This window comes from Bactrocera tryoni, chromosome 5, assembly GCF_016617805.1.
Source record: "Bactrocera tryoni isolate S06 chromosome 5, CSIRO_BtryS06_freeze2, whole genome shotgun sequence".
Lineage (NCBI taxonomy): Eukaryota > Metazoa > Arthropoda > Insecta > Diptera > Tephritidae > Bactrocera > Bactrocera tryoni.
In genome coordinates, this window is record NC_052503.1 from 11741589 (window position 1) to 11885767 (window position 144179).

Consider the following 144179-nt stretch of genomic DNA (forward strand, 5'->3'; position numbering starts at 1 on the left):
TCTTCCAGAAAAATATTTGCTCATCTGTGTAACATATTAATGTAGAATAACGCGCAGAATATTACGGTAAAATATAAACTTATTAGATGACCTATTGGAAAAAGCGGGGCGCCAAAAAATGTCTTCCTTATAAATCTTTAATATTCAACTAAAGGCTGATTCATTTCGAGGTTCCCTACCTTTTTAAAGAAAAAACGCAGACACTTCAAATTTAATGGGGAGTTTTTATTATCATTCGAAAGCACATTCTTTGGCATTTGTGTTTTGAAAATTATCTCTTTCAAAAGTTGGTCGCGGCTATGTCTCAGATGGTCCATCCGTTGATTTCAATTTTCCAAGACTCGTTTGAGCACTTCGACTGGTAACTGGCGAACATTACGCATGTTTTGCTCCAAGGCCTGAATCGAAGCGGGATCCGCATAGACTTTAAAGGTCTAACGGTAAGATATCACACGATATTGGTTGCCAATCTACCGACCCAAAATGTGAAATTATTTTCTCACCCTAGTGTTCTCTCAATAAAACCATTGATTAATGCGATGCGTGGGAAGTGGCGCGGTCTTGTTGTAACCAAATGTTGACAAAATCACAAGCTTAGATTTCAGGCATGACGCGATAAAGCTCGTCATTGACGGTTTCGTTCGCACTGACAGTTACGTTCGCACTGACATTATTTCCGTAGAAATATAGACCGATGATTTCACCGGGGCACCAACCATACCAAACCGTTGTTTTTTCTGCATGAAATGGCAGCTATCGAATCCATTCAGGTTTGCTCTTCGTCCCAAATTCGGCAATTTTGCTTGTTCTTGAAACTTTTCAATAACCCATAGGGGGAAGCAATGTCGCTTGGGAAGGTCGAGTTGCTATGAACGGCGCCGAATGAATAACCCATAGTCTTCGTGTACTGTACACTCTCAGATAAATTTTTTTCACTGCGTTCTAGATATGGTCTATTCGGTCGAATATTATCCAAAAATGAATGCTGAGTATCAAGATGCCGATTATGGTTACCAAAAGTTGAGCGAAGCGCGCGAACACATCCTTTACAGAAAGTGAATTTTCCTCTGATCTCTTCAACGAAGTGGGGGTCTTCCTCTTCCTCTGCTTCCCTTGGCGGGTATTGCGCCGAAAACCTTCAGAGCTGGAGTGTTCTCTTTCAAACGGGAAAACATGATCTAGCCAGCGTAGCCGATGTCTCTTAATTCACTGAACTATGTCAATATCGTCGTATATCACGTACAGCTCACCGTTTCATCGGTCAAAAGCGCCAAAGCGGAAAGAACCATTAATCTTCGCAAAAACCTCTCTTTCGAACATTCGTAAGGCCTACTCATCATATGTTATCATTGTCTATGCCTACGCACCATATAGCAGGGCGGGAATAATGAGTGACTTATAGAGTATGGTTTGTTTTTACTCAGTCCGAAGTAGAACCTATTGGCAAGAGTTATTCTGCGTTGAGGCTGATATCGGTGTTGGTGTTGACACTGGTTCCAAGATAGACGAAATTATCTATGACTTCGGAGTTATGACTGCCAACAGTGACGTGTGACAGCCGTATTAGCTTTGAGGTGATGAGTGCCGATTTTCCTTTCACGTATCTTTTCCAAAGAAACGAGTATTGGAAGCCTTTTCTTTACAGGAAAAAGGTTGGCTATAGACTATTGAGGGGCGACTGCTATTGAAATTTTTATGTATAACGAATCCAGGGCCTTTGATTGCTTATGCTACATTTCCGACCACAGTAAAATCTGGAACATAGATGTTTTATATGTATTTATGACTTAACAATCATCTAAGTAAGAAATCTATACATATTTACTTTACAAAAATAACTATACATATATCAATATCTTTCACTACGTCTTGATATCAAATTAATGGTGTTGGGATTTTTTACACATATAAACGGCTGTGTAGAAAATTTTTGTGCTTATGCATACATAGTATCAATATCACTTTTGTGGCTATCAAACACCAGCTCAAAGTGATTTCTCATTAATAAATCTTCGCTCATTAAACTTGGCATCTAAGCAACGCCCTACAGATATTCCGTAAATAAACGCTTCATAGAAATGAAAAATAAAGAAAGATAGCATATATGTAGATGTATTGGTGCCAATATACATATGTGTATGAATGCCTTGAACCATTTTGCATGACTTCATTTGGCACATATGTGCACATGTGGGTATAGAGCAATAACAACAACAATAATAACAACGACAGTCGGAGAAAACTAATGAGTCAACGTCGCCAAGGCGCAGCTGTCATTTTCGCACTTGCGGCTATTTAGCTTTAAATCATTTCCACTCACTGTGATTTTAAACAAAATAAATCAACTCCAAAGCCACTAAATAAATAGAGGAAAAACCAAAAATAAAAGAAAATAAATAACCCAAACCATGCAACAACATCTAGTATGTAGACTCAACGATTTGATGTGGCATCAACCGCTCGGCCATGTGGCAGTCTGTGGAGCTGCGCTATGTAAAAGTGTAATAATTTAAATAACTCTGCAGCGTTTTAGTTTTCACTTTTGTTATAACTCTTAGTTTTTGTGATTTGTTGTTGTTTTCGTTTAATCGTTTTTTTTTTACCTTTGTGGCGGCACAGCATGGGTTGGCAACTAAATTATGGAGCAGCACGTTGGAGGACAGTGGCAATGGCAGTTCACCTTGATTGCAGAGTCCACAACTGCCAAACTACTGTCCCGGTGCTGCAGGACACACACACACACACGCACACTTGCACATATGTGTATACATACATATATTTCCATATGACATTCCAGCAAATGCTGCTATGTGGTCAGGGCGTAAATAGTCCGCATATCTGCATACCACATTCAGCGTCCAGCAATGTTGCAAGGTGTCATATTCATAATTTACGGCATTCGCTCGCCACAGGGGTACATATGGACGACGGCCACGTCTAGCTGGAGCATACTCATACAGATGTTTGCATTTAGTGGTCCACTTGGCTGCTCGTTGTTGCTGCATTTAGCCTTGACCATATGCAATGGTGTTTTCTGTAGATTAAAATAAAATGTTTTCATTATGCATACGATGCATTTTTAAATAACTTGTGAAATTTCTCTGACATGGGCGTTTAAATGTGAATTTCATGCAGCCAATTTGACAAGTAATTATGCGTCTAAATGTGTGTAAATACTTGTAAGTAATGGCGTTAATGGATTTCAGTGGCGTCACAGAATATAATCTAGAAAATTTAACCAAATTTTAATCATGAACCGGCCACGCGTTGCTGTGTTATACATTTTATACTATTATTTATATAATACACTATTCAATACAGTGAAAATTTTATTTACGAAAAAAGGCGAAAACGGGTTTTTCGGTATTCTTACACCAATTCAAGGAACTTAAGGTTTAATATTGAATATGTTCATACAAATAAATTTCATCGGAAAAAATAACGAATTTAAGGCTGCTTTCCCAACGTCTGGTTACTAACTTTTCTGACCAGTTAATAGAGTTCTCCGCTGGATAGGTTGTATTAATAAACATCACGAAATTGTCAATTGCCAATGTGAATGTTTAAATACAGCATCCATTTAATAGAGCTTTCACTGTATTTTTATACCCTGAACAGGGTATATTAAGTTTGCCACGAAGTTTGTAACACCCAGAAGGAAGCGTCGGAGACCCTATAAAGTATATACACATGTAAATGATCAGTATGTTGAGCTGAGTCGATTTAGCCATGTCCGCCTGTCCGTCTGTATGTTTACATACAAACTAGTCCCTCAGTTTTAAGATTTCGTTTTGAAATTTTGCAAACGTAATTTCCTCTTCAAGAAGCTGCTCATTTGTCGGAACTGTCGATATCAGACCACTATAACATATAGCTGCCATACGAACTGAACGATCGAATAAAGTTCTTGCATGGCAAACTTCCTTATTTGACTATATATCTTCACAAAATTTGGTATGAGTTATTGTTCATAGAAATAATGTAATATCGGATGAAATTATTCAGATCGGCTCACTATAGAATATAGCTGCCATACAAACCGAACGATCGGAATCAAGGGCTTGTATGGAAAACTTCGCATTTCACGTGGTATCTTCATCGAATTTGACATGTATTACTGCTTAAGGTAATAATATAATCTCCGGAAAATTTTTTCAGATCGGATTATTATAGCATATAGCTTCCATACAAACTGAACACATAGTTTATAAAAGAAATGCACCTGTGAATGGTATATTAGCTTCAGTGCAGCCGAAGTTAACCTTTTTTTTCTTGTTTTTCGTTACATTTTCTTGAACACCCAAAAATTTAGTTTTAAAGTTATACGTCTTTTATATTTCGGGATTTGACAACCCCAGAGATGTAATCTGGCAACTCACAACTCAAATTTTTGATACTCTATGCACTCAGAACATTTTGATATACGAGCGCTATTTGTGTTGTTTACAGTAACTTAAAATATTCACCCCAGATAAAAAATGGAATAAAATCGGTATCGTTTTCTTGCGATTATTTGATAAAGCTTCATTAAAGAATAGTGTGAATCGGTGGTAGGGTGATTTCAATCAAGGTTGTTAGTTACTTCAAAACGAGTTTCTTATAAAATCAGTTGTTGTTCCGGAGATGTGGATGCTGGGCGCAAAGCGATGTGGCAAGATCATCATGTGATCTATCGTGAGACTAAGACTAGGTGTTGGTGGGACCAGCATAATATTCGAAACATGTTTATGACATCGTATCACATAATGAATTGTGGATTTATACCCGAAAGTAAACAACAGTCGTCTGTATGAGTGTTTCAAGATGAGTCGTATTCAACAAAAATTATTCGCGCAAGAAGCAAGCAAATAGTTGCTTGTTTTTCGGGAAAACTAGTCATGTCCCAACCATACAACTAAGACTACGCAGAACAGAAAATTCTGAGTGGTGCACAACCATTTTCATAAATCAGTAAATTTAACCATCGAAGACGGATCACTCTACAACCTAAATATAAAAGGGAACCCTCGCATGATCATCTTAGTAGGATAAACTCTTAGTTTATGAGTACATATAGTGTTATAAACAAATTCAAGTTTAGGAACAATGCTATCCTACTTTCCACACCAAACTTTCAGCTCAAAACTTCAGTGGCGTGAATCCTTTGTAAACAAATACGATTATATTTCTAGTGAGTACTCTAGAGAAATCTTCAAAGATAGTGCCAAAAACATATTATTAGAAGAAGTGAATAATTTAATCAATATCTAGAGTTTTATTATATTTATCTATCTTATATCCTTTATAAAGTGTAAAGCGGTGAAGCCTTGGAGCTTGTGTTCTTCATGATGAAAGCAAACTTTTCTAATTAATGTTGAATACTACAATAACATCTGAGGGAGAGCGGTAGGGCCATAGTATTGATATGCAAGTTTCGAACTCGATTCAAATGACTTAAGCGTTTGGAGAATATTATTATGACAGAAAGAAATTTATTCAGCAGTAATCATGCGATGATTTTGAATCAAATACTTAAGTTGAACTACATATATCTTAATTGAATAATCTGACTTTCTTTGCAAAACACAGCCATAGTTTGTTGAAGTTTCAATTCCACAGCTCTGCTTTGTACCACGTGCCATTAAATATAGCCCTATTTTATATTATTTGGTATTTAAATCCCAAAACAGTATTACAAACACTCATTAGAGAGAAGATTATTGATTTCGAGCGCCTTCACCAATATTTTCACGCCACAGTTATAAGTTATAAAAAGTCGGCTATGAAGCATTATTCAGTTGGGTGACTGATAAAAAACACAGAACCGCCACCACAATAAAGCTGATTGGATACCACAACTATGGCACCACAGCACAGAACACCGAGCTGAACAAGAATATTAGCGATAGAAGATCGAGAAAAATAAGATCCTTCCGCAGCAAGGCGGCATCATTGTTAGTATACAAATACGTGAGTGCCAAGGCTATTGTGCCACATGTGAAGGAGCTTTACAAGCACAGCACAGCTCGCAGACGTGTATATAAATCCAAATAGTTAGAAGTCTGCCTTGGCGCATATGAATTACTGATATTTTGCGGCGCGTTGCACTTGAAACTATCGCATTACACTTGACTGCGCTGCCCGCACCAACGCCGCCGCCGTCGCCGCCGCTCTCCGGATGCTGTTGCATTAGGTGGCCGATACTGATCACAGATACGATTGTGTAGGTAGGTGTGTGTGTGTGCATAAATAGTCGCGCGGAGTGTTAGCGCGGTTCCGGCGTACGGATACTTGCCAAAGTTGGGTGTATAATAATATTGATTTATACCTTTCAGCGTTTCACAACATTTATCATGGCATAAAAATGCATTTATCATTTAATGTTGTTGCGCTTGCGCAGCGTAAACACTTTAAGTGCCAACTAAGCCAATAATGTTATTGCTATAGCTGCTGCTGAGGCTGCTCCAGCTGTTGCTGCTGTTGTTGCAGCCGCGCGGCTTATAAAGTTTGACTTGACATAGAATGCCGACAGCGTGTTTATGCTCACTTGTTGGCTTAGACAGCTTTACCGCAGACGCCAGCCTTGCACGCGCACACACACACACTCACACACGGACATGCGAAGCGCTCATTGTCGCTTGCCACCAGCCGCCTCATTGGGCGCCCGTCTTTTCTTCGTTTTAGCCTTCATTTGGCTAGCATCCTTAGGCGTTTGACGCGGCAGCCGTCGCGTTGGAAGCGCGCCACCAGCGGCTTGAGGCATCCGCAGCCGCCCCGCTGCGCTGATTGGCGCTGGGTGTTGCATTGTGTTGCGCGCCGGTTGAATGCGCTGGTGTGCGGTGTCGCAGCGGTTGTCGCAGGCGCGGATTGGAAATTTTTCATTTCATTGCCTGCTTCTTCTTGTGGCGGCCACAGCGCGCCAGTGGCAGTGTGGCACTTATTGTGCGATCATTTTTAGAACATCTACACCTTCGTTTTCTTTTCGATTTTAATGTGGCGTTTTTTTGTTTTTGTTCTTCGCTGTCTGCTTAGGCGGCACTGTCACCTATGCTGCCATTATGCACTATTTGTTTTTGTTGTTTTCTTATTTGTTCTTGCTTTTGGCAATGCCATGCTGCTCTGCCATTTTAGGTAAGCGATTTGTGCGGATTGTGCTAATGTCAAGTCAAGCTGTGCGCGTTCCACGCTCGGCGGTGTATGCCGGCAGTGCTGCGAGTATAGGCATTCTCTACATATGGTACATCAAATGATTGCGCTATAAAAAATTTTATTTATCGCTCGAATTGGTAGGCGAAACAGTTGGAGACTCTGCAACTGCCACTTATTTGTGAATTTTAAATTCTAACTACATATTAATAGGGCTACAAACGAATCTACATGCGGGTAATTTCAAGGTCTTATGGAATACATTGGCAATACCATATAGATCAGCTTAGGGAGATGGAGCTGGTCAAAAATAGCTGATAATTTAGTTTCCACATTGAAAATATTTCATGAAAATTGCTGTCTTCATCCGCTTAATTGACGCAATAATCTTTTGCTATTCGGACCTCATTTCACTAAGTGGAATGTTTATCTCCAGCGTGTGAGTGGATTTTGGTTAGGAACTTGGAAAGTTGGGGGGGACTTGCTAACTTGGCTTTTCTTGTTTTAATTATTGTATAAATTTTGATTGTTTCTTTGGCTGTATGGAATGTGGCGCCGTCTTGTTGGAACCAAAGGTCGTGCACATCAGCTTCCTCCAATTCCGGTACGAATAAATCATTATTCAAGCTTATATAGTGTTCTCCATTCACTGTTATATTATGACCAGCTTAATTTTTGAAGAAATATGAAACAATGATTCCCTCTGCCCATAGAGCACATCAAAAAGTGACTTTTTGAGGATGTCGATGTGGACGGCGTCACCACAATGGACGGTGGATTATCATCACTTCAGAAGCGAAAAATTTTTATTTTATAACGTACCTATCAAACCAAATCTGAGCTTCATCGCTGAACAAAATCGGATTTGGTGGTTGCGGCCATTTACCGAACGTGAGATGCTCTTAATGATCGTTCGGCTTCAATTCTTGCACGATTGCCATAACCAAAACGTCTTCACGAAGTCTTAAATAAAGTGGATGGGATGGATTTTGATCGCTGTCGAAGAGACTAACCCCTGGAGAAGTAATGCATTTTGAAAACCACCATCTTTCGTAATTAGATTAAAGCTAGGTTTAGAACACGAGCTGGAAACTGTTCAATAAGTAGTGTGGAATCTTTAAACTGCTAAAATGATGTTTCTTCGTAGATCTGTGACTGGTAAGATTCAATAAAGCAGCAGCGGGACGGAACTACAATATGCCAATGGGAAGACCAACAACGCCGAACTTTCGAGTGAGATGTCAAAATATTTTTTACAATCCGTTAGCAAAAACGAAATCGCGGGAACTTAAATGTACGGTAATCAAAAAAAAAAACCAATAGCTAGGTTTCAATATTATTTTCTTTCTACAACTTCTATTTTGTTATAGAACGCGGTTTTAGAGTTTATAATACTTAAAACTGATCTCTTAATCTTAGTACCCATGGAGTGTTTCCTTTAGCAGTATCGAACAAAATTATTTAAGGAAATGAAAACCTACACTTCTCATTGAAAATAAGTATTTGTGGTGGATCACAAGTTAGGAATATATATTTTGCGTCCACATTTAAAGATATATAGACTTAAAGGCATGAGCTTTTGCGTTTAAAGTGAATCAGCTTTTTGAACAGACTTCTTGATGCAAAATAATCCACCAATATTCATGCCCACTCAATTATTGAAGCAAATTGAATTTACGGCTATTTCTTAAGACAATCTTAGTACTAGTTTGGGGTTGGAACCGAGCCAAAGCGGCTTCAATTAAGAACAAACAAGCAGCGCAAAATCGAGCGGGCGGCAGACAAAAAGCTTGAATATTAAATTTGTTTGTGATTTTCGAGAGGTTTTACGAGTATCACCAACTACAATATAGTAGTGTTACGAAAAAGAGCTAAAAGTGGAGTCCGCTGTAGGCGCATAACTCTTCTTTCGAAAAGCAAAGTGAGCGCAGTCAACGACAAAGATGTGCGGGTTAAAACAACAAAGAAACGCCAAAAAGGAGACGAATAAAGCGGATAAAAGGCTATTTACATACTAGCACATATACAGATTCATATATACATATATATATATACATGTCTATGTACGCAAACACTCGAGTATTTACTACGGGTTTGTGTGCAAAAATAAATAACTTTGCAAAGGGCAAAGATGACAAAGGATGTTTACGCGTTTTGTTCGCGAAGGTGTTTAACAAATAAACCGAATAACAACAATGCAAGCTCCAACAACGCGAATTAATACAATAAAGGCGTATAAAAAATGTGCACGAAGGCAGTGTGGCAGCAAGTGGACGAGAGCGCAATTGTCTGGCAGACAAAGCGGGTCGAAAGCCTAAAAAGGGGTGTCAGCAGCCAAAGCGGCCGCGCATTGGGGCGGTCAGCCGGTTAAGCGGCGTGAGCCGGATGATTGGCGCAAAGTTGAAAAGGGCGTACCAAAGGAGACAAAAACATAAACAAATACACACCCGAATGTAAATTGAAGGCCTACGAGAGCGACACACAAAGGCGCGCTTATGGCAGCGCGCAGATATGCTAACGCCAAGTGACGATGGCGGCAGCGGGCGCCGAGCGCCGCAGCGCAAACGCCTAAACAAATGCACGAATTATTCGCAAATTTTCAAACAGTATCGCTGCGCGCCAACTGACGGCGTGAACGAACAAGCAGTGACACTGGTATGCGGCCGAGCGCGTGACGGTGTGCGCGCGTTTGTGTTTGTTTCCGCCAGCAAACACAATGCGATGCAATAAATATGTGCAAAAGGCGCTGCGCCTGCCATCGACGATTGCATGGCGATACAATAAATTGCAGATTTGCTGTGGCAGCGGCGCGCACACCAAATGCAAGCGGCAGGACAATAATAACTGCGCTCGCAATCTCTGCTTTGTTTGTAAATGTTTTAAATTTCGCTTGTATCGGTTTTTGTTTATCGCATTTTCGGCGTCTGTTTTTCTACATTTCGGCATTTATTTGGTTATGCGTGCTTTTGTTGCTTATTTATGGGGCGGCGCGTTGTGGCAGGCACTAAGACAAACTATGTGCCGGCCAGCCATACACCTCTGCATTTAAGCGGTTGACTGCCACAACACGCAGCAGCGTTTTAGCCGCACCATTACACTGCGAGCGTTTATTATGTTTTTGGCTTTTGTATGTGGCCCGAAGGCGTGATTGCAGCTTGTTAACAAGTGTTGGCAGTTTAATTGAGTTGAGGGATCAAAGCAGCAGCCACAGCGGCAACAAAAGCGACGCGCAACAGCAACAAACACTGCTAAAGCATTCAGCGTTGCTCCACCAATGGCGTTGGTAGTTATGTAAATGTGTGTGTGTTTCCTTTCATGCATGCATTCAAAACATTTTCTGTATAAACGCAGTTGTTTGTATGTGTGTTGGTATGAAAAAGTTCCATCTTCATACCACTGCCACGCGTAACTAATTCGACACTGAGTGCTTTAATCTGCAGCTATCATATGCATGTACAGCTCACCTACGTGCTCGCATGTGTGTGAGTGTGTATGCGTGCAGGCCTTTCATGCGTATTGTATTCAGGAGATCACATGTGCGCGTTGCATGCCACAACACTCACCACGCTGCCAGCCGCACAGCTCACTGTCACTCACACAGTGCAGCAACACTCAACGCTCGCCGCTTACACGCCAGCTGTCCCTGCGTCCATGCAACACATCCATGTCCGTCCATGGATTCGCGCCACCACCCTTCCCTTCGTTCCTCATTCTCACTTTTCGTTCCGCCCGAAGACAGACAATTTCATATCTCCGCGACCGCTTGTTGAAATAAATTAAATGCACGTCAGCATCATTGATTGCAACAACCTGTCAACGGTGGCGGCGCACCGCATTGCTATAATATTGTGTTTGTTGTTGTTGCCGTTGTTATTATGGTTATTTGTTGTTTGTTGCTTCCAATGTTTGTTAATGTTTTGATTTTTGTGCTCTCCAGTTTTATTTTTATTATTTTAAAGTTATTTGTTGTTGTTAGGTTGAACTCGATATGTTCCACTTGTCAACGAACGTGGCAGGACTCCACTTGTGACAAGTCGGAAATTTTATGTGTGCACTACTTGAACCGGAAATTGGTGAGTCATACTGACTCTTTGCTGCTAAACTGAGAAAAATCTGACACTGTGTGGGTGTTGGTGAAGTAATGTTTTATTTTTAAAAGCTCAAGGCCATTCAAAATGATTTTGAAAGGGACTTTCAAAGTTTAGTGTCACAACTTTCCACTATGCAGTTGTTTTACAGAGCTAAAGAGAGACATTTAAAAGAGTTCTGCTATATATATGGGCTGCAGGATCCAATCCAGTACTTGGCTAAATATCAGACTTTAAGCCCGCCACCCTGACCCTGTTCCCCGCCAGTACCTTCGCCACCTCAAGAGTCTTCCTCTCCCGAAGGTACCATTTCAAACTGAAACCTTTCATGTCCTTCTTACACGAGGGTCATCGTGCTCTACGGGTTTTCCTGCTGGTGGGGGAGGAGCCAGTTGACCCCGTTCTTCGTTTCTTCCTCCTTTTACGAGCACCTTCAGTGTACGCCCGTTGTGACACCGAATCCGCTGGGTGGAGCGGGGCCGGGGGAAGAGATTGTTGTGTGTTGGGCTTAGTTCCTGGCGCTGGTTCAATTGTCCTGCACTTCGTCTGTGTTCGTTCTATGGGTCCGTTGCCTTGTTGTGAGTGTATCTTTTGGCTCAACACGGTGAGCTGTCGGGTTTACGTTCTTATAGGGGAACTTAAAGGTCCGTCACGTCAAAGCCCCGGTTAGGCCACCGTTACTTCCCAAATTGGCCCGGTGTTGGGAAGACTCCGTTCGAATATAGCCGAATTAACCTCGGGATTCGCATAACACCCTGGATTAGGAGGTGGTACCTCTTGGTACAGCTTCTGACAACCCTTAGGAGAGATGATATGCAGCACCGCTCATGAAGGTTGGAAGATGCCGTAAATGTATTGCAGTTAAACCACTGGCACCACGACAAGGTGCCTACCATTCGCAGAGGTGGTGGTCTAATTTCTGCACTAGCTGTTAATTAAGGCTAAAACACATTAGATCATACTTTTTCAGACATCGAAGCGAATAGAAATACAATTTTTAAACAGATTTGAAATAAATTGAACCGCCTTTTCGTGACAGAGGTCCTACTAAAGGTGCTTTCTCAGTGCACTAAGGTTTTTTCTTAGTACTGAAAGGGACAAATTCTGGTCCTTTTTTCGAAATCAGATGCAAATATAATAAGCAAGCGCCTGAAGGATTTTTATAAACACAAGCCATAGGTGAATTCAGATATGGTGCTGAAAAAGGTGCAAAATGAAATTTTATACGCTTTCTGATTGTAAACAAAATTCCATTTATGTTGCATGTCTTTGTACTTCTGTTGTGACAACAGAAACTTCGAAGCTGAAGAAAAAAAGCTCTTATTTTTTATGACAAAAATATGCAAAGATTGTGAGTCCTTTGGTTGGGTCTTAACATCTTGTCTGACAGAGGATGACTGTGTCACATTACAACATGTACTATACAAATTTGTCCTCAAGAGTTGAGAATTGGGCGCATGCATCTCAGTCTACTTTGATATCTGGGAGGTCTAACAAGTATCTACGATAAACATGAAAGCCGCTGAGTTATGGTTACGCTCAACTATTGGATCATAGCAATGTATATACGACAATTTTTTATGCCATCCGAGTTTTTAGAACAAAGTCCTTTCGGAGGGTATAGTATGCACTCAAATATCGACTGAGCACCCTCAAAAACTGGGGATCCCTGTAACCGGGGATCCCAACTAGGCGCCTTTTTTTTGGCAGACCTAAAATACTAAAATACTCAAACTAAGTAACTGCTTGGTTCTTGTGACCCTGCAGTCAAAAAAAAAACAGCTTCCCATACACCAAATGACCTATTGCCTTCTTATTCACCGTTATTATTAATATTGTACAATCTTTTGGCATTTTCCAACATCTCCTGCATAATATAGGAACCTCGTAGTTGTTGGTTCGGTATTGCGTCACATGACATTCAGCTCACCGCCAGCCACCAGCCACCAGCCACCGGCACTGGACGGTTTATCAGCGCCGACACAAGCGAATGCTGTAAATCCTTTTAAAAATGCGCGTGCTTTTAATTTTTATCCTAGACAGTGTGACGTGTGTTGCCAGATTAGGTTGTAGCCGACAGACGCAGACGGCAACCAGCAGCGGCCAGCCGGCAATATAAAATCTATGTTGGCAGCGCGGCAACAAACACTGAATGGCGTGTGGCACATTTGCTGCAACAAATAAAGTAATGAGACAAAAGCGGATGCTGCTGCCACACAAACACTTCAAACACGTCTGCATGTATTTGTAGGTATTGTTAGCATAGCCTCTTTAGCAGCTAACCCCAAACGCTAACGTGGTGTCTCTGTGTGCAAGTGTGTCTGTAAGCCTTGTTGGGGCACATACTAAAGCGTTGCGTTGTGCATAATTCTATACAAATGCATGTATGTATACGTGTATGTGTGTGAAAATGCTTCAGAATTGCATGCGACAAGCTTACATAACAATATACTCTGTATGTGTAAATATATATGCATATGTAAAATTAAATGTTAGCAACCATCATATATTCCTCTGAAAAAGCTCCGACAGCAATTGCTGCTGCCTCTGCCGCTGTTGCTCCAAACTACACACACACACACACATAAGACTTGGCATTTTATGGTGGCAGCTGCCCTTACCCTGCACTTAGTTGCATGCTTCCGCCGTCCCTTCCGTGGACCTCGTAGCTGCCCGTTTGGTGCCTTTGTCCTGGTGCTGGTACTGGTTTTTTAAAAGTGTTCCCATGTTTTGATAGCCCTACTATCAGTGCGCCATGAAAATGAATGTGGACTATTGGCAGATTAAAGCAAATGAAATGAGTGAGAGCGCGCCAAATGTTGTAATTGCATCAACAGCGACAACAACAACAACAACAACGTATAACCAACTAGTTAGTGAATATTATGGCAGTACACATGCTTCTCTGTATCCACATGTATATAAATATGTATGCATGTATGTGTGAATATATATGTGAATGTATGTTGTCACACTTGTTATGCATGCATACACACACCTACAGAGGTTTGAGTATATCCATATATCCGTATCGGGCGTATGTGGCGTTTCACAAGCGTGTCTTTCGTTGCGTTGCATGCTGCAGTTATCTGTGGCAGGCACTTTGTTTGCATTTCATATGAATTTTACGAGTTTGTCTTCACATTTTGTCTGCCGTTCAGCAGCTCAAGCGAATCTTTTTTTTCAGATGAGAGACATTGCAAAAAATGTAAAAGGAAAATATTATGGATGTGACCCAAAATGTGACCTAGAAATACCAAAACCGAACAGAGTGTGTGCTAGATTGCAACATGGGAACCGTAAATTATTGTATAGCTGTTGCTATGACGCAGCCGTAAGGAGATAATATTATTGCGGTCATCATATAGGATAGAAGAGAATGTAAATTGAAATATTTCCATAAACAGTTCAAACAAAATGGGTTTTACAGTAAACAGGAAGTGAAGCGAGGTCAATTTTCAGAACCAAGTACTGCTTGATTCTTCCAGCTAAGCCTAAGCTACTGGCGCAATTTAGTCAATTATATAGTATTTATATATCTAGTCTGTATTTGAAAACATAGAACCTAAGCTCTAAGCTCATTAAAGTATATACAAATATTCTCCATAATCTCTTGCTAAAGCACTTAAAACAAAGATGTATTTTTTGCTTCACTTTTTCCTGATCTGAACGAAGAAAGGAAACCAAAAAGACAAAAACAGATATTGTTGTTGTAATGGGTATCTAATCTCCGTCCCGGACGGTAGGGATTAGATAAGTTGTCATCGACGTCATCCAATGGTAGGCCCAGCAAACGTGCTGTTTCGACGGGTCGGACCAAGAGGAGGAGGGTGCCAGATGTGTAGGGTTAGTAGGGCATGCAAAGAAATTAGGTGTTTAACTTGCTATTATACAATATCCAGAACGAAGCTGCACAGCTTAGCTGCTCCACTGTGAATGACGATCAGGGCTTGTCGGAAGTTAGTTGCGGCTGAAGTCTGTTCGGCCTATTGCTTTACAACATCGACGTAGTTGAGGAATGACATCTTCCGCTTTAAGCAGGTGACTGTAGGGATGATTTCTGCGTCTCGTCTGGGTTCACTGCAGAAAAGGAGATAATATGTTATGATCACTAAAGTGATACAATCCCGACATTAGCATTTTTTAAGAGAATTAAGTTGCGATTCAGATACATCAGCCATTCTGGCGATTTGCTAGGTTTTTTGGATATGTAGCTTTCCACTTTGAGTCGTACCGTGAAAATGCTATTAGGACCATTACTAAGTAAGTATTATTTCGTAGAGCTCTCTCGAAATTTTATATTGAAACCGTTGAATTTAGAAAAAATGAGCTTGTCCTTATGACCTTGTGTGATGTAAGCAACGAGGAGTGTTGCGGTATTGACTTTTTCCAAATAAAGTCGGGTAAGGTCATTTCTCCTTATCTTTTTCGAAGAGGGGGCATTTCGCAATTCTCTCTCACTTCGATTGCTTCTCGTTTAATTTTGACCACTTCGTCGCAGAGCCTAATCCTACCGACATCTACTCAGCGCATATATCTCCGAGGGATGGGGAGAGGCGAGCAAATATTGAAGGGGAAGTGTTCTATCGGGAACTCTTAATCAAATCCTGCTTCAAACTGCCAGTTTACTACAGTATTTTTCAAGCAGACGTGACATATGTAGCTAAAAGCTAGTCAAGAAGTGGACCTAACTGTAGCATCAAGCTATTTCCATATTAGCCGATTCGATGAGTTTGCAAGAAAGGGACTCTTTACCCAAACCCCTTTGGGTTGTAAACACTCACTCAGGCGGTAGATCTATGGGTGAAGCTAAAGATTTTGTAGAACGCAACTTTGACAAGCAGTGAGGAAAATGAGGTATGTATACATTTTTGCTCCACTATTCAGCTTTTATCAGACTATGGTTAAAATATCTCGGTTGCCATACTTTCTGTAAATCCAACAAATTGGCTTGAGTAGATATTAGCCGACTCAATCAGAGAATCAATTTGTGGTAGGCTCCAGAGACTTTGTAGATATATTTTTGATCCATACCAAGGGGTTCTGAGCATTTCAACAGATAAATGTTTCCAGCTGTCCAAGCGGATTACCATCAGAAATAATTAGTCTTTTTATCTAACCTAATTCTAAGGAAGCACTAAGAGAGTAATAAATTAGCCGAATGTGCTAGCAGAATCAAGAAGATCTTGTAAATAATTTTATATAATATTCCAAATCATCGATTCCAGCAAATAAGAAAAACGCAATTGTTTTAAACTTTATATAATTACGGCGGTATTATTCAATTATGCGATTTACAGGTGACATTTTCAAATTACCCATAATTAGCATACATCAAATCGTATTTGTAAAAGTCATAGATATCGACACGGCTAAAATAGATGAAATGCAATTACAAGTAATTTGACAGGAATGACAATTATTTTGATATTATTTTGATAGTGAAACTCTGTACGTGCGGTTGTAAGAACACTAAACCAAATAAAGCCGAAGACAAATACAAAGCTAGACAAGGAGAGTCGTGATAAAATTTAATTGCAGCAACAATAAACAAACAGTCGCACAACGGCAGACTGCTTGGCTCTTCTCAAAAACACATTTCTACATGCTCAACTTTATTTACTTCTTCAACCCAGTAAAGAAATATTTCGTAAGCGGTTAAAATAAGGATAGTCCTTAAAGATAGTGCAACACCGGTATAGTAAAGGATTTCGATCGAGCAGGAATGGTTAATAAAACTATTCAATTCTAGTAGAACTCTTGATCGAATATTGGAGTTGAACCCGAAAATAATCGGATGGGTTCACTGGAACATAGATCGTTTGGTAGTTGCATTATTACTACGCAGGGCCTGAAAAGTGACCGCAAGTTGGGGTATTTTCAGCTATAATTTACATAAGAACATACCGAAGTAGTAGCGGATCACGGGAGACCGACTGAGGTCGAACACTGCTCATCATTGTTGTTCAATTAGTTATATCTCCATTTGGGAGTCTTAATTTGAATCAATTTAGCATACATCAAATAATTAGCCTTTTATTCTACAGGATTTCAAAGACCCAATAGGTTCTGGTAAAAGTGATCATCCCTTGTAAAACCTTTGGTCGAATATAGAAGCGGAACTCGAAAGTAATGGTATGGGCTTACTGGAACATCGATCGTTTCATAGCTGCATTATTACTACGCAGGCCCTGAAAAGGCAGCGGATTTAGGGTTACTTTCTGCAAAAGTTTTCATAAGAACATATCGAAGTAGCAACGGATCACAGGAGACCGTCTTAGATCGAACACTGCTCATCACTTTGGTATACTTAGTTGCATGCTTCCTCCGTCCAGAATGGATCTAGGATATATAAGACAGAACAATGTCGGGTATTTATATATAGATAGGAACCGGGATGTCTCTAGAATTTTCTAAAATTATTGGTAAAAAATTTTGGACCTACATTTTTAGACAGACAAAAGGTAATAAGATCGATCGCAAGCAGAAGTCTTAGTTTCAAGAAGCTCTAAAAGTGACTGCGAATAAAAGAATTTACCGAACTTTCATACTGGGAAAGTAATTGCATGAAATCCTCTTTAATACTTCTTATAATAACCGATAAACAATTTTTCTGAACTTCGAAATAGGTCCAACAATTTTCGTTGAGTGGGTTAAGGCAATAACAACAATGACAAAGCGTACAGTTGTAGTCAATAAACTAAAATGACAAGCAATCAAGCGGATACGCCGGAGAGGAAGAATAGTCAATAACACCGCCCTCTACTTTAGGCAATGCACGGAAATGTAATTGGAAACGGGTGGGGCGGCGGCACGGAAGTCAAGGTCGTCACGATTGTCACTGATTGTGAAATGCCAGTCGCGCTGTTGAGCAGAAGAATTGAAAGCGAGAAATTTTACAATACCCATGCAATGACAAGCAGTCAATGCTTTTGTATGCCGTTGGCGATAGCTGTAACAACAACAATAGCAGCATTGCAAAAAGATGATGGCAATAACAATAAAATCACGCCAAGCGACTGCAGTTCTATTAATAACCATGTAATTGAAAGTGAAATATCGCCAAGGCGACGAATGTCTGCAGCTGTGAAAAACACTCGACTGCAGAATATCAAAATGACTAGGAGAAATGTGAATTCGTAAGTGTTAATTTAAATATTTGAATAGCAGTGCAGGAAGTGAGTGGCGTCAGGACGATTAATTGTCATAGTGCTAATTACATTGTGCCACTTTATTGGGTGCACTTACTACTTGAATGGATGGAGCACGACGAAAGTATAAAAAGGGACGTTTAAATAAGTAAGTATTAATAAGGATTTCAAAGCGTGGTTGTGTCTCAAACTTTCAACACCAAATGGTTTCATGGAGTTTGATATTTATGCAGTCCGTTACCAAAACTCACTTAAAGGCTAAGAAATCGAGTTCCATTATTTGAGGCATACAATCAGTAGTGGCTTTGTGTAATGAGTAAAAAAATATACTTGACTAAATGAATGAATGCTTTAGTGGCGTAGAACAGAGATTTTCATCCAATATAGAACTTTGTCAACTTAAACATACAAAATTTTCAAAAACTTTATTTTGAGTTCTTTGCTTTGGACAGGTTTTAAAAAAGTTTTGAGAGTTTATAGTGAAGTTAGTTCTCTTGATTACCAAAATTAAAGTTTTCTGAGCCTTAACGGGAAACATCTGGTTCCTCCAAATGGAAGTACATATATGAACCAATCGCTCGAACTCAACAAAGTGCTAAAAAGGAAACGAGGAACCTTATTAACTTTTTCTGACATTCTTATATGTATTATGTTAGAATTAGTAATATTATTGGACTTTACTCTGGTCTGAGGGAACTAAGAATTTTTCGAACTTGTTTAATTTTTATCTTTCTAAAAATAAAAACAAGAACAAGTTTCTAACTAAATTAAGTCCCATCTCCTCGGCATCGGCTTGAAAGGACCTCATATGGACTTATATCGTGTTTCTTAAAAAATGAAGCTCATAGACTTGTCGTAGCCTACAGGAAGTAATCTAACGGCGCCAAATCGCACGACCGAGGCGGCCTATAGACTGGGCCATTTCGTGAAATAACACGTTCGCCAAGCTTGGTTTTCAATAAATCGATTGTAACATTCACCGTGTGGCTTGTGGCGCCGTCCTGTTCGAACCACATATTGCCTTTGTGGCGTAAAACAGTTCATATCATCCAATTCGGGCCAAAAATATTCGGTTATCATTGAGCGGTAGCGATTCCCATTCACGGTAATGCGCCGGTCTTGATCATCACGGAAGAACTACGGCTCAATGACGCCGCCGGCCACTAAACCGCACCAAAAACTAATTTTTTTGGTATTCAATGTTGACTCATAGAGTTCGTGTGGATTTTTGCCCGACCAATAACGCATATTTTGCTTATTGACGAAGCCATTCCGCCAGAAATGAGCCTCAATGAGACTGAAGATGATTTTTCTTTAAAACTCCGTATCATTTTCAAGTTATTGCTCAGCCCAATTCACGAACATACGACGATACTGGTGGTAAAGCGGCTTCAGTGCTTACGTCAATTTGATCTTTTAAGGATGTAGGCCAAGATCTTTTCGCAAAACTCCCCACAACGACATCACAGAGATGTCCAACGCTTGAGAACGACTTGGGAGAGACTGAATTGGATTCTCCTCAATTGATGCACTAGCGGCTGTAATATTATCGACACTACGGTTACTTCTTTGTCTCACTGGCACGGCAATATTTTGTACTGTGCCTCCGGATACATATTTTTCCGCTAGACGCTCAATTGTTGATCCGACAAGATGATTATAACAACCATAAATTGGATATAGCGCTCTTAAAGTTGAGGCCACTGACTCCGAATTTCGGTAATAAATTTAAATAATTTCGGCTAGTTGTTAGTCGTATGTCTTTCCATGATGAAATGGCAAACCTTACTAAAGAGAAATATCAGACCCTATAAGTCTACTTCTGTAGCGTCCCTATTGAAAAACTCGTTAGTTTTGCTGATTCCTGGTTGAAGTCGATGCTATAAAACCAACATAGGTCTTGATCTTTTAGCAACAAAAATATAAATAATTAAATTTGAAAACTTAACTGACGGTTTGCATTGAAGGGAAAGCGTTTTGCCACGTTGTTTGATATGAGCAACCTTGAAGTCAAATTTAGGTTGCCTAATAACAGCAAAAGATCTTTGGTGAAAAACTTTATCATGTATTTGTTCGACTAGTTTTGAAAGCTTATAGTGGCCATCGAAACAATTTCTTCGGAGATTGTATCCATGCCAAATTTCGTAAAGATATCTCGTCAAACAAAAAAGTTTCCCAGTCAGGCACTTAATAAAGTGAAAACCATCAATTATAAAGCACTCTCCTCAAATTTCCTTTAATTACCATACTGGCAATCGAAAATTTATACCCTACATCCTCATATACATACACGTCGACAAATAAATATGCATAAGTCATATCCATATTGTACAGGAAATTGTGTCTAACATTAATTATCGAAGCCCTTTGCTGCCCTTTTTATTCACGTGCAACTAATTTAATCACACTTATTATTATCATGTGAGCAAATATATGGACCATGGGTGAGATCGAATTAAACGAAGAGTATGAACGCGCCGCACTTTGAATTAAAATTCACACCCATCACTTTTCCGCGCACACTTGAACAATATATTTGTATGCGTATGTGTAAGCAATCTCCCAGCGCCGCACCGAAAGCCATTTTCATAGCCGATGAAGTCATTAAAAATTATTACAATACATAATTGCCCATAATTAATAAGCACTCATATCCTGTGCAGCGGATGTATGAAAAGGCAGCAACGAACGCACACACACAAGGTCGTACATGCATATGCATGTATGTGTAAACAAGTGCTTATGTCTATACAACAACAGAAATATGGTGGCGTGTTAAATGCGGTTGTATCAGAACTATTATAAGGGCAAGTAGATCATCATGTGCGCTCACATGTACGATATATGGTTATATGTATGTATATACATGTCTGCACAGCCTTTTGTCGGCGCTTTTCGATCAAACAAGCACACACACATACATATGAATGAACAATAAGCCGTAGGCAGACACTTGACCAGACCGCGTCAGAGAGCCAGTCGCCAGTAGCCTATCCTGTTCTTTAACGCTGGCATGCATCCATGGTCTAGCTGTGCGTGTGCATGTGTCTGTGTGTGTGTGTGAGTCCCTTTGCGCGGTTTTACCCGCACTTGGCTTTTGTCTGCCCTCGGACAGCTGCTTTGTATTGTAATGAGTTGTAATTTTTATCAGCTCATTCAGTGCAGTGTTGTCGACAACAAAACCGCCATTCAACCGCCGAGCTCGCATCAGCCAGTCATCCAACCATCCGACCATCCAACCATCCAGCCAACCAGCTTAAAAAGAAGCCAATATTATATGTGTATATTATAGCGAATGACTTGTACTTGTTCGAATTGTTGGAAATAAAAGGAAATTTTATTAAAAATCTGTAATGTCATTCGATAATAATGGGTCACATTTTTTACACAAACACACGCACACCCAAGCAACATATATATGTATATAAATGTGCAGTTGTTTATTTCATACACATAATTGTCGTTATGGTTGTGCGCTCTTAAGCAAATGCGGCTTTAAGCAAGTGCACATTTAAATATTTAATGTGAACTTAAGGTTTAATCCAAAACGTTAAACACACGCAGAGCTGAGGCTTTAATGCTTCATTACTGTTATTTTATGTTCCATTAAAATTATGCTTTAACTGCAAATGGATAAACTTGGTTTTACTGAAATCATACTTTTTCATTTGTCGAAGGAAGGACAAAGAAGAGGGTAAAAAATGGAAAGAGTAAAAAATTTTAAAAATTTGAGTATTCATTATTTGACTTGATTTACGATCTTAAGTTGACTTCAGTCAGTTCAAAACTCGCTAAGTGTTAACAAAACGAAGCTTAGGAATGAAAGCCAGTCTCTTTTCCAAATTTCGAGAGAATACTGACTTAAGAGGACTACCTAGGTCTAATGATTATCATAATTTTGATATCTCTGAGTCTACTATACTTGAGCGGTGTCCTATGAAAGGCATTTCACAACCATGAAAACGAGCTTAGAGCATAAACAAAGGCGTCGAACCTCTTAGATATGGTTTGGAAAAAGTCTATCGGGTAGTTCGACATATGGTATAGGTTACAAACCGAAAAGAGATCATATAAAATATAATTTACCCAATTAGAATCATGCTCACATAATTCCCAAATAACAGTTTCTGGTTTCCTTGCAGATTTTCTACCATAACAAAACAGTTATCATAGTGTGTGAATAATTTTTACTAAGCTTTCGTATATCTCACATAACATTAAAGGTATGCGATATGAAAATTATCTTAAAAGCATAAGTATATAAATATATGTGGTTGGAAAAAGAAGCAACAAAATGAATATAAAACAGACTTTAAACTTAACTCAAGACCGTGAGTAAGTTTGTTTGCATTACAAACTATAGTTTCTTTAAAAAATATCCTTTGAGGTAGGTCTATACATAAGAAAAGCCCATATATTGTTAACAGTATCACATCAGAACTATACGGTTTATACACTGAGACCTTTGACTTACGAATTTGAGATTATATTCACGAGATAAGATATGAAAGGTATGTGTCATCCAATCAAGGATTTGACCAGAAGTAACACAAAAGACTACATTTTCAGGTATATAGTTCAACATAAATATTATCGCTTTAAAAATAGGTTCCTGAAAATAAAAACATGCCATAAAACCCAAGTCTCGTCACCAGTAATGTTGCGTTTAATGAATGTAGGGTACTCAGCTACGTTGTCAAGCATCTCTCTTGTGACCTTTCCTTGACGTCGTTTTTAAAAACACTCAACACCTTTTTTACTAATCTAACATTGACACGTCTCACCCTCAAACCATTAGCTAACATGTGTTGAGTCAATCCAGAGTTTTATGGAAGACTTGCATGAGGTAAGATTCTGATAACTTCCCGATCTTTACTGTATACATTATGTCACTCAAATACTTGTATTCCTGATCAAATATGCTCCCTAAAACACTTCTGGTACATCGTCAATAACTTATGTTGTCCGTGAGATCCCATTGGAAACACAATACTTCGGTCAAACTCGTTCAATTTCGACAGACAAACTTTTCGTGTCGAAACAAAACAGCTGTCAAACAGCTGACATTAATTGAAGTTTGAAGATCAAACTTTACACGAACATGAAAATGTTTACTAATCTAGGAAAAAGCCTTTACCGATTTTGTTTGCACGGGGAGTTTTAATTAACCAGTCCGGATTAATTTGATAAGATGGTATGTATTAGCTGAAAGGCATACTCCACGGACAAAAGATTGAATTATTTTTGGGTATTGCATTGGCTTAATGTTTCAAAAAATGCTTGACCGGCATTTGAGATCGTGGCGTCTTTATAAAGATTCTAATGTACTATACTTAATTGCCATAAGGATGTAAAAAGTATGCAGTTTCAATATCTTCTTAAAACTTCTTCTTACAGAATTTATTTTAAAAACCGCCGGATCCTTAAACATATTCCATCCCTCATCAATATGTACGAAGGAATCGAATTTTATAGATTGATAGATATAATATTAAAAATAAGGCTGCGCTCCATTCGCTAATGACCGCTATTGTGTGACTTGTGTACCCTATAATATGAACCCTAGAGGTGTCTTACTTCTCTGGTGACACCAGGATCTCTCGTGTTTATTAAATATAGTTCGGAGAAGCTATCGGAAAACCTTTAAGGCACATCTGTGGTACTATTTAGTAGGCTCCAATAGCTCCACATCCCAAAAGTTACCTACACGGCCATTATGGAAAATAAAAATATTCAAAACAGCTGCATTTTATATACTTGTGTTGGTGAGCGCCTGCGAAAGCGCCGTCTTATCGAGAGAATCAAAAGTAATTGGCGGCAATAAAATAAAAAATGATTACCGAAACGAAAAAATTAGCCAGGATCTCACATTTTGCAGCGCTATTTTACTGCTTACTGTAAATCTGTGCGTGTATCTGCATTTTATGGTGATTAGTCGCCCATTGAAATCCATTTACAGCACATTATCGCTGAAAGCCTCAAGAATAAATGCGATAATTTGATGTCACACTAAATGTGTGCAACGCGATCTCAGGATGCTAATCCGTCCAGCGCATATACATATGTACATACATACAACCCAACGCGAACAATACCAATTGTCGACGATCTTTGAGCCGGCACCGCGCTAATGATGCACGCCTGCGTGAATGCTGGTGCGTTGTATGCAAATGCATGACGCTTGGAGATGACGCAGTTAAGTTAATGTTAATTTGTATTGATCTCACTAATAAAACGAGCCGAGCTAATCTCAACGAGATCTGGATTGACTTTTCAGCTTTCGTGTGTGCGCAAGCGCGTATGTCCTTGAGCGTGCCGTGGCAGCAACAACGGATAAGCGTAGCGCAACGTCAATCATACAACGCACGGAGACGAACGAATGTGACTCCATTAGCGAAAGTGCCATGTTGGCGAGAACAAAAGCAATAACAACAACAGGCGCTGCTTAAGTGCGTGATATTATCGGCAAGATGCAGCCGCAACCAGCGAGCGCAGCCAAAACAACAACCAAAGCGGCTGCAGCCGCAGTGAATATGGCGATTGGGCCATCAGTTCGCATCAATAAAACGTTCCATCAATTGCTGCGTTCGTACGCAAAAGCGAACCGGTGAAACGGCAAACAACCAACTGCCAGCACCACGGGCAGGAAGGACCCTTGCAACGCATGGACGTCGTTTTGCCGCCGCCATTCATGCGTCACACATGTACGCAGTTGTGTTTGAGGCACTGAGCCACGACGATATCTAAAGTGATATTAATTAAAATATCATTTATATCAATGTACATATAAAAATAGCAAAATGATGCAGCAAATGCAACATGATGCTGATGCCATGATGCAACATGCCCATACGTAGACAAACTTATCAACAGCGGTAGTTTATATTTATGTCATATGTATTTGTGTGCACAGATGCGCCGGATTTGATTTGGTTGTGGCTCTGGGAGTTGTGGTTTGCCAACGACGCGTATCACTTGTTGACGGACGCATTTAAAAGACTCATCAACGCCAGTCGGAATAAACTCGTTTGCCAGCGAGAGGATATGTAAGTATCAAAGCAATTGTTTCCTTTTTTCTCCGAAGGAAGTGACAGTGGGTTGTGGTGGCGGAAAATTGAAGGAAGCACTTATCGTAATATATAAGAAACGGAATGTTTATTTTTCTAAAGCAAACCTCTATACGTATCATTTCGACTGAGTTCGGCTCGCAGGCGATATAGTAATTTGATTTATTCCTTTTTAGTTGAATTTGGGTGTTTAAGCGGGAGCTACCTATTTATATCGATCCATTCTAACAAACATTCCTTCTGGATATTAATAATTATAGTTGAATCGAAATCGGAACTTTAACTTAAATAAGAAGTTTCCTATCACTAGTTCTGAATCAATTTCAGTATATAATAGCGCTCTTGCTACTAATATTAGTAGACAGTAAACCCTTCCAGCCATGTTAGAAGAAATTATGATAATGAAACACCTGCCTCTATCTACTTTCGTTAGGTTCTCTTACTGGAATACCATAGTAATAAAAAATAATATATCTGCAGATTATACTTTACTTACCTTCCTTCCCATAGAGAGGTAGATCAGCACCTCCTTCCCCAACTTTTTTCACACTTTCTTATTTTTAGTCAAATCTGAAAAGAATCAGAATAATTTCTTACGAAATTTCGAAATAATTTACCTAAAAACATATCTAGGAACGTCGAAAGAACTTGGCTGTTCATGAGCTCTAAATCTAACAAATTTTTTACCAGTAAACGACTTTCCACTGGGAAAATGAACTTGTCTTTTGTCATTGGGCGAACGATTTTGGATTCACTTCGCGATTTGTGGGAATTTAAGTAGCCAGCAAACTCTTCGTTAAGGTAACCCAAGATTTAAGTTATAAAAGAGGTTTTGTTTGTAACTATCTCGATTTTTTCGGATCCAAGGCAAGAATATATTTTCCAAACACCTATATAGGAATCCAATATCAGTTATATACTACAAAGTAGCAAGACATCATCTGATTTTTCGGCCTAAGGAGTATTCGAGAGAAAAGTTTTGCGGAAGATTTATGGTCCTTTAGGCATTGGCAACAGCGAGTTTTGCAGTCAATGGAACGATGAGCTGTATGAAATAAACGCCGATATTGACATAGTTCAGCGAATGAAAAGACAGCGGCTGCGCTGGCTAGGTCATATTATCCGGATAGAAGGGAAAACACAGCTTTGATAGTTTTGGATCCAGTAGCCGCCGATGGAAGCAGGTTGGTTGCACTTACTATATATACTATATTTCCTAAGGCATTCCAGCCATAATACCCAAATTCTTTGGGACATAACTTTTCAGCTCATCTTGTGAAATTGAAGAAATTTGGATTATAACCCCGCCTTGTATAACGGTTTTGTTAAAAACTACTAAAATTGCGATGATTCCAAAAATAAATGCAGAGGCATAAACTTTTACACCTGAGATGGTGAAAGGTCGTTTTAGGAGCCGGTGTTAAATTTGAAAGATAGGCATGGCATCGCTCACATTAGGCGAAAACCCATATCTAAGGACCTATCCGACCGAACTTGGTAATTAATATTATTATGATGTTTTTAGATTACAATATAAATCGGCCTACTTCACATATAGCATAATAAAGTTGCAAAAGTATAAAATGTTAAGTTACACCCGAATTTAATCCTCCATACTTATTCCAATATACTTTTAACTTTGAAATTAAATTTTTTATCTAAAAATGGTATTATTTAAAAAGGCAGGAATTAAAATCATATGCTCAAAAATTATTCAGAAAATGAAAGCATACTTTTAGGCGAGTAAGCAAGTAGTCACCATTTCTACAAAACATCTGATCTGCCCTAGAAAAGCCTTAGAGGACACATATTTTTTTTGGTATGAAATAGAAAAATTACCAAAAACTATTCCATTTATCAATGACTGAGGCTGTCTAACCTATTCACTAAAATGATCTCTCTCTCCCACTTTATTTTATATTTTAGATACGCAAATTTCATTACACTCTAACCTCAATTTTCCCACCGTTTTGGGGGCAGTAGTTGAATAAAACAAATAAGCTTGAGAAAATTTTAATAAAATGCACACCAAAATTTTTTTGTTTCACTGTGCTCTGCTGACAGTGTGTCACTCAAGCAGTCAGTCGTCAGCGAGTTGTCTGAAGTCAAAAGTGCGTGAATTGGTGCTGAGTATGTAGTTTGTGTTTTTGCTATTGTTGGATGATCTATTGTCGTTGTAGTTGTTGTCGCTTCTTGGCCGGCCAGCGGATGGATGCCTGCAGCCTGCGTTGACGTTTATTGCACTTGACAGCGCAAATTCATAGCTCGAGTGCATGCTCAGCTAGCCGAGGAAGTGCATATGTGTGTATGTGCGTATGTACATATGTGTGTGTGGATACAAACAGACGACAACCGAGGTTTGTGGCATCTCGCGAGATATGCAAATTTGCCGCATTGCAACATGCAAACAAACAAAGGAGAAATGTGGCAGCAAAAGCATTGTAATGAATGTGTTAAATAAAGAGACGGCGACGAGGATGGCAGCGGAGGCAAAACTGAGGAGTGAACTGAAGGCTATTTGTTGACGAAGTGATCAAAAGAGCTTTGACGAAAAGTAAGTAAAGAAAACGAAATGCTATGAAGTGTTGGCAGCAACTAAGCGGGAGGCAGGGTGCCTGCAAGGCAATCAATGACAAAAAATTGCAAAGCGTGGCTGGATATGTGAACTTGTGTGTATGTGTATGAGCGTTGCGGGCGCTGCGTGAAAATTGGCGAGCTTTTGTTGGGTGTTGCGGCAACAGCAAAAACCTTCAGCCACACTTCAAGTGCCTACGAAGTTGCAACAGAAGGCTCTGGCAGATTGAGGCAAATTTGCCACAACGCTCATTTATTGCAACGTTTTGAGCGAGAACTCACCGGTTGTTGGGCGGCGTGTTGGCACGCAGACAATCAAATTCTGCTACAAACTTACAAGTGCACACATGAATATATATACGATAGATATATACATACATATAACTATGTATGTATGTGAGTGGCTTGTGACTGGAATTTCGTCTGCGAATTCTTTTGCGACATGCTATAGCGGCATCTACATCATCTTCCGAGTATTCTACGTTCTAGTCGCTTCGTTAGCATTATTATTGCTGTTGTTGTTGGCTGTTTGTTATTTTCGCCTTGTTGCCGTCTCTGCTGCAATTGCCGCCGCACTGGTTCAAGTTGCTGCCTGAATGATTGATGGCAAATTTATTTTGAAATATGTGCGCAAGCGCTTTTCGTCTTCAATTACATGCGAATGAACAGGCGAACTCGGCATAGTTTGAGGATAGCAGCGGCGTCAGAGGTAAAAGGGTGGCAACCACTACTGAAATGCCTTCGCATGCAGGCTGTAAGAAAGGCAGACGCAAGGTACTCGCATGTATGTGCAACCAAGTGTGCATTGCCAACTGCAAGTAAAACGAAACCATATCAGATCATAGTCGTTGATAAATCTGTTTAGCTGCGCACAATCACAGGCCTCCAACGACCATCGTCGTTCGGACAAAGAATCAAACTATCTGTCGACCAGTTAGTTGATCGGCTCCACTATACTAGCCGACTTTAAGTCGAAAGCGCATATATATATTTTTTTTCGCTCATACATAAGAGTATTAATATACATATGTTTATATACATATACCTGGATGCATACATATTCGTGTAGAGTCTAGAAGTTTGAATTGCTGCCTAACATCCCAGCACTTCCCTGCAATGTAAATCCACTTTGATGCAGTTATTGTTTAGCAGGGTTGGGCAAACAGTAGTGACTGATCTTACTACTTAAAACCAAAAAATTAACAAAAATTTATTGCATAATTTGTAAGTAAGAATTATGTTACGCTCTCTCCTTCTTTCGAGAACAAACTTTATTCTAATAATTCTTAGTGACAACATATATAATGAAACCACGTGAAAATTAAGAGAACCCAGCTCAGGTTAAAGGTTGAGCAGCTGTATTGGCTCCTAAAGTAAGGATCTTGTATCCGTTTGAAGAACAAGCTACTCATATATAAATCAATAAACAGACTGATCTTTTCGTATGGAATTCAAATCTGTGAGAGCTTAGTTGACTAAAATTTTAGAGTTATTCAAGCCTTTCAAAATACAGCTTTTCGTGTTAGAAATGACATCCTTCATTTATTTATTTCATTTCATTTTATCATTCATTTTATTAATAAAACAGATTCTTAACAAAACTATATTATACAAAAAATGCTCCTCTTTCTCTATTTTTTTACTCTATCCTCCTATAATTCATCTATTTATTTTAACGCTTCTTTGAAAATAATGCTATATTAGAGCAATAACCATTTATTTATGTATGTATATTCAATAGTATCCTTAATGTCAGCAATTTAATTTTATTTTTATATAATCTCAGCCTAAAACTAAGCAATATTTTTTAACATAATTTTTCATATTCATCTCTTAGCCTTTCTATCTATATATTCTCCGGTTTGGATCTCAACTATCACACACGAAAGGAAATTATTACTCATCCTAAATGTAGGCAATATAATATACACGTATATGCTGAAAATTGTTCTTCACTTGCGAAAACATTCTGTTTAGAGTTAGGCTTAACAATGACTTATGTTTTCTCAAAAATTCTCCCGCTATTGATCTATTTTTGGCATTGCTTGAGTCACACATTATGCATATTTATACTCTTGGCCATCCTGAATGTAGGCAACATACTAATTTTTACTCCAAGCTCTTTAAAGATGGAACGTAAGCTATTTACTAGCTTTTTAGCGCTATTTAAATAAAAAAGTGTCATTATTTTTTGTAATATGAAATTTCTTTATTCACTCAGACTTAATTTTGCAGCTGCTTCTAGACTTAGAGAATCCGGGTAATTAGGTGACTGGAAGCCTGAGCACTCTAAAATCTTAGCTCATTTTGGCTTCATTCCAAAATAATTGCATTACCATTACATCATATCTAGCCCACACTATACTTTCTATACTCACATACCATCGGGGGTGGCAGGGGAGGTAAAGAATCACTGTAGCAGATAGAAGCTGAATTTTTTTACCGATGGATGAACGTTTGCGGGAGGGTTCGTGTAAGAGAACACTTTCAGAAAATTTCTATCAACTCCGGTTTTAGACTTGCTGACCACTGCGGCGTCTTCCAAACAGAAGTGGCTGCCATAAAGATAGCAGTAGATCTACTACTCCGGAGCGCAGCAGTAAATCGGAAGAGGTTTAGAGAGCTCTTCGTTATCCGCAAGGTCCACTTTTTAATGATTGTATGAGTGCTAACTGAATACAGTTCGATCGAAATTCCTGCAGTATGATTGAATGTCTTACCGGATGCCAGCTGTATCAGCTGTATGAAAGCAGATGAGATTGAATAGTCTGAACACATCCTCCTCGAATGTCCCGCTTTTGCAAAATCAATGCAAAAATACAACTAATCTGATATTTTTGACGTCAATCTGAAATAGGCGAAATAGAAATAAGTCACCTAGGTAGGTTTGTGATAGCTTCAGTGCGTTATACCGATAGCTAATATACAACTGCAGAAGTTTTTCGTCTGGCTTCTCAAAGGACTGCGTCTTACATAACAGTGTAAATGTGATCGCCCCTCAGTACTGAGTGATCGACCATCTAAACTAACGAAACCAAGACTTTGACTCGAAAACTGATTGGTAAATTAAAGATTTTGTTAAATGCTTGCCGCCTCGTGTTGCATTCAGTGGCCCATAGTGCTAGAGAGGCCACTAATTTTTCTACTGATATTATTAGTAAGTATGTGGAAATTTAGTATGTAGATAAATATGAATGTTTATATGTATGGTCTTATCCACACTGAGTTCTTAAAAGCATTCATGGATCAAAAGCCACGCTTGCAACATCAGCATATCATTGAAGTTGTTGGACTAACTTTAGCTTTGGAGAATTATAATGGAATTTTATGAGTCAATATATAGCTTTAATAAAGTAATTATTATTACGAACTTCACTTCCCTAATGAAACTTTAGAATATGTGCCAAGTTTTTATGACCGAACCCAAAAATAATTATAGCTCAAAAATACTCACAGCATAACTTCGCTCCAAATCTACTGATCCACTTGCAACATTTCGACTAATTGGCAGTTGCAAATTGTGCCACGAATCTCAAAGTTATACTCAATTGCTTAATTAACGAATATTTTCACACAATTATTTAAAATTCGCAAAATCGTACTAACAAACTTTGTGCAGCCAACCGTAGCATTCACATGCGCACACACATACAAAACTCGCACGCATGCGAATATTAATTACCATTTCCGGTGGGATACATTTTTAGGAAGTCAGTTGTTGGCTTAGATGGATTCGAGTATGATGAAATGAAAACGAGCTAGGAATAAATGCGAACAAACTTGCCAACTGCTCGCCGCAGTTATCAACAGCTTTCGATTGATAGAGTTTTAACTAGCGAACTCATGGTGCACTCGTTAGTAGTCATGCCACTCTAACGGCAGTTAAATTATATCTTTTGTAGACGGTGCGACGTAGGAAGTTTGTTTGTTCACTTTTTCAAACATTTCCTTTTCACCCGATCTAAATATATGAATATTCGAGTTCTAATTTGGCTTGGTCGCAGACTTTTATTTTTTCCTCAGTTGGTACATGTGGCAGACAATAAATCGAGTTTATCCTATATGCAATTCATCTTGCTAAGCGAATGGAGGTCTTCAATGTGTCAAGTCTAGAAATGATTGTGTCGACACCTTGTTGGACTATACAGAGTTGTAAATTTTAGTTTTCGCTTATTGTATGAGCTCGTGAGTTGACAACAAGTGACTCGCTGGCATACCTTGCCTTATTATTTTAACGAATCAGTACTGTTTGTCCGTAGTGCCTTAAGAGGGAAAACACAAATGTGTCAACTAGCCGAGCGATGTTTCGTCGTATCCTCGCTCAAGCACTCAGTTCCTCTTCTGAGATAGAAAGAAGTACGATTATTTCAAAATTTAGTTAATAAAGCATGGAAAAAAGAGAGAGAGGGAAGAAAAACAGAGAGAGAGAAACATAAAAAATAATAAAGAAAGAAATTAGCAGAATTTTCAAGCTGTGCAGAGCTCTGCTGTACAATAACTTATTGTTTTGAAGAGTTGGTTTTCTCAGAGTCTGCTATGTAGCATGAAGTTCTTTGTTTAGATAGTTCAAGAAGTACTAAAACCATTTTAGTTCTAACAGTAAGAAAATATCATTAAAAATTTAATCATCTGTACGAATAAAATATCAGCCAGTCATGCCCAAGCTTTTATAATACAAAAGGGTGAAAATGGAGTGCGGTAGTTATCTGGTATCCTGATATAGTTGAGCTACTATATTCAGTCGCTATTCCAGATCCCGCTACCACCACACCGGGCAACGAAAGCAACTTTGAGTGAGATGCGAGAGAAAGAGAAAGCCTTACCGTGGTCATTCCGCGGTAATCGGTTTAAGGCCTCAGCAAAGTTGCAGGAAGTGTCCACCAGGAAGTACTGAAACTGAAATGGAACTCTAATTTCACTATCTACTTTGAAATGATGAGAAAGATGATCTTTAACAGTACAAAGTACCTTTACCCCGTATACAATGATTTCTCGTGTCTTGGGAACTACGTCACTGTTCACAATTGAGAAGTAGATCCATAGCACAAAATTTACGCTCTATGAGTCTCCTATCAATACAGTCCTATTATACGCTCCAGGACCATGGATGATGACGAACTCAGATGAAAAGATACTTGGAGCATTTGAGCAAGATCTTTGGAGCCGTCCGTCTGACCGATTGAGTAGGCTATGAAAGTGGAACTACCATGGAACGATACAAGCTTTATGGCGCCATGGATGTATGTAGTTAAGCGCATAAAAATTCAATGAATGAAGCAGTTAAGCCTTGTCGTACGCATGGATGACGATGTACCAGCAAAAAGCTCCTTCGATTCGAGACCCATGTTTGGACAACTGGCTTGACTCCGCATTACATAAAGGTAATTGATGAAGTTTTGAGTTCTCGTCCCATACCAAGCCGATGTTCAGTGGTAATATTCCTAAAGCTTTTCGTCTTTAATGGCGTAGTCACTGCTTACGCCCAGTTAACAACAGTTGTTTCTTCTAATCGCAATATGGCGCCAATTCGAGATACTAAGTGCAGCCAAGTCCTTCTCCACCTGATCTCTCCAACGAATTATTCCAGTTTAATCATGATATCATCATTTAAGGTAATAATTCCATAACTCCGTAAGTAAGATGCCAAAGCAAACTTTTCATCGCTGAAATAAATATTTTCTATTCTTTCAAAGAAAAATCTAGTTACTTGCAAAATCCTGAGAAAGCACTCAACTAAATTAATACCATAAACTCGTTAGTCATTATGTTAGGAAAATTAAAGGAATTATGAAGACTCTACTAGCGGCGTATTAAAAAATTTCCCGACTATTCAATAAAATTGTTAAAGTAATTTCATAAAAAAATATCTGCGTCCAACTCAATTAAATCAAACAAGATTATTTGCTAGCCACTGGCATTTATGGAGCAAGCAGCGCATACATAGACACAGACACACAAAGTTGCAAGCTCCACGTGCACTTAGACCCCGTAAAAGGAGTTAAGAGCTTCATACGCATAACTGGCTGCCCTTATGTGGCACACATGCCAGAGGGGGAGTGCTGCGGCAAATTGCAACAGGGAGGGCAACTAGTGTAACTGCTCTAATTCCACTTGTACAGCTGCTTCTTCTTCTACAGCTACAACTACAACTACAACTGCGCGTATGAGTACTTGACACTCAGTTCGTGCATCAATGTGGTTGTTAGCCTGATTTGGTTGAGGCATTCGCTATGTTACTAGTAAGCGCACAATAGCAACAACAACGGCAACAACTTGCAACTGCAAGTGGAGCAGGCCAACAACGTCGCCATTTAGCTTCCAGCTGTAGGAACAGAAGCAAGCATGTCAGTGTGTGTATATGTGTGCGAAGTGCATTTGCGGTATTGTAGTTGTTGTTGCAATTGTTATTGTTATTGCATATTATTGCCATTGCGCTTGTTCGGTTGTAGCTTACGCTTGTTTTTCGGACCAGTTGTTGTTATTATTGTTGCAAGTTATGACACACTTCAAATTTGTAAGTTTGACGTGAATGTGAGCGTGTGTGCGTGCGTGTAAGTGTATGTGCCTTTTTTATGATCTCCTTTCCGATGTTCCACGACCACATTGTGCTTTTTGTTGTTTTTGCTACTTACACGCATATATCTATGCGTGAGTGTGAGTTTGTCAGTCAATGTTGCACTACTCACTACAAATATGCAGTTAGATGATGCAGCAACAGCAACTCGAAACATTGGTTAGCGTTTTGCAACTCGGTGCTTGTGTGCGTGTGTCTGTCTGTTAAAATTCCAAGAATTCTCTTGGAGTTTGAATTTCTACGAATTTCTTATGGCAAGCTCTCTTTGCGTGCGTATGTGTGTGGCTTTGATGGAGTCTCCACTCGGCGCAGTCAATGCGTCAACATTTATGCCTCTTCAATGTGCATAGTTACTTATTAATAGGAATTTAAAGGCACTTCTTGTGGCTTCTTTTATTTTTTAACTGGTTGGGTAGTCTTTTCTCCTTTTGCAGTTACATACATACATACATATTTTCTTCCACCACAAGAGGGACGTGCAATCGTGGATGTTTTACGTTCTGTTGCACTTTCAATAATTGAAAATAGTCAGAGAAAAATGTAAAGAAATGAAGCTCGCAATCGATGTTCGTAGTATTGAAGTCAAAACTATAGGACTTGACTATAGCAACAACAACAATGTTGCTGTATACCCTGTGAGTAATATTTCGATAATGGAATACAGCAACAGTATTCGGTAGATTATTATCGGTAAAAGTGAGAAAGTCCCAAATATGTTTATGCTTACAAATTGCAGAATTATGAAGGACTTTTAGTTTCCTGAAAGTTTTTAAGACTCACTATTATCAAATTAATTGTCCTAGCAGATCTTTTAGTTGTTTTAGCTTACATACTATATAGTTGATAAGAAACAGATTCCTGGCTCGACAAACGATTAAATAGTCCAGAAACATGAACGATGACAATCCGAGATTAGAAAGCCTTTGGACTATTTGAGAGAACTGATCACCGCAAGGTCTTTGTAGCCATCAGAATTAGCGATGAATACCAAAGAAAACGGATACACCAATAAGCATTACGCAGACATGTGATACTCATGGATGACGATGCTTGAGAGAAAACCTCCTAAGAACCGAAATTCAAAGGTTGAAAATGAAAGTAAGGTCGTCAAAATATCCATTGGGAGGAAGATGAACATGGGAACCCATAAACACTTGAAATGGCGTGACTTCGACCCATCTACTGTTGTTAGTGCTAAAGAAAGCAAAGATAATTAATTTGGGCAAGGTGTGTTATACTTAAGTCAATATTTTTACAAATGTTTCAAAAACGACGTTTTTGCAACCTCCTTTATTTAAAGAACGAATAATTTTGCTGCACTGGTAGTGAAGATTTTGTTGCTTAAACATTAATTAAGTCCTTTCTGTCGATAGTTGGAGCTCATAGAGGTTCTAAAAACTACTGGTTTTTGATTTTCATAGGTTAACATCGTTAGGATTAAGCGCATTTAAAAAAAAGAGGTTCCTCTTTGCAATTTTTATCAGCTATAATGTCGTAGTCAGTATGTCAACAAGCGTTTTTTGGAATACACAGGTTTAATGAAGTTGGGTTTCAGTTAAGTTGAAGTAATTTCCATAGGATATGTCGGATTTTAAGTTATTGCTGTTCACCCTTTGGAAGTATGAACTTAACCTTCTTTTGTGAGAGTGATATCTACATTATTTTCCTAATAAGTCTCTTAAAGCTCGCCAGTCTTCTTTTTCGCTATTTAGCGCCACTTCGGGATACCAAGTGCAGCCAGGTCCTTCTACATCTGATCTCTCCAACCGAGTGAGGGTCTTCTTCTTCCTCGGCTACCCCTGGCAGGTTTTGCGTCGAATACTTTCTGAACTAAATGTCGTCAATGTCGTTGTATATCTAGTATTGTTCATCGTTTTATCGAATGCAATATTCGCCGTTGCCAATGTGCAAAGGACCACAAATCTTCCGCAGAATCTCTCTCATCAGATGTTGACATCGTCCATGCCTCTGCACCATATAGCAGGACGAGAATAATGAGTGACTTATAGAGTTAAGTTTTTGTTCGTCGAGAGAGGACTTTTCTTCTCAATTGCCTACTCAGTCCGAAGTAGCTCCTGTTGGCAAGAGTTATTCTGCGCTGGATTTTGTGGCTGAAATTGTTGTTAATGTTAATACTGGTTTTAAGTTAGACGAACTTATCTACGACTTCGATGTTATGACTGTCAACAGTGACATCGAAGCCAAGTCGCAAGTGCGACGACCATTTGTCTAATGACAGTAGATATTTCGTCTTGCCCTCGTTCACTACTATTAACTCTCTTAACACACGTCAAAAATTAGGGAAGATATCCTTTAAAATGTTTCGGACCTTGATGTCGAAAGAGTAGTAATATCCGCAGGCATTTGTATCCTCAGATACAAATTGTAGGAATCTTTTAAACAGAACCGAGCATGTGCTGTAGTCATTATATGATTTTATATTTCCAAATATACGCTCTCAATTCAGGAATCATAAGAGAGCTCACCTTAAATGCCGAAATAAATTTCAATCGCCATTGAAGAGAAAAAGTAAACTTTTTAGAAAGTGCTTTGTGCTTCGTTGCATTCATAAAAAAAGTTGTTCGAATTAAATGCGAAAATTTAAAATACTGATCAAATCATTTCGGCAACTAAATTTATAACTCACTTTCGCAATAATTCCTTAACGTATTTTCGCGTTCTTCTTTGAATTTATTGTGCCCCACTGCACCGCACGCAACTCTTAGAAAGTATCCACTTAACAGAATTCGCTTAAAGTTTTTTGGAAATGCTGCGGGCATTCACTTAACTATCCAACTATTTCACAAGTTTTTCCACGGCCATTTGTTGTTGCTTGATGTTTTGTATTCGCGTCAGAAAAAAAAAATGCACGAAATCTACTAAGGAGAGAAACAACAACATGGCTTAAAGAACGTTTCGCCGTAACTCTTTCTTTGCGAACATTTTTTCTTGCAACAGAAATGAAGCAAAACAACTTCCCCCTCAATAAATTTTTAACTGCAGCTATAAGTTTGAAAATGCTTCGGGCGTAAAAATGCTGGCAATTTCGCGATGTTGGTGCGTATTTTAATTAAAACTTGTTTTGGTAACTGTGGACTCGGGGTTTTGAGGTTCATTATAGTATATAGTACACATAAATATATGTATAAATCTATGACTGCTGATTACTTCTTTTGCTGGGTTTTGCCTCAAGCTTTTTTTTTTCGAGTTTGTCTATTACTGCGCCGAATAATTAAGGACAAAACTAATTTAATGCAGTTTTCAATAAGGAATGTATTTTGAAAATTTTTTGATATCAAAAACTCTCTCGAAGGCTAGATAATGCCATCCTTGGTGTGACCTTTAATAGAAAATAACATAATAATACTTTTTACAATTTTGATTACATTTTAAACGATACTTGAACCCACTACCAACCAAGTAATCCAACAGCACTCAACAGCCTCGATCAGAGCAATCCTTTATGCGTAAATAATTCAAAAATTCCACCGAATTCCAGATGACATCCGACTATCGCATCGATCATCAACAATATTTCCTTAACTTGAGCACCGCAATGAATATTTCGCCGCCAAAGTCCGAAAGGTAAATAAACAAAACTTCTACCCATCGTTCTTTTCATCACTGTCTTTGCAAGTGTGTGAGTGTCAGCAAGTGAATGCATGAATGACGTTTTTGAGCGTTGCGACCACCTTGATTGTCGAGGCTGTCATACGCAATGCCACCAACTGAGCGGCTGTAAACAACGTTAAATATGAATAAAAATATGCGCACAACAACAAATAAATATGTACTATATGTACAAACATATACATAGATGTATATACGTAGAATATTTTTGTAAGTTCCATTCAAGTTGAGCACCTGCTGCAATATGAAATACTACCGCGGATCAAGTGGAAAATTATATACATATTTAGAGGGTGATTTTAGTAGAGTTATAGAATTTCCTAAAAGTAAAGCTGTCAACCAGTTGTCAAAGGAAATACACGTGTTTGTCATTTACTTTCCGAATACTTTGGGACAATACTTACTCCGGTAGAACACGGCAGGTTATTTCGAACATTAAGGTTCTATGTAATAGAACTAAATTTACATTTTTACTATCCAAACAAATTTTTTGTGAAATAAAAAAGTTCTTCATACAAAAGCTTGCTCTTGATCGTTTGCTTTTTATGACAGTTATACGCTATAATTATTCGATATCGGCGCTTCCGACAAATAATCAGCTTTTTGAGAAGAATACTTTTCTTCGGATTGGTATCCTAAAACCGAAGGAACTAGTTCGCGTATATCCATACAGATAGATGTGGCTGAAAAGACTCAATTCGTCACCCTGAACATTTATATATACGTAGGTTTTATAGGATCACCGACGTTTTCTTCTGGATCTTGCAAACTTCGTGGTAAACTTAATATACCCTGTTTAGGGTATACAATTATTACATTATTTTGGAAAAAAAAAATATTTTAAATAAATAGTCTAAACTTCTGAAAAAACAACCTTTATTATGTTGACAAAATATGAGCGTTCAACGAAAGGATTACAATATGCCTGCCAGTTTAATATGAAAACTTATAATAAATGCTTCAGTCTATACCACATCGAGTATATGTAAGCATTTGTAATATTGTGTCTGCTCAATGACCACATACTTGCTTCGTTAGTGAACAAGGATAAGGCCGAAAATGCAAATATGCTACGACAGTTGGCTACTGAGCGCAGCTTGATCCTTTAATCGTGTTCGACGTAAAAGTTTATGTGAGTATTAAAAGCTAATTGAACAAGGGTTACTTTGCTCATGAACTAGCAAATTGTGAGAAGATTGTTCGAATTTCACTGTAAACGGAGGAAATTAAGTAAAACAGCAGCTGTAATTCTCCTGAAGAGATTAGGCAACTATAGTGAAACTCTCAAACAAAAGCCTATTAAAAGTCTTAAACGATAGATAATCCGTAATTTATGACACTAGAGAGTGAAAAAGAGGGAAAGCAGTAATACTGTTATTCCGAATGTTGCCGGAATGATCCTGCTGAGGTCATCAAAGGAAATTTCAGGAATTCACATACCAATTTCGAATTAAAAATAATCAGTTTTGAAGTCCTGACTCTAGTTCTCAAAACAGATAATAATTAACATATGTTCTTCTCTAGGTCCTTTCTTTGAAATAGTAATGGCTTAATAACTGAGAGCTTAGTATTGTTCCCTGCTCCATAAAGTGATGAAGGAGCTGTCTTTAAAACGTTCAAATAACTTAGCATGAATTCGTACGCTTTCGGGCCCAAAAGTCAGGTCACTACAACTTGTTGGCTTATCCTTTTAGTATTTGTTATTTCGGGACTGGGAACATAAATCCCCATCTGGAAAAATACTCCCCATCTAAGCATGAAAAAGATGGGAATCATATATACCTCCCAAGTAGAGTCATCTTCTTGGAGGGCTCTTACAATTTCTTTAAGAACTAAAGAAATTTATATTTAAACAGAAACGCAATTTTGAAAGATGAAAGGCTGAAGTATGTCACACCCTTCTCTGTGATTCATCTCAATCTCTCAAAGATCCAGAGCTGTTTTACAAACATATAAAACATACTTATACATGTATATATAAGTATAGGTATATACTTACTTATATGATATAAAGGGTTTGTCCGGAAAGTAATAGGACTGATTTTCTTCCTGCGCAACTGTACTTCGGAGCGTGCGCGCACCGACTGGATTCGGTAGACGGCGTTCCAAAATAACGAACGAGCGGCTAGTCAGTTGTCTCCGAGCACCAGAAGAGTTAGGACAAACATTTCGCGCGATGTGTTTTTGTGAGTGATACAAGCCGAAAATGCAGCATTCGTTAGAGCCGATGAATTTGTCCCAAGACATGGCAGCCGATTGGAAGTTGCACCACGACAACTCTCCGGCTCACACCGCCTTTCTTGTGAACAGCTACCTACTAACCAAGGCCGACATCCCTACGTTTCCGTAGCCGTCCTATAGCCGAGATGTGAACCCCAGACTTTTTTGTTTCCTTGCCTGAAAAGGCCGATGAAAGGCAAGCACTTTGAGACGGTTCTCATGGTTATTCCGGAAAATGCCTTCCGTGACGCCTTCAAAGCTTGGAGGATCGCGCGGAATCAGCGCTACATCGACGCAGAAGGAGCCTATTTGGAAATTTTTAAAGAATTGTAAGGATTGGTTCAAACATTTTTTTAAATCCAATCAGTCCTATTATTTCCGTAAAACCCCTGTCTGACAAACATAGATGTAAGAAACAAATATGTGAACGATGAATTCCTCTTTTTGGTCTGTAGTGCCTATAAAATACAAGTGTCACATCTAAATGCACTTGTTATTGCCAACAATAAAATCATAGACACGCACATTTCATACAAGGCACTTTAATTTACAGTCGGCAAGTGAAAAAGTGAACGATCGGCGAAGTGCGAAGAATTGTCATTATAAAGGAGATGTGGAGCAGGCCGGTAGACAAACACTCAGCACAGTACATTCTCACCATCACACGCCTATGTATATTTCAATATTCATAAAATGTACAGGCGTGTGTCAGTGCACTGCAGTCAATTGCTTGCTATTAAGCTTGCAATGCAGACAGAACGGCACACATACTGAATTTATTCGCTGTCAGAGGCCTTAAAAATTTTCACACCTCCCGCAGTTTGCTTTTGTTCGCCAACGCCTCATTGCCATCTAATATGCTTTTTATGTCAACTACTCACACTTATGGCCGGGCAATTCTTACGGCTGTTTCCTTCTCCGCATTTTTTATTACCTTCTGCTCGATTATAAAGGCAATGATTTCGCTACAACTTTTGTTGTCTCCGCAGTCGTAAAAAACTAAGAGGCTCGCTTGAGATCGTTATTTGTGGTAAATTTCTTTGGCGGTTGGAAAATTATATTTATATTGCATTTAGAAAGTAAGGCAGCTAAGATTAAGGCTATGTCTCCACCTAATATTGAACAAAATGCCAAGCAAATGAGGAATTATTCGCAAGTAGAGGGATGCTAGTTCAGAAAGACAGAACTTGGGTAGGTAATATAAAAAGTATGTGATCAAAGTATTCACAATTTTAGAGCCTCTTTCAGGTCCGTGAGTTGGTTTAAGCCGTGGAATAAAATGTATTTCTGGATTAGTAGAAAAGATCTGAGTACTCGATTGCCGCAGCCAAGTGAATTCAATAAACGACCAATATCACTCGCTGTGTGGTGGAATCGAATCTCGATCGCGTTAATATCTCAAAATCATTTTAATAGATTTGTGTTGCAAAGGTCATTCCACGATTGTTCGTGTACTAGAACCTTCTGCGTGAAAATAATTTCCAAACCCGACAGTTCGCTGAAATTTTTTTTGCGTTCCTTTGACCTCCCAAACGCAAGGCAGTCAAGAAGGAAGTGATGAATTGTGATGACGTGTTATCAGCCTTACAGCAGCGGTTCTAGGGTGTCTTTCCTAGCTAGCTTATCAGCTTTACAGTTGCCCGTCATTCCGCAGTGGTCTCGCACCCATACCAATCTTATTACAAAGATGCTCGATGCTATTGATAGCGAGATTAGGCACTTCTTGACCAACCCTGAACGCACTGTTAATGAGTTCAAGGCTATTATCATTTGAGAGAAAATTAATTTGAAATGTTTCGAAGTATTATGTATAACCCGGTACTGAACTACACCTCAGAATGTTGAATGGTATGTTATATATTTCGAGTCAAAACAATTTTTCATAGATTGTCAGCAGAGCGGATGAGAGGTAAAGGTAGATAAGTCTGGTAGGCTAATGAGCCACGCATAGACCACTTCCCAGATGGGGACAGTTACATACTTTATGAAAAGTAGTAATCTTTCAGGATGACAGCTCTTTTTCTGCGGCCTCATCAAAGATACCTTTTCCAGTGTCTCACACCGTGGGGTTTCCAAATACTTAGAGATCGTCGAAAGGCATAGGATGGATTTACCAATGTCGGTCACGTCTTTGGTTGTTAACTTTACAATACTCTTGGCAATCTCGTACACTATCTCATAGCCAACAATGCCTTTGTGATCCCACACCCAGTAGAAGGGAACTTGCTTGTTCCTGACGACACTCGGCCCTGCTTCCTAAGATACTTCTAGCCGGGTGCTAACAAAGAAATATCTTATTTGAATTGGAACAATCACTGGGTAGAGTACAGTTACCCGAAGAAAGGGTTGGTGCCCATAATTTGAATATAATAAAATGGCATGAAATTAGATGCTGTGCCAACCAGTGAATGTTAGAGGTAACCGCCCCAAAAACAAGCTTGTCGTTTGCCATATTTCCTACGGGGCTGAAATGCGCCACATTTATGTGTCTAATAAATGGAATGGCTGATGGTATGCGTCTAATTAGTGCCATATGTGGGTGTAACGCTTGAGTCTTACTACACATTTGATTTACACGATGACGCAGTGCTTCGAGGCATAAGTGCACTGTGAAACTGCGACAAGCGACGGTGGACGGTCGGCGGGCGGCGGCCGGAGAGCGGCGTGCATAGAACTCAAGCAGGTATGGCATTAAAAGTTATTATTAAAGTTTATAGTTGTTAGCAATTTTTTGTGCGCGCCTACACACGCTCATACACGCAGGGCTACAGCGACAGACGAGCGCATTCGCGTACGCATTTGCGTTTTTTGTTGCGCCTCCGACGGCTGATTGTGAGTGCGAAGTATGCATGTTCGCGTACAACGAGTTGTAGTAGTAAAATTTTATGACATCCTTGGAATGCCGCTTATATGGGTAATGTGCCGCAGCGTGGAAGCCTGCCAGTGCGGCCGCCGCAGCTGGAGTTGACGTTTGTGGCGTGTTGTTATGTTCGGTGATAAGCGTAATGATTAATGCTGAAATGTGTTTGGTGCGTTGAATTCCACCGATGACGGAATATTTACGAGAACTTGACGTTATGCGCACACACCCACACACATACACCCGTACATTTATGTGGATGCTGTTAGTGGCTCCGTATCGCTTCTAAGTGGCATGTTATCATTATTGCGCTAATGTCTAAAGTTTATTGCTGCCTTTGGCGACAGGCTTATTTTGGTTTTGTTTTCGGTGTTTTGCGTTTCTTGTTTCGAGGATTCGAAAGAAAATTTGAAAACTAATGCGTTGCTAAGTGTGGTGGCATGCGATCATAGTTAGTTGCGGATGTGAGTTAATAATTTCCGAAAGTTTTTAATTTATAGGCTTAAATAGCTTATCCTTAATTAAGGACACAATATCCTTCCGAAAGTTCAAGTGTGAAAGTAGTGGTGACTCTGTTGCCGTAATTCGTACATTTGAGGTTTGATGTTTGACGAGTGAGAAGGAAGCAAAGGCAACATTAAAGGATGTAGCAGTTGGAATGTTTAGAATATTTTTAAATTTCGAAGCCTAGGCATAAACATACACATATATACAAATAAGTTCTTACTTTTTTAAGAAAGTGTTTATTTATTCATGAATATCTGTCAACCTCAGGTACATAGATATATAGTATTAAACTTCTACTAGCGTTTCTTCCAATCCTCAAAGCAGTAAAAAAAATAATTTAGAGGAACTTGTTTAGCTCCTCCATCGATGCAGTTTTTATCGCTTCAATGCCAGCGTGGCGTTATCCTTTCATGAACCTCTTCAGTTCTAGGAACAAAAAAGTCACAGTGGGCCAAGTATGGGAAATACGGTAGATGCTCCACCATTAATGTGTTGTTTTTGATCAAATATTCGCGCACAAGGAACAATTCATGAGTAAGGACGTTATGGCGCAGAAGCCAATTTTTGTTCTGCAACAAATACGAACGTTTCTGGCTAATAAGTGATAAGCGGCTCCATTATTGATCCAGGCGGTGGACATACATTCTGTCAAATAAGTACCCGGAAATTCTCATTTTAAATTTTCCCACTGAGAATATTTGAAACAATTTTTTTTCCCAGGTTAGTACAACTGTCAGTCACTATTCTGTCAATTTTTTTTGTTATGTGTCATTTAATTTGTTTACGGCGTCATAAGAAACAAGTCAACCTTTTGTGTGCGTTGCGATTTTAACGATGGATAAAAATATTGAACAAAGAGTTTGTGTCAAATTTTGTGTTTCAAACGAAATTTCTTGTGCCAAAACGTTGGAAATGTTGAAAAAAACATTTGGTGATTCAACCATGTCGAAAACTCAAGTTTACGATTGGTATAAATCGTTCAAAGAGGGGCGAGAAGAAGTGAACGGTTTGCCACGTTCTGGAAGACCTTCGATCTCTTCAACTGAAGAAAACATCGACAAAGTAAAGGAAATGGTTCTCGAAAATCGTCATTATAGATAGCCCAAATAATGGTCATGTCTCATGAGACCGCTCATCATATTTTGGTTGATGTTTTGGGTATGCGCAAAGTCACAGCGCGATTGGTGCCAAAAGAAACAGATAGATTTTGCACCACGATAATGCACCAGCGCACAAAGCTATCATTGTGAACGAGTTTTTGAACAAAAATTCAACAAATATCATCGAACAACCACCGTGCTCTCCAGATATGGCGCCGTGCGACTTTTTCCTGTTTCCAAAACTCAAATTACCACTTCATGGAACCCGCTTTGAAAGCATTGAAGACATCAAAACTAATTCGCAACGAGAACTGAAGGCCATCCCGGAATATATATTAGCTTTAAAAAGTGTTTCGATGATTGGATTGTTCGTTGGAAGAAGTGTATTGCCTCAGAAAGGGCCTATTTGGAAGGGGATATAATAAATTTAGATGATTGGTGAGTTGTTTGTGTTTTATTTAAAATTTCCGGATACTTATTTGACAGACAATAGTGTTCTATTATTGATTAACAAAAAGACATAGACTTTCTGCAAGCAAGTAGTGTAAAAAGACTATGTAGTAATACTTAATGCATTGGTTCCGTAGGAGAGATAACAGATGGGAGTAGGCCACCCCACAGGTCCAGATAATCCGCTCACCAAAAATTTCATCCAATAAATTGATTGTTTCGTTGGCTGTATGGCACGTAGCACCGTCTTGTTGGAAACAAGGTTGCCCACATCAGTATCCTCCAATTCAGATCAATTTTTAAGAAATATAGATGATTCCCTCTCCATATAGAACACCAATTGAGGATGTAACGGCGTCTCAGCAATGGCTTGTGGATTACCATCACTGCAAATTTGACAATTTAGTGTATGAACGTATCGATTCAACCAAAAGTGAGATTCATCGATGAACACAATTTTATAATTAAAATGGGCATCAGTCTTCATCTCGTTTTTGTCTTATTCACCAACCCTTGTTACAAAGTATGTCTGTTTAGTATGAAATGGTACATAAACCAAACTGAGCATAAATCAAGTAATAACTGTCAAAAAGATCAACTCCGAAAACAAGTTCGTTGAAACCCACACATCCAAAAAGACATACCCAATAAAGCCAAAATATCAAAATTGAAGAGATTTGTAGACAATTTTAATGAAGTACAGGTCGTTAGAATTTTAAGTGATTCATGCACAGTTGATAGAATCTAAGATAGGTTTTCAGAGGTACACAAATGCTTCCTATGGATTAAAACTTTACAAAATAAGCTTTTGATGAAATTGAACTCAAGCGCCACGAAATATTACTGCGCATTTGTAAACACCATACCAGCCTTATTTTAATTAAAAAATACAATTTCAGTTCTCATATTTTAAATTAAATCACCCAAATATCTCATCCGAGTACCTTTGATTTCTTCAACTGCGTGTTAAATGACTACTTTTTCAGCGCAATTAAGAATATTCTTATTTTAACCACTTGCAACATAAAAACACCGAAATGCAACAAAATTATAAATTAGCCACATTTTAATTTCTGTTCATCAAAAGTTTTGACCATAACAAAGATTCCACCGACGAAGCGAGAATAAAAGTTTTAGCTGCTTGCATCGAACAAAATCCAAAAACAACACCAAGAAAATATTTATTGTGCCAACAAATATTAATGCGCCAAACAACAACAGCAGAAGTTCAACTTCTATGTTGAGGTGTGTATGTGTGCGGACACCCACCGCCACCAAGAACCCAGTTGCCAGCATTTAACGGGCAACTCTCTCTAAGCGCAGCTGAAACTGGTAATTACAATGCTTTTTTAACACTTTCCAGCACTCGAAGCGCTCGAATGTTAAGTAGTCGCATGAAAAAGTTACCCTTTGGCAGTGTGCACATTGGAGGCACTTATCAACTAAGCTAGCGCCCGGCAAAGGTGCACTGCCAGCGGCCATTATAGCAACTTGACCCACATTAAATGTATACTTTTACAGTTTTCCCTAATTGTTATGCGTCGGCAAAAGCATAGTGTAACAAAAATAACAAGAAACTTCTTCTTTTCGTGCGAATCTTGCCGGCATAAGCATAAAAGCCCGGCGCTTAACCAGGTAAGAGCCGCGCAACACCACGCGCTGCCCCGTTGACGGCGCGCTATACCGGCGACGGATCATGGAGGAGGAAGTGCGCGGCCATAATTACCCGCTCATTAAATTGGCTATGCTAATTATGTATTGTGTTACAGAAAAATATAGTATACATGCACCCAAGCCAACGCGAAAAGTGGGAGGCGGTGAGGCGCACCCAAAAGTGTGCGTACGTGGGTACCCAGTGTGGGAGGGAGCTGCGAAAAGTTTGAGTGTTTGGTTGTTGCATATTTTAACAAAATAAATATTTTCTTTGTTCCAACAATGCGTTTCTGCCTGACTTCCGAGAAGTTAAAAATTTAATTTCATGTTTTTATGAGCAAATGTAGTGAGTAAGTGTGGCACATTTAACATTTGAAATTTAAGTCGTAAAACAAAGAATGAGAGAATGTTTTATGAAATTAGATTTGTTGAGCTTATTATTTGAGCAAGGGTTGCGTGAATGTGAGAAATTAATGCGACCCATTTATGATGCTGCTAAGCTTCAGTGTAATATTTTATGGCTCGAAGGTAAATACAGTGCTGGTCATAATATTAGCAGTTTGCTGTAAAATTAAATTTATTAATATGTATACCTTTTATATTGTGACTAATTCAGGACCGCCATAGGCATCCAGAAACAAAGTTCATTTTTCTGTAGAATTATTGTTATTGACGGGAGGGTTTTCGAATGAAAATTGATATTTTTTTCATATTACGCCACAATAAGAAGAATAAAAACATTTGAAATAAAAGTAATAATATTTTTGGAACATAAGAAGATAATCTTACATAAAATTTCTAAAAAAAAATTTTTTTTTTTAACTTTATATTTATTTTTCAATAAGTTTCAACCAACAACGACTTTTTCACTTTTTACCATTTTGAAAGACTTCTGCACTGCCCTTATTGGGCTATGCTTGAAAGTTTTCTTGAATTGAACGATGCATTTCATACAAGGCAGAACCTGAAATTGGTTTTTATTACTAAACGTTTTGCCCTCATTTTCATGTACACTATTCCTAAGAGAAAAATAATTCGACTTTTTAAAAGAAGAGCTTTTATATCTAACGAAGAAGTGTGAAAAAAGAATAATTTTATAATTATCTGATAATGATGATGAAGAAGAATGATGGAAAATGGAGTCAAGTGTAGAAATTCACGAGAGAGGAAGGTTCTCTGAGCGCCATTCTCTGGGGAGTGCCAAAAACGATTATTTTACAAGTGGCTCAAGCAGCTCACGACTTCCGGTCTTAAACTAAGTAGCCTCTGGGTAGTCAAAAAACATCCGTTTGAAGGCCAGGTAAAGTGAGAAGGCGAACCATCCTTCCTCAGGATTGTGCGCTGGGTTTGGGATACTCCACGTAAAACACACTACCAATGAAATGAAGAAAACAACTTTAGATGAGAGAATGCCCTTTTAATAACGATCCTTGCAAACGTGTCACGGATTACGATTTAAGGTCATGCAATTAGGATGTCCGGTCCCTTAATTGAGAACAACGCCTGCCATTTACTAAAATGGTCATATAAAAGAGCGAAAATTCAATGGGGTTGACGCTGATCGACTTCGCTGTGGTTATCTGTAGTACTAGATTCCAGCATAGAAATATAAATATACTTGGCTCTCCGTATCGAAAAGCCACCATGTTGTGGCAGACGGAAGACACATCGATTTGGACCACTATCTTTTTGCAGCCAAGATTCGCACCCGCCTCTGTGCAGCAAAAAACGTTCGTCAACAAACACAAGGAACGTTCGACCTCGAGAAGCTGCATTCTCAACATGCAGCCGAATGATTTTCTACTCGCCTTGCACTCCTGCTCTCTGACAGCACTCGTCAGCAACTCGGTTTAAGGGAATTGTAGGGCGACATTTCAAGTTCCTTAAGTACGGGTGCAAACGAAGCCATTGGTTTTCGGAAATGGCAAAAGAACAGCTGGTACGATGAAGGGTGCCATGTCTCAGTGGAGAGAAAACAGACAAAAAATTCACAAAAATCTTTATTAAATATTTTATCAAAAAAAGTTTCCTTCCGTAGCATAGTCCAGACTGAAGGGCCAACTTTGTTTTCAAATCCGAGGTGTTTTCAGAAATTACTGGAGTTTGAAGTTTTAAAATTTTTAATGTTGATCTACTTGTCATTGAAGTATGTACTATAAAATTTTCCGTTGCATTCATTGCTTACTTTTTCTGTAGCAGCTGCTAAGGTTAGATGTGCCTTCATGAGCTTGGGGATTTTCGATTCTTAAAAACTCACACTTCGTTGCATTTTCGGGATTTCTTGGGACCGAGCACAATACTGCAATGATGCCAAAGCCTCTATATTTGCCAGACAAGGCGTCGAGTGACCTTTTGCTATTTCCAAAAGTAAAGAGAACTTTAAAGAGTCGTCGTTTTACAAGATAGATGAAAATCAGTGAAAGAGCTAACTGCAATATTAGAAATCGAGCTTGTTCCTTGTCACTATAGCTTAGTCATTAAAAACATGATTTGAAAGTTTGATTTACCCAACCAAGAGGTCAACTACTCACTTTCTGAGAACTTACGCCACTATTTAAGGCTCAAGAAAAATTTAACCAGAAGATTAAATGATATTGCTTGAAAAACACCAAGCTACTCCGCAGTTTGAGAAAGCTTCGAATGTTGGTTTCTAAAAGTTGTGTATAGAATTTTGTACATCTGTGAAGTGTGAACCTTACGTAACCTCAATACACATTGTATTCAACCATTGATTAAACTTAAATTTCCTGATTAGAAATCACTACTAATATTTTTAACGAAAGTGTATCAAAATGCACGATGTAAATATGTTTGTATGTATGCTAAAATAAATGTTTATACCTTTGACATCCACAACACTTTAGGTTGACCTCGTTGCATTGAAATATTTGCGCATTAATTTAACAGCACAAACACTTGCACACTAGCACAACATACAAACAAACACGCATACATCTGCGTATTCATTGCGTCCGTGTGATACATAAATTCTGAAGCGTGTCATCCCCATCAGCATCGTTATCATTTTAATAATCATAACCCACATCTGTTTCTGTATCTAATGTGTCCTGACAGCATGCAAGTGGGGCATGATATGACAAGAGCGACACAGCAAAAACAACAACAGCAGCCACCTTCAAATGTACCACATACAGGCGGCGATCAAAGTTCATTCGAGTTGAGCAAAAGCGGAGCAAGAAACGAAATGACAAGCGTCCAGTGTGCAGCAATGCAGAGACAAACAGTCTGCAGGGTTTCTAGAAATTCGCAACAACAAGTACACATATGTGTGCATGTGTGTAGGTACATATGTAAATACAGATGAGTGTGGCACAAACGAAGCAGTGAAATCGACACCTCAGGTCCGAAAGTTTCCGCATGCAAAGGGATAGCTTTCAAGAAGACAAAGGTGGTGCAGAATAAAAGTATGAGTTTTTACAACTCTTTTTGGGTCAACTTTGGTGTATGTGCATGTGTGTGTGTGCGATATGTTAAATAAAATTTAGCTTTTGGACAAATGATCTGTCACATGACAAACAACACGGGAGATCATGCCACATTCACATCTTTGCTCATTAAAAATGACTATACACACCTTTCACATATATAGTTTTTTAGTTTTGAATCTTTCTTGTATACAAACATACGTTTTTATATCAAAAATTGAGACTAAAACAGTAATACTACAGTTACTTTGCAGCGCATCCTTGCTGCTCACACTTTATATAGCACAATCACATGTGGATATACATACGTACATACATATGTACATATATACTTCAGTAAGTAAATCATAAAGCGAACAAGTCAAGCGTATAAAATACTCTGAGGGAACTTGAGCAATTTATGAGAAAGTTGCAAACAGCAGACACATAAGAATGAACTTCAAACCTCAAATTCTCTGGAGAAATGCACTTACACTTGCACGTGTGGCCACGCTCATTTTGTATGTTTATAGTGCGTCGGAAAAGTTTTCAGACAATTTCGTGTGCACCACTCACCACTATCCTGTTTGATTAGCTTCTTATTACTTAAGCGCAAGGAATTCCCAAGAGGTGTGAAGCTGATGGCTGTGGCTACTCACCGTTGGCCACGTTATTAGGCAATGAGCAGCGGAAGTGATGCTTTTTAGGAGTAAAGTTGTTAAGCCTCATTAAACATCAATGGATTTCCTGTGTTATTGTTATTGAGAAGTGAAAGAAAAGGAGATACGGAGCGAAAATTTTCTAGAGCTTCTGGTATTACAAGACTTTCTGATTCCCAAGCAGCATATGATTGAGAAAACACGAATAAGCCAATTGGGAACAAATACTTCATTTTTTCTAACAGCACTTGAAATAATCCATGCCGTGTTATCCGTTTTATTTCAAAAATTACAAAATACCAGTTTCATCTGCCTCTCTCTCATGCTAGAGCGACCACATGTCATCTCAGCCTTTCAATATTAGCGTTGTTAAGTATGGTTTGGAACGAGAGCACTTCTTTGGGTCATTATCGCCAGGCTTAATATTCGTCCATTACTAGTTAGTCGCTCTCTCCGATAAATTGCGATTTGCCACAGCAAAGCCTTTCTCATTTGAGCAGGCTCTGACAGAGACATCAGTGTGATTCTGCGATTCTCACTGGAAACATCCTCTTCTTCTTAAAACTCTTTTACAATAATGCTAATGATAGAAAAATAGGCCCTATTATAAAGAAAATGCTTAGAAGCTCTAACGTGTACGTTCTGAAATTTGCACTATTATTGCTAAAAAATTTTATAGAAAACGTATACATTCTAATCAGATATAATCTTCAAATATTACTTCGAAATATTTATTACACTGTGGTCGAAAATGCACTACCAGTATAAAGAGGATACTATAAGAATACCACAAGAGAGCAAGCAATACATCGGGTTTCCGCCATGAAGGCACTTTAAAATATTACCCTACTCTTGCAGTGAGAAGAGATATGTTAAAATAGTGTAATCCAGGTAAGGTTAGGTCGTATTGTTGATTCAAAATCCACGAACTACTAATAGTTGGAACACTAGATCCTTATAGATCGATGAAAGGTTTTGTGCTTACCACAAATTTATTGGGGCATCTAAGTCTCAGCAACTTCGCTAGGCTCTCCAAAGCTGCGTCTACAGGGATATTTTAATCTGGAAAATGCACGGCAATAGAGAAGGAAGTGACAAGATGATTTCACCTCACCTTTCTCCACAAAGCTTTGGCAAAGAGCGTCGATAGAATATATTGCCGCACCGCTTATAAGACCATTGTACAGTGTCCAGTCAGAACACTTATAATAATTATTTCGAAATTGACTTTCCTATCAGCCAGTAGTTCTTTGAACCTCTTAAGGTTCTCTCTGTGCCAAAGGCAGTCGCACATGTTCTGATTATGTACCAGCGCTTTTGAGCTCACTAGAGCTTTCCAACGCAAGAAGATAAAGGAAAACCCACTCAATTCCTATCTGATAGAATTAAGGAAAGAATGCCCTTCTTAGCCAGCTCACCGGCTTTGCAGTTTAGGCCGATTTCACTGTGACCGGAAACCCATACCAGACTTATGTGGAAGAATATCCAACGGAGTGCACGTGTTCCTCTTCCTCCGCTTCCTTATCCTTTATAGGCACTAATATTATCAATTTCTTAACGTCTGTTTGTGAAAAACACTCCTAGAACTGGATCCTTTGTATTTATGTTAAATCTATCGTTCACAATTTCCTAATCATCATATTTGAAAAGAAATATATAAAATAAAGTGTCCTGTGTTATTGAAACATTCTTTGCTGACACCGGGAAGAGATTTACTAAGTTCCGTAAGACGCTCCAAAGACATAGATCATCCATAGAACGCTATAACTGACCAAACATCAAAAAAAGAGAATGATCTTCGAAGATTTTAATTTGGATCATCTATATAGTTAGCACTCTAAAGAAATTTTGGTTACTTAGTTCTCAAAATTTCTTACAAATGATCGATAAATGAAATCAATGAAGCTGATGGCAAACTTGCTGCGCATTCTTTCCACATTCAACTACGTTTCCCACGCAGAATTAAGCAATATTTCAAAAAGTTTAACTGAGCTTACAGCAGACACTTTTTACATTTTAATTACAATTATGGCAAAGGGCATGCGTGCCAAATATTGTCTTTCGAGCATATGCACTTTGTTGTCACAAGACTTAAACAAATTTTATAACTTTTACATAGCGGCCAGGAGGCATTTTTGCTAATATTTTGCCACCCCTAACAAGCGAACCACCACCCCTGCACAAGGGCCACGTAAATCCGCGAAGTATTTACAAAGGATTTTCATTAATTCGCACTTCGCGCAGCCACCCTCACGTGCACACCCCACCAAATCGCCGGCTTACTAAGTGCTAACCAAAAATGAAAATAAATAAACAAAATGTGCATTAACAAAAACAACCTTGCGGATTTGCGCTTAATTTTCGCAGGCACTGTCGCTGCGTCACATGCACGCGGCCGCGTAGCGCCTGTCACTGCGTTGTTATTGCATTTTGGCATTACGGCCTTGCGCTTGTTTTGCCGGCTGTGCGTTCCCGTCAGTGTCGGCGTCGTCGTCGTCGTTTTCGTGCATTTGGAAACACATTTCGAGTAATTAATCTGAAAACCACACGTGAATTTCGATATCCCGGGTGATGAAGTGCACACAGCGTATAACAACGGCTTGATTATACTAGCTGTTGCTGTTTTTTTTGTCGGTCGCCGGGTTGCAGTTATTGCACGGCTGGTCAGCAAATTCAAAAATACGAAGCGCTGCGACACCGGCATGTGTTTTCAAGCTCACACATATGTATGTATGTATGTATGTACATTTACCGTAGATATAAATGTGTGATTGTATGGGTGTGTCGTAAACGAATCACGCACACGCACGCTTAGTTTGGCGCAATTGCCGCAATGTCAATCGCACAGTTTGCCACACGGTCGCATATATTTGGATATAACTGCACGCACACATACTTATATGTACATATACACACATACATACACATATTCAGCCAGCCACATTCATTTGGGGTTTTCGGCTGTTACTTTGGTTGCTGTTAATGCCTTCCTTTCGTTTGTTTTGCTTGCCCCTGCGTTGCGCCGCAATATCCCGTCATGTCACCAATGTTGCTGTTGTTGTTTTTGTTATAGTTGTTGTTATTCTAAAGCTCTCCTTTGTGTTTTATATAGCTTTTTTGTCGCTGTGAATTTTCTACTAAAACCGCTGCGCTGTGTTGCTGCCGCTGCTGCATCTCTCGGGATGTGGCAACGCGAAGAACCGCAACCCCAACAAAGCATATCCTTTTACCAGCGCTGAGGTTGTGCGTATACATTACCCAGCCGCACCAATGTGTGCATGTGTGTATGTGTGTTTGTTGAATGTGCTGCCACGACTGTTGCTGTTTGCTGCTTCGCCCTCCACCACTTTTGGCGCTGCTGCTGGCAGTTGCTGTAATTGTTGTTGTCGTTGTTGTTGTTATAGCTGTCAGTGTCACCGGCATTCGTATTGGCATGCATATCGCATGTGCAGCAACAACATTTACAACAACAACAAGATAACGAGAAACAACAGCAGTGCGGTTGCACATCAGTGTGGCCGCAGCATGTCACCAACAGCAGCATTGTTGCTCAGCGGATGCCAGCATTTCGCATTCTGCCCTCCTCTCCATACAAATATAAGCACACATACATACTTACATGTTATAAAAGTCGCTGCCTGTGTGTTGCGCCACACCATTTGCTCTTCGTGGTTCAATGGCAAAGTTTTTGCTCCTCCTTTATTGCTATTGTTGTTTTATTAAAATATTCTTCCGCTGCTGAAGCCGTAGAAATGCGTGTTCCATCAGCGGGGTTAAACCTGGTTGTTGTTGTTGTTTTTGTTGTTGCCGGTTGCGTGTGTGTGTGTGTGTGTGTATGACTGAGCTATAGTGACTCATAACTGTACTTCAATATTAGTTGACATAACACGTGCATTCACAACTGCAAACAATCAAAATAACAAAAATAACAACAAACCTGAAATTGCTGAGAGACTTAATTTCATAGCGCATTATTTTGAATACGAAACGCGGTTGTGGCAAGTTCATTCGAAGTTTGCTAATATTTTGAACGCAAATGTGCAAAGTAAAACGGCAAATTATCTACACATACATACATATACTATAAAACTTTGGGGGAGCTTGTTCTCTCTAAAATTGAGTACGACTGTGGTGACGTCACATTAGCAAAGTTCTCATGGTGAACTAAGCAGAGACATTCATTTATCTAGTACTTAAAATGAACTCTGTGTTATAGCCTTATCTTAACATAAAATCAGCTGATATGACATCACTAACAGCTGATAGCTTTAAAGGAGTGTTTACGGGCACCCCATATTTGCAAACTATACATATGTACATATGTACATCTATATAAATAAAAATGAATACCAAAAATGTATGTACGCGCATAACTCAATAACGCCTGGACCAATTTGGCCAATTCTTTTTCTTAAATGTTTGTTGAAGTTCAACGATGGTTTTTACGGCGAGAAAAATTCGAATAGTTTCCGGAAAACCCCTAAAAACAGCCCTTTTCTTTTCCCATACAAACGTTACAATAAACATGAATGTTTGTTTGTTAGTAACACTAAGAGAACGGTTGAACCAATCTTAATGAAATTTTTAAAGGTTGTTTGTTGTGGATTGGGAAAGGTTTAGAAAGAAAATACCTTATACCTTTCATGAGAAGTCGGAAAATTGGACAATTCCAAAAAGTAACATTTTCCATACACATTTTTTTCAATTTTTGTTTGTTTTGTTTTTCAATATTTTGATTTGTAAATTATTTGAATCGTTCAATTGCGGTCGCTTGCTTTTTTATTCCGGCTATCCAAAGGAAAAATTATTGAAAATTATTTAGTGAAAACTTTATGTATGTTTGAGACGATGTGATCAATTACAGATTGAAATTTGTTACGAAGCCACGAAGAGGTGGCGCTAATATTGGTCGGCGTTCTTTTTGCCATCAACGTATGGCAGCCCAAAGAAAGGCAAGAAGTACTCCCAAAATGCGATGACATACGTGCGGAATTATGGATCGCGGTCAATCAGCTAGCGATCGTAACGATATCACAGCACGACTTTTTAAACAATAGCTGCGATGTTTGATGGTCTTTATCTTGAAGCAACCTATGGTATATAGTATGGTGCTGTTAGATGCTGAATGTGTTCTGTTGAGTAGCAAAAAAAGGTTTGCCGCACGCACACATTCTTTTTTGGATGCGGATGGTGATTACACCAGATAAAATTCATGAAATCATTTCAGCGGAAATTCCTTATTCAGAGATAGATCCAGAATTATACGAAGTGGTGAAAACCAATATGATTCATGGACCTTGCGAACCTTACAATCTCACTTTGGTTTGTATGTTTGACAATAAATGCACGAAACACTACTCATGTGCATTTCTTTCGGAAACGGGAATGGGAAATGATGGATATTCACTGTATCGGCGTCGCTCACCAGACGACAATGGCAGAACATTTAGCATTTAGAGGCGTGAATATCGACGTTAACAACACATCGAAGTTGACAACACATGGATCGTACCATATTCGCTACTTTTGTCTAATTCATATTCAAAACTCATGTCAATGTTGAATATTGCAGATTGGTGAAATCGATCAAATACGTTTGCAAGTACGTCACCAAAGAAAGCAACATAGCGGTTATTGGCCTTGAACGATATGAGATCAGCAGTATCAAATGGGTCGATATGTGAACTGCAATAAAGCGCTTTGTAGGATATTTACTTTTGCAATTCATGAAAGTTTTCCGACTGTTTTGCGTCTCGCTGTTTAACTTCATTTAAGTCATCGCGTATTGTGAATGGTACAGTGTGTGCAACATTTTGAGAAGCATGCCAGCAGTAGCATTTGCTGGAACATGATAATCACTGGAAACAGACGAAGGACAATGCGATAGTACTTCGCATGCCACTGAAGTTTGCATACTTTTCGCGAAGATCATTTCGACATATCAGCCTTTAAATTTGCGTTAATTATGGGATACGAAAAAATGACAATGCCGACGACATTTTACATTGTATTCGCTTAGAATTGGAAATGGGCAATTTTCGGTTGATACTTCCAGTGATTTGATATCAATTTCACATCCCTTTTGTCAATTCATTTCAACGGAAGATGAACTCATCACGAATGTTTATCCGCACATTGGCAAAATTATCGTAACTGGAATTGCTTGAGTGCACGCGCAATTTTAGTTGCCAAAAATACCGATGTTAATGACTTAAACTGGAAGATTCAAAATCGAATTTCGGGAGGTTTGCGCTCATATAAATCGATCGATCGTCTTGACAAGAAAGACGAAACCGTAAATTATCCAGTGGAATTTCCAAATTCTTTGGAGAGCCTTGGCATGCCCCAGCATCATTTGCGTCTCAAAGTTGGATCTGTCATTATTATGTTTCACAATCTTCATGCGCCGAAACTGTGTAATGGAACCCGACTGATTATGACGCAGTTATCGAATACAAGGGACAGCCATTTCATTTCAAACGTATTCAATTTCCAGGGAAAATTGGCCAGATATATGTGGCGTGTTGACGAGTTGGAAACCCATCTTCTTTGTATATTTACGCACCAGAACAGAAATCAAAAAAATTATGTTTATTAAGCTGCGCTACATAAAAAAAATGTAGAAAAATCATAAATAAATAATTTTCGACAGAATATAATTTCATTAAAAAAATCCTTCGCCCAAATCTTTTAGATTTATATCTCAAAGACCTATGTAAAACTTCATAAAGATCGAGTATTTCTCGGGAAATCTTGCCTTCTTCTTCTTCTTAATTGGCGTAGACACCGCTTACGCGATTATAGCCGAGTTAACAACAGCGCGCCAGTCGTTTCTTCTTTTCGCTACGTGGCGCCAATTGGATATTCCAAGCGAAGCCAGGTCCTTCTCCACTTGGTCCTTCCAACGGAGTGGAGGTCTTCCTCTTCCTCTGCTTCCCCCGGCGGGTACCGTCGAATACTTTCAGAGCTGGAGTGTTTTCATCCATCCGGACAACATGACCTAGCCAGCGTAGCCGCTGTCTTTTAATTCGCTGAACTATGTCAATGTCGTCGTATATCTCGTACAGCTCATCGTTCCATCGGATGCGATATTCGCCGTGGCCAATGCGCAAGGACCATAAATCTTTCGCAGAATTTTTCTCCCGAAAACTTGTAACGTCGACTCATCGGTTGCTGTCATCGCCCAAGCCTCTGCACCATATAGCAGGACGGGAATTGTGAGCGACTTATAGAGTTTAGCTTTTGTTCGTCGAGAGAGGACTTTACTTTTCAATTGCCTACTCAGTCCGAAGTAGCACCTGTTGGCTAGAGCAATCCTGCGTTGGATTTCCAGGCTGACATTATTAGTGGTGTTAATGCTGGTTCCTAAATAGAACGAAATTATCTACAACTTCAAAGTTATGACTGTCAACAGTGACGTGAGTAGCCAAGTCGCGAGTGCGACGACTGTTTGTTTGATGACAGGAGATATTTCGTTTGCCCTCGTTCACTACCAGACCCATTTTCTGTGCTTCCTTGTCCAGCCTAGAGAAAGCAGAACTAACGGCGCGGGTGTTGAGGCCGATGATATCAATATCGTCGGCATACGCCAACAACTGTACACTCTTATAGAAGATGGTACCTTCTCTGTTTAGTTCTGCAGCTCGAACTATTTTCTCCAGGAGCAGGTTGAAGAAGTCGCACGATAGGGAGTCGCCTTGTCTGAAACCTCGTTTGGTATCGAACGGCTCGGAGAGGTCCTTCCCTGACGGAGCTTTTCGTGTTGTTCAGCGTCAACTTACACAGCCGTATTAGTTTTGCGGGGATACCAAATTCAGACATCGCGGCATAAAGGCAGCTCCTTTTCGTGCTGTCGAAAGCAGCTTTGAAATCGACGAAGAGGTGGTGTGTGTCGATTCTCCTTTCACGGGTCTTTTCCAAGATTTGGCGCATGGTGAATATCTGGTCGGTTGTTGATTTTCCAGGTCTGAAGCCACACTGATAAGGTCCAATCAGTTTGTTGACGGTGGGCTTTAATCTTTCACACAATACGCTCGATAGAACCTTATATGCGATGTTGAGGAGGCTAATCCACGGTAGTTGGCGCAGATTGTGGGGTCTCCTTTTTATGGATTGGGCATAGCACACTTAAATTCCAATCGTTGGGCATGCTCTCGTCCGACCATATTTTACAAAGAAGCTGATGCATGCTCCCTATTAGTTCTTCGCCGCCGTGTTTGAATAGCTCGGCCGGTAGTCCGTCGGCCCCTGCCGCTTTGTTGTTCTTGAGGCGGGCAATTGCTATTCGAACTTCTTCATGGTCGGGTAATGGAACGTCTGCTCCATCGTCATCGATTGGGGAATCGGGTTCTCCTTCTCCTGGTGTTGTGCGTTCACTGCCATTCAGCAGGCTGGAGAAGTGTTCCCTCCATAATTTAACTATGCTCTGGGCATCAGTGACTAGATCACCTTTGGGGGTTCTACAGAGTATGCTCCGGTCTTGAAACCTTCTGTAAGCCGCCGCATTTTTTCGTAGAATTTTCGAGCATTACCCCTGTCGGCCAGCTTATCAAGCTCTTCGTACTCACGCATTTCGGCCTCTTTCTTCTTCTGTCTGCAAATGCGTCTCTCTTCCCTCTTCAACTCTCGGTATCTATCCCATCCCGCACGTGTGGTGGTCGATCGTAACGTGGCGAGGTAGGCAGCCTGTTTTCTCTCCGCTGCGACACGGCACTCTCCGTCGTACCAGCTGTTCTTTTGCTCTTTCCGAAAACCAATGGTTTCGGTTGCAGCTGTACGTAAGGAATTTGAAATGCCGTCCCACAGTTCCCTTATACCGAGTTGTTGACTAGTGCTCTCAGAGAGCAGGAGTGCAAGCCGAGTAGAAAATCGTTCGGCTGTCTGTTGTGATTGCAGCTTCTCGACGTCGAACCTTCCTTGTGTTTGTTGGCGTGCGTTTTTGCTGCACAGAGGCGGGAGTGCGAATCTTAGCTGCAACAAGATAGTGGTCGAGTCGATGTTAGGACCTCGGAGCGCACGCACATCTAAAACACTGGAGACGTGTCTTCCATCTATCACAACATGATCGATCTGGTTGGTAGTTTTCGATCCGGAGACAGCCAGGTAGCTTGATGAATCTTCTTATGCTGGAATCTAGTACTACAGATAACCATATTTCGGGCCCCGGCGAAGTCAATCAGCCTCAACCCATTTGGGGATGTTTCGTCGTGGAGGCTGAATTTACCGACCTTAGTGCCAAATATACCTTCGTTGCCCACCCTGGCGTTAAAGTCGCCAAGCACGATTTTGACATCGTGGCGGGGGCATCTCTCATAAGTGCGTTCCAAGCACTCATAAAAGGCATCTTTGGTCACATCGTCCTTCTCATCCGTCGGAGCGTGGGCGCAGATCAGCGATATGTTGAAGAACCTCGCTTTGATGCGGATTGTGGCTAGACGTTCATTCACCGGAAATCTTACCTATTGTCTTCAAAAACATATTTCGAGAAAAACGCGTTTAGAGACGTCGCACTTACCCTAACTACGCTTGAGCTCACAAGTTCTCTAGGCTGTACCTCCGAAACTATTCTTCGGATCAACTTGAAAAAAAGCTCAATATTCTAGAAGTATTGTGGAATTTAATAAGATAAGAAAAAAATGATTTTTGAAAATCGTAATCCCATGTAACCCCTTAAAGAACCCTAAAGTACTCTATTCGATTTTATGCGCGAACATGAACTTTTTATGCGAAAGCATGATGGAGTAATTTCTTGTGGAATATATTTTATTTATTGGAAGATATACTGTCGCCTGGGAATTTTTTTTAACCAATTTTTGAGGCGCAAGTCCTTAGACTATTTAAGAGTTTCGACGTCATATTCAAGAACCGTCAACACTAAGGATGTGTTTGAAAAATAAAAATACACGTCTTTCAGCTACCCTATCAATGATCTCTTTTGCGATCTCTACTTTACGTCGTTTTTACAAAGAATTCAGGTTTTTTGGTATGAGTCAACAATTGAAATGATTCGTGCCAAAACATAAACCAAACCCTTGTTTAATCATTTCCAATGTAAAAATGCCAGAAATATCTATCAGTTGTAAACACACACTATTTGAAGTATTGATATCAAACTTCTCACGAACGTAAAAGAGGTTATGTCAATCCTGGAAATGCATTTTATCGATTCGGTTTGCGAGTGCAGTTTAAATAGACAAGTCAAGTGCGAGTCATTCTTGATCAGTTTGTTAATTGATCGTTTTATTGATTATTTTTTAGAACCTGACTATTCACAAATTTATGTTAACCAGACCTCTAACAGTTTTTCAAAAACCCTTTAGTAATTTGGCGAGTACTTGAATTTTAAACGATTTTTTAAGCTTCTGTTCCAGTTTTTAAATAATTTTGAACTCCTATCTATGCATAAGAAATTCAAATATGTGTTAAAAACACAATCGATTCACAAATTATGTAATTTTTATACTCCTACAGTTTTGTAAATCTGGCTTCCGAAATATACAATTATAATATACTCTTCGGAACCACTTACTCTAGAGAGCAGAAATATTTCAACTGGAAAAGAGTATGCTGAAAAGAGGGCTAGGAAAACAAGTTTCTTGCGATATTCACGTCGTCATCATGTATTTAGATATCTGTTGATAAGGTACTTTATAAAGTATTAGAGTTTGCACATCGCGAAAACCAGCAATATTAGCCATGAAATGTGAGCCGCTCCGCTCTAATGTACTCATTCAATTGGAAATCAGATGCCCATTGGCTTAGCAACCACTCATTTATCAGATGACCAAATTTGCAATTCGCATTTGCACAAACACATACTGACATGCATACATGTTGTATGGTGCAAATACGGTGCTTTTTTCGTTTTCGTGTTTTCACAACTAATTTGATTTTATCAGCCATCGTCAAAACAGCCGCCATCGCCACCACAAATGTACAGCTGGTTTACAAGCCACTTGAAAAACAAATCAGATAGATTAGCAGCCTGCTGAAACCGAAATTAATTTTGTGTGCATTTTGTGCGCGCGTGTGTGGCGTCCACAGATACACATGTAGATCCACACTCGAATGCATGTCAGCGCGCCTAAGCGGATATTACTTAATATACATATGCATGCTTGTGTGTGTGTGCGTGTATACTTGTGCGTTTGCGTGTGGAGTTATTGTGTACATATGTTTTCGCTCGAATCCGATTAGTCCGCTTTTCTGCGGCTAAAATCCTGCAATCAAGTGTGTAATCCTCTAATCAGTCGGTCTGTTTGTGTCATTTTATCAAAATCGATTTTTGTTTTTGTGCAATTAAATGCTCATTAGCTGTACGAGTACCCAGCGCAGCGCATGGATTTAAAGTTAATGGCATTTATCATCACAAGGATATTAGTGAAATTATTTAATTCATTTGCGAGCAACAAATTTTAATTTCTGAACCATTTCACCACATTAGCCCACGCGAAATTCGTTAAGCTGCTAATGAAAAATGAGCAAGCGATTGTTTTGTTGTGAAGAGAATATTTGAAATTAAGAGACCTTTATAAGTTATGCAATTAATTATTCACAAATATTTCTGAGGCCTAGAAATAGTTTCGTCATGAAGAATTTCATATTGGAAAATGGTTGCGATGACGGTCGATTCATCAAATCGTGAAAAGTTGCGAATCCAGCAATTAACTGATACAAATGAAATAAGTTTCAAGTGTAATATATAATTTCTATAGTAAAAGAGTGGAGTTCCAAGTTTAGCAGTCTCCAAAAGCTGGAGGCAGTTAAATAATTCGTATATTGTATTTCAGAAAAATGTTTCCTGCTTAGTTGGTAGGAGTGTCCTTAATTACTATTCTAAATATATGTGTGATCAGTCGGCCAGTTTGTTCACAGAAGCTGCTTATGTCGCTATGGTGCGTTGCGACAAAGAATTTGTCTAAAATTTTGTATTTGTAAACAAATTCCATAAGCGGAACCGTTGCGAATGTTGGAAAAGGCTTTCGGTGATTCAAAGACACTAAAAACTAAGAGTGATAGAAAATTTTCAAAGACGGTCGAGAGATCGTTGAAAACATACCTCGTTCTGGACGACCTCTTCAACTGAAGAAAATATTAAAAAGAGAAGGATATGGTGCTCGAAAATCGTTAGGCAAGTGTTGGAGGGATGGCAAGAGAGCTCAACATCTCTCGGAATGGTGGCAGAACAATTCATGGGTTTTGCACGATGATAATGCACCATCGGATCGAGCCTCGATTGTGACCAACTGACTGATTATCACAGTAGAATTCAAATACATAAGAGTGTTCTTTTTGGTTCCGTTGGCTAAACAAATGATCGAACACTCAGCAAAAGAAAAACAATTACCTATTTTAAAACAAATCTTTTTTATCGGCTTTAAAAGCCTACCAAGATCACTGAGAGCCAGATCTAGTGAAAACGGTGGCTGAGCGATGTCTCTCGCAAAAATATCACTGACATACTTGAATTTGATAGCGCATTATCGGGAAAAATATTTAAATTTTATTGCCAAAAATCGGGTCGTTTACAACGAATAGCTTCACGCAGAAGTCTCCAAATGGGCGAGTATTCCTTATTAATCGTTTGTCTATTTGGAATGAATTCATGGTCAACCTCATTACATTTGAAGTGGTATATCGGTTTCGGCTCATTTTGTGAGCATCATTCGCTAGGCCTTTTGGTATAAGTCGATCCACACGATATTTTGAGATCCTCTGCAATCTCTCTGATACTCACACGAAGTGTTGCAAGCATTGTTTCTTTAAATTTGTTCATGGTATCGTCGTTAACAGAGATAAATGAACGAGGGCTAGTTTTCGATGACTACGAACTTCAGTTAATGCTTCGTACTACTCAAATACTTGTTTCATACTTAGCCGTTTTCATTGGAACCACAGAATTTCAAATAAACAGTTAAAATGGACCAGTCTAATTTGATCAGATGGCGATTCGGAGGAGATAACCTCAAAATTTTTTTAAGATATAAAAAGTGCGAACTGGTGTAATAGTAGGAAATAGATTAAAGATTAAGGAATAAATAATATTTATTAGCAATAATGTTAATTTAGAACAATTGGCCTTCACAGAGTTATTTGACAGCTGATCGGAGGCTTTCTTGGGGTTCCCTACTTAAATCGGCTTCTGCAACATCGAAGGATATATTACAAAATATCCAAATCCAGAATCTATACTCATGGGCACACGTAATTCCTTTCAATTTCTGAAGAATAAATGACCTAAAAGCTAATTAATTCCAGTGAATCCACTTCCCGGTCACGAAACAAGAAAAATATAAATCAGCAAAATATAATTTGTTTGTACGTGTTCAGGATTTACTACATTTTATTTTAACGCACAATTCATCAACCAAAATTTGTGCGTAAAATATGTTGCATAAACTGCTAAGCTTAGCACGGGCCAATAAAGAAGCATTTTCTAAAATCACGTTTGCGCGAAAAATATACTCTCATCTTTATGATAAATGAAACTGTAAATGGAAATGTGCTCAAAAAATGCCGAGACATGTGCTTGCTTGTTTGTGTGTGTATGTGTTTGTAAAGTACACCCAAAAGGAAAAAATAAATTGAGCTAACAACTTCTAATACAACAGGGAGCAACCTGAGCTTGACTCTGTGCGATCAAAGTGAAAAATGGCGGTCTATGAGTTGTTGCATGCCCCACTTGCCAGTATGTGTGGCTATGTGTGGGCACAACAGAAAGTAGCATATCAAATTGTGAATATATGCAAATGCCAAATGGCACGTAACACAGCATAAGACGAAGTATATCTGAGTAACACATACATATATACATTTATATAGAAGTATATTAATATATCGGTGTGTACTTACCTGAGGAGGTGTGGAAGCCTGTGGCATTACTGTGCACTTTGTTTGCTCGATTTGTTCATTGTTGCCAAATTGTTGCAGAACTTTGTTTTGCCTAAAGAGGAGTGAGAGAGAGAAAGAGGGGGAAAGAGAGGTGGAGACGGGGCATGTGAAAACGGCAAATAAATGGGAAATTGTAGAAACAGCAAGTCAAAGTGTGAAAGGTGTCAAACGTGTGCCAAATGCTAAATTTCCTTCAAGAACACAAAAAATCATTGGTAAATAAAAATATGAAAACTTTTACAGATTAGGCGAATTTACAACTTCTTCCTGCGCACACACACAGCTACCAATGCACACACACACACACACGCAAAAAGTTTTATTTTATAGTGTTGCATTGCACCTTTTTATTGCCACACGTCGGCTGTGCGAAAGTCGAAAAGCTAAAGAAAGTGATACGTGCAACGAAGTTGAGTTGTTGTAACGTTGTTGCTGAGCGAAGGCCAGGCATGTAGCTCAACCTGCATGGCAGAAAGTTCTTCATAAGCCAAAAAGTAAAGGCGTGATGGCAAGTGTAAAATTGCAAAATAATTGCAGCGGAAATAAGAATTGGGTGCATAATCAGACACACTCACGCATATTGATATGTTTAACGATATTTTAAGGAAATAGTAAAAAAGTGTGAGGTAAATATCTATTCATGAAATGCTTTCAAATCCTCACTAGTTATCAAAACCCCCTGATATATGATTTTGAGTGACATGTTGTTTATTAATAAGCGACTTTTAGGAGAGTCCAAAATAACCTTATTTTTGTAATGCAAGAATCTTACGATCGATATTTGAAGTGTGCTCAGAAAATAAAAAGGGATTTGTAAATTTTTGCGGGTATTGAGAGTTCAATGTTTTATTACAGTATATTGATATAAGTTCCCCTGAAGTACGATTCATTGATTAAAGACTCGAGGGTCTTATAATAGGGACGCCATAGAAGTTGACCGATAGGGACAGCAATCGACGCCATATTTTTTCCGCTTTCAAAGTAATCTCCACCAGATGTGATGCAATTATGGCAACGATTTTCCCAGTCCTCGAAACACTTTTCATAAGCACTTTTTGGGATGGGCTCCTTCAGCGAATTTTTTTCTATCTTTTCGATCGAAAGAAAATGGATTCCACCTAGCGGCAATTTCAGTTTGAGGAACAAGAAAAAATCACACGGAACCAAATATGGTGAATACAGGGGCCATTGCGTGCTATAAATTCGGCCACAATCGTGGCTCGATGCGATGGCGTATAATCATCGTATAAATTCCATGAATTTTACTTCCACAATTACGATGGTTTTCGACGGATGTTCTCAGGTGAACGCCTCAATATGGCCAAAGAGAACTTCTTATTGCCCGACTGTCTCACCCAAACAAATGCATGATGCACCAAACCACGGATATTGAAAATAATAACGAAAATCACCTTGATTTTTGAGCGGCTTTGACGTATTTATTTTTATTTTTTGATTGGGATCACCTGCTTTTCCCCCATTCCGCTGATTTGTTGTCTTATTTCCATATCAAACTCATAGACCATGTCACATTTGCAGTTATAATGTTTTTCATGAATGTGGGATTGGAATTCGCACGATCAAGCATGTCCAAAGCCACCTATTTACCTGGTACTATTTTTGAAAAGATTCGTCGAGTCGAACAAGAACGCATTTAATATCTAAAATATACATCAAAATCATTTGAACGACCCGTGAGAGATGTAGAGCTCTCTTGTCATTTCTCTAACACTTGTCTGACGATTTTCAAGCACCATATCCTTCACTTTTTAATATTTTCATCAGTTGAAGAAGTAAAAGGTTCTCCAGAACAAGATATATCTTCAACGATCTCTCGACCACCGTCTTTGAAGGCTTTGTAGGCTTGTGTTTTTGATAAAATTGAATCACACAAGCCTTTCTAACATTCGTTATAATTCCGCACACGAAATTTGACTAAAAATACATAATTTTAGACAAATTCAATTCAAATTCAAATCAATATTCATTTTAAAAATCGCAACGTACTATTGAGGTGTACCGACTTACATAAGCAGCTGCTGTAATCAAACTGGTCTAGAGATCTCGCTCATATTTGGTATAGTAATTAAAGGTAGTCCTACCAACTTAGCAAAACAGATTTTTTAAATATCATTTATTCGGAGAATTTAAATTATTAATAATTAAAAATTTAGAAAGGTTTCGACGACTGGAAGAAGCGCTGGCATAAGTGCATAAAATCAAAGAGAACTATTTTGAAAGCGACAACGACCGCAAAATCGAAGGATTTTTTTTAATGAAATCACCCGTTAGTTTTTGAACACACCTCGTTTGATCTTCTTTTTTTTTCTAGATTGGTAAAAACCTTAATTTTGGCGTTTAAAATTTGATTTCATTTTGTCAATTAGTGTGTAATAGTCAGCTGTTTGTTTTCAAAGCGAACATTTTGTCTGTTTTGTCACCAAAAATCATATTTTAACCATTAATCACTCCCCGTAATCACCTGATATGGCACCGTGCGACTCCTTCTTTTTCGAAAAAATGCATTTGCTCATGAAAGGAAAGCGTTATGCAGACGTAGAGGCCATTCTAAAGGCTTGCACCGGCATACTGGCGGCCAACGAGCTAAACCACTCGTTCGACATGCTTTTGGACAATGCAAAAAGCTGTATTGAAGCAGAAGGAGACTATTTTGAATAAAATTGATTTTGCCGAAAAAAACCTTTTGTTCGGTTTTTTTAAGTTCACCTTGTATTTTAAAACATGTGAAAATATAGAGTTTTTGTCAATCCTGGTCAAATTTGATGAGATTGTATGATCTTTATTTCCCATGCCAGGAGAACATTTTTGAAACGACGATTTGTTTTTGGCAAATTAAATTAGTAGAAATTTCACGATTCGAAACCTAACCCAATATCAATTTGGAATTCATTGAAATGCTCAATAGGGGCGAAAAAGTCTAGGGACAACTCTTACCAGTTCTGCAAATAAATATGTAATCAATGTGTTTCCACTGAAACTTTTCTTAATATAATCTAAAGAAATCTGTATGCTATGCAATAATCGTATACTGTAAATTTTTGAATAACTGTATCTTTCAGTGCTGCATAATCTTTTACAGTTTCTGTGAGCATGAGACTTTACAAGTTATTTCATAAACCTGTGGAGAATCGCATATTAGTGGTTCACTTAAAAGAAATAACAACCTTTTTGTTTACAATATGACCCTTCGTTACCCACAGCATTCCGTCGAATTTTCAGTAATTCAATTTGATAATTTATTCTGGCATTAAGGTGTGCTACGACATTATTCCACCGAAATACACATAAATACACTCAGTGGTTGTTGTAGAACAACTGCAATGTCAAATCAACATTTATGATATTTCTTATGATTATTATTGTGTTTTATTATGCGAACAATGCTTGGCTGGCAAGTGCTTTATGTCCCGTCCGGCGCAATTGAAGTTCACAGCCAATGTCTGCGTCTTTAGCTGTCATCAACGCTTGTCTGGCTTGTCCTTCCAATAAGTCGCCGCATTGACTTCAACTGTCTGTCTGCGCTGCCAAACAACAACACAGCAGCAACTACGTGTGTTCCTCCCTCCGTCGCGCATATGCTTTTATACACAGTTATATACAAGCAACCCGATATACATAAGTACATATATGGACAGATGCACTTATTTAAGTGCGCTTGTTTATGATTTTGCTTTATGAGTACAGAGACTGCTTGACTTTAGTCTTTGCAGTGGAATTGTCACGCCCTTGCCATATGTTATTGCTGCTGTCACAGCGTGTCGGAGTGGCGTTGCCGGACACGTTATTCACTGCTGATTGACAATTTTTTATGTTTTGTATTATTGTTGTTGTTGTTGCATTTTGACGGCCATGCCCTGCATGGAAATGATTTACTTGGCTGCCGAATGGGAGGGTAAACCCAAAGGTAGGTGCGTTGCATAGCTTAAGAATGGAAAAAAACAACGGCACTATGCCGCTTCATAATACATATACATATATATATGTATGTAGGTTATATAATAATACATTATATAATATTTCCGCACTTTAGTGTGAACATTAATTGGTAACAAGGAGCGAACATCTAATTAAGAGCATACGGAAACGCTCTGATGGTGCTAGGCGCCACGCCCACCGTGTGAGTTTCCACAAATCAGCTTGAAATCGATGTTTATGTCATCAGGAATAGCTCACAATGATCTAGCTGGAATTTATGGTGATTTTAGAGGCGGAGCGCCATATTGTCAGCGAGTGAGGGATACATTTCAACGGAAGTGTTTAAGTAGAACATACTATATCTACGGATGAACTCAAAATAGCTTGTAATTTAGATCCATAAATTTTACAAATACTGAAATCAAAAATTTTTCTGGGAATTTTATAGTAAAGTTGTTCTTTTTGTTTTCTATTGAGTTCCATTGCATTAAACCAATCTTCAATAACTTTTTATCGACAAAGAGTTGATTTATGCAAGATTAGCTTGTGTTACACTGAATTCTTCGAGAATGTGAGTGCTCTTTTTCTTTCTTGAAAAATATATTTTTTCAACACATTCGTCTTCATTTAAAGATCTTATATCGTCTCAAATCTTTGAGGGGTTACTTCTTCAAGTTTCATCAGAGAAAATGATCGCATATGAGTAGTAACCGAAAACTAGAATGAAGTTTTGAACGGATTTTATCGAAGAACGAGTGTTTTTTATGTATAGAGCCGTGCGCGCAACTGTCGCACTGGAATGAGCTGTTTATAAATTTGCTGAATGACAGTTCGGAGTATTGTTGACAAGTGTACAAAAGCGTTTTGCCAAAAGTGAACGCAAAAAAAAAGTGATCAGCGATGGAATTCAAACGTAATAGTGTGATTGATTTATATTTAGCTGGAAAATCACAGCCAGCAATTGTTCGTTAGCTCAAACACCTTAATGTGAATAAAGTTTTCGTTTATCGCACCATCACCATCGTTACAATGATACTGGTAGCATCGCAAAACGCTATGGAGATGGTCATCAAAAAACTGTAACGTCACGTGAGATGGTTCGGAAAGTGAAGAAGCTCAAGATCAAGCCTTACAAGTTCCAAAAGGCCCATGATCTCACACCGAAGCAGCAACAAGTAAGACTTGAGAGAGCGAAGAAGTTGCTTCGCTTGGCCAAAAGCGGTCAAATTCCGAACATTGTGTTTTGTGACGAAACAATTTTTCCAATTGAGCAATTCGTAAACTCTCAAAACGATAAGGTTTACTTGACCGACCGTTCATACGAGAATCTAAGTCATCGGTTGGCCACCAGGAGGCAGCACCCGCCACAAATAATGGTTTGGGCCGTTGTCACCGCAGATGGGCGCTCTCCAATTGTTTTCAACCGAGCCTGGCGTAAAAGTAATTGCGACATATTATCGGGAAAGTATTCTGGAGGCTGCTTTGAAACCGTGAGCAAACAATCATTTCGGTCGGAAACAATGGACGTTTTAACAAGACTCAGCACCGTCTCACAAAGCGCGAGTGAACCAAGAATGGCTCAAAAACAACGTTCCGAAGTTCATTACGACCACACAATAACTCTCGAATTCACCAGATGCGAATCCAATGGATTATTCTCTCTGGGTCATTTTGGAGAGCAAGGTCCGAAGTAAAAAATACACCAGTCTCGAGCCATTGTCTGTGAGTGGGCCAAAATACCGGCAAGTCACATTCGGGCAGCTTGCGATTCGTTTTTTGACCGTCTCAAGGCCATAGTTAAGGCAAAAGGTGGTCATATCGAGCAAAAGTGAATTGGTCCTGAATTTATGATTATTTTCACACATTTTGTACTTTAAAATAAATAATAATAATTTTCCAAACTGAAGTTATGGTTTTTTTAATTTTTAATTGAACACTTCGAGGCAATACTTTTCCGGGTTGATTTTCCTTGACAGCTCTTATTTCGTTATTTTGATTTGCCAATTCACAATGAACAGACTTAGTCCGATACAAAGTGTTCAAATCGTTCAAATTATTACAAAAATAGTAGTCAGGTTTATGCCACATAACGCACACTTAGTCCAATGTTTGGTCGACATAATCGCCCAGCAGAGTCGGTAATTGAAGCAACCATAAAACGCGCAAGAAATGTAATTGTCGCATTTGGTTTCAGAATAATCAACAAATCGTTGTTGGGATGCCGCAACATCCTCAAAAACTACAGTTTTTTGTGATATATAACAGTGGCGGATTCAGAAGGGGGAATTCGAAGACAAAAAGTTGAGGAGACACAAAAAAATGGCGGCAGAACTGAAAGTTGACGAAGAAAAAAGTGTACATTCTCTGGTGATTTAATCGGCGAAGATTTGAAGACGCAATTTTCCTGACAAGTATTGGATGGATTTCAACTGAGTTTGCTGCTTCCAGGACAAGTATGTGTTTTGAAAATCAAAAAAAAAAATGGAAAATCTTATTGACAGCTTGAGAGATAGATTCAAAGACCTTTTGGATAATGACAAAGTTGTGCGACGTTTGAAGCTCAAAGATGAACTTGATCACAAGCAGTGCCATTGGAGGCAGAAGCAAAAGTCAAAAGACAACAAGTTACCGTCTGCTGCATTGGAAGCTTTGAAAAACTGCGATGTAGACCTATACTTCGTAATTCATAGTTTTCTTCGCATATTCTGCGCTGATCGGCCTGGCGTTATTGCACAAACATCATGACATTGAAGTCACTGCAGAAGAAGCTTTAGAAACATTCTCGATTTGAAATTTTTCCATCATGATATTAACTTTATAGAGATTACTATATTTAATATAATAATCTTCTTGTTTCAAATAAATTTTTATTTCCCCCCAAAAAACTATTCCTGCATCCGCCCTTGAATATAGGCTGAGGGAATCATTGCTCTATATTTCTTCAAAACTGACGGCGTTACAGCCTCGCGGCTCGGATTTGTTCAAACTCGGCGCAGCGGTTACTCGCCTGAAATCACTTTTAAGGAATGATTTCTTTATAATGAAGCCAAATTCTTCGTTATAATATTAAATTGTATGCGTCCTGTTTCTTCTTAAAAAGTACACGCTAAAAAAATACACTATTTTTTTTTTTGCTAGCCCTTAAAGTCAATCGAACGAAACTGAAAACTATCAAAATTGGTTGGGAATATTTGTAGATGATCGATTTTAGCTTTTTAATGATATTCATGCAAAAGACATGATAACTCGAAGTTCAAAGCTAAAAATTTCCTTTCTTTGATTACCGCATATACTCTGTGAAGCCAAATTTCATCGCCAAGAAGTAGGATCTGCCAAATTTACCAATGTGGGTCCGAAACTCAATTTGGTTGGTCAGGGAGAATCAATATTGACGCCTAAAACAAAAATCGTTTAAGACCACTCGAAATTTCGTTTTTCATAGATGAAGTAAGCGGTTTGATTAATAATATCAAGTATAGGGTTGCATTTTTTCGAATAAAAAATTTTACTGTGTCATGAATATCTAGTGCGCTATATTTTCTAGGGTAATAGGAAATTATTATAATGTTGGCATACGAAAAATTTGTTTCAAGATCATTCTTTTCTATATCTATATTATCTATTTATACTTCCAATTTGTTTATGTGTACCTCATTTATTATTTCAATGATTGCTTAATACATACGAACTGCGTAAGTTCGCTTTCATTTCTATAAGCTCCTTAGTGTATCAGACCATTTTATACATAATTTAAGCCATTTTCCTACAAATAGTTTATCAATTCCTCTAAATTCCTTCCAAATCTACACATTTATACTAAAGTGTAGAAACTAATTGATGTACAATTCAATTTTGAATATTAAATTGAAGAAGCGTGTTCTCTTTATTCTATCTCCTCTCCTTCACTTGTTTGAACACTAAAATGCTGCAAGAAACCATTTTGTGCAAGCCTATGTTCAAAAGCACAAAGCAATTCGGCTCCTTGCAAAATTCTTTTGCATACTTTCCGGCTAAAGAGCATGTTGTTAAGCCTAGGGTAAAACGTTTGTAAATATTTGCAAGCAATTTCCTTAATGTTCCGGCAAAAGTTGGTAATAGCTAGTTAAGACAGAAACATGTGGTACGAGTAAGTAACTCAAAAAAGGAAAAATATTCTTTTTGCCAAATTTTTTCCATCATTCGCATTAAAGCCCACCACTCAGCGCAGTTGTAAGGCAGATAGTGGTATTTTGCTTTTAACTGTGTTGGAATAAATGCAGCAAAGCGAATCCTCCGACGAAAATTGCTGGCTATCAAAGCTTTCGTTTGCTTTGCTCAGCTAATGCATACTCATTAAAGTGGAAAAGTTTCGTTTAAGACGCATAAGTGCAACTTTTTTGTATGAGTGAGTCCGTGTGTGTGTGCATGTGAATGCATTTCGCTTTAAACGCATATTTCTAGAGCATTCTGCGAATTATTGCTGCATTTAAATATCGCCTGCACGTTGCTTAACCAATTATGAAAGTGTACTTTTAATATTTTAACAATTTGTTTGCCTACTTCAAGGCGTTTTGCAGCGCAACTTTTTACACCACTCAAATTACGCGCGAATTGGAGTGTGTGCTACGCGTAAAAAAAGCAGCAGTCAAGTGCATATGTTCACACATACTCACATAAGTATGCATGTTTGTGGCAAGCAGCGTTTTCTTGCAACTTGTGCGTGAAATTATGTCAGCGCTGGCAAAAAGCTGCACATTAAAACTTTCGCTGCTGTAAGTGTATGCGTAAGCGCTTATTTTAATTTCATCGATTTCTGCGCGCTTTTCGCTTTTTTTTTAAGTGTGTGTTTGCGGCAATTCGAACGCACTTCTGTATGCATGTGTGGGTAAATATTCTTATGCGTGTGTTTTTGTGTGTGTGCTTTTCGAATTGCGTTAAGTGCGTAAGTGCAAAGTTTTTTCTTCGTAATTCCATTAAAATATTTGCTTTTCCACAAGTCTAACTGCTGTAGCTACACAAGGAGGCATGTGTGTGTATATACAAGTGTGTATACATATTTCATATATATATAAATATATATATGCTGCGTGCATAGTATATAGGCTGCACCTGCCGCATGCGCGTCCATAAAAAGTAAATCTGCGCTTTTTCCTACACAAGCGTGCACTTGACATCAATTTTCGTTTGCAAACTCGTGAGAAAAAGTTCAGTTTGCTTGTGTGTGCATATAAAGCAAACATACGCAGGCAATACTTTTCAATAAAATGTGGTGTACTCAACCCTTACGACGTCAGCTAAAATATATACATATTTCATGTGAACAGCGAAGCATTTGAGAGATTAAACTTAGTGAGAATAGCAAAGTAATTTTCGTAGATGTATTGCTTCTTGGAAAAATATCCCCTGCTTAAAGCGCTTCTGTTTTAAAATAATATTCTGGACATTGTATAACATTATTAATATTGATATTAACCAAAATTTTAACTTATATATTATCCAAAATATTAACCAAAATGTTCACTAAAATACTAACCAAAAGTCTTGAGTCGGTCTTCAACAGATGCTGTGATGACAACTCGACGTTTTTCAAGCACGGTTTCCTTAACTATACCTCCATTTACTGGAATCCTTCATCTAAGTTTAATAATTAATTAACATATTGGGACATTCAGTTAAATTTCTGGGTATGTTAGAGAAGTTTTCTATACATATTTATATAAATTTTTACAGAAAGTAGTTTCATAACGGTGATTAAAGGGGGAGCCTGCTTTAGAAGCTTAAAAAAATCGATTTTTTTTTGCTTAAATCTCTTTAAAAATTATAGATTGGAATTCGAAATATTTTTAAAGCTAGAAGGGAAATAGTGGCTGAGCGTCTAGCAGATATACATAGTATTAGCGCTTGGGTAGAATATACTATATATAGTATTAGCGCTTGGGTAGAAAGCGAAAACTTTGACACGCGATTTCTTGGTTTTCCATTTTTACAATTTTTCTAATTGACTGGCAGGATAGAAAAAAAAAACTAAATGTATGGAATTGGGGCAAAGTTTATTATCTTTGGCATTAAATTATCTTCTATTTAAACTAAAAAAACTACGAAAAGTTTGAACACATGTTTAAACAACATAAGGTAAAAGTTTTTTTGTCAAAAGCAACTTGAAACGCTTTAAATTTTTTGTTTCCGATAGAAATTGCGACCTGCATGCTGCCGCCGTCTGACAAATGCACATGCGAGATGCATCGGTCAATTGGTTATCAAAGGCAGACAATCAAACATTTCGTAACCAAAAAATTTCTGAATGATGTTTAAATATATAACTATATACCCTAGAAATTTCGCTTTAATCAATTATTTCTTTCCCTCCCAAAAAAGTCCTGAAAAAATCGATTTTTTGAAGCCTCTAAAGCAGACTCGCCTCTTAAGTCAGAAGCTTAATGCAGCCTGCTCAGGCTAAGCACTATTAGTTATAAATATATATTTTTTTTAATTTTTCTCTTTCTCTGATTTGGATGTTAGACCCACCTGGCGAATAAATCCTCAATCCACGCACATATTCATTTAATTATGACATTCCTCTCCGCTGTATTTGCATTTATTAAAATTTTTATGTAATACTATCATTAGAGGTAGAAAAATGAGTGTATTTACACATAAACAAATATTCTTATATTTGGGTGGTTGCAACAATATCCAAATTTGTATGATCTTGTTTTAGGTTTAGATCAAAAAAATATTATTGAAACCATAAGAAATTACAAAGGTAAGCAAACTTCAACTATTTGTTTTTTTTTTATAATGAATTTTAATGAACCAAATATGTACCATTTCAGTCGACCCCTTTTTCATTTCTCCTGCTAGAGACATTATTCCATCAGTGTAAAACTTTTCTGGTTTCTCGCCGAAAAACTGAGACAAGTAATTTTCACAGGCTTCTCTTGAAGCCAACTATACTCCATTAAGAGAGTTTTGCATTGAGCGAAACAAATGATAGTTCGATAGTGCAAGGTCAGGGCTATATGGTGGATGCATCAAAACTTTCCAACCAAGCTCTCCCAGTTTTTGCCGAGTCACCAAAGGTGTGTGTGGTCTAGCGGTTACCTGGTGGAAGACGAAGCCCTTTTTTGATCAGTTCTGCCCATTTCTAAAATGTAGAATCAATCGTTCGACCAAGCTGGAGTAGCTCATGGTGGATAATTCTTTTCCAATCCCACCAAACACTCAGCATAAGCTTCCGAGGCGTCAATTTTGATTTTGAGACCATTTGTTGAGCTTCACCACGCTTGGACCATGATCTTTTTCGCACATTATTGTTGTAGTAGATCCACTTTTCGACTCCTGTTACTATTCGTTTCAGAAATGGTTCGATTTCATTTCGTTTTAACAAAGAAGCGCAGATGTTAATTTGGTCCATTAAATTTTTCACAGACAATTCATGTGATACCCGCACATTGAGCTTTTTTTTGTGGACAGCCTTGTTTATATGGTTCAAAACCGTGTGATGTGGAATGTTAAGTTCCTTAGCGATGTCATGGCTGCTTTTGTGACCTCAACTTTCCACCACTATATGGTATGACACAATGTGATTGGTAGCACTGGACATATACGACTGCAACGACATCTATTGACAAAATAGGAAAAGACTTTTTCGACTACTCAATATCTACTCCCAAACTATAACCACCCTAATGCACGTAGAACCTTATATGTGTGTATAATTACACGCAGCTTGTAGGCATTGCGGTTTGAAAATACCATACTACAAAATCAAACGAGCTTGCACATAACGCACTTTATTGAGTGCATATGAATTATTGAATACCAAAACAGGAAGATGTGGCATGCCACAAAGTACACTTCGCATCAACATGCAATTCAAAAACCACCATTCAACAACTAATTAGTGTGAGTGGTGGCAGGCCTTATGTGCACACACACGCCTATGCATTTGAGGTTAGAGCGTGTCTATGGCATGGGCAAATGAATTGAAAGGCAAAAACTAAATGCAAAGCAAAGAGGATTACATTGAATACCTGTTACATATGCCATTTCAATATTTTATTTATATGATTTTTGTAAGAGCAAGCTTTTATGCTATCTTGCTGGCTTTCAATTTACACCTTTTGACTGAATGAGTGGTGTTTTAAAATATTCTTCCGCCACATACACATGTCAATTCGTTTAACCCTTAAGTACATTTTAACAAACGCCACCAAGTCAAATAAGTGTCAAAACTTTCTTGTTCAACTGTCAAAATGTTTCGTTATGTCTGCAAAAGTCAGAGTGGCGGAAGAAAATATATACAATCTATTTCTCTTTCTTGTACTTTTTTTCGTTACATTGAAAAGTTTCGAAAAGAGTCTGGCATTTCGCTTTTACCCTTTCGGCGGTTTCCCGTAGTTGGAAGAAATGAGGCAGGATGAAGTTCTAGATTTTTAGGTTGTACGAAGATTTGGGTTTAAGATGTTATTATATGTATTATAATATACTTTTATGTGGTTGGTGGGGATTAGTGTCTTAAATAAAAGGTTTCCTTAGAGATCTTCTTTTAATTACTTTGTAAGAAAGTTTGTTAAATATAAATATTTATGAAATTACAGAATTCTTCAAAAAAAAAGCTTATATTAGAGTTACGTTTAACTGCGTTTACTGTAGACCACCGTAGAAGCTCCTAGAAGTAGAGAAAGAAAAGACTGTAGAACGTATTAAATGGCGATGCGACTCTTTACATATGAAAATAATCGCAGCTGAAGATGTCACAGACTCATTTAAAACTTTTTGAATTGAACAACTTTGTCCAAGTTGTGTTGTCAGCCATCCACTGGACCTACCAACCTACCTTAAAATCTACTTTATTAATAACCAAAACTCTTTCCTCTTTTCCAAAAATGAAAAAAACTATGTACCGGTTACTGCTAACCTCCTCCTTTCGATACCGCAGCTTATAAACCACACACACACATACATACTCATGCATACAAAATCCTGCATACTTTGGAAAACTTTTAATGAAAATGTGCAAAAGAAAAAGCAAACGTGAAAAGAATGAGGAGAAAATGAAACATTACGCATTCCTAGACACACACAGCTGTGCGCTGTCAAGCAACAAAGTATTTGTCATATGATTTAACGCCGTCGCCGCCGCCGCCGCCATTGCCGCCAACGACGTTGCACCACCAAAAAGCCAAGACTGCCAAAAGGCCACAAGAAATTTTCAATTTGTACACAATAAACGGGAATTTTGAATTTTCGAAATTCCAAGCGTAAACAAAAGTGCTGAACTTCCATGCAAGTGTGTGTGCGTGTGTGTGTGATTTAAGGAAATTTTTCATTAAGAAGAAAAATGCGCAGACGACATACATGGAACTGTCTCAAGTGCCAAGTCATTTTCACTCAATAAATCCACTTACCTATTGCAATCGGCGATGCAATGCTGCGTGTACATATGTTTGTATGTGTGTGTATGGGAGTCATGTGCACGGTGTTTGTCAGCGCCATTGTCTGCGTTTTAATTGTTTCCAATGAAATTTCCAAATTGTATCGGATGCTGGCATCGCACCACATACTTGCAACGTTTGCTTTCTTTGTTGTTTTTTTAATATTCTGATGCACTAGATAATGACAAGTGATGATTATTGCTTGCGTCAATGACATTTTTGGGTGAATAATGAAAATTTATTTGGAGGTGTGTTCGAGCCCAGCTATGTACATACATATATGTTGTTTCTGTTGTATTTGTGGGAGTGCCTGGAGCAGTCCACAATTTGATGTACATATGTATATAAAACAAAAATTGTGGTAAGAAGCATGGTAAGTGCAGAAACTCATATATTTTATTTAGATCCGTTAGTTTGTATAGCAGCTATATCCCATAGTGGTCCGATCTGAATAATTAATTCTGAAAATATACCGTGGACTTAATAATTTTTGTCAAATAACGTGAAGACATCCCGTTAAATGATAAAGCTTTCCATACAATCTCTTTATTCGAATCGTTCAGTTTGTATGACAACTATATGCTATAGTGGTCCGATGTCGGCCTATCCAACAAATGAGCACCTTATTGGCGAAAAAAGAACTTGTGTAAAATTTCTAATCGATAACTTAAAAACTGAGTGCTAGTTCCCATAAATATACTGACGGATGAACGGACAGGCGCACATGGCTTAACCCCGTCACGCTGATTATTTCATAGTATATATTTTATATGATTGCTGACGTTTTCTTTTGGGTATTACAAACGTCATGGCACTCTTTATATACCCTGTTCTTCTTTTCCTCTTCCTCTGCCCAACAGTGACGTTGGAGTCAAATCGCGAGTGCGACGACTGTTTGTTTGATGACAGGAGATATTTCGTCTCGCCCTCGTTCACTACCAGACCCATTTGTTTTGCTTCCCTATCCAGTCTGAAGAAAGCAAAACTAACGGAGCGGGTGTTGAGACCAATGATATAAAGTACATTGGTGTACGCCAGCAGCTATATACTCTTATAAAAGTTTGTGCCTTCTGGTTTCAGCCCTGTAGCGCAGACGAAGTCGCAGGATAGAGAGTCGTCTTGTCTAAAACCTTATTTGGTATCGAATGGCTCGGAAAGGCCTTTACCGATCCTGGCTGAGCTTTGGGATTAGCTCAACGTCAATACACACAGCCATTTTAGTTTTGCGGGGATACCAAATTCAGACATAGCGGCATAAAGACCTCAAAGAGGTTGTGTGTGTCGATCCTCTTTTCACGGATATTGTTCAAGATTTGGTGAATTTCTAATCTATTGTTGATTTCAATGCGTTAATCCACAGGAATAAGATCCAATCAGTTTGCTGACGGTGGGCTTCAATATTTCACACAATATGCTCGATAGAACCTTATATGCGATGTTGAGCAGGCTTATTCCACAGTAGTTGGCACGGATAGTGGGGTCTCCCTTTTTGTGGATTAGGCAGAGCACACTTAATCTCCAATCGTCCGGGCATGCTTTCGACCGACCATATTCTACAAAAAAGCTGATGCATTCTCCTTGTCAGTTCTCCGCCGATGTATTTGAATAGCTTGGCCGTCAATCCATCGGCTCCTGCCGTAGTAAAAGTGGTCCCTCTATAATTTTAGTAAGCTTTGGGCATCATTCACTAGATCACCTCTGGGAGTTCTACAAGGGTATGTCCCGGTCTTAAAACGTTTTATACTCAGGTATTTCGACCTCTTTCTTTTTTGGTTTGCAAATGCGTCTCATTTCCCTCTTCAGCTCTCGGTATCTATCCCATCTCGCACTTCATTCATGGGCGACCCGGCACTTTCGTCGTATCGGCTTTTCTTTTGCATTTTCCGAAAGCCTGGAGACGTGTCTTTCGTCTATCACAGCATGATCGATCTGGTTGGTGGCACTTCGACCCTATCCTGTGCAGTGTATAAAAATGCGTGACATTATGAAATATTTGATATATTAAACGGACAATGAATAACAACTAAGGTACATGTGTAATTGCAACTTTCAACACTTCTGTGGAATAGAGTAGCGGATGTTCTAGCTACCGTGTGTGTTCATTGATTTCATGCAACATGCAGAATAAATCAAATAATTCATGCGATTGTACCTTTGCGTTTATGGAATGTGCGGCAAACTACTCCCATATTCATTTTAAGCGCCTGTGAACGTGGATGTGTATGTGTGTGGCGTAGCGTAGCAGCAAAACTCGTAGCATTGAATTCGATTTCAAGTGGCAATTTGTTCAAAATCCAATCAACATTATAATTTCCAACAGAAAGTGTGAATGCAAATGCAAAAGTTTGAGTGTTGCATGCAACATGCACAACACATGTACGCGCAGGGTGAAGCATACATATACATATACGCATGTACATGTGCATACATGCATGCATGAAGCTATGGCAACGAAATGGACGAAAGCACATAAACTTTCCACACACCGTAACTGCATTAAAACACTTCAACACACACAGACACATACAGATACAAGCGTGAGTGTGTATGCGTTATCGTTAAAATATATAAATTTATTCCCTTATTTAACCCACGCCTACATACCTTGCCACAAGCGGCACTTGTGAGTGCAGCGCATGAATGAACTTGTACCATTGTTCAATAATACACAGTTATAGTGTGTACATATGCATTGCCATGTATGTATTTGCAACAAGTTGGCACAAAACAAAACGTTAGTGCCACACAAATCACAAGTTTGCAATTTGTTGTAAATTCCCGCAGGTGTTTTTGTTAACTTTTCGTAGCTCGCAGCGAAGCGCCTAACGGAGGCGATGAGTGTGGCACGCAAGCGGTGTGCTGCGAGTTGGAGTATTTCGCTGAAGGTTTTTGTTGTAATTGCATTTCACCCAAAAACACTTGTAATTGTTGCAAAATTATTAAATGGTTATAGTTGTTGTTATCACCGCGTTGTTTATGAGATAGTAAGTGTAATTGGATTCGTGCAAAATAACGGAACAAATGGCGTATGATAGAAGAAGAAAAACATTAAATTGGAATATATTGAAGTTATATTAACTTTCTCAGTTGCATTTCTTATAATAAAGAAGGGTATAAAAGTACCTATCGTGGTCCGTGAGATTGTATAAAGATATCTTGTCAAATCAAAAAGATTTCCACACAAAAGCTATCAGACTCACAGAATTTGGGTTTTAAAAGAACACGTGTCTGAACACGCGGATATCCTCACGTACTTTGCCTTCATACCGGATCAATGGACCATGCAGTCACCAAACCGAACTCTGGCGGCTCCTTTTTTTGCATATATACCGACGAGATATATAGTAGTGGGTGGAAGAAGGCGCTGGATGAGAGGGGCAATGACCTGCTTTACGGATGGGTTAAGGCTTGGGAGGAAAGCTGGTGAAGGGGTTTACTGAGAGGAGCTCTCTATCAACTCAAGCTTCAGACTTCCTGATTATTGCAGTGTATTTTAAGCTGAGGTTCCAGCCATTAAAAAAGCATTAGGTTTACTACTCTGGAGTGCAGCCTCCTTCAGTGAAGTGACAATTTACTCAGATAGCGTTTGGGAGGTCAAGACTTAAGCACTGGATTAATTGATAATGTACAAGAGTGGGCACATGGATTAATTAATAATGTGAAATTATGGCAAAACTGACTTCTACTCGTACAAGATGCTTGGATGTTTCCGAGATGTCGCTTGCTCTTTCTATGGTAGCAGTAGTGAAAAAGTAAAGCACATCTTTTTCAGTGTCCAAAAGTTTCAAAAGAGAGACAGAATCTGGAGAAGGAAGTGACAGAACGATGATACTTATAGTGCCTTATATCATATGTTGCAATCGAGGCAAGTATGTTGCATTATGAAAAGACAGTTCTGATGCTACAAGAGCTGAGAAAATTCGAATGACAAAGAATCTATGAGGCTATAAGCTTTCGAAGCTTTAGTGTATGTGCAGTAGCTTTCATTTGTTACATATTAGTCCGGAGCTTGTCACTAACCTTCAATAAAGTTTCAATGAGGAAGCACTTTCCCAGAAACTGAAAGAAACTTCTGAAAGAGTTCGCAAAGGAGCAATCCTAATCGATTAAGAGATGTGGTCGTATGTCTACGATTAGTAGATTTGCGGTGTTCATACTAAACCAACGCTTGTGATCAAACTTTTAATGAAAATACACTCTTCTTCGATGACCTTCCTTAGAGTTTCTTAGAGTGAACAGTTTGTTTGTACTCATTGCTTTTCTTCCACCCAATAACCGTAGCGTTGGTTGAAGAATCTTCGAAAATATTCGTAACGAGTTTCAAATAAGGCTATGCTTGCTCATTTTATTAAAAAGATATAGATCCTTCATCACACAACGGTTATTTCATTTGCAATTTTTGTGAACTATTTATATTTACGACGCCACCAAAAGTAAGTAATCCAATACGATCAAAAGTTAACTACGCGCCAAATAGTTTCAGTTCCTTCTCTTTTTTTCAGCGAGAAATCACCACCCACAGTTGCATGCAACATGCAGTTGCACATAGCACCGTTGCACAACTGAAATTATAATAACTTTATTAAGCGTATAAAATTGCAACAGCCAAAAGAGGAGAAAATAAAAATAAGCTTACAGCAGCAACAACACAAACAATAGGCTTCGCAACCACTTATGTAACAGGAGCACGCCAACAACGCCACTACAACAAAAGGCAGTCGGTGCCAACACAGCGTTTAGCCAATTGAGCCGAGCGCCAAAGTGCCTACTCGTTCCTGCGCAGTTTTTCTCATAATTTCATAAGCGGTGGACAACAATAACAACACAAAATAAATGCATGCAGCTTGCAACAGATATGCATCCACGAATAGGTTGATGTGAAGCCGGCGGGTTGATGTGGCGGCAGCCTGACTGACGGCCGGACTGACAAGCTAAAATTGAGTGGACGGACAGATTGTCAAGCGCTCACTCCGCCGTACGCTGACAAACACATGCCACACGAACATGTTAACACACACACAACTCTCTCGCTTGAAAGCACTTGTACTGTAAAAGCCAGGCCTCTTAGGCAGGTGTAAGCGCTTCATGGCCTCATATACTCACACACACACACACTCATAAAAATATACAGCTAGGCATATGCGCTCTTAGCCGCACAGCCAGACATCAAAATATTGTATTTTTCCGGGATTTCGGCAATGCTTAAGTGCTTCAGCCACCGCCGCCGTCGCCACCATGAATAGTTGACTAGCTTCTGCTTGGTATTTAGCTCTTTCCAACCCACTTTTGAATTTTTTGTTGTTGGTTTTCGGTTCGCTACAAGTGGATTGCGGTTTTATTCACGATTTTTCGTGCAACTTTTATTTGGAAGCACTGTTATTTTTGTATTTATAAAGATTTATCTTAATTCACTCGGTTTTGTTTCTCCTTTTTCGTTGTTTATCTGTTTTTTCTCCGTTCTTCTCAGCTAGTCGCCAGTTAGTGTAGCCAAACTGAAGGACTTCATAAGTAGTCTAGCGTTGATATGATTGCTCATATGCACACAAGTATTGTCCACTTCGCTGAAGTGTGCGTGGCTTTCGAATAAAAAGTTTCTATAAGCCTACATTTTGACTTGTGTGGCCGGTGATGTTGACGGCCTACACCGGTGGTCTCTAAGATTCCGACTCAATGATTTGGCGCTATTTATGGATGTTGGCATTAATTTGTTGCGTAAGATATTTGTTAGAAATATTTTTAATTTCTTCATTCTTTTTTCATAATTTTTATTTTGATGAAATCTGTTGAAAGAAACTAACAGTTGCGGAGTCTTAACTTTTTGGAGGTTTTTGTTAGGATGATCGTAAGCTCTTAGAAAATTTGCCTGAAGAATATCAAATACTCGAATTATTGCAAGACCTATTTTAAATAGAGGTTGAAAATCGACGTTAGCAAGCATAACAAATTTATCAAAATAATCATGCAGTCTCCTTATTTGCCTAATTTGGCCCTCTTTGCCTTTCTTTTACTTCCAAAGCTCAAAGGAGAGTGAACCATCCAGGCTTTTAACAAGCATGAAGAAACTTAAATCAAACTCCAGAATGTTCGGATAGAATATAATTTATTGTCCAGCAAATTATTTGGTTAAAATTGTGATCTTCAGATGAGAGGATAAAAGAAATCTTTTTTGGATCAATGAAGAAATATTTTCATATTTTTTTTATAAAAAATTAAATAAAATCGAAATGATTTAAGAAGAGGTTCCCAATACCTCCTTACCGTTTTACCGAAATTACCAATAATGAATTAACTCTAACTTCATTGAGTTGATCATAGCCCCGTTGAAAAAGTGTGTAAAGCAAGCTACCAGAGTGATTGCAGAAGTGAACGAAATCGGATAATTACCGTTTCAAGAAAAGTCACTTAACTATAATTAGAATTGGAACTGATCGAAGCGCAGCTCTCTTCATACGTTCTATTACTGGGTAAATGGGCTTAGCGGAAGCTTCGCCAACGCTGGACTAAGCCTGCGCTGTCACAAGTTCCTTTTACCGTCATAAATGTGGAGTTTTCCTAGTTTCCTCGGCCTGACACATAAATGCCGCTACCAGAGTCCCAATGATTTTTAATTAGGGCTAAACTATGAAAGGGTGCTTGACAACTGTCGGATCGTTAGGTTTTGAATTATATCCTTTTGAGTGAAGCAGCTTTTATTATTGTGAAAAAAGGCATAAAAACGAATTTTCCCTGCTGATAAAATATTGCCTTTTGAAGAGAAAACATACAAATTTAGTAGAAAATAGGTTTATCACGACTTTCCGAACGTGCCCCACATTGAATGCCCGGAAGATGTTGTTACCAACGTAAAATCAAAAAAGTCAAAAAAAATTAGTTTGGATAGCCTCAAAGTGAAGCTGTTCGAGATAGCAGGCAGTATTTGGAGACCACAAGCGTAAGATGCCCAAGTTTTGGGTTCGACATATAACAATGGATGAAACATGGCTCCATTATTTCACTGCAAAGTCCAAGGGAATCGCTCCGAAGCGCAGAAAGGCGCAACAGTCAGCTGGCAAGGTTATAACGTCTTTAGTTTGGAAAGAGGATGGAATCCTTTTTATTGACTACCTTGAAAATGGAAGAATCAGCAGTAGCGACTATTAGATATCACTTTTGGGTAGTTTAAGTAGAACGAAATCGCCGAAAACCTATCTCATTTGAAGAAAAAGAAAGTTCTGTTTTACCAAGAAAATCCATGAATTGGGCTTCGAATTGCTCTTGCATCCCTCATATTCTCCAGATATGGCTTCTAGCGACTATTTCTTTTTCTCAGATCTTAAAATAGTTTTTTTTCAATATTTCATAATTTATTAGATCTGCTTGGTAAAGCTGAACAATAAGTATTCAAATATTAAATCTATTTAAAAGTAAAGAAGCTGAAGAATGCGGTTGAGCTTTTTTGGTAGAATGTTGCTCTCTAGAAGGCTGGTAGAACACTTCTTTTTAAACGCGTTTAATTGCCGGAATTTACCAAGGCATTAGAGAATGGGTTTGAATGTTCGCGAAGTTTAAAATATATCTCACCACCTTAACTATTTAGGTTTAAATCAGACTACTCTTTTCCCTTGAGTTTTTGGGCAGAATATCGCTCGAGTGATCATGTGAAGCTGGCAGTAGTATGGAACAGTTAGGCTATAGTCATCACAAATCGTATCGTATTGAAGAAGTTCACTCTTGCGTAAAGAAGAGATCAGTTTCACTACTCAAAGTCTATATCCCCTCATAAAACGGTTAACATATTTCCAAGGCGACTAAAAACATAGAGCTCTCAAAAATTTTTGATAGAGCTTGGCCGGTTATTACAAGCGTGTCAATATATGTACGTATTGATTGATCGCACTGCTTAAAGTTTTTAAACTTTTAGGCCGATTTTTAGATGCAGGCTGCTGCAAGCCAAAATCTGTATAGAGTAAGGGAAGTGATTCGTATAAGCGTCAATATTAATTCACTTAAATAAACATAAAAATTAATTACTTGTCACTTGCTGAGCATTACATAAGCCACAGTGTGTGCGGTGGGCAAAATTTAATCACCAATCGAATCAATCAATCATGAGCGTAAATTACGTAAAACTTTTGAATTACCCATTCGACTTGTCAATGCCTTCAATGAGCGCGCACTTTAATATATTCACATATATTTTGTAAAAAATGCATAAAGCAAATGGTGGTAGATGATTGTGCGCGGCGCATGCGCGCTAATAGTCAAACGCGCGCAGCCGCCTTGCCGCCTTAGCAACTAGCCGCAGAGCAAACGGCCAAGCATTTAAACGTTAATTTGATTGAAGTGGAAAAAAGTTAATTAATTACATAGCCGCAAATTACAAGAGACATTAATATCGCAGAGCGATCGACAGTGCTGCACACACACACACACGCGAACATACTTACATGCGGACAAACTAGCTGCGCTGCTTGTGCGCATAGCAAGTGTGGCAAGTAAGTGCTCTTGACTGCGGAAAGCCAATTTAATTTAGTTGGCCGCTCAATTGCTTGGCGGTTTAAGCGATTCGCCGACTATGCGCGCCAGCACGCATGTGTGTGTGTGTGCTTGTGCTTGCAACATGAAATTGTCGTTCCTTATGAACGGCGCGCTTGGCGTACGGCGTACGACGGACGCTTGACGCCAAATAAATCTGTTAATTTGTAATTGATGTGAAAAATTGCTTTACGAGACATCAAACAGGCTTAAATTGTTATTATGACCTGATTTGTGAGTGCAACCTGCCGTTGCGGGCATCATGTGTGATTTTCGGAATTTCAAGCAGTTTATGCCGCACATACGCACGCACACACATAGTATACTTATATTATATACTGTGCTCGTTGGTACCGCCGCGAAATACATTGGCAACGCGGCTCAGCAGCAAAACGCATAATTTATATGTATCAATGTTGCATGTTGTTTTTGTTGCGCCAAGTGTGAATTTTTACATGTTATGTTGCCGCGAATTTGGTGTGCATGTTTGTCTGCGCTTGTGCCGGCTTTTAGGCCAATCGTCGAATTTTCTGCTACAACATGCAATTTGGCACTCAGCGCTAATGATCCGTTGCGGCGCATTAATTTATTTAATACAACAACGAAAAAAATATATATTTTCCACAGATTTAACAAATTTATGCGCTAAAACAGTTGCGATTTCGACCGGTTTATTAATTCATTTTTTGCTAATTTATTTCATATGAAATTTTGTGGTGGTGAACTGTCAACAGTGGGACGGAAAATTTATCGATTTTTTCTGGTTTAAAAATATGTGTTTGCAATCGAAAAATTTATAGCACAAAATTTATTACATAGTGGGAAACATTTTGATTGAGCGTTATGCATCTATGCAATATTGATACGCCCCGTTGTAAAGTAAAAAAAGAAAATAAATATGGTGTGAACTAAGTTTGTTCGGTGCCTCAATTCGCTGTGGTCAATTTGTAACTTTGAAGTAAAAAAAAATTATCAAAAATCGAGAAACATATGGCGCGCTTTAAATTTTCTACTATTTAAATGAACCATGTAGCCTCGAAATTGAGTTATTCACATCAAATGGTTTCTCATTGCCACAGACACACACACACGTACACAAACGTAAGTCAGTAAGTGCTCTATCATCTGCTCTCAAATTGTTGCGTCTTATCAGAAAATAAGCAAAACTCCAACTTTGCTGGCATGTTCCCGCTCTAAGCGTGGCAAATGCGATTTACGCAGCATGCCACAAACGCCTGTTGTATGTATGCGTCCACTCGCAAACCATACGTTGTACACACGCATGCGTACGCGCCCAGCAGCCTGGCACAATTAATCAAAATCATTGTGATTGATTTGTTATGTATTGCTATGACGCAAGCGTAAAGTGGGGAAAAGTTCATGGCAACCAGCACAAGATTAAAAATAAATATGATATCACTTAATGTGAGCTATTAAAATGAAATCGACTTTAAAATGCAGGGTGTTTCACAGACAATTTTCTCATTTTTTATGAAAAATTATTTGCGCGTTGTGGCCATGATTTATCGGTAGGTCAAACGTACATATTGTTTTGAACACAATACCAAGTGGATACCTCGGAGAATTTTTGATGTACCAGTAACTAGCTTTCTCAAGGCCATAGTAAGGACTTAATTCACACACTGTTTCTTAAAATATTCTCCTTAACTACTGTTAATAGACTGTCTGTATAATGACAGCACTGCCATTTTAATGCTTCCCAGTGCAGATCCACGCTGATCAAATGACATCGTCGAAGTAGCTAATAACACGACTATCCAACTAGCAAACTAAATCTCGATAAAGACACGAGCTATGTGACACGCCACAATATACATATATATTCTTTAACCAAGTTTCTGTTATGGGAAATCGCATTTACGCTCTGTGAACTATTCCAAAGTTAACAAATTACCGTTTCGACACCATAAGTCTCTACAATTTGCCCAGAAGTGGGGGTGATTAAAATCGACATGCAATAGACTGGCAGTTTCTGAGTCATCTAGATCTGATTATCGAATAATATATAGTTTATAGGCTGATTTTGCTTAATTTCAATATTAAGGGGGTATTCTGGTCTATACGCATGAATTTTAGGCATTTTTTAAACGAAGATTAAAAAAAGGAAAAGGAAAGGAAAAAAGGAAAAACATTTTTGCCATCCATTTTTTTATATGTTGACATTTTAATAATATAAAAAAAATTGCAAGAAAAAAAGACCAAAATTTGTCCAGATACGGGCCGGTGGAGTGGGGGCTTAAAAAAAAACGGTGCGTCTTGGTTCACGTGATTTCAACCCTTGTAGAGATCTAAAGCACAAAAAGCGAGGAGATTCTTCATTGGTAAGAATGTCGTTATTGGGTTGACCATTGCAAAAAAAAAAAAAATAAACAAATAACAAAATGGTGTCGACTTGAATTTTTTTTTTTTTTATAACCCGATTTATTCGACTTTTTGGATTTTTTTAAAAAAACTTAAAATCAAACTTTTTGGAAACCCAAGGCAGATACGATAGAGCATTGTATAAAGTAGATATATACCAAATTTCAAAGGAATCGGCTCAGTACAACTTGAGATGTCATGTCAACCACCTCAATAAAAGTAGTTTCGAGAAAACGCGTTTAAAGTTTAGGAAACAATTCTAGTGAACACAGACGCCACGTCACAAAATCGGCTGTATCTTCGAAAATAAGTCGAATTTTGAAAAATCCCTCCAAGGTCATATTTTTTAAGGTCTAAGCTTTCAAAATGTGCAAAAAAAGTCGATTTTTCCATAATCCAAGACCAGAATACGCCCTTAAGTCAACTTTCCAGGTCTGACTCGTATACTTTTGACTACAGGATGTAGAGAACATGTTGAAAGGTGTTTGAGGCATTCAATGGGTATATTAGCAGAACTGCAGCTAGCATTGACGAGAGATATTTTTTGCAGCCTGGAAAACGTTGGCTACTTTCCTTCCTTTTCAGGAAAATGGGGGTAACTCTTACTAGCTAGTTTTTAGGAGATATCTACCCTGAGCTTATCGCATATTGATTGAGACAGCTATTATCAGCTTTGGTTATTTATCTTGGTTCACCGAAAGTAAGAACGAGATGTTTCAGGAAAGTGGAGAAGAAAGTGTTTGAATGTTTCCACCTCATCAGACAACATACAACTTTGACAACTTATGTCCGATAAGATTTTTAGTTTTACAGTATGAATAAATGCTGGACAGTGTCCAATAAGAACTCCACTATAGCGAGATAAACATTGCTAAAGACGTTAAGTAGATCTCCTGCGTTTTACTTTAGGTCAAAAGGTTCTTACAGTTGGATAGGAACGGTTCCTGGGCCAGCGCCTTCTTAGCGCACGTGAGGTCCATTTGTCCAGTACAAGATACCAATGGAGATCCAACCTGTTACCATTCAGATGTGAGCGCGGCAGAGATCCCACTATGAAGTGTCAGCCAAACTAGTCTGATGTTGAAGTACTTGATGCTACTTCTTATGAGAAAATAATAGAATCAGCGCACTGTCGGAGTGAATCTTTACCTTCCTGAAAGAGGCTGCACTTCGTATCAGTATGTCTACCTCAGAGTAAATCAAAGAAGAAAGTATTCCGGTGATTGCTTTAATATTTTCTACTAAGGAAGGAATCGATATCAGTGTTGAAAAAAAAGACACTGAGAATCGAGTATGGAATAATCTAATATTAAGCTCATGTCTACAAAAGCAATGATGTGGAAAAAGCAACCCGTTGACGAATAATATATAAAGATGATCGATTCCTAGAAAAGCTGTCGTTTTTATACAAACTATAAAGCTAATTAATGTTTAAAAAGAAACCGCGAATCGGCGAATAAAGTCAACTTAACGAATTCAATTAAAAAAAAAAGAAGAAATATGAAAAGAAAATGTGCTGCAACCCACATGCGGACATTCTTCCGCTGCAAATTTATCTTCATTTTATTCATTAAATTAATATTCTTTGCCTACACAACCAACGTCTTTGAGCTGTTCGCTGCCTGCGGTATGTATCCTCGTATCGCCCTAATTGCAACCAGGATTCACTCGGAAATTTTCATTAAGCACGTAAAGCAGAAATAAAGCAATTAGCCACGAACATCGCTGATATGAGCCAACGCGCACGCCTCAAAGTGATCCTTCCTGTTGCTGCAGCAGCACACACAGCCGCACCAAAGTGCCGGCGGACGAGTGGCAAGCGGTGCTCCGCGCATGTGCAGCCGTCGTCGCCAATTATTCGCATTCACATCTGCTGAGCTACCGCAAAGGCACGCAGACACACACACACACACACGCGAGCGCGCGTATACTCTTATGGTTTTGGGTGTGTGTGTGTTTGCTTGCGCGCGTTGATTTGCCTGACTTTCACGATTTCAACTCAATTTGAGGCAGCAACAAAATAACGATTTGTCATTGCAGCGGCACTGCAACACTGCCACGTCGCTCTCGTCTCGAGTGGAGCGAATGAAAATTCCATGGAAATTGCATGCAAAGCGTTTGTCATGACATGGCAACCGACTAATTCATCATTAACGCCGCTGCTGCAACAGCAACAGCAAAAGCAAAAGCAAAGGCAACAAAGCGGCAGGCAGCACGGCCTGCCAAGTGTGTTGCAAGTAGCAATAAGTTGGCGTTGAGCGAATGTGGCTTAAAGGCGCAGTGTCATGCCACCACGCAAGGTGATTGCGGCTGCTCAACGAGATGCCGCATAAGTTGGTTGCATGCAGCACGGGCAACACGACTGACGGCGCGACTACGACGACGACAACGATGACGATGTGGGACGTTGACAACGAAACGGCAAATGGCAAACAATGTTGTCAACATTCAATTCTTATTTTTCCTTGCACGGATTTAGTTTTAGTTTAGGTTGCACAGACACATGCATGCACATGTACATATGTAAGGACGTGTGCGCAGCGACACAGTTCATATGCAAATCAGTTTATTTTGGGCGATTTTTTTATTGGAAAGAATACTTTTTGCATTTTGTTATATTTCATGCGCCGCAATCGTGTCATACCGCCTCGCTGATTTGACGTCACATGTTGCCACAAACTAACACATTCGTGTATTGTCACAAATATGCAGCAATATCACCATCAGCGGCACCACAAATTTTGTGCCACCAACTAAATATAATCTAAAAGTTTTTTTGTTTTTCAGTGCAACAACAAGAAAAACAACAGCAAAGGAGTGTATATGTATGTGTGCCTTTGCTCTGCTCACAATTGCAGTGAGTATGCAAATTTCCACGAAGTAAGTCAAAAGCGCTGGCTAAGTGGTGAACCTCAACCGCTATTCGCTGCTCGTCATTTCATCTTCATCCAGCCGCGTTGCCACCACACTAATGAAGTTATAAAACCACACGACACTCTTGAGCATATTGTGCAGTGGCTATGTTGCAAGAAGCTGCGATTGTTGCATCTGTTATTCATTAGTCGTATCACAAGTACGAGGCACACAATTTGTGCTGTTCCTTTGAGCATGCAACGAAATGAAATTGAGCGTGCAGGTTGCCACAGTTTTCGGGTTTCAAAGTATTTTTATCCTCCTACAGATAGCTTTCTTTCTATTTGCAGCAAAACGGTCTGGTTGCGCTGAGTTTATACCCAAATCTGGTTTTAGTGGGTATAACTTAGAACTGGTTCTGTTTGGTACCTTTCTTAGCTCTACATTTAAGGGTTAATTTCCATTTTTGGCCCACCTGCCTTTTTCCTCTTTGCTGGCGTAGAAAACGCTTACGCGGTTATAGCCGAGTTAACAAGAGCGCCCCAGTCGTTCTTCTTTTTGCAATGTGACTCCAATTGGAGATTCCAAGCAAAACCAGATCCTTCTCTACCTGGTCTGTTCAATGGAGTGGACGTCCTTCTTTTCCTCTGCTACTCCCGGCGGGTACTGCATCGAATATTTTTAGAGCTGGAGTGTTTTCGTCCATTCGAACGACATGACTTAGCCAGCGTAGCCGCTGTCTCTTAATTCGCTGTCAATATCGTCGTATCTCGTGCAGCTCATCGTTCCTCTCATCCGAGGCTGTCGATTAGTTTTCATTGGGGTCGTTTTTTATGTGGCGGCTCCCAAGTGAATTGCGATAAGAGAACTTTCCTCACTTGCGTGAACTTCTACACTTCTTCCTCTTTGACCCGTTCAAATCGGAATGGTACTGAGTTGGCATCGTTCGTTCTATTGCTGGATCAACGGGCCTCGCGTGCGCTTAGCAGGCGTTGGTCGTTGGCCGCTCCTGTGCAACTGCAAGATCCTTTGGTCTTGAGTAGAACATAGGATATCTACTGAACCACTTGCCCTTGGCAATGTTCATCTTGCCACTATCGTTGGGACACTGGACACTGTCTAATCTTGTTGGACGAAAGTTATAAAAGGTGTATTTCTAAGATATCTAAATTAAACCATTTTAAGAACGAGTTCTTAACCCAACTTAATTCCATATTGGAATCTCCTTACCAGGTTGGTTAAAAGTGAGAGCTACAAATATACAAAAAAATTTACGCAATGAAAAAGGATGAGAAGGTTTGTACCAAAATCCATACATTTCAGAGTACTTCCGGTCGTTTACATGAGTTTCTTAATCAATATTCGAATGACTGTGGATCCAGACATGATTTTTACTAGTTCAATATGGCAACTCCTACAAGCATATCAACATTGTTTCCGAGTCTACACTTGCAAGAAGTCTATTTAACATATTCGCCTGGTATTTGGCTAGTGCGCTCTGTTTTCCACGAATCACCCAATCATGTCGCACCCCATTTGGACGGCCAAAAAGTTTCTGCCGAAATGTCTTCCTTCAACTTCTTCCTACAAACCCGCACATATAAACATACAGAATATACTCTCACAGTGTTTGGTTGCCACAATATTTCTTTCAGCGATTTCCACACCAAATATCATATCTGCGACCCGCCATCAGCCAGTGTTGCGCTTCATTTCGCCAGTTTGAACGCGTTGCGCGACGCGGCTGCATTGGCTGTCGTGTATTCGGTGACATACTGTCGACGAACGTGCCGATATGCTAGGCGGGCAGCGGAGCCACCTCAACTCCCAGCAATTCACTCAACTTTGTCATTGTTGTTGTCACAATTTCGCACAAAGTTTAGCAAAACCTTGCACACACACACTAGTTAGTACGTGCATGTGTGCCGCTGCATGCGCCGTGAAGTTGTGGTTTCCCAACGAAATTCCAAAGTAATAATGCTCGCATTATTTAGTTAGTCAACTCGACTCGTTATGCAAAGCAGACACAATTTCCACAAGCGAGCATGTCGTTATGGATATTTCTGTGTCGATTATCATCTCCGCATCTATGCATGTATGCATTTCTATTTTTATTTTTGTTTTCTAGTGGCTGCCATGATTTGCCAAATAATGCATTGTAGATTTTTGGTGACACACTCTCGACAGCGACAGCGATGGCGATGGCGTTATGCACTGCTGACCATATTTCTCAGCAGTCGTGCCTAGGTCAAATATTAATAAACAAGTTTGTCGAAGATAAATAAATTAGAGAATAAAAAACGGCCACAATCTTACTCAACTAACCTACATTGGCAATCGGTCAACAGGGTTTATGAATTATTAATAGGTGAAAGAGGCTGTGAAATGTGTGTGAATATAAGGGCAAATATATGTACGTTTGAGAGCGATTTTTGGAGTGCTGAATTAATTACGATCATATGAAAAAGAGGGGTTTTTTCAGAACTCATATGCGATCATCAATTTTTTAAGTATCGAGGTGTTTCTACAGACGGTAAAACATGTTTTGGTGAAATTTTGAAAGTGCTTTCACGCATGTGATCTTTAAATATCTCAAGAGAAACTGGTAGGCCTTTGAGAACTCATGTTGCGCGATATCAAAGGGAGCATAAAAGAGCACGGGTGTTTTAGTACTCTTGTACAATATTTGTACTGACATATTGGGGGCTCTTACTGTAAGTTTTTCTTCAAAAAATTTGGTGTTCTTTAGAGGGTATTAAAAACAGTTTTTTAGCCTGACGATGTGCTTATTGTGATTCAGTTAAAGACGGACTTTAGCTCACTCTTTACAATTGCTGTAAAATTATGTAGCCTGAAAAAAGATCCTTCATACAAGTCTTTAAGAATTGTATCTCAAAGACCTATGGAAAATTCCATAAAGAACGGTTGAGTAGTTCTTGAGAAATCTTGCCAACCGACTTCAAAAACACGGTTTTGAGAAAAACGCGTTTAAAGACGTCGCACTAAGCCTAGCTTGCCTCAAGCGCACAAGTTCTCAAGGGTGTATCTCCAAAACTTTTACTCGAATCAACTTGAAAATTCAGGACAATATTTTGGAGACGTTGTAGTATTCAACAAAACAATAAAAAAACTCGATTTTGAAACCCATGTTACCCCTTAACATTCCCGAAAGAAGACTCTTCCGAGATGAATGTCGATTTTCTAAATCACTAAAAATCTTAACCGTGCGCATATAGTTAGTAACAGGTGCTCACTCTTAAAATGGCGAAGCGTTCATTGAAGTATTTTTTCTTTTGTTACTTGTTTACTGTTATAACTCACATGCTCACCGCAGCTTCGCTGTTTTGAGACACCCTTCACTAAAGCCTGTTCGCATCTATCACTTTTGCAGCGCACCAAAAAAATAACTGCACACAGTCACAATTGTTGTTGTTTACCCAAAGCTGTTTGCTATTTTAGCGTTTATTTGTTATCTCACGCTGCTGCATGTCTGATATTTTGCCAAAACACTAGATTTCGTATGCCAATACACACACATGCACATGCTGTTTTATTGATATTATCAACGTTATAACGGCACTTAACAGTTTCCTCGGCTTAATAAAGTCATAAAACTTATCTGCATCTTAAAAGCATATTTCATAAAGCTCGCAGGCAAGGCTTTTAAACTAATATCCATATGGATGTGAATTGATGGTTGTGTCTATACAATGGGGTACTTCATTTCCCAGATAATATCGATGGGTGAAACTTTTGCCAGGTAAATATTTTACGATTTTAAGTGCGAGCCTGAGCGGCTTAAGCTTCTATTGAACAAAAATAAAAGTGTTTTCTATACAGCTTGAAAGGAAAATGCAACCGAGCCTTAAAATTTTATACGAAATCGATTGAATAGAAAAATAATCACCGTCTATAGAAGACGGTTTCATCTATTAGAGATAATTTTTTCTCTGGAGAGAGCGAGCAGTATTAAGATTAAGTAAGCTCAGAGGTTTCGTTTACAGAAGCTGCGTTGCTTAGCAAAGCTGCAGTTAGCACATGCCGATGGTCTTTGCACTTGAAACTGAGAATAAACAGGCTCGAAAATTCACAAGCTCCTCGAAAAGCTTTAGAGGATGTTAATACACCTGAAAATCCTTCGAGAGAAAGTAGAAACATTTTATATAGTAAGCTCCAAAGCATAAATAAAACTACTAATGACTCAAAGAAAGCGTCGACTAGGCACCCACATATACAGCAATAGTAAAATAATCCAAATATACATAAGTACATAAAATCCTTACATATATATATGTATGTATATACATATACTTACGTAGATATATGTATGTAACTAATACCTTTGAATATCTTGATATATTTGCCAAAAGGCCTCAAGAAAAAATACGCCTCTCCATCCAACGTATGCACCGATTGCTCACTTTAATTACAATAATTTTTCCAAGTGATTCCGAAGTCTCTATTAAGCGATCTCTGCGCGGATAAAAATAAATATGCACCAGCATCGTTTGAAAATTGGAAGTAAACATGCAGCAAATGCATGGTTGATATGTGCATAGATATTATGTAATTGAGCAGAGATATGTAGAAACCTGGAGAACTGGAAAGCTGATAGTGTGGCAAATTAGCATAGCAAATAGCTGACATGCCGACGCTCGACGACACACTGGTTGCGGTATGTGGCGACAAAGCAGGCTTCGGCTGAAAACCTTCTATAGAATCGTAATTGCCAACATCGCTTTTAAGAGCAGATTGTGTCTAAAAAACAAGGTTGCTTGAATCAATGGGGGTATCAAAGAATAGTATGGGAATATTAATATTGAAGTAATTTGGCTGTAGTACGTATTGAAGTCAAAGGATATTTGAAATAAAAACGTTGAAAGCAGATTAAATTTAATATCTTGACTGGCAACATTAAATAAGTTCAAAAAAATGTTTAAACAAATAGGCCGTGGCTTACATAAAAGATAATGAATCAGTAGGAATCGAAAAGGTAATCATAAGTTTTATAATATTCAACTGTGTTGTAAAACATTACACATACATATGTATGTATAGTGCATAAGGAAGGTCTGTAATATGAAACGCAATCGAATTGTTTTTAAGCATAGACTATCAAAATTGCCTCGGACTGCTCCACAAGTATATGAATGGCAAAACCCGTTCAGTGAAGTTCTTGCAGTCATCGCAAACTTGCTTAATGCGAGTCGTTACCACAATATCGAAATGTTCAAGAAATTATGCTTGAAAGGCGTGGTGTTGACATCAGAGAGGTAGAAAAGGACCACAACAACTCTTATGAATCGACTCAAATATTTTAGTTGATGCTTTGTGTATGTACTCATACCAAAAAACTTGAAACCCCAAAGAGAATACGTGAAAAAAAACCACTTGACAACTAAGGACCCTACATTGCTCAAAGGCCGAAATCGATACCAAAATTTGCTGAAAGCACTGAAGACAATCCTTGCCGAGACTAATAATAAGTGAATGAAAATTGGTATAAACTATTGCTCGTCTTGAGCCTGTTTTGAGGATTTGTATTGGGGTAAGAGAAATTATTACTCAGTCCAGGTCAATATTGATCAGATGTATAATTTGATATTTACACTTCGAACCAATTATTAACTGAAAGGAATTCCGGCACCTGAAACAAGTTCATAAAGGGTGATCCATGACAAGGTTCCCTAAACAGAAACTTCAAATTTATTAAGGAATGTTTATTATCATTCGAAATAAAATATTTTTTTTCTTTTTTTTTGTAGATTATCTCTTTCAAATGTTGGCGCTGGATACGTCTGAGAAGATCCATCCGTTGAGTCCAATTTTGGATGACTCTTTCGTGCATTTCGACTGGTAACAAACAAATGATAGTCGTGATGTTTTGCTCCAAGGCCAGAATTGAAGCGAGATTGTCCGCATAAATTTTAGACTTACATAACATATCCGCACAGGAAAAAGTCCAACATCGTCCAATATCACACGATAGGATCGATCAGCCCAAAACGTGAAATTACTGTCTCCCCAAAGTGTTCACTCAATAAATCAATTGAATGATGTGATGTGTGGGAAGTGGCCCTGTGTTGTTGCAACCAAATGTCATCGAGATTACGTGCTTCAATTTCAAGTTTCAAATAGTCGGTTACCATAGCGCGTAAGGTCGCCAGTGACGATTACGTTCCCACCGGCATCAGTTTGAAAAAAATATGGATCGATGATTCCACCGGCCCACAAACCACACCAAACCGTTGTTTTTTCTGGATGAAAGCAGCTTGACAATCTCTTCAGGCTGCTCTTCTTCCCAAATGTGGCAATTTTGCTTGTTTACATCTCCATTGTGCCAGAAATGGGCCTCATCCCGGAACAAAATTTAGCCCGAAAGTGATGGATCTTCATGGAACTTTTAAAAGCGAAGCGATGTCGCTTGGGAAGAGCAAGCGGCTTATGCTGGTTAAGTTATGAGGTCGATCCCAACAGGGATCATACTTGGACAATACAGAATGCTCGTCCAGAAGGGTACATAAAGCTCCTACATAGTTGATAGTAAGACCCTCATAAATCGACAAATTTGTTAAGGCAGCGAGGGTCATGCCGGTAATGGTTATGCGGGCTAAGGTTTTTAAAATATTAAATAATTTTCAGAAGAAATTGCGGATAGTCTGTAAAGTGAAAAGCCTAACATTTTTTATTGCAAATGTTTTAACGCCAAATTAATGATTCGGGCGGCGGAAGTAGTCAGTGGGTTTAATGCTAATTCCCACAGTTCCGAACAAATAATTAGAACCTATTCACGAATTGAAAGAAAGTAGCTGAAAGAAACACGTCAAAATTATTTCCGTTCAGTTGGCCCGATGCATGTATAAAGGACAGATCCACACTGTACATACATGTATGTAAAGGTATCTACAATCCTGGTTTTATATAAAAGTCTGAGCAGCAAAAGCTGAATGAATACGAGTCGTAATTGCCAACGGCCACTTGCTGTTGTTGCTTTACATGACAATGCTTCTTTTTCGTCGTTTCACGGTGTCACTTACTTTTGATTACGTTTGTGTTGTTCTTGTTGGTTTGGAGTCTCGTTAGTTCTCCTCTACCTGTTGTTGGTTGTCACTCGATTTTCCCTGTCGCGTCGCACCACCTTGCGTCTGGATGGCCATTTTAAATTGCAAATTACGCGAAAGTGCCAACCTGCAACTTGTCACATGACAAGTGCCACACTTACAAAAACACGCACACACATAGCAGCAGCGCGCTGCCAAGCGTTGCATATGTAATTTGCACTTAACACAATGACAGTCGAGCAATTTAGCGCATTCAATGCATCCAAAGGCGCATGAAAATGTGTTAAAACACAACAACAACAAATTGCAAAGCACAAAAACATCAATAAGAGCAAAAACAATGCAGTAACTATATTTACTGGCCGGCCAGCGCAAGGTTACTGCTCTGCCTTTATAAAGTGCATAAATTTCTGTTCAACTCATTTAATATGCAAATTACTAGAAGCAGCAGCAGCGGCGGCGGAAAAAACGCTGTGCGGCAGGCAGCGCCGTAATTGCTGTCAGTTTAGCTGCGCGGATTCACATTTTGTTTTATTTACTGCCCGTTTTTTTGTGTTTACTAATTTTCGCATTGACAGTTGTAAGTTATATTATAGACCGGTCTGCCACATCGCCTGCATTCTGACTCAAATATGACCAAGCCATATATGGATGTCTGTGCAGCATACATCACTTTGCACTTTAAGCATAATATAACCGTAAATCAGTGCTTGAGTCGTTGCGTTGTCGTTCTTTACCCGGATTAACGTGAGGAATTATGAGAAGTAATTTTCATAAATTTTGTAAAAGTTATAACAATCCAGAAATTTATTGTGAGATATCCACTAAGGAGGTTCAGTTGAGTAAAAGTGTTTGAGTGAGTTTGAACCTGGAATATATGTACGAATTTTTTAACAGTCTTTAACAGTACAGTAACATAATTTAAAGTCAACTAAGGTTTTAATTAAAACAAGTAAGGAAGGGCTAAGTTCGGGTGTCACCGAACATTTTATACTCTCGCATGATAAAGTGATAATAGAGATTTCATTATCCGTCATTTACATATTTTTCAAATACCGTATTTGTGTAAAGTTTTTTTCCGCTATCATCATTGGTTCCTAATGTATACATATATTATACAGAGGAGGCATCAGATGGAATTCAAAATAGCGTTATATTGAAAGAAGGCGTGGTTGTGAACCGATTTCACCCATATTTCGTACATGTCATATGTTAAGAAAATATTATATACCGAATTTCATTGAAATCGGTTGAGTAGTTCCTGAGATATGGTTTTTGGTCCATAAGTGGGCTTTCTTCTGCCATTTCATCCGTAATATTTAGTGTTTCTGACTTTTTTTGTTAGTCGGTTAACGCACTTTTAGTGATTTTCAACATAACCTTTGTATGGAAGGTGGACGTGGTTATTATCCGATTTCTTCCATTTTTGAATTGTATATGGAAATGCCTGAAGGAAACGACTCTATAAAGTTTGGTTGACATAGCTATAGTAGTTTCCGAGATATGTACAAAAAACTTAGTAGGGGGCGGGGCCACTCCCACTCCCACAAAAAAAATTACGTCCAAATATGCACCTCCTTTGTGCTAAATTTCACTTTAATATCTTTATTTATGGCATAGTTATGACACTTATAGGTTTTCGGTTTTCGCCATTTTGTGGGCGTGGCAGTATGCCGATTTTGCCCATCTTCGAACTTCGCCTTCTTATGGAGCCTTCATCATGATATTTCAATTTTTACTCAAGTTACAGCTTGCACGGACGGACATACGGACGAACAGACGGACAGACAGACATCCGGATTTCAACTCTACTCGTCACCCTGATCACTTTAGTATATATAACCCTATATCTGACTCTTTTAGTTTTAAGACTTACAAACAACCGTTATGTGAACAAAACTATAATACTCTCCTTAGCAACTTTGGATCTTACAATTCAGTTAGGATATACAATTCAGTTAAAAAAGATAATCAAATGATCTCGAAAATTATCTATATCGGCAGACTGTGCCATCTAAAATTTTCTGAACCATGTAGTACATGCTGTCTGAAGTAACGGGTGATCCAAGTAGATGTGCTTCTTTCAATAGCTTTTTTTTGACAGTTCAAGGATGAGTCGTCGGATACACCATTACGACGCAGCAGTCATTGAAATGTCTAGGAGTGATGATATATTCGAGAATAAATTATAAGACGCATCTAGACAAAGCCAGCGGAAAAGCGTCAAGGGTGACAACGGCGCTAACATTGGTGGACCATGCCAGAGTAGACGACCCCTTTTGGCCAAAGTAAGTCAGTGCATACTTATGTACGCGACACCTTTATGAGGGACAGCGCAGCAGCAGAAAACCTACACAGAAAAGCCGAAGTCAATAATCTGACTAAATGCAATCAGTGCTGTATTACATCAGACGCCTGAAGTCAAAGCAGGTCTCATGCCATCAGACATAATGGCCATGGAAATTAAGCAAATTTTCGATAAAACAAAAAGCGCTGGCACTCGCTTCGCGAAAGAAGAGAGGAAGCAGGAAAGACAAAGGAGTCTAAACGAATGGCAGCGATGGGCGAAGCAACAACGGAGAGATGGACGCATAAACTTATTATAAATGTACAAGCATAGGTAGAACGAAAACATGGGGAATCTGATTTCTATCTCACACAGTTTTTAACTGGGCATGGTTATTACAAAGAATACCTCGACAAATATGGACACGATGACGATACAAATTGCTCCTTCTGCAGGAGCAGCGCAGAAAACGCTTTGCATATCTTCTTTTCATGGCCAAAGTATGAAAAAGAGAGACTTGAAATATAGGACTTGATAAACGATCGACTGACGCCTGAGAATATCGTTCATTACATGATCCAATTGAAGGTGGTGTGGGACAATATGAGAGTGTGGGCAGCTATAACTATGCAAGAGATAAGTAGGAAAGAGTGGTAACGCAGTGAAAACAGAAGGATTAAACGGACTAAGGGCGAAAAACCGTGACTGAAGAACTGAATGGATAAGCTTGGTCCCACGATGTAATGCCTAAGGGCAGTTCCGTGGGCCGAATGCTGAGTTCAGGGTTTAGTATGTAGGCGTACTGTGCCGCAAGTCCTGCTTGGGTGTGGTCCCAAAATTTAATGCATTTCGGGCGCTTCGCTCAATTTATAGTCAACATAATAGGCCTACCGAGCCTACTATTCGCAACACCATCACCCATCTTGAGACCCAGCATTCATTAGTGGATAACATTCGACCGAATAAACCCCGTAAACAACGCTATGAAGAAAATATAGCATTCGTAGCTGTGATCTTAATTGAAAGCTAATACAGCTTGAGCAAGAACTGAAGCCGCTCGATCTTTCCAAGTGACATCGCTTCGCGCTATGGGTGCATGAAAAGTTCCAAGAAGATCCGACGCTTACGAGCGAAATTTTGTGCAGCGATGGGACCTATTTCTGGCTCAATGCGTATGAAAGCAGGCAAAATTGCCGCATTTGGAACGAAGAGCAATCTGAAAATCTTCAAGCGCTGCCATTTCATCTAGAAAAAACAACGGTGTGGTATGGTTTGTGGGCCGGTGGAATCATCGGTCCATATTTTTTCAAAACCGATGCCGTTGGGAACGTAATCGTCACTGGCGACCGTTTTCGCGCTATGGTAAACGACAATTTAAAGATTCAAGCTCTTGATCTCGGCGACATTTGGTTTCAACAAGACATCACCACTTCTCACAAATCGCATCAATCAGTAGATTTATTGAGAGACCACTTTGTTAAGTTCAGCATATTGAACACAACGGATCACCCTTTAGCTGCCATACAAACGGACTGATCAAACAAACGACTTTTTTTTTTGTCTCTTCCAGTCTTAATTGAACTTTATAGTTCATAAAATTTAAAATATCTCTCGAATGCGCTATCAACTTTAAAATTGTTTATAAGAATACAATTAAAACTTATTTTATGTGTCTTTTATGGAATATATACATATCTTACAAATAGTTGTCAGATTTTCTTTATTTTCACTGACGATGTTAATTATATATTATTTGACTGTTCTGCAAAATTTCGAGCTGCGGTGCTAGACAAATATTTTCTTAAGTAAAGTTTTTCAGAATAATACATAGAAGATTTAATGCATGAGCGATTTTTTCTTTTTTTCGGCTCCCTCAATCTCTCTCAATTATTTAATATAACAAAGAAATTAAAAAGGATGACAATGTCGAATAATAACTAACGAGGGGAAAGCTCCAATACATAAATAAAGAATCTTAAGATAATTAATTGAAAAAGGGAATTTATCTTAACAACGAAGCTAATTTCTTATGAAAATATGTCATTCACATTTTGCTGCAAAGAATATGCCCGCATTAGAGCTGCTTATCTGCATGCTCAAGTGCAATGAGTATTTCCAGTGAAAATGTCAAATAATGCACTTAGTTGAGCACTTCAATAGAAAAGCTTTTCAAAGTCTAATAATACACACCAAAGCCGGGGTATTATTGGCTTGAGAAAGTACCTGTTGCTTAGCCCATTCATTTTGTTTATCGCAATTTGCGGCGGTAAGTTGCAACTCAATAGCAGCGGCCAGCAGCGCAATGCTACTTGACCGAACAGCTACTTCGCAGCAGTTGTTGCAGTTGCACGCTGCAGGTGAACATATCTTCGCACACACATACATACGTACTCGTATATCTGCTGGTTCAACATTAGATGGGGTTTGTGCATATCACCTCGAATTCATTTTTTTGTGGTTTTAGTCTTTGTAGTGCGACTGCCCCATGTTGCACAGCATGCTACCGATTCGCATTGACAAATCTTGCTCATGAACTTGTTACACTCAATTGTCATGGTGATTTGTTCGCTCCGGAGGTGCGGTTAACCGCCGATCGGCCAAGTGAAAGACAAGGCTAAAGAAAAGAATTGCTGTTGATTGTTGAAGGAAATTTGCAAAGACCAAAGACCTGCGCAGCGGCAGACAGTTGGCGTGCAACAAGCTAAGCTAAGTAGTAGGTGAATGCAATAAAATTGGCATCCTCAATGGGCAGCAATGCTTGTTAGCCATTCTATTCGGAATTGTGGTGTCATTTCGTTCTATTTGCTCACTTTTTATTATCATTTTGTGCGTTGCTGTTGTTTTTGTTTTCGTTGTTGTACGTTAGTCATACTATGCGCTGGCTTTGTTGCGTGGTAGTAAGTTGGCGTAAGATTTCAATCGCTCTCGAATTTCTAACCTGATCCCAAAAATGTTCAGCAAGCCGTGAGCACTGTGTACTTATATACATATATATATATATGTATGTATGTGTGTGTGTGTGCGTTGAACAACGGAATACCCGCAGTTTTATTAACGGTTTCTCGTTTACATTTTTATGGTTGACATTTAATTTTCGCTTATTTGTTGTTGCCCTCTTGTTGCGGTTGCCTTGCCTTATGTTGCGATGGTGTTGGCGTGTGTATGTGTGTGTATCGGTGTGTGGGTTTTATCGCCGCCATTGATCGTGTTCTAATATAAAAATTACATTTTACAGCTGCACAACAGTTGCCTAAACGATTGGCCGGGCCATACGAACGCCTCGACGCCAATAGCTCTCTCTTTCTGCTCGTGGCTTGCCAGAGATCGTCAGTGCCGCCAACGCCAGCAAGTGTTGCCACATAAAAAGCGACATGCGGACATCGCCAATTCATGTTGTTTTAAAAGTCAAACCATAAGCAAATAAATGCATAAATAATTGTTGACATAAAATGCGAGCAACCGACAATTCCGACGCTGTTGGATTGCTTGCTCGGCCAGCATGTGTTGCAAGCTGTCGCTGGTGTTGCTACGTATTCACACATTCACTGGCGCATCCATGCCACAAGCATGTAGACACGCGCTGCTTGAATGGCTGCCAAACGGGCGTGTGATTGAGTGGACGATCGTGAGTGGCGATAATTGAACAGGATTTGTTAGAAATGCGCAGCAGCAGTTGATAAAATGTGGCGCAGTTGACACCACGTTCAGTGGAAGAAGCTGTTCAGGCGTTTAAGAACTTTTGTTATTTTCAATGCGTTCGATAAGTTCGCACCGAAATTGGCAATCACAAAGTGTCCGCCATGCAATGGCAGTTTGAAAAGTGCGTGGCGTTGAGCGCGAGAATACTTTAGCCCACCAAAAATTTTCAATAAATGTTAATGTGGAAGGTTGAAGTTGAAGGTTGAGACTATAAAATCTTCTGACTGTTTGGATGCTCCAATATTTTGTCTTAATTGTAAACGTGTGTACCCTTAAAAAACTTGTTAGTTAAAGAATAATGAGGCTTTCAACTGACATAATGATGTGTGAAGTATAGCCTTTAGAGATAACAAACCAGAAGATGTACGGAATGAAGGAAGAAGTCAGACCTTTATAACCGGAACGATAAAAACTCTCAATATTGTTCAAAATAATTTTTGGAATGTATTTTATCACCGTAACTACAACTACAACGATCGATTTTTAATATTAAAATACTCTAAAAAAGTAAAATACTCGTAGACAAAAATTAGTACATGTCTTACCATATTTGTATACTGGGGAGTTTCATTTATCGATTTTCGAAAGGTTTAGACTACATTTATTTAATATCGCACCAAATTCAAAATCCTAGTTTTTGGCTCATTTCTTTATTTGGTAGTTTCAAAACATTGTTACCTCTCGCTTCGTAGGTTCTCTCACAAGTAGTTTCACTGATACCGTTTTGGGGGCTTGCACGTAGTTGCTCTCTCACATGAATTACTCTGTCATATATCACATTCGCCCGGTTCACATTTTTATAAAAAGGGCTATAACAAGATGGTTTCTTAATCTTATTCGGTCAGATTATTTGACAGCTTTATACTATAGTAGTCCGAAAATTTCTTCGGAGACTGTAGCAATGCTTCGGATAATAATATGCGCCAATTGTCGTGAAAAGACCTTGTGAAAGAAACAAATTTCCATACAAGGACTTGAGTTGGAGCGGTTCCGATAAATGAGACGGAAAGACGAAAAAGTCGGCTGGAAAGGTACTAGCAACAGCCTTTTTAAAATTATTATATACCTTTTTATCAACACTATGTCAATGCCATTTTTATTGTGATATTAAAAATCTGACGTGTTCGTCCTCATAAAAACTGCCTTGTTCAAGAGCAACAATCGGTGTAACCTATATATTATGTATTAATATAAATTAGATTACTCCCGCATTAGCTCTGTGTTGTTATTTTTACTTATTTCTTCCTTTTTTTTTTGAAGTAAAAAAATTTTCCTATGAATCTTACATGAATATGTGTTCAAAATTATTATGATTTGAAATATAATTTTGTTATAAAAAAAAAGTATCCTAAAAGTTCCCTAGTTCTAAGCTACCTCCCCACCAAATTTCAGCCAAATCGGTTCAGCCGTTCTTGAGTCATAAATAGTGCAACTAACACGACCTTCTTGTATACACAATATATGTATAGATAAGAACTTCTTAAAGCTTCGGATGGTTCCTTAACGCTTTGTTGTCTCCAAACACCATCAACGTGAGGCTTTTTTTTGTAGAAGTCGCCCCTCAGCGGTCACTGCAACATCTATGATGGTTTATGATATAAAAAACGTACTCGGAAAGTTTCTCAGCTGTTAAAAGTAGAAATGAAAATAAGTATGACATAAACAGGAAGTTCAACCAAACAGCGAACAAAGCACAATCGCCGGACACCCTAGAAAATACATATTTGACCAACGTATCGAGCCGAGTCGATGTAGCCATGTCAGTATGTCTTTATATATGCGAACTAATCCTTTAGTTTTTGAGATATCGATCCGAAATTTTAACACATCTTTTCCTCCCCAATAAGCTGCTCCTTTGTCACAACTACTGACATCGGACTACTATACAAGGTGCGTTCCAAAGTAAACAGGACTTTTTGAATCTAGTGCCCCCTGATGGCGCTATCTACATGTCGACAGGTGCTTTAGAATCTGCTATCTTTATCAAATGTCCAGTGAGAATTTCATGATGAAAATAAGCTTCGAACAAAGAGCCAACACTAAATTTTGTTTTAAAATTGATAAAACTTTTACCGAAACGTTTCGATTGATGAAACAAGTTTATGGCGATGATTTCCGTTTTCAAAGTGGTCGTGAGGACATAAATGACGATCAACCTGTGGACCAATCAAAATCCGGGATCACCGTAAATTCCATCGAAACTGTGCGTTTCATCAAAAATCAGTTGAAATCATCATTGAATTTCATGGAAATGGAATTGAACATCTCCAAAACATCGATTTATAGCATTTTAACCGAACATTTGGGCTTACGAAAGGTGTGTGCACGGTTTGTTCCGCACAAATTGACTGACGACCAAAAATTGCTCAGAATCCAACATTCGAAGGACATCATTAAAGAGGTGAAAAAGGAAAAAAACTTCCTTACCATATTGTGACTGGTGACGAAACGTGGTATTTCCAATATGATTCCGAAACGAAAGGCCAGAGTGCTGAATGGAAGGCACAGGACGAGCCGAAACCCAAAAAATTCTGCATGGAGAAGTCAAGAGTGAAAACAATGCTGATTTGTTTTTATGATTCCAAGGGTATTGTCCGCAAAGAATTTGTTCCACCCGGCCACAACGTTAATGCGGTGTTCAACCTTGGAATTTTGAAGCGTTTGTTGCGCCATATTCGACGTGTTCGGCCCGAATATCGCGAAGCTGAAAGTTGGCGTTTGTTGCACGATAATGCGCTATTTTGAATAAAATAAATTGATTTTGACGAAAAAACCATTTGTTCTGTTTTTTTTTTTTAAGTACTGTTCACTTTGGAACGCCCTGTAGAATATAGCTTCCAAACAACCTGAACGATCGAAATGAAGTTATTTCTATTTTGTATTTTTGAAGGCTCTTATAGCTGCTATGCAACCGAAGTTAATGGTTTTCCTTTTTTTTTTATAAAATGTTACATTATTTCATAAACTGATTGTTTGGTCAAGCGCTAAATATATTTTTATTTTCCTGCTCTGCAAATACTCTCAATAATTATTATTTTTATATTTAATCTTTTTCTTGTTATTTATAGGTTTATTTACCTTGTCTTCCACCGAAATATTCCTTTTTTCAACGAAACACTATCGCTGACAGTGTAAACAACAGCTACCAAGAAGCACACAGCTAATAAACGCCACCATAGCAACAACAATGCGAATGATAGCTACAAAAATAGCAATAAAATAGAAATCATTATTGTCATGTCAATAGTTGCGGCAACAATATGCGATATTAACAACAACACCTGCCATTTGCGTACGCTTGTGCGGTTTTATTGTCACGTTGCTGCAGCGACAAGAGGTCACACACACACACACTCAGAGATACGAGTGTGGCTTATTGTTGCTTTGCCTTTGGCATTTTTCAAACAATTCTCGGCGATTAGACTATATGAAATTGACAAGCCCTGTCACCGGTCCCATCAGCGCGGTCCGCACAGTGCGGGTGCAATGACACACGTTTGCGATGGCGCAGTGGCGCGTTGCTAGTGTAGCAAGCTACCAAGAGTATGAGCAGCACATAATTGCGGGGCGATTGTTGATTTTGTAAAATCACAAACTCATAACCACAGAAACACTTATGTTTGTATATAAGTATGTGTGTGTGTTTGTGTGTATGTATGGGAGCGCAATTGTGCAGGTGCTTGTGCGCGACATGTTGCACCGCTGTTTTGCCAAGCGAAACAAACAATAAACGTGACAGAAGATGTGATTGGCATCGATAATTGATAAACGCCAATAAAATAGTGGTTAAAGGCAGCGCTCACACACACACACGCAAACGCTCAAACGTAACTGGTATATTGTATGTAATTATAGATTTTTCCACACACACACACTCGCACATCGATTTCTTTGAATTTATTCATAATTTTGTTGTTGTTACTTGTTGTGCGCTTGCATTCAGCTACTTCTTATTCATGACTCGCGCGGCAAAGGCTTAAAAAACTAATGAATCTCAGTCATAATTGCAATGCATGAATTTATTATTAATCGATAATTTATGTAAATTTTCTAGGTGTCAAACAACAAATCAGATAAATAATTTCTTGATTGTTTAGTGGATATTATCTATGTTTCCACATGTTGACATTAAACGTGCGGAAGTGTTTTTGAGCGCGGTATGGATGAGTGGCTGAGTGAGTGATGGCGCAAAACTGCCACTGACACCTCAGTTGAGTCGGAAACAATCACGATATATGTTTTATATACATATATGTTTATGTATTTACTTAAACCATGTTATTTATTGTCATATAAAATTCATTGAATTTTAAGTGGAGTGAATTGGGCATATTTCATTAACTTATATATTCATTAACTTGCCAATAAATAATAAATTAATTATAAATTTTTTCTTTTATATTCTAGCAGTTTGAGTCTTATAATCTTATTTTAATAAGTAATCAACAGTTAATTAGTTTATTATTCAAATTAAAGATTAGATTGCTGAAAAGTTAAATCAAGTGCAAAGTACTTTTTATTACATTTTCGTAGATAGTTTATAGACTCTCAACGAAGTCAATATTGAAAGTAATATTTATACTTTTTTTATTATTATTATTATTATTTTACATCGTACCTAGTATATAAAAAACAAAATACTAACAACAATTCTAGTCTAATTAATTAGGAGAGATACTTAAAAGCTAAATGTTAAGAAATACATTTAGTGCTACTGTTGTCTTACTAGGTCGGAAGGCTTCTTGCGTTTCAACCGGATTTCTCGCCTAGCAGTTTCGATGAGTCTGGCGGCTTCCTCATGAACGTGCTGTCTAAGCCTCAGTTCGTGAGACTTTGCTAATTTGGAGATATCATTTACCACTGAATTCACGCCTAGATCACGTTGCAGGTTAGCAGATCTAATGTACCAAGAGCATTAACTATTATAAATTCCTTAGTACCTTATTTTGAAAGCGCTTAATGCTCCGTAGGCCCAAACTGGCTTTAGAACTTGATTATATATTAACAGTTTGTTTTGCATTGATAGCGTGAATTTCCTGCCAACTAGGTGGTAAAGTTTGCCAAATTTCATATCCAGCTCGCTCTTTTTTTTACATGCTCTTTCCAGCGTAGCTTAGCATCTAAGGTGATACCTAGGTACTTAGCACTGTTATGATGTGGTATAGGGGTGTTATTTATATAAATTGGACAATATGCCGGCTTGTTCAAGGTAAAGTCGATATGAATTGATTTGGTGTCGTTTAATTTATGCGCCACTTAGATGCCCACTTAGTAATTGCGTTGACTGCTGTCTGCACTCGTCGACTAGATACTGAAGTTGACTCTCCAGCTGCTTATAAATCTGTGTCATCTAAAAATGTCGCTGTCAAACATACATATATACTTGTATAACATTACGTAAGCCTAAAGAAAAGGATAAAATGGACGAATTTGGAAATTTTAATTACTTTTCCCCAGGTAAATGATATTTAAAAAAAAAATTTTGCTAAGTTGGTACAACTGTCTTTAATTACTATGCCAAATATGAGCACAATCTGTCTGTTTGTTTACCGAAAATGTCTCAAATGTATTTCTAACCAAATTTCGTGTGCGTAATTGTTGCGAATGTTGGAAAAGGTGCAAAAAGATCGTTGAAAATTTGTCCCGTTCTGGAGGACCTTCGACCTTCTGAACTGATTAAAAAACTGCAGGATATGTTGCCTGAAGATCATCGGGCAAGTGTTACAGAGATGGCCAGAGAGCTCGACATCTCTCGAGTTCGTTCAAATGATTTTGGTGGATATTTTGGGTGTGAAAAGCGTTTTTGCTCGACTCGTTCCGATAAAGCTGAATTGTTTTCAAAAAGAGGACCGTAAAGAGGTCTCTTGGATATGTTTAATCGTGGGATTTCCCATTCCAACATTCATGAAGAGTATAATAACTGCCTGTGAAACATGGGTTTATGAGTTAAATAAGTCGTTTTCAGTCGATCAAAGAGATTTTTCGAGAATTCGCTGTAGGAGCCGGTGTCAAAAGTGCTCATGAAAAGTGTTTCGAGGACTGACAAAACCGTTGGCATAGGTGTATTACATCTGGTGGCGATTACTTTGAAGGCAACAAGATAATTAAATACATTACGATTTATTTAGAATTTCCGGGTAATTTTTCATCACAATGCTTATCATTTGAAGCTTCACGAATAAGCGTTCTTATATTCAACGAAGCAGTGTTAATCGGTAAAAGACGTCCACTAAGAATAATTGTTATAATACATTTATGATAGTATTTTTTATGCTTTATGCTGGGCTAGGGTCTAAAAGAGGTATTTCAGTACAGAAATTTTAAATAACAATTTTTTTTTTAATTCATTTCATAATATTAAATAATATATTAAATGAGTGGTGTACAAAATTTTATTCGTAATGTTCATCTTTTACCTTCACACAAGCCCTCAAACCACTTTAACCAATAGCAGCACGCATCGACGCGTGACATTAACGACGCTCTTCCAACCAAAGGGTTTTTGAAACTCTTTATGTCTCTATGCAGTATTCGACAGATCATATTTTCTAACTCTGACCACAACCTTTAGCCTAATGAATTCAAATCTGGACTTCCAGACGGCAAATAAGTTGCAGCTATGAAACCAGGAATATTGCTTTTAATCAACTGCTTCTTGGTTTTTGCCTTGTGTGCTGCAGACGAATCTTGCTGGAAACTCAAATACTTTCCTTCGAAAAGAGTATTTCTTAACTGCCTTACCACATTTTCTAAAACATCCTTCTGATACATTTTATCTCTTCAACTTCTTTTTCACAGAATGTTATATATTTCCCACCGAATCATAAAAACAGCTGGATGGTGACCATTTTTTTGCGGCTTCGAAGGGTTTTGCGTGGTTTTTGTCGTTTTGCTTATTAAAATCTTCTTCAACAGTGTACATTATTAGATCTGCAAAAAGGTACTTCCATGGCCGTTGACTGAGTGCCACCGAAGAAGACAAATGCATGTATTGAGCTTAATTTGCTTAAGGCGCGTTGTCAGAAGAGAGCCAGTTGAACGACGGTAGGCTTTCAGGTGAAGATCATCTCAAATAAGTCTAGTCTTTATCTGGGCAATTAATTTTTTTTCCTTGACATAATATCCAGTTCTCTAAGGAAATTTTTCGACTTTTGTTCGCAAACCGTTTTTATGACTGAATTGGTTCGAGTCACGCTGGGAGGACCATTTCCCTTTCTGCCATCACAACCGCGTGATTGTTATTAAGCAAAATTAAACACCAAACTACCTAACTATATCCTTTAAGTGCTGAATATTTGCAGCAGGATGAAAGCTAAGATCTGATCAGGTAAAAATTAATTTTCATTCATTCATTTGTGGTCCGGGGAAGCAAAATTGGTTGAACGGAGTAAGCTTTGCTAGACACTTTGGACAGTGTAAGCCCAATTTTTATTTTTTTTTTTTTTTTTTTTTTGAAATACCAAATATTATAAAATTTACTGGCAATTAATATAAATAAAATCCTTCATGTATTGCAAGTGCTGAATATTGTAAAACTATCGTAGAATTTTTTAACTTCCCTCATCACATCCTCTATAAACAGGCTTTAAACTGGTACTATATCCCAATGCTCCTTAGTAACAAATCATGAAACCAGAAATGCTAACAGAAGCTAGGTAGAACATCTAGAAAAGGTAAATTAATATGAAGAAAAATTGTTTTATTATTAGGGATTGGTATAGATACTGCAACTATCATAATATTCAAATTTTCATTTAATAGAAGAATACCATGTTGTTATTTACAAGCACTGTCTACACCAGCCCATTCGCTTCCTTAAAAATATTTTGTTTTCGAAGTCCATAAATTAAGCTTTCACCTCAACGATGAGTTTTATATTCGATTCAAACCTCTTGAAATTGAGTCGTTCTGGAAAAATTGAGGGGTCTGAAAAAATTTGCGATGCGCTAAATTAGGGAGTTACATGGGCTTACGAGTTAAAAAATCGAGTTTTGTTTGCCTTATTCCATAGCACCTTTAGAATATTGTCCTAAATTTTTAAGTTGATCCGACTAGTTTCGGAGATACAGTCTTGAGAACTTATGCGCTCGAGGCTAGCTAGGCTAAGTGCGACGTCTTTAAACGCTTTTTTGTCGAAACTATGTTTTTGAAGTCGGCTGGCAAGATTTTTCGAGCAGTACTCGATCGATCTTCACAAAACTTTACACAGGTCTTTGAAGAAAACTGTGGCGAAATTTACATTTTTTTTGTAAAAATGTCTGCCAAAAATCTCATTTTCAGTTTTTTTCCTTCGTTCTAATTTTATATTAAAATTTTAATTAAGAATCAATTTTTTCACTTTAGATGATTCTGTAAGCAGTTATACTGCCAATGCGGGCGCATCTTTTTTCCAAGGGGTCACCGGAAACGATATCGCAATGGCCGAAATTCAAATAAAGCATTTCTTTGTAAAAATATGAGAAAAAAATTTTAAAGGTAGGCTGCTTTTTATCCGAGGAATCCCATGTAACCCCTTTAAAGAAATTTTAAATTTCTCTTTAAATGTAAATATTTTTTTGTGATCATCAGCAATTATTACAAATGAACACTTCGGCTTTACATCTAGCATCTCCCGCGTAACCACTGTAAAAAAAGTTTACAAGCACACATTTTTAACAAATAAATAATATCACATACTCAATTGCGTAGCTACTGTTCGCAGCCATTTCCAAAGCAACTAGGCGGATGTCAAATAATCAAGGGAATCGGTGCGAATGAGGGCAGCAATGAACATCAACCAAAAACAACCGAACAAAAAACGAAAAAACACGCCAACAAAGCAAATAAAAGGTAACAAAGTGCGAAAACTCGTAAATTTTCAATTAATTTTGATGAATCGTTGCTGATATGAATTTAACAAGTAAACAAAAACAACAAAAAAAAGTTGCGACGGCATACAACACTTGCAACCAGTGAAATTTTTCCCACTCGCAACGCGGCCGCCTCCTCCCAAACGCAGTTAAATAAATATATTAGTACATAACACTCGGCGCTTTCGGACGCGGCGCGGCAAAATGTTGCAAGAATGGGCGGAAAGTGAGTGCTTGCGCTCATTATTTTTGTTGTCTTTGCCGCCGATTTTGTTGCTGATCAGTGCGTTTGATTAATGCAAACGCAGCGCCCGACTGCAGTGCCGAATGCCGAATGCCGCGGACCGGCTATTTGCTGTTGTTGTTGTTGTTTTTGTTGTTGGCTGTTTTTCGATAGCGCATCGCACTTAATTCAATTCAATGCACTGTGCTGTGGTTGTTACTTTTGTTGTTGTTGTATTGGAAAAAATGATGCTGACGAACGGCAGCCGGCAAAAATATGTAAAATTTTAATTGAACAATGCCAATGCGAATGCGAATGTGCGAATTCAGCTTGCCGCTTGGTGTCTCAATAAGCTTTTGTGTGTGTGTGTGTGTGTGTCCATACTTAAATAAAGCGCACACACATACTTACGCTTCAAAGGCAGTTGTGCGTCTCACATGTGCTGGCCAGCAATTGCAGCCATGCTGACCCGGCCCAAATGGTTGCACTGTTAGGCGGCTGCTGTGGCAACGCTCCTGCTCCTGCTCCTGCAGCTAATAAATAAGATTCAAGCCAAGATTGTGGGCTGTGTTTGTTTTTTCTTAGCACTACACAACTAACCGATTTCGTTGGAATCGAATTCAATTGAATTGAATTGTGTATTGTGCGCATTAATGCACCCAGGGCTCATGGAACTGTGGCAGCAACCGCGAGATGCCACTAAAGGTGCATACAATAAAAGCGCTAACACACAAATGCTCGCTCATAATAATAATAATAATTTCTGCGTGCGCTGGTCAACGCAATGTGTTCGGCGTGTGCTGGCATAAGTATATACACATACATATGGGCATTAGGGTGCGCCGAAGAGGCAAGAATATTTTAACAAGATAAAACGTTAACTTCGGCTGCATCGAATACCATTTGCAAGTGTATTTTTGTAGTCAAAAGAACTTTATTTTGCTTTTAACCGTTCAGCAGCTATATGGCATAGTTTTCCGATCTAAACGATTTGCAGATTGTAGCGATGCCTTCAATAATACGCTTTGCCAAATTTCTTGAAGATACCTCGACAAATGAAAAAGTTTTTCATACAAGCACTTAAGTCGAATCTTACAGTTTGTATGACAGCGTATCGGCGGTTCCGACAAATGAGCAACTTTTTGGTGGAAAAGACGAAATTTCAGGCCAATATCTGGAAAACTGTGAGACTGTTTCTCGTATATACAGACGGACAGAGAGACGGAGGACATAGCTAAGTCGACTCAGCTCGTCACACTTATCATTTATACATTTATATAAATATTTTATAGGGTCTCCGACGTTTGCTTTTATGTGTTATAACATGGACAGTCGGCGTTCTACCTTCACTTTTTCTGAGGATTTGTAATAACAACCTAATTAGCTTAGATCATTAAGGTATACCAATGCGAAGCTTGAGATTCTTCTTTCCGTTTGGTTTCAAGTCTAACTAATCTAATACCAGGCAGTCCTTCTCGAGTATTATATTCAGCAAATTGTCGTTATAACGAGCCTTCACAAGATTAAAGGCGTCATATAGTTGAGAATTTCATCATCCCAATAATTGCAACTTTCAATTCAACATCTATCTTTATTCGGGAATACTAACTGGTAACTGTCTGGTGGCGACTGCAGGAAATGTCTAAAGCAGAACACCAAGAAAACAATGCAGCGTATCTTGTGCACTTGTCCCGCATTGGGGTCCCCAAGGTATGATATACTGGAGGAGGTATGGATAGTGAGGCCGCAGAGTCTGTTAAAATTCACGTCAAGCTCAGGCACTCAAAAGGATGACTACTCCTCTCCAGCATAGAAACTGAACTCCATCTGGTATCGCAAAGGACTAAGACTGGTCTATGCGTGGCTTATTAACTTAACCTAACCTAACCTAACCTATTTCAATATTACCGTAGTTTATCACAAACCCTTTACACGAACTTTAATCTATACTTTCTCCCACAGCTTGAACTAACCTACTAACCCCAAAAACTAAAATAATATATTCAGCATAAATAAAGACAAACTACATAGGTACATCCAGAAAAATTAGGTTGAAAGATACACGAGATGATTACTAGGAAGCAAGGCTTTTCAACATACAATTTTTAAGGTTTCTTCTCTCCTTTTTAAAGCACGCCATAGTCTCACACCTAACCCTTTAATACTCAACCTTATACAAATCTTCGCAATTTTCTTAAACACTCACCCCAAATTTTATTTTATTCCTGAAAAACTTCTGTACCACCCTAATTCACATAATAATTATATATTTATTCGGCACAGTACATACATATGCATTTCCTAGTACTTTCATATGCTCACACATTTTTCTTTCTCGATAAGCGCTCAACATGTTGCTGCCAATGGCCATTTGGCAAACAAATATACACATCCAGATACACATGTATTTATGTGGTGCAGTGGTGAATATGTACTTCTCCCAAAGGTGAAATTAATAAATTTTATTGCGTGAAATACCAGCGATTTCGATTGAATTTTTTAAGATAAACAAAAGCGTCCAAGCCCTTCGGTGTTTCCAAGCTGGGCAATGCGATTGCAAAAATTTTAAACATATGTAGAAAGGTACGTACCAACCTGTAGCATTTTTAAAAAATATTGAAAAGAGAAGAGACCGTTATTCACTTATTCATTTTTGCCCAAATTTTTGTATATTTAAAATTACGAGGGTGGCTATTTATAATATTGGCTATGGATCTGGTGTTGTCGGGCGAAATATGAGTTTCTTTTGGAATGTCGGAAATATGTTGGGTTGTTTCAAAGTAATTGAATTCCAGTAACATTCGTCGTGGAGAACATTCTAAAACCTATTTAAAATTGTTATGTTAATTAGCAATGCTCTTACTTCGAGATTCCACCCTTGAATATTACATAAGACTAAAATTTTGTTCGATGGATTTATAGAACATTTCCTTTTTCCCTCCCTTCTGTTAAGTCGGAAGATATACGTATTTTAAGGTTCTTTAAAGTATTAATAAATATCAGTCTTATTTTACTACTGACAGTAGGTTTTAGAAAATCAGCTGAATGAGAATCTAAAAAGCATATAGAAATTCTTAAAGGAGGGAAGAACGTTTCCACGGACATAGGTAGAGCTCAAGCTTCATCACTACACAGAATATGAGTTCGCTGCATATTTCTACCAATGTCAAAATTTTTTTCTTAAGGCGGTTACCAATCGAGAGCCTCCGAGCGTATTTCTGGACTCAAATCCAATACATTGTTCATAAGAAAACATAACTGTACAAAGTGGTCTAAAAACTGGTTGATCATTCCTTTAGAAAACCTCTAATACCTAATTTTTTTGGAAATAAAATTGATTTAATATAATATTTAAAAGTCAATATAAGTATATATTTACTACCTTGAAATAAATTTCTTAAAAAAAAAAAACAAAAACATTAATTAGAATACAACTCTGTCTATAACTAAATCTGATTCGGGGCAATAATATACGCTAAATTTCGATTTCGGAGGTTCCGACAACTAAACAACTTCTTTGATCGAAAAGGATGAGTGTGAAATTTCTGATCGATTTCTTTGAAACTGAGAGACAGGCGATCTCGCCAGCTCGTGAAACTGATAATTTCTTTATATACTTTATAGTATCTCCGACGATTCCTTCTGTATTTTACAAACTTTGTGTCTCACTTAATATGTATATGTATAATATACATATATATCTTCACCTGCTGTGGTTTGAAAACACTTCAAAAATGAAGATTACTAAAGTTGTTTAAGCATGAGGAATAGATAACAGTAATATAATAGCATAATGCGATGCACGATCTTCTGTTCGTGTCTTTCGTAAGGGTCTTGTGGTTGATTAAGGCGCACTCCTTGTGTGGCAGCCTAAAAAACTTCGATTTTTGGATATTAATGGGCTATGTACAGAATTTTCAAAATCGGTTTTTTTAATTTTATATAATTGAATTGAAAGGTGAATTTTTAATTTATACATCGCCAGTTTTTCGAATCGGTAAATTTTCTGTAAGTTTTGTAAGTTGGTAGTACTTTTAGTGACATCTATGCTAAATTTCACGTCAAAATATTCATTAGTATTTGGGAAACTCGTCGGTTTGTGAGGCTTTAAAAGCGAATTCTTCGATATTTACTATGTCTGAATTTGTTGAACAAAGAAGTGCGATAATGCACCAGCTCATACTGCATTGGTTATTCGTGATCATTTCGCCACATTTTCAACTAATATCGTGCCGCAACCACCGCATTCGTCTGATTTACCTTCGTGTAACTTCTGGCTGTTCAGCAAATTCACATGAGCACTCCGACGACACCGCTTTGACTCAATTGAGGATATAAACGCTGAAACGAAGAAGGCTCTGATGACCATCACGACGGAAATTTTCCCAAGTGCTATGATGACTGGAAAATTCGTTGGTATAAATGTATTGCAGCAGGAGAGGATTACTATGAAGGAAATGAAATGGACAAAATTCACCTTTCAACTTAACCACAGAATGAGTTTTTCGCAAAATGGTGTTTTCAAAGTTGGACCATCACATTGTTAGTCTCAAATTTTACCTTAGCCATCTAAAATATATTTTTAGTAATTAAACGAAGACTTTCCCTCACGGATAATTATTTAAAAAAAAAAATTAAAAACCGAAATTTTAGTCAAAAATTGCTTTTTTGAGAAACCTCCATTTTGTTAAAAAATTTCACTTAACTTATTCCTTCGATTTGCTTTAATTTTAGATTTAACATTTTAACGAAATCTGTTTAGGTTTTTAAATTCAGAGCATCCAGTTCAGAGATATAGTGGTCACCACAAAACGTCATTTTTGAGAGAAGCTCCCGGAGATCAGCTGTAGTTCCTTGCCAGATAAAAATTTTTACTAAAACCTACCATACAGTTAAAAGATACCAAAAAGTGTTTACAAAATTTTGGATCAATAAATTTAAAAGTTTTCTCAGAAAAAATTCTGGAAAATTCGCTTTTTTCTGCCTTCTAACTGTATATAGCCACTTAAAACAAAAAAATACAGTATAGATTGTTTTGAAATGTTCATGATATACATATTTATAAACAATTCAAGAGCACAAAGTGAAATTTTTGAAAAAATAATCTAAAAGAGTTTAATGATAATCGATTCGTTTGTCATCGAGTTATCACTGCAACAAATTCGAAAAATGCTATTTCGTCATAAGCTAACTTGATTAAGCCAATTGAACTGAGTGGTCACACTTTATAAGATTATAACTCAAAACCTACTTGAGATATCAGTTTTAAATTTTGGTGAGTTATTTGAAACGCATAAACTATCGAAATATGAAAAAAATCGATTATTTAAAAATTCACACAATTTGTGCCCCTTGAAAGGTAGCGTGATCTTTTAAAGCTAAAGATATAATCACCTTCCATTTCAGAATTTCCTCATCACTTTACAAATATTTACATATTAATGCATTTTTCCTTGTAGTTTGGAACCATCGCTCAGTCTATCTAATGAAATTTTAGGTACTGCGTACTTCCCAAGACCAGCTGAACCCCAAAGTTTTATGGCTAGAATTTTTATTTCCATTATAAACATTAAAAAGTTGCAAGTATACAAGCACACCCAAAAATTTAGCAAGAGTGTAAATTAACGAAATGACACAGCAGTGCTACATGCCACATACACATCCCCAAAGAAATAATATTGCATAAGAATACAAACACAAACACACGCACACAAAAGCACAAGTTAATGGCGATGAAAGTGCTTAAGGCAAAAAACTCAAAGTTCATGGCTGGCTGATAACAGAAAGTACCGTTATTGCCAGCACAAACGTACGTAGCAATATTTTCCACAGACGGATGGGGCATCAATCGTAGCACTTGAGCGATTGCAACATTGTTATCGAGGGTAATGCTTAATTTATGCATGCGCACGTATGTATGTATGTATTTGTGTGGATGTTTGTATGTGTTTGTGTTGTTGGCAATGATTCTAAGGCAGCAAATGCTTTTGGGCAGTGCTCAACACTGCAACACCATTTCCTTCATCAACTTTATTGAACTTTTCAGCGATATGTTGAAAACATAAATCTGACAAAGTCGGTAATTGAGCGCTAAAACTTTTATGAGCACTAATTTTGGCAAAATAACACGAAAAAAACATGAAATTTTATCAATGCAGTAAACTGGAAAATTGTTGTAGTTGTATGTGACAAGTTTCATGTTTTTTACATTTTTAAATGTACAAGCAACAGCTGCTGCTTAACTACCACTCACTCTCCCGCACTCATTTCTCTAGTTCTCTCAGCAGTTTATCCATAATTGTCGCTATTAGTTCCAGCATAGATTTTAATTTAATTAAATGCAATAAATGTCACTTGAGTTCGCAATTTATGTCACATTTCCACTAAAGTGCAACCGAAACGAAAAAACTGAGGTTAGGTTGCATGTTATTGACGCAAGGAAGCTATGCGACCGACGTGCAAATGCAAAAAAAAAACACCTACAAATTGAAAACATCTGATTGCACAACTTCTGGCCATTAATTTCACCGCAAATGTATTTACCACACACGCGAGAAAACACACACATACTCACCAGCACTATGAGTGAGCTTGTGGGTACCACCGTGACATCAACAACTCTTTGAGGCATTTGCGGTAAAGTAGCCGTCACAAAATTCGCTTGCGAGTCCGCATGTGGCAATTTAGCAATTTTGCGGTTGAGTGTTTGTAATTTGTCATTTTTTGCTTATAAAAAGCGGCGACATGAGTGTACGTGTCTTCACATAATAAGTGCACATGTGTTTGTAAATACAAATACATATTTATATATGTATGCATGAGGCACGGCGTGCTCTAAAAAAGTTCGACTAGTTAGCGCAAGAGCCCTTCTTGCTACATATGTTTGCCACATACATATGAATCACCTGTACTATTATGTTTATTGTGGCTCAGTCGTCTCCGGTTGTGAGTACTAGTATTGCAATAATCGAGCTGAATATTGATCGAAGTTGCCATCAACAGATCGCATATACATAAGGGTTGTATGAAGAATATTCAGTAAACCGTAATACGTCTATAGGATCAAACAAATATATGGTATCTATGAATGTTTCCCAGGATATCTTCAGCGGTTTAGAGAGGAAGAAAAATTCTTGAGGGTGCTTGAGGGTTCTTGAGGGAAGAATTTGCAGTTTTAAACCTCTATTCTTAAAAATCTATGTCGTCCCCCTGCAAGTAATCAGCCAACGTTTTTTTCAATCCTCGATAAAGAGCTAAAGTCAATTTCCGGAATAGCCTTCAATGCTCGAAGCGATTCACGTTTTGTTGAAAATTTGCATTATCGTGGTATAAGAACCGAAAGTTATCGGATCGTAATTCCAGCATCTTTTTACGATTGGCTTCGCATAACATTCAAATAAGGAATACTATAAAACTTGACATTGTGGCCGGCCGGATGGAATTCGGAGAGAACCACATCTCAATAATCGGCCGATTGATCGGGATGTAAGCATAGATCCAAGACTCATCGCCAGTAATAGTACGTTTCATGACGTCCTAGTAGTTAGAAGGCATTGTTTGACAGACGTTTAGTTTTTTTTTTGAAGCAATCGTGCTTTAATTTTTCTTATGCTCAAATGATCTTTCGAAACGGTTTTCACTGATCCTTGCGATATTCCAACGACACCAGCAAGATTCCTGATGATGGATCGTCATTAACGCGTTCTTAACCCTTTTTGTTACGTTACTGCTCTAGAAATTTGATTTCGCACTTAAAACTTAATAGATCTTCTTTGTTATTGTGATGTGAATTTCACTCATCGTAAAAATCACCGATTGATAAGTCTTATCGTTTTTTGCCCACATAACGCAATAGCGGCTGCAGCAATCCTTGACTACATCTGAATAGAACTGGCGACTAAGACTGGTGTCTGTAATATGGCAGTGATGTTTTCGAAGAGGTTGTACGTTGTTTCGATAGTAGTGGACGTGGAGTCTTATCTTAAACCCTTTTTACATTTCCACAAACAAAGTTTGATAATAAAACATTCACCTCCTGAAGGGAGTATTATTAGGGTGAACGTACTTTTAAGAAAGCTGCTTAGGAGGCGATATCCCACGACTGTGTCGACAAAAAATTAGCATCTTCATCGATTTTACAGTTCATAACTGAACACGATGTGTGAAAAGCCCCTAGTTTTTCGGTATATAAACTAAAATTATTTACTAAAATATTAAGACTCAGTCATGACGAGAATTTTATTTTGATAGAGAGTAGTTCGCATGACGTTTTGCTCTCATTATTGACATTAAAGTCTGGATTTTAACGCCCCATTTCATACTTTTGTGGTTTAAGTCCCTTTACTCTCTCGTTTAGTTTTTATGCCCTGAAAAAATAAAATTAAGTTGCCACGAAGTGTGTAGCATACACAAATAAGTACTGGAGAGGCTTTATTAAATGTTTATAAAAACGATAAGCGTGATTGATCTAGACCAAGTCCTTGTAAGGAAAAGCATTTGGTTTGACAAGTTATCTTCACTATGCAAGACAATTATAGATACATATAATCTCCAATCACATTACTCGGATCGCATCACCATAGCTTATAGCTGACGTACATACTGGTCGGTCAAAATCGAAATTTTCAGGTATTTATACCCCTCCTTCTTATAGCATAGAAACACACTTGTTAAGGGTATTTAGCTTAGGTGCAGCTAACTCTTTCTACAACACCGAATGTGATGCCCGAACCAACTAAAAAAATGTCCCACAGAACTATTTTGGGTTAAGTTTCGTCAAAAACGAAGAAAAAATTTCATGCAACAAAGTTGGCCACAACCAATTTTTATTGATCTCCACATTTTTAACTTTTGAACTCTTCTACTCCGCTACCCTTTCTGCTTTTTCCGAGCACTTTTGCCAGCTTGTTAACCGAAAAAATGGCCTATGGCTAATAGTAATTGAAATAATTAATTTGCTAGAGTGCATACAGATTGGCCAACTCTGCCATGAGAAAGGGAAAAGTGTCAGAGGGCATTTACGTAGACGACGACGTGTGGGTGTGTGTGCGGTTAATGTGGCATGAAAGCTCCACCGGTCATTGCGGTTACCGTTTGTCACTTGTCGGCTACTTTGCCAACGAAATAAAAAGTGACTTTTTCATACACACACACACAACTAGACATGTGCTTGCAACACTGCAGCAGTTTGAGCTTGTTGTTGTTGCTGCTCCTTGTTAAATTTGACATGCAGGGCATGAAAATTGCTAATTGAAATAAAATTGCACTTTAATTTTGCCAACGAGTCACCGATTACGTAGACGGCAACTACACTGGCTACTTGCCACATGCGGTGGACAGTCAAATTAGGCGCATGTCATGTCACCGGCGTTGAGTTCTCACATTTTTTTTTTTGCTTTGCCTCGCCATTTTTTACTAGTTGCTGCATAAATTGCTGGATTTTGCACAGACGCAACTTAACAGTGGTGCACACATACATGCGCATGCAACCAAAGCCTAACTGCTGGAATGTGCAGCAATTTTTTCTCATTTCGTTTTATTTATTTATTTATTTTTTTTTTACTTAATTTTTTTCTCTGAGCGACAAAATATTCACTGACCTTTCGCTTGTGGCATGTTGACGGTTAACCACCACACGCAGGTACCAACACACACACATGCATGTGTATGTAAGTGTTGCGCGGCTGCCGCTTCATTATAGCCAAACGAACTGTTAAATAACAAAGCTAAATTACAACAACTACAACAACAATAATAATAATAATAAAGTGAACAATGTAAATCCGCGACACCCACACACATGCGCGCTGGCGGTGCAGCCGGCGGGTGGTGCGCGCAAAGTAGTGCCACCACCGCCACCGCCATGCCGCCGGCACCGTCGCTGTGCTGCCGTAAATGTCATCATAAATTTCGAGCTATTTAAGATAAGCGGCGAGGAATGCTAGCCGCCAAGCGACGGCAGACAGCAGCCAGCGGCCGCAGCCTCACCATAGCCACAGCAATGCTTGTAGTGCGCGCTTGTTTGCATAGAGCAACGCAATGTTGCCGCACAGTGCTCGCGTGCTACACACGCCGCGCCACTTGCATACTTGCAATAATTTTGCATGGCACAAAATGTTCAATAAAACTTTTCAAGTGGAAGTTTAAGTTGCAACCAACACAGACGCACGGACGTGTTGGTCGACGTTGTTGCTCACTTGCCACACCAATTGCATCTCGTGCCGCACATTTGCAGCAGCATTACAAGCGAGTGCGCATTTGTGGCAGTGTGTAGCTTTTGTACTTCTGCATACGTACGCGCGTGCGTGTGTGTGTTGCAGCTGGCCTTGCTTGTCGGTGGCAAAGTTGCGCACAAAATTTAAACGCACAATATTTTACGTCTAATTACATTTATCGCAAATTTCATTCAGTCCCTGTTGCGGCAACAGGCCAGGCATAAAGTACAGCATTAGCTGTACATACGTGCAACGCCTCTGCGTAGCGTTCAGCGATTTATATTTGGCAGTGTGTTTGTGTGCAACATAATGCCACACCGCGTCAGCTGCTACAGCAAGAACTTAGTCGGCGTACTTTACTGTTGCAAGCACGCAAGTTTATGCAACACCTTTGGTGGGTATTTGAGCAGTCAGACGCAGGCACAGCCTTAGCTCGCTTACACCACGTGGTGTTGGCGTCAGGGGTGCCAACTTAATTTCAGCGCGAAATCACTGGCGCAAATGAGAATTTAAAAATGCCTAAACTTCAACTAATACCAGGTGCTAGATATTGTGGGTGCAATTTTGTGAAAATACAGTTTTCTTCTTGTGGAACTTATAGCTTCTAGTGGTTCAGATTCTCAGCACTCAAAGGGTGACCGTGCTCTGAGATGACAAGGGTTTCTTCAGTAAAGCGTTTCAGTTAGTTCTTTTGTTTTGTGGAAAACAAAGATGAATTTAGAACGGATCTTGTTGCCTTTGTTCGAAAAAACAGCACAAATTGTGTGGCCGATGCCCAACGCCATCTTAAAATTTCGAACAAAATATGTAAGAAACGTACCAAAATAAGGAGGGTCGAAATCGCCAACAATGATCAAGATGATGGCCATCGTTTTTTTCGTGGTCGTCTTGTATTTCACCATGATTTTGTTCGACAGAGTCAAATGCTCAATAAGGAATAATACTTTGCCATATTGAGACGCCTACCTGAAGCAATGCGTCGTAAAGGATCGGATTTGTGGATTTTTCACCTCGAAAGTTCACGGCCAGCCAAATTGCCATTCGCCAAATGTGGCACACTGTGACTCTTTCCTGTTTTTCAAACTGAAAAATTCGCTTCGGTAAGCGTGTTATAAATGTAAGCCTTTAAAAGTTGGTGAAGGCACTGAAGGCCATCCCCGCCGAGACGTATAACAATTATATCTTAAATTGGATTTAGAGTTGACTTGCTTGTTTTGGCAAATGTTTTGGCTCAAAACAAGTATATTTGAAGGCGTATTAAATATTTGCATTAAAATTGATGAAAATGTTTTTTTTTTTAGTCAGTCCGGGTCAATTTTGATCAGACCGTTGTTCAAAGTTAGCATTTGTTCTTAAACTTTGAGCAATAAATAATCTTTGCTGAAAGAGGCTAACCACTGTAGTGACAGTTCAAGGCTGCCGATGAATAAATTTAAGAGAATAGTTACTTAAGTGAAACCGACAAACTCGGGAAGCTAGTGAATGTAAAGTCTTTGATTTTTGGAAGGTTCTATTTACTTCCTATACAACTAATATCAAAACAAATAAGCTGTTCGTTGGATTATATGTGGTCCCTTAATAAAAAGAATATCACTTTCGGATTACAAATTTATCATACAGCAACTTCAGTCTTTCTTTACAGATGCAATGCTGTCAGAATCAGCTGTTGCATGAAGTCGATATGTTACGGAATATATGAAGAATATAACCAAAAATTTAATCGCTGGTTCGATACTAATTGATAACAAACCTGCAATGAACCTGCGATATAACGTTCACAGCAGCACTCCCTAGTAGGGACAAGCATTCATCTTTTCCGAAACTATGCTTATCATATGGAGGAGTACAAACAATGCCTGATGAAGAAGTAGTTTAGAAAAGTGTTTCCCGAGCCCCATCAAATATGAAGTAGCTGAATCCTCAGACTGACAGTTACTGGCTCAGAAGGATGCCGAGAACGAGTTATGACCAGTGGCCTTCCAGAAACGAGAAAATATTTTGCATAAATAAGTTAAGTTGAAATATTCCTGGCTAAGTCGGTCACCGTTGGCAACCCTACCAACAGGACAATCAAAGTGCAGCACCAACCAATTTGCGCATTGCGGCACTTTTGCGCCTAATAAGGCTTTGAGCTAAATGCTGCGCCACCCCACTTTCAAATATTGTAGCGCGGTACTTTAACAAATTTGTGGTGCCCGCTTACTTTGCACCCGAACGAGCGGTGCTTTATCATACAATGCTTCGCTAAGCGTTGGCGTTATTATAAAACATGTGTAGAGTATGTACTTGCAACATATATGCATATGGATGTATATGTACGACCGCGCTTAGACAGATAAGTTGTGGCGTAATATAATGCCGCAACAGCCGCCAGCAGCTGCAGCAGGCGCATATGGTCATTTAGCAATCAACAACAATATTAAAGTGATATTTACCTAAGTGTGTGAAAGCACCAACACACACACACAAACCTGCATGCTGCTGCATGTTGCCGCTGCATGTTTGCACGCTCGCTCGAGTTGCAGCATGCAATTAGCCTTTGCACACAACAACTCACACGCGCTTGAGCGCCAGCAGTGCCAGCGGCCTGGGCGCCTATTGTTATGCTATGAATTATGGCATATGTCAATGTGTACCTTAATTACAATACAAACAAACAAACGCTTGTGCCGCTTGTGGAAAATTTATGCGCGTCTTAGCAAAAATGCGGAATTCAGCTGCGCTACATGCCACCACATACACACAAACGCACGCGTATATGCCTCCTGTTTGTAGCTACGCGTTTTGGCATGCCGATTTACATATGCCTCCATCTATTTATATATCATTAGTGTAGTCAAGTATGTAAATATTTACGACTTGTCGGTGGGCTTACTTGTGTTTGCATGTCGTAAATGCCTCAAACACAAGCTAAGTTAAGTTAAAGTCTCCGGAGGGGGTGGCATTTACGGCTTAAACGACGTTATATTTGTTTGCAGAGATGGACAAGTCAACATTGCTGGCTTTCAAACATAAATATATATTTATGTCTATGTTTAGATTTGTATTTAAAATACTGGGATGGGTCCTATAAATCTGGCTGAGCTTATTGATTCACTTCAGGCTATGATAACTGCAAGGGGCATATATTTTATTATAAACGCATTTTTGTTTTGCGTCACGAATGCAGTTGCCTATTGCTTATAGTTTTATTAACGATTATATTTTCGTATTTCGTAGTAACTTATTTATTTCTTACATTTTCTATAGAATTATCTAATACGAATATTACATTTAGTGTGAAGAGTCAATACACACTAACATTGATGGTTTGATATGTTGTGTAAGGTTAAGTTGTGTTGTCAGCTTTTGAAATAAAATATTTACTTAGGTTTATGGTGTGTTATGTTATGTTAGGTTAGGTTATGTTACGTAATATTAATGATAAAATAACGAATTATGAAACAAAATATTAGCTTATGTTATTTTAGGTTATGTTGTGTTAAGCTATGTTATGTTATGTAGTGTTACGTAATGTTATGTTACGTTATATTACGTTGGCACTGCTAAGGCGTGTTAATTTGGCTAAGAATATTTTTTGCTTGAAAGTACAGCTGATGTTATGTTATGTTATGTAAAGTTCTGTTATATTATCTTATGTTATGTTAAGCAACGTTATATTATGCTATATTATATTATGCTAATATAAGCTAATATTCATTCCCGTTACAACACCACGGAAAAAATTTAGCCATTCAAAACCGAAGTCCTAAAACTGGTAAGATTTTTTTTTTTAAATCTACATAAGGTCTGATCCCATATTTCGAAGGAATTTCAAAATACAGGGTTTTCCTATAAGAGTTATATATGTTATTTCATAAAAAAAAACTAGTTATTAACAATTAGGTTCTAAATATAACATCATTCAAATGCCCTACACGACTTCTTTTGCAGGAACGAATTCAATGAACCCAATATTCGAATACTTCTCCCACTAAATTAAGTTGTATGTCATAACTGGCACGTTCAATATTGACTACTTAAGCGTGAAAAAGTCTGGTTGATTGCTGAAGACTAATAACTCCAACTAACATAACAAGAAGAAGTCTATAACTAAACCCTGGAGTATAAGGGATCATACCATTAAATGTTGGTGATTTCTTTGTTCGATAAGATAATATAAAGTTGTCTCTTTTCCACTAGGTTCAAATTTGTATTCCTTGCTTGCCTTGAAGCTTAAATTTTACCCCTATTTGGATCAGTATTTGTTTGCATGAAACCCAGTATTCTTTTTGATTATGAAATAGGGTTAAAACAGTGTGACTCTCATTTGTTAGATTTCTTTAATCTCTTTGTGGGAATTATTTGGATTAGGTAGGTAGATTGGAGATCAGTCCTGTTCTATTTCGGTCTCAATTAGGACTAGCTGTGCCATTTTGATGCACTAGATCATTTTATTATTGCTGTCACGGTTCACCTTCTCGTTCAAATCATTTTGTGGTTTCGATGAAGCTACTAATGTCCGATATGTTTTTTGTAGACATCCATTCAAGGTTTGGTGCTTGGTGGATTTTAAGTGTTCTGTGCGATCCTACTAGTTCACAGCGTCAGCAGATGTTATTGTGGAGCACACCCATTTTGGACGCATGTTCTTCAAATGGCCAGTGCTCTGTATGACAGTTAGTCTGTGGATACTTTTCCTGGATAGTCGTTAGTTTTTTCTTCTCATATTTCGCCACATCTATTTAGTTATCTTGCATTTTTTTATACTGTTTGTTTTCGGCTTGTTTGGATTTGTCGTACATGGTTTTACAAAAAAATTTAGGTGTTTGACTTTTTTCAATTTATATGTGTAAAGTGCTCGGCGTCTAACTATGTAACTCCGTTTTGAAACTCTCGCAACATGCTGCTATAGATTAGAACAGTTTTATTCGAGGAGTGAAAGAGTTTTGTGCAAGAGTTAAAGTTAATTTAATCATTCGGATCAAATAAACATTCCCCGAACAAAATTTTTGCTATTGAAGGTGTCTTGAAAGTCTCTTTTCGTGTGCGTCTAACTAATTCGTCCATCGAGATGAATGTTGAGAAGTCAGGGAAGAAAGTTTCGAGTAGAATTGAGATAATTGTTTCTTGACATCGAATAGCAAAATATTGAAAGAAGACCACATAAGTTTGACATTGTTTAAAAATTGACGCCTCCACGGGTTTTTCCATTTAGTCCTAATTAGTGAAAGTTTAAAGCCTGAAATTGCTTGATTTTTATAGGATGCGCCTTGCCTATATAACAAGGGCTTTCCAATGAAGATAAATGAGTTTTTAATTAAACTTATAAAGGGAATATTTTATTGTGTCACCATAGTAAACACTTATTTGGTTATGAACCTTCATACCACCTTCCTGCTGTGCCGAAGCCATTTAGCCGAATCAAAGTAATTTACACATACCACGACATTTCAATATTGCACCAGGTGATATCTTCCAATATCCTGGCGAACACAAATCCTGCAATAAATTACCAAAGAAGCTCACAGCACATAATATCCAACACCCATGGCCACAGCACTTAATTGCGGACTGACACCCCATCTCCCTGCTTCAAATGTCAAAATTGCTGAATGACTCAGCATAAATTCGACTTTAAGCAAATAGTAAAGGGTTATATGCAAAAATATATGTATAATATATTCAATGTAAACGCACACTCAAACAGCCATCTGTAACTACAAATTTGGGATTTAATAAACTGAAGCCACTGCAAGTTTGCCAACGATCTTTTTTTTTAATCGCAAAACAATGAGAACAAATGTCCGACCACACTAACCCGATTATTATAAAGTATGCCACACATACATACATATGCGTTATGAATACTAAAAGTACATGCACAAGCATTTAACGCCAATTATCAAACTTATCATGCAGTTTGCTCGTTATCCACTGCATTTCATATTCGCTTAGTTTATTCATAATAAAAATCATCAAATTTTATTAAAACGACAGCAAAGTTGCCTCCTGCCACACAACCGAATTTTACGGTAGCAGCTGTTGCAATGGAACGCTTATCGAGCTGCCTAGGAAATTTTCAATTAAATTTGCAAATATACATACACGCATATACATACAAATATATATGTATATACATATATATATACTTATATACATATATACAAATGTGTGTAAGTGGCTATGCATTTGTTGCTGCTCGTGCGCCAGTCAGTTAGTCAGTCAGCGCTTTTATTGCGCCACACAGAAGCGCCCACAAGCTGATACATACATATTTATATATGGTCTACGGATGTATGTATGTCTTCAGTTAATGCCACCGCATAAACCCGATGGTGGCCATAACGAGACGACCACGGCTGTCAAGTTAGAATTGTGCAATGACTGCGCCGCTAAATGACTGAGTGCGGACAGCAGTGGCGCGGCAGACACATCGTCTGCATTTCAATTTGCCTTAATTCAAAATTATTCAAAAATTTTTCGACTTTTTTCTGTTATTTGTTTTCCACTGCTGCTGGTTTTTATGCAGTTTTCGGTTTTTATACTCCAGGAGCATCTTGCAAAGAGTTTAATAGTTTTGTTCGAAAAGCGATACCTTGTTGGAACATTGAATAGCGAGGTTAATTAATTTCGAGTCCATCTACCCAATCGTTTAACTGTTTGTTCTGCGACAGATGACTTATGCATATTCGTTTCGTGAGTTTTCTTGATTGTTTTCGGTCTCTTATGGAAGATTAGTATTACAACTGGAAGATATTTAAGGAACCCGTTTGCTTCATATTAATTTCAGATATCCCTGATAAACTCTGTAAAAAACTACTTGAGAACCCAGCAAAAAATATTTTCGCTATTATATAACGGTATTATTTAAAACCACAACAATTTCGATAAATTTTGTACTTCTTCGTGTTTGTTGGTTTTGTAACACGATTTTGGTTCAGTCAAGCGATGGTGTGGCAGAACTTTTTCCGCAATTTCAATTACCAAATGAAGTTACTTCTTTCCAGCCAATGGAAAGGGTTCAGAGCCTCGCTGCGCTGTGCAAAACGGGAGCTTTAAGAATAACTCCAACGGCGGCTCTTGAACTCGTAATAAACCTGACACCTATAGACCACAAAACAGCGCTGCTAAATCGGCGAGACGACTACTGGCTGTAGGTGAATTTACGTATAAAATCTTCGGGCATAGCTTAATGAGTATCAGGTGTTCCCACGGTATGATATTCTGGTGGAGGTATCGATAGTGAGTCCGCAGAGTCTGTTAAAATTCGCGTCAAGCGCAGGCATTCTAAAGGATTACAACTCCTCTTGGAACTGAACGCCATCTGGCATCGCAAAGAACCAAAACTGGTCTATGCGTTACTTATTGCCAACCAGTTTCACCTAACCTTACCTAGTTATTTCCAAAATTAATCTTTGGAACGTAGTGTGAACCTCTCTCTACTATATTTCTAACAGCGAGTACCGTATTGAAATTTTTCACAGTTGACGATTTTGCGGTTATTTGTGGAGCGTTCGCGAGCTAGCATATCTGCTGCATTTTGCTTCTCAGCTCTTACAGGGTTCGACCGTTTAGAATATTCCCCATACTCCACGTATATCTTTATCTAAATCATCTCAAGAGTCATTTTATCCGATGTTTTAATCGGCGTATCTTATCATATGTGTGTTCATGTAAGGAAGGGATCAAGAAGGTTGTCCTTAAGGGTTGCCTTTTTTGTGTATAGATAATTTAACTTTTCAAAATGCTTACATATCTGGAATACCACTTATTGTCATGTACGGTTCCACTTTTTCCACGAAAAACTAACTTTTAGGTTATGGTTAACAGTGAGCGAGCCGAGACGATGGCTGACGGATAGTTATTCTTCTACGAAGCATACTTAATGGATCATATTTGCTATAAGCCGTGGATAGCTGTAATGCTAGTTTTCTCAGTTCTTGCGGGTTGTGTAAAATATTCCTTTATCTTATCGACTGTTGTACTAACATCCGACTTCAGTTGGCAGAAAGCTTTATTGCGATTTCAACTAAAGTTTTTTATTTATCGACACGATATTTGAGAATCTCAAACAGTTTTTCTTAGGTGCCAACCGGTTTGTTGTTTTTTTTCACTTGTTCTTATGATCCTTGAACTTCCTCACTTTCACTTCCTCAGGTATTCTGATTCATCATATACCACACTTCTCTGACGTTTTTGTTAAGATTCTTAGGGAAACAAACTTTAAGCAATAATACCAGTGACGTAGAACTATGATTGAAATATAGTATCTGAATAATAATAACATCAAAAATGTGACCTCCACGTGCGACCCCCAAAATGGCTGAAATCGGTTCATACGCGCCCACCTTATTCTTCAAATTAATACATAATATCGACTCTTCCACTCCATGCGAACTTAGTTATCCCTTACTTGCTATTTTTTCCCCCTTTTTGGGCATTTTTTGGTTTTTAGTTCTAGTTTTCATTGTACGATTTACTCGTAGTTGCGCAAAAGTTTAAGTAAATTCCATCAGCGAACGCCAACGTTGCCGGAGTTTTGATGTAAATGAGACCAATAGGTTGCTGGGTTATTTCACACCAGCTCGATAAGCCACAAGTGCGCACATGGATACACACACACACACATATATATATATATATATATATATATAACATATACAAACTTATAAACTAGCTACTTGCAATTGCCACATGTATATATGTATGAGTGTATGTTTGTTTATCAACTCGCTCCGCTGGCCATATCAGCAGTTGATGAACTATGCTGCTCCCCTACGTTCGCCAGCGAGCGACGATTTAGTTTTAAGGGAACGTCGAGATAGCGCTCGTATAGTATTTTTATAACGCTTTGCCGCCATCGTTGCGGTTGCCGGATGTGGTGCGAATTGTTGCATATATGAATTTGCAATGAGCAATGCAACTGCTAAATGGAAAACTGTGGCGATGACGATGGCGATGGCGATGGCGTTGGCGATGACAGCGACACCGATGACGCTGCAAGTTGCCACATTGTCGGCTAAAAACTTTTGTTACTTACACACACACACATACTTACTCAGGCGAGCACTTACACATACATACACACACATGCACTTGTAAGCATCTTCACGGTTTGTTGATGACGGTGGCAAGCAGTCGCATGCAGTTGTGGCGGCATAAACAGCACCATCAAAATCCTGGTCCGTCTACCGAAGTCGTCTTGGCTGGTGCAATTTAAATTTTTCGCCTGTCAACAAACACACACACACACACATACACATATATATGCTATTTTGCAGTTGCCTGAACGTACTTTTGCATATAAAAATAGTTATGCCGCATTTAGGTTCATATGTATATGTTTATTTGCGCTATGCCACATGCTCCGCATCCTTGTGTGTCTCTTGGGTGTCTGCTAGTTGCAAGGCGGCAACCTTATTTGGGTCGTAAATAGGGCAATCTCGCCTAGTCAACGCGCGAATGCCGCGGCAGTCGAAAGGTTGCTGCAACCAATGTCATGTTGTTGTTGTAGACGAGCGTACAAGCTGGCATGCAGCAGCTTGTGGTGTGGTGTGGCTGCGTCGCTTGGCTCTTGACTCGTCGCGCTTTGTGTGGCATTTTAATTTTGATTTTTCGCCTTCGCTTACACCTAGCCTAGGTTGCTTTGTGTTGTTGTACTTACTACTTTGGTTTCCCATTGTTGTTTGTCATTTTATTTCATTTTTGATTTGCAGATTTTTCAGCAAAATAATGATTGATATGGTAAAGTGGTTTTAACGAGGCCATTTAATGGTAACTGCTGTGTACGGCGAGGTCTCTTGGGGTCTTTGGGTTATATTTATTTATGTGCCACAGTTAACAAGGCAACGTTGCTGCAAAGAGCCAAATTTGAACTGGTGAAGGTTAGTGGTAGCGTTTCTGGGTTGGCAAAAAGTTCATTATATATATACTTTATTTCCTTTGCTTTGTGTTTGTGGCAACTGCTTGAGACTGTAGGTTGTTCAAGCTTTTCAAGATGTGGACGATTTTGCCTTCTATATAGTGATGACTGGGGTTTGGTTAATGTATATCAATAACACTAAGCCTTTATAAGGAAAAAATGTTTTTGTATGCGACTATGTTTGTAATATATGTTATGTCTAGGGTTCGATTAGTCCCTAGGACTTGAGGATTATATTAAATGTCGTCGTTTTTGTAGTGATATAAGAAAAAGTTGTATAAAGTGAGCAATCTATTAGCCGTTTAGTTTCCTAATGCGAAAACTTAAAAGCTCTCTTATTTAATGGCATAGACAACGCTTAAGCGGTTATAGACGAGTTAACCACAGCGCGCCAATCATTTCTTCTTTTAGCGATTTGGCGTCAATTCGAGATACTAAGTGCAGCCAGGTCCTTCTGCACCTGATCTCTCCAACGGAGTGGAGGTCTTCCTCTACCTCTGCTTCCCCCGGCGGATACTGCATCGAATACTCTCAGAGATGGAGTGTTGTCATTCGTACGGACGACATGACTTATCCAGCGTAGCGGTTGTCTCTTAATTTGCTGAACCATGCAAAATCGTCGTATATCACGCCGATATTCGCCGTGGCCAACGCGCCGTGTAACGCGCGTTACATCTTTCGCAGAACTTGTCTCTCAAAAACTCGTAACGGCGACTCATCTGATGTTGTCATCGTTCATGCCTCTACACCATCCTATAGCAGGAAGGGAATAATAAGTGATTTATAGAGTTTGACCTTTGTTCGTCGAGAGAGGACTGAAAGCTTTACTGAAAAGAATCAGTTATCAGGCTAAGATACTCTCAAATTAGCTATAGAAGTTTGTGAGATATAGCATTTTAGGTGAAGCAACTAGTGCTAGATTATGTAAATAAAATTTATCAAACTGAATTTCTTGTGTTAATAAAGCATTGCTTTTTGGTGGAAAATAATACTGCTGAAGCCAAGCTTTGTATTGATCAACATTACCAAGACTCTACGCCAGAGGAAAGCAGCCGGCATTAGTTTGCTAAGCTCAAACGAGGCGAAACGAGCACCAAGGACGATGGAGGCAGAGGACGGTCTAAGAGGCGACGAAAACATCAAAACGGTTTAAAAAATACCTTATTAAAAAAATTTTAATGGTCAATATTATTACCATTATTCAGTATTACGGAATTAAAGCGGAATGCCATGGAATCCACCAAGGATTTAAGGTGGGCTGGATCAATATTAGCCCATTCTTGGTTTATTGACTTTTTAAGGTTTCTTGTTGTCTCAAACTGACTACCGTTCTTGAACACTTTGACAGAGAGGAAATCCCAGAGGTTTTCAACCAGATTCAGGTCCGGACTTAAGGTGGGCCAGTCCAATACAGGTATTTTTCGCTCTGTAAAGAAGGATTTGGTGACATAAGCTGCGTGTATTGATGCATTGTCCCGCTGAAAAGTCCAGTGGTCGCCATACAAGTTGCCACCAAGCTATATTAGCTCACTCTCAAGGATACTCACATACTTGTACATTTGAGCATTCATTCGGGTAGAGATGTAGCACATAGATGACTTTCCCTACAGCAGAGCGTATCCCATACCATCCCACTTTTTTATCACTAAAATTGATGTTATGCCATTCTTCGCACCAAAAACGGTATTTATTTGCAAACTCCATGCGAGCCTTCATGTGTCGCTGCGAAAGCTTGGGTTTAGGTACCACGGAGGTATATTTCAGTAATGGATTTTCTGACCTGTTCTTTGTTAGCTCACGAACTTTTAAGTTTATCTTTTATATTTCAAAAAAAACTATAAATTTCAAAAACAAAACCAGGAAAAACCTCTATGAAAACTCATCTAAGAAAAGCCAAAATGGTTCTTCAAGTGACTGTTCTGGGAGAAAAGACAAGAAAATGGTCTTGACACTAGAGACAAAGAGATTAAAGCCACTTTCTTTGGCCGCTTGAACTGAAGAATTGGAGACAATTATGTGATAAAAACCTTTCTAAAGCAATACCTTTTAGAAACAGCATACTCCGAAAAACTTTCAACAACAACAATAAAAAACACAGATGAATGAGATATCCGATTTCGTGAACTGAATTTTGTCTAATCAAGGCACCTCATAACCTCTTTACTTCTAAAGCTCGATATTCTCAGAATTCACAAAGTCGTTTCTACATCTTTGATGAGTTACTAAAGCAGCAAACAGTGCGCTTCTTTGAAGGCGAATGACAGTTAGTGAACCCTAAATTTTCAGCTCCCAAAAATATGAGCAACTGAAAATGTTTCGAATAGCTCAGCCAATGAACTACATATTTGTCTCGGTATTTATTGATGGTATCAAACTAAATTGACAAAGTCAACTGTTGCTAATGGAACTGTGCCAAATCGGTGAAAGTTTGCAAGTGACAGCAAAAATCTCACACAACCGCTGTTGAGTTGGCAATGCTGGTGAGGCTAAAAAGTCGGTTCGCCTAAAAATGAGGTGACAACAAGGTTAACGAAATTCAAATTTACCGAATTTGTTTGAACTTCATTAGCAAACCCTTACCATTGACTCTCAAATACAGTTCATTGGAAGAAATTAGCATGACTAAATAACTGAGGAGACATATTTTCACATATGCCAAGGCAATATGTGACGAAATAGTTTAATATATGTTTGGTTATATATTGAGGTATTCCGCTATCTATGTGTGTGTGTGCTTTAATCCCATAAAATTTCGCGCAAAGTGAAAATTTACAAGAAGTAAACAGCATTTTTAGACGGTTGCAGCGGCTGAGGCAACAATGTTGTCGTTAGCTGAGCTTTGTTGCATTCGTGATTATTGTTGTTGTTGCAGGTTTAGCTGAGTAATGCATCAGTCGTGTAAACAAAAACAAAGTGGCAAACGTGCAACAGCCATCAGGCAGAAGTTAGCAGCCATCAGCCTCATCAGCTCCGGTCTCACTCCGCACACAGCATCGGCCCGTCATCAGCAGAGGCATCCATCAAAGGCGTTGATGTGTTTACAAAAGTGCTAGGCGACGTCGATGGCAACGGCGGCGGCAACGCTGACGTCAAGTGCATTTCCTTCGCGGCTGCCTGAAAGCGCAGCACGCCACAGATGCGGGTGGATCCACATCCCCACACACATAAGCGCGCAAGTAATGCTTGCAACAACATGCGCTGTCGGCAACATGCTGCCGCTCGCGCTGTCAGCGAACGTAGTAAATTTGTTTAGCTAACAAAGAAGAAAAATTGCAAACTATTTACCAAGTGCAACGTGAAGCGAGCAAAGAATGTCAGAGTAGAGTAAATATCCGTTGTTAAGGCGGCTAAAATGTAGTAGCTCAAGTGGCAAGTATGCGGGAATGTGTGTATGTGTATATATGCAACATGTTGCAAGCATGTGTTTGCGTGTTGCGTGTACAAAAGCATAAAAAATGAAGAGCGCACTAAGTTAGTTGCATGTAAGGAAGTTTGTGCGAAGGTGCATGCTTGTGTGGCACGAGCAATTATCAATGCTGATCGCAAGTACCGTTATCGTTGCATATAAAAATGCCCAAAAGCGCAAAGCTAGCTAGATGATGACCGACACATGCAAATCCGGAAAAATCTTTTGGCTTTATCACTACACACTCACACGCACACACATAACACGTACATTCACACTTGCAACCAGTTATTGTGGCAGTTTGAACTTATTGCCACCCAATTGTAGACACAAGTTTGCTGATGTTAGAGAAGGAGGGGAACGATTGCATTTTTTAAATAAAACAGGGTTCGCCAGGTACCCAAGTTCATTTTATTTTAACCGAACTCAAAGTTATTTCAGACCAGAATGGTAGGAAATATGTACGCGGTCACTCCTCGTATCTAAGGCAATGTCCATAGTGTAGGAAAAACACAGCGGCGACCAAAGTTAGGGGACTTCTGGTACAAAGAAATTAATCATTCAAAAAAACTTTTGAAATTGAAAAGAGAACAGAACGAGGATAATGGCACTCAAACTCTTCAATTACTAGTAGAACAGATAATGTTTCATGTAAAACTGGCTAATTATAAACATGACTTTGCATCTGAGTTGCGTGCGAAAAAGTTCTTCAAATGGGTACTGTAGAGCAAGGTCTCGAATGGAAAGAGCTTTTTGCTTAGGCATTAACTTGACCTAACCAGCAACTTATACCGTTCTTTCGATCTTTGGGTCAACGTAACCGGAAAGGCTCCTATTTGTATCCCGTCTAGCTATGTCAACTAGCAGAATTATCCCGTTACAACAACAACAACAACACCAACCAAACCTCTGCATTCGGTGAGTTTTTACGCGCTTAACTATAATATGGATATATTGCCATAGAGCTCATAAAGTGGGTCTTCTTCGGTATTCACTCGATCGCTCGGACGGCTCCAAAAATCTTGACGAGGACAGTTCTCTCCAATGCTCCAAGTATCCAGACATGACTGTATTGAAGCAGTCCGTTTTTATTGATTGAGGGAATGCCGACTTCAACCCTTCATAGGTCATTTATGGTCCAAAACTCTTAAAAATAATTAATTATGTAAAATAAAATAAAATTTGCTATCTTTCGAGATTTGGCGGACTAATGGTTGTGCTTAACGTCATTATGCATAACCCTATGAGTTTCACAAGAATACCAAATTTAGACATGGCTTCGAATATACACCTCCTGTTTGCGCTGTCGAAAGCGGGTCCAGATCAAAAGCAGGCCAACATATATCAATGATCTCAATCGGATAAGTCATAACATTACTTGTGTTATATTAAAATATAAAAAACTGGCTGAGATCGCTTCAAGCTAGTTAAGAATAACATAAGTACTAAGTTCTTGTATATTTTTTTCTTAGCGGAAAATATGACGAACAGAATTTCATGCTGCAAAGATATGGGAGTCCAGAAAAAGATCTGAAACCTGAACTGAGTAATCTGCAGACACCCTGTAAGCACTTATAAATACATATGAGTACAGTTACTTACATACACATAGTTAGATGAACTTTGCCAACTTACCGCCCAGCTTCGGCGTACATATGTTTCTTTTGTGTTCTAGGCGGGTGCGACGACTACTCGTGTGCACCACACTCTATTGATTGACCGGCGACGCGCCTATTGCTGCCGCCATGCAACTGCCCCGCATCGGAATGCAATGCGGTAAGTAATGCAATTAATATTCAACGCCGATAGGTGCGCATAATTTACGTGCTGAGTTTATGATGTTGAGCGCCGCACTACACCATGCAACAACCACTGTGCGCTACACCGCTCCGAACTGCGCCGCTTGCCACAAGACAGTCGGTTTGTGTGTTTGTGGCTTTTGGAGTGGCGGCGGACTGGCCGCTTGCGCGCTCTGCATCTGTGTGGCTGAAGGAGGGCTGTGTTAAGGCTGCGCTACAGCCCACAGGCGTACAGCAAAAGAGGCGGCTTTGGTGAATTACAATGGCGAAGGCGATACGGCAACAGCTTGCACCACGCTGCCAAGCTGCAACAACACACTCACGTCTTGGCTGGGCACTGAGATTTGCTGCAAAATATTCTGCAGCCGCAGGAAAAGCATTTTTTAGCATTTGCAGCAACACCAACACAAACACAGGCAGAGCAACGCCCGACAGGCTGGCAATAACAATAAAAGGCTAAGAAGGCGGGAAATATCAGCGATTGTTTGCATCTTTGTTTTTCGCCTTTTCCACCTCGAGGTGTTTGACAACGATCTGTGGCGGTTGTGTAGATTTGCTGCCAATGGCCAATGAGTTTCGGTCTTCCCTCTGTAAACCTGTGACCATCTACTCGAAATTATGTGGTGATAACAAATGACAATGGTCACTGCGGCAAGTAGGCATAAGCACATTGTTGTAAGTGCAATTATGCGCGTGTGTGTGCGCTTGTGTTTGCGAAAACATGCAACTTGGTTAGTAATACAATCGGAACTTAGATCGCTGGTGATAAGTTTGTATTGCTCGAAGTGCAAATAACTTGAAAAGTTTATATAGATTAGTATGTATGTGTTTCTATTTTAATATAAATTTTTATAAATCAGGTAAATATTTAATTGTTCTGGCATTTATTATAGACGATGAGATCTCTTCTCCATAACAATGAATTCCAGATTTCTTTATATTCTTTATATTACAACATGAAAGCATTGCTCATTGTCTTCTTCGGTCTATTGACTATGCTCATGATAAAAATTGAAACCAAAACTTCCAGGATATCATGCCTTTGATAAAAAGCGGATGAACTGGTGGGATTAATTAAATGATACAGTTTGAATTTGATAGATGATACTTGTATACTGAAAGAATATCTTTCTTATAACTGTGTTTCATAACTTTTTATTGTCTAAATGAAATCTGTTTTTTGCTAAACTTAATCTTAGCTCCTTCTAGTAGCTCTAACTAATTGCTAAAGAGTGACTACCAATTTCATTGCGAAATTTTTAGAAAAACTTTGTCAGTACCTAACCCGTATTTATTCCGGTGAAAGTCGTAAAAAAACGTCTATATAGAGATCCTCCTAAAAGACTCTGGCATAATTGTCACATAATTTTTCAAAACATCTGTCATGGCTTCTGTATATACAGACGTTTGTTTCAAGTTTGCTCATAACAGATATAATTATATAGAATAAAGTCTAGTAAGGAAAAATCCATTCTTTAGGCAATGATTTACATATGGAACCTTCGGGCATAGCTCGGTGGGTAATGGCGGTTGGGCAAACACCGACTCCACGACCCCACTTTTCATCTAGGAAAGAAGGTTCAAAGTAAACGTAGAGAAAAATTGGCTGGCGTAAAGGTAGTTAGCTATGCGCAGCACTCTAAACATCTATACTGATGGCTCGAAAATGGACGATGGAGTTGGTGCGGGATATACTGCCTAGAGGTAGACATAAGACAACCTTTTAAGTTGCCAGACCACTGCAGTATATTTCAAGCTGACGTCTTTGCTATGACGAAAGCAATTCCAGAGTCAATATCTACGTAGATAGCCAAGCAGTAATCAGGGCAGTAACCTCGTTTAGCATATCGGCCCGAAGTATCTTGGGAAGCAGTGAAAAATGTTGCTAGAAGTAAACAACTTCACTTCTACTGGGTGCCAGGCCACAAAGGCATCGAGAGCAATGAAATAGTGGACGAGATTGCCAAGAATGCATGTTAGTCGACATCCGAAAACGTTATCAACATTAGGAAACCACGCATTGTCTATATAACAATCTCGACAGAAGCATGATGAAGAAATCAAAACCCGATAGAACGAGCACTCATCGTGAAAAACTGCAAAATTCATGTGCAAACGGTAGGTCGGAAGTACACAAAATTCCTATTGACACTCGATGGAAGAGACTGTAGGAACATGTTGGGTATACTAACTGGTCACTGTCTGGTGGCGACACACGCCCGCAAGATGGGGGTGACAAATCGAGAAGACTGCAGGAAATGCCCAGATCAGGGCAGGAGCAATGGAGCATCTCTTGTGCACCTGTCCCTCATTGGCATCTGGGGTGCTCACGGTATGATACACTGGAGGGCGTGTTGATAATAAGGTCGCAGGGTCTGTTAAAATTCGCGTCAAGCGTAGGCATCTTGAAGAGTGACTTCTCCTCTTGGACCTAGCAAATGAACTCCATCTGATATTCCAAAGGACGAAACCTAGTCTATGCTTCGCTCATTGGCCTACCAGACTTACCGAACCTAGGCATTGATTTATAGATTTTATAAATCATTGTTAGAGCGATGATATTTAGGTCATGCACCGTGTTGTTCGATAACTTATTGCTATTTGGAAAGTAGTTTCATAATGCCACTCAGATAGAAACCCAACAAAAAATTGGTAGAGTGAATTTTCACATGCTTCTTTTGAGGGAAATTTTTCATCTGTAAAATCATACGCCAAATCAAGAACAGGTACAAATCACTTGTGATTGATTGCCGACTAGGTGTAAAGTGAATACATACGAACTTCACAATCAAGCTGCCCAAATTTTTGGCCGGTTATTGTCGTTTTTTGTGGCCTCTCTTATTGTTTAAAGCTGAGATCATCAGAGACGATTTCCTGCCAATCCTACCAAACACATGCAAAAGCTTTCCTGACGAATCGACAAAACCAATATTGACTTTGACAATGTCAGGACCATACACACTATTCACATTCTCTACCACCTAGCTTGCTTCTTAGACTATTACGAGAACAAAAATAAAAACATAATAGAGATGTTTTTACCAGATTTTATATCCCTTCTTCTTCTTAATTGACGTAGACACCGCTTACGCGATTATAGCCGAGTTACTAACCAGAGATTTTATATCTCACAAAAGTTAAACACTATACCAAAACTTTCAGCCTATGTATCTTTTCTCTACGAATTAGATCTTAACAAGAGCTATCGAACATAAAATTCATGTACTTCATATTCCGTTTATCATTTTTGTCAGCTGAAAACTTATGAGTTATGTAATAAAGTAATCAATGTGTAGTCTTTTAACTATCTGCCGTTATTAGGTTTATGTATTTGCTAAATTATGGGTTCATGCGCCTAAAACTAGGCAACATATTGTTTTTATGCTGATATTGCAAAGTTAAACCCAAGCATAACAAAAATAGTGCCACAAAAGTATTATTCTAAAAAAAATAATTTTCAAATCAACAGCAAGTATATATAAATATGTAATATAAATCTACTACTGAGAAAATAAATGCATATTGTACAGTGCAAATATATGAAAATCCAAAAACATAGCGATTTTTTTATTAGTTTGCCCTCTTGTGGTCGCGGCTGTGTCCGCTGTTGATTCTTCAAAAATCTGCGCGTTCGTCAAGCGTTTTGTTTACTTTTTGTTTATGCGAGCGTTGCTTGCGATTCATCAGATTTTTTGGTTCCGCTCGAAACTGCAAAGCTGCTGGTCCGTGTGGCACATTCGCGCAAAGAAGCAAGAACAACGAGCGTAGATGCTGCTGGCATTTGTTTGCCGCTTTGCTTAGTATTTTTTGTTAATTTAGTTTGTTATTGTTTTTGTAGTGCAAACATTTTGAATTAGCCAATACATATACAATACACACACACGCGTTGTTTGTTATATAAAGCCGCATAATATTGATTGAACATATTTAGAGGCGACCAAAAAGCAAACAATGAAATGAAAAGTACACTCGCGAGGGAGAAAACGTGAGAAAAAAGTTCGGAGCATGCAAAGCGTTCGACAGCGCGTCAAGTCGCTGAGCAAATACGTATTAACAAATATGAGTTTGTGTGTGTGTGTGTGTATTGTGGAAAAGGGATGTGATCATTTGTGGGGTTTACTTAATATTTGCCTTCGTGAATTGACTCAGTCATGAGCTGAGTCAGCGCGCGAACTCAGAGTTTTGTCAACAAGCGTATTTGTCCGTAATGAATGTCAGCTAAATAACAACAGTTGTTGTGAGAAGTCACCACCAACAATTTACGGAAAACAAAAAAGGAAGAAATTACAATGGTGACAGCAAAAAACAAGTCTGTAAAAAGTCAGTACTAGTGGGCTCGTAGAACTCGCTCAGAATACTAATAAGTGCGATGAAAACTAGAAAATCAATAGTTAAGATAAAGCCTTATTACCTTGATTAAATCCGGAATTTTTCGAAATTTGCATTTTTTCGAATACTCCGAAGACCGCATGATAAGAAACGCATTTCTCCCCCATATTCTTTGAGTAATATTTCGACGGCTCCAAAAAAATTTAAGCAGGACTTCTGCTATGACACGTCGAGTTCCTGCAGACTCAGAGTTTTCAGTATTTTAAGAAAAGGCGGCTTCGGAACTCTAAGAATTTAAAACACAACTCCTCGAGTAGCTCAGTTGAATATTTTC